This window comes from Thunnus thynnus, chromosome 20 (genome assembly GCF_963924715.1).
Source record: "Thunnus thynnus chromosome 20, fThuThy2.1, whole genome shotgun sequence".
Lineage (NCBI taxonomy): Eukaryota > Metazoa > Chordata > Actinopteri > Scombriformes > Scombridae > Thunnus > Thunnus thynnus.
This window is the reverse complement of record NC_089536.1, coordinates 9956858-10101036: the sequence shown is the minus strand read 5'-3', so window position 1 is coordinate 10101036 and position 144179 is coordinate 9956858. Positions and strand designations below refer to the sequence as shown.

At 40.2% G+C, this 144179-nt stretch overlaps 8 protein-coding genes across 22 annotated transcripts in view; 5 read left to right on the top strand and 3 right to left on the bottom strand.

The window, feature by feature from the left end:
* nrxn1a (neurexin 1a) overlaps positions 1-54758 on the top strand; it is a 61832-nt gene extending 7074 nt beyond the window's left edge. The window contains exons 3-25 of one of the 8 annotated variants that reach the window (XM_067576006.1): positions 2050-2067; positions 2782-2811; positions 15430-15731; positions 16802-16825; positions 18727-18888; positions 20949-21020; positions 21356-21580; positions 24394-24541; positions 26300-26430; positions 27585-27837; positions 31946-32149; positions 33376-33402; positions 36396-36518; positions 36954-37335; positions 37806-37996; positions 38335-38508; positions 40321-40440; positions 41374-41555; positions 42662-42833; positions 43801-43890; positions 45019-45329; positions 52024-52102; positions 52801-54758. In XM_067576006.1, coding sequence (XP_067432107.1) covers positions 2050-2067; positions 2782-2811; positions 15430-15731; positions 16802-16825; positions 18727-18888; positions 20949-21020; positions 21356-21580; positions 24394-24541; positions 26300-26430; positions 27585-27837; positions 31946-32149; positions 33376-33402; positions 36396-36518; positions 36954-37335; positions 37806-37996; positions 38335-38508; positions 40321-40440; positions 41374-41555; positions 42662-42833; positions 43801-43890; positions 45019-45329; positions 52024-52102; positions 52801-53102 — 3722 coding nt within the window. In that variant the 3' untranslated portion in view covers positions 53103-54758. Of the gene's footprint in view, positions 1-2049; positions 2068-2781; positions 2812-15429; positions 15732-16801; positions 16826-18726; positions 18889-20948; positions 21021-21355; positions 21581-24393; positions 24542-26299; positions 26431-27584; positions 27838-28625; positions 28732-31945; positions 32150-33375; positions 33403-36395; positions 36519-36953; positions 37336-37805; positions 37997-38334; positions 38509-40320; positions 40441-41373; positions 41556-42661; positions 42834-43800; positions 43891-45018; positions 45330-52023; positions 52103-52800 lie in introns of those variants that run through there. The other 7 variants (XM_067576010.1, XM_067576007.1, XM_067576008.1 and 4 more) reach the window with 7 other exon arrangements.
* A 4279-nt stretch (positions 54759-59037) lies between these two features.
* Positions 59038-78182, top strand: fshr (follicle stimulating hormone receptor). 3 transcript variants are annotated; one of them, XM_067575957.1, is made up of 15 exons: positions 59039-59516; positions 61892-61963; positions 63040-63114; positions 63341-63415; positions 63634-63708; positions 63790-63864; positions 65025-65099; positions 65522-65602; positions 66450-66518; positions 66621-66695; positions 67317-67499; positions 71461-71681; positions 73375-73556; positions 73673-73864; positions 74784-78182. In XM_067575957.1, exons 1-15 carry the CDS (start codon positions 59320-59322, stop codon positions 75318-75320), a joined length of 2184 nt encoding a protein of 727 aa, XP_067432058.1. In that variant the 5' UTR covers positions 59039-59319; the 3' UTR covers positions 75321-78182. The 3 variants fall into 3 exon arrangements, with proteins under 3 accessions (XP_067432059.1, XP_067432060.1, XP_067432058.1); XM_067575958.1 differs by lacking the exon at positions 63341-63415 and having other exon boundaries at positions 59038-59516; XM_067575959.1 differs by lacking the exon at positions 65522-65602 and having other exon boundaries at positions 59038-59516.
* An 829-nt stretch (positions 78183-79011) lies between these two features.
* Positions 79012-92222, top strand: fbxo11b (F-box protein 11b). 5 transcript variants are annotated; one of them, XM_067577125.1, is made up of 22 exons: positions 79012-79356; positions 80578-80741; positions 80960-81020; positions 81286-81427; positions 81535-81664; positions 83086-83169; positions 83327-83459; positions 83592-83698; positions 84513-84624; positions 86169-86275; positions 86370-86507; positions 86622-86839; positions 86926-87106; positions 87198-87320; positions 88106-88191; positions 88389-88465; positions 88551-88694; positions 89783-89893; positions 89984-90091; positions 90180-90288; positions 90419-90517; positions 90688-92222. In XM_067577125.1, the coding sequence occupies exons 1-22, from the start codon at positions 79269-79271 to the stop codon at positions 90815-90817; spliced, it is 2652 nt and encodes an 883-aa protein (XP_067433226.1). In that variant the 5' UTR covers positions 79012-79268; the 3' UTR covers positions 90818-92222. The 5 variants fall into 5 exon arrangements, with proteins under 5 accessions (XP_067433226.1, XP_067433225.1, XP_067433224.1 ...); XM_067577124.1 differs by having other exon boundaries at positions 81283-81427; XM_067577123.1 differs by having other exon boundaries at positions 80960-81041.
* Positions 92223-93761: 1539 nt separating this feature from the next.
* On the bottom strand, positions 93762-105405 carry msh2 (mutS homolog 2 (E. coli)). The gene is made up of 16 exons (XM_067577121.1): positions 105158-105405; positions 104765-104913; positions 101817-102101; positions 101134-101280; positions 100678-100827; positions 100412-100545; positions 99783-99982; positions 99031-99140; positions 98775-98898; positions 97115-97265; positions 96912-97009; positions 96336-96581; positions 95178-95382; positions 94848-95095; positions 94483-94658; positions 93762-94050 (listed from the first exon to the last, which is right to left on the bottom strand). Exons 1-16 carry the CDS (start codon positions 105363-105365, stop codon positions 93874-93876), a joined length of 2808 nt encoding a protein of 935 aa, XP_067433222.1. The 5' UTR covers positions 105366-105405; the 3' UTR covers positions 93762-93873.
* Positions 105406-107434: 2029 nt separating this feature from the next.
* gch2 (GTP cyclohydrolase 2) lies at positions 107435-115878 on the top strand. The gene is made up of 6 exons (XM_067576717.1): positions 107435-111148; positions 112426-112535; positions 113324-113379; positions 113925-113956; positions 114086-114170; positions 114860-115878. Exons 1-6 carry the CDS (start codon positions 110857-110859, stop codon positions 114987-114989), a joined length of 705 nt encoding a protein of 234 aa, XP_067432818.1. The 5' UTR covers positions 107435-110856; the 3' UTR covers positions 114990-115878.
* Positions 115879-116986: 1108 nt separating this feature from the next.
* On the bottom strand, positions 116987-122659 carry cript (cysteine-rich PDZ-binding protein). The gene is made up of 5 exons (XM_067576130.1): positions 122515-122659; positions 122064-122129; positions 119886-119940; positions 119520-119623; positions 116987-117472 (listed from the first exon to the last, which is right to left on the bottom strand). Exons 1-5 carry the CDS (start codon positions 122528-122530, stop codon positions 117408-117410), a joined length of 306 nt encoding a protein of 101 aa, XP_067432231.1. The 5' UTR covers positions 122531-122659; the 3' UTR covers positions 116987-117407.
* A 1335-nt stretch (positions 122660-123994) lies between these two features.
* On the top strand, positions 123995-129666 carry pigf (phosphatidylinositol glycan anchor biosynthesis, class F). Of its 2 annotated transcripts, XM_067576129.1 has the most exons (6): positions 123995-124189; positions 124301-124546; positions 126161-126252; positions 127570-127686; positions 128395-128503; positions 129280-129666. In XM_067576129.1, exons 2-6 carry the CDS (start codon positions 124319-124321, stop codon positions 129391-129393), a joined length of 660 nt encoding a protein of 219 aa, XP_067432230.1. In that variant the 5' UTR covers positions 123995-124189; positions 124301-124318; the 3' UTR covers positions 129394-129666. The 2 variants fall into 2 exon arrangements, with proteins under 2 accessions (XP_067432230.1, XP_067432229.1); XM_067576128.1 differs by having other exon boundaries at positions 123998-124546.
* A 9219-nt stretch (positions 129667-138885) lies between these two features.
* The window catches only part of cox7a2l (cytochrome c oxidase subunit 7A2 like), a 9938-nt gene continuing 4644 nt past the window's right edge, over positions 138886-144179 (bottom strand). The window contains exons 2-3 of the mRNA XM_067576220.1: positions 140059-140193; positions 138886-139254 (exon numbers count right to left, since the gene is read on the bottom strand). Of these exons, the coding sequence (XP_067432321.1) occupies positions 139114-139254; positions 140059-140193 (276 nt within the window). The 3' untranslated portion in view covers positions 138886-139113. The remainder of the gene's footprint in view (positions 139255-140058; positions 140194-144179) is intronic.

The window sequence follows — 144179 nt, the reverse complement described above, 5'->3', positions numbered from 1 at the left end:
ACATGTTAAGAGTACTTCCGATGCTTGGTTTCTTTCAGACCTCTGTGAATCATAAAACTCGTCTGAAAATAGTTCAGAGAGATACAGAGAGGTCTGAGAGGAGAATCAAGTAGATGATGTATTCTTTTGTGGATGGTTTAAAAGTTTTTGGAGTGCTGTGTTCTGGTTGAAAATGTTTTTTTTTTTATTTTTAAACTGGCCCCATGTACTGTGGTTCATTTCGGTCTTACAAGATGCTGGTTCACTTGGATATCGCTGACCACAGGATACACAGGCTGAGCTAATATCCATGCATCAATATCACTACTAGTGAGTGACTCAAACCAACTTGGAGTATGTCAGAAATCTCTTCTCAGGTGCACTCTAGATAGGAAAATCCAAAGGCTGTATCTGAGAAAAATGAGATGGGAGGCAAAGGGAGTAGGGAAAAAAAAAAGCTCAGGTCAGAATCCCCCTTTGACTGAAGTAAAAATATTATGTTAACAGCATCTATAGTTTTGTTTAATGGTGATTGTATGTGGTGGAATTGTAGATGTCTCTTTGGAAATGGGAATCATTATTTGCGAGTATATGAGTCCAGGCTTTGTAGTTGTTTTGTAAGAGCAGAGGCAGGGTCGGGATGAAGGTATATCTCTTGTATGCTACCTTCAAATTATTATGTTATTTTGAATCCAGCAACCTCACTGAAGCTGCACAGTAAAGCTTTGAGATAAAATTATAACCCTCTGAAAATTAGAAAAAAATTCTGTTATGAATCTTTAATAAAGAATGAATATGCTCTGCTAGAGGAAAAAATGGATCCTCGGGATCGTATTTGAAGCCAGAAATAAGCAATTCGACTGTGGCAGTGCTAGTTTCCTTACACGTTTACAATTACATGATATCTTCAAGGCTCCTTAATGATCCACTTTTATTCACATTCATATTTTCACATGTTTGTGACAAGCTTAGAAACATGATATTATTATAGACTGTATGCATTTTTATTCTCCCCAGAAAGACAGTATATTATATATTTCATTCATGGGGGTTGTTCCAAAGCACTAGAATATGTCAGTTTTGGAGAAAACTCACTATTTGAGATATTGAAAATATAGCTGTAGTAAGAGTTTGTGCAGGGTTATGCATAGATGTAATTACTGTCTTTCTGCCCTCCAGTGAAGGCAGAGTGAACCTTGCTTGTTAGGCCTGGCCTGGCTTGCATTGTCCTTGAGGGCAAATCGCTGTTAGCATGCTAATGGCTCCACCTGTTTCTGCCATGCTACTAGCACAAGGGCAGAGTCAAGGAACACTCAGATGAGCAGAAAGCTCAGAAAACACACACACACACACACACTTACACAGAAACTCATATGCACACAAACACACACACTGTCCCAGTATTGAACCATGCATGCCCCTCGTCTTCCTGCACTGCTAATCCATCCCTACATGTTTCCCTGCTATTTCACGTCATTATTACTGCCATAGTCAATGTAAGTATGTGTGTGTGTGTGTGTGTGTGTGTGAACGACAGATTGAGGGAGTGATTGTGAGACTGAATGTGTGTGTGTATGTGTGTGTGTGTGCTCGTGTGTGTGTGTGTGTTGCATGCTATCTGTCGGGTGCTCAGGGGAGAGGAAGCTGCTGCAAGGTAAGTTCTGGGGTAAACGGCTCCTGAATCCAAATATACAGGTAGGAATGTATATTTTCGCCCACACCCCTCTCCACCCTATGTATCTACAAGTGTGGGTGGGTATGTGTGTGTGCGCTTATGTATGTATATTTGTACACATGTGAAGTCATAGAAAGAGACTGTGCAATATTTTTTATGCAGCTTTGTGCATATATATACTATATATATACAATAATAGACAAACCTCAGTTTTGGCTACCAGTGCAGCATGGTATCCATTGTGACGTTTGCGTGGACTTTGCATGTATGTTACCACGGTAACCCTGGACGGGTGTGCATGTACAGTAAGTAGCCATGGTAACCCAAGGGCTGAGCATGCATGTTAATGAATGTCTGTCTCTCTCTTTCCTCGCCCGGCCCCGACACCTTCCCAGAGCACAGCTACACTCCAGGTAGGTTGCACTTCTCTATCGCTATCTAACAATCAATCAATCAATCAATCAATCTATCTATCTATCTATCTATCTATCTATCTATCTATCTATCTATCTATCTATCTCTCTATTCCATCTTTGTCTGTCTATATTTGAGTTTCTCCTCCTGCTCTTCACTCAAACATTTCTTTCTTTGCTTTTTATCTGATTCCTTCTGTTCTTTTTCACTTCACATTCTCATTACAACCTCTATTGTGGAAATACAGTACAAGGTATCCAGCGTATATATATATATATATATAAATATATATATGTTGGTCTGTGTGGGTATATAGGGGTTGGTTGCTGACATCTGGTAAGTACTACATCCAGTGTGTAATCATTTGAAGTGGCTCTTGCCTCAAGGTTACATAGACATAGACACACACAAATACTGTACTTTATACAACCTAGTTCATGGCTGTGTGCAAACGTCTGTGTGCGTACCTGTTTGTGCGTAGGATCACTGCCTAGGATGAGTAAGTGACTTCAAAGCGAGTTTTTTTAGACATTTGGAATAATTTAGAGGACTCATACACACACAGAAACACACAAAGAGAACTTTAGCTTTCACCAGCATGTCATTGGCAAACTCCTGTATCACACAAAAACACATATATATACACATGCAAACATACACTTCACACCCCATGATCCTTTGCTGTGCTGACTGTGCTCTTGTCTTCCTTTAAGGTCTGGCACACCTGATGATTGGCGACCAAGGTATGGCCTCCTCTTACCTCACTTCCTGTTGTCCTCTGCTATACCATCATTCCCTACCTCCTCACCCCCACACTCACGACTCCCTGTATCCCTCCCCCCACTTCATCACCACCTGGCGCGAGAGGAAGTTGTCTCTCTAGGCACTGAAGTAAGGTCAGTTATTTTCAGTAATTGAGATTTCTTCATTCTATAAACGGTCCCATTTGGTCTCAATGAAAATTTCAGTTGTAATTTAAACTGAAATGGATGACTTGGGCATTTAAAGTGGAACAATTAAATATGAAATATGGCTTTAAAGATAATTTCTGGTTTGATTTTTGAAGAGAATGATGAGCCTGAGAGCAACTTCTGCTGGGACATATATATATATAATCATGGCTGCTGATGTGGGAGGGATTAACAGGAAGGTGTAGGTGGTTGCAGCTTGATGGCACTTCGCTGGGTTAGATTTGGCAGGGCTCCAGGTCATGGAAATGGAGCTAAGGCCCGACTGACCGACTGACTCCATGGATGGTTTGATTTGGTCCTTACTCTTCCACCTCATTTCATTTTCTTTCATCTGTATAAGAGTTTGATCGAGAGGATGGAGCATTGAGTGTGTGTGTGCACGATGTTTACATATGTGTGCACGTGTGCCTTTACATCAGGGTTTGAATCAATGACTGTGGCAGTTTTCACAGGAACTCTCATCCACATCCATCCGTGGCTTTTCATCAGCTTCCAGCATGCTTTGCTCTGCAGTTACCGGTCCGCGCATTTTTTGCTTCTGTTCCTACATTGGCGAGCGCATGTGACAGATGTTCCTGCTGTGTATGAAAGCAATTCTGTTATACTTCAACCCCCCCAAGTTGTCCAGTGTCTTTTGAACACAACCCAAAAACAAATGCCACTGGTCTTCCTTTTGAAAATTGTTCACTGATGAACAAAACTCTCTCCTCTTGCCCTCCTTCTCCTTTTTTTTCCTCCCCTTCCTTCTTTGTTTCCTGTCCTCTTTCTCACTGTTTGGGACACCACCCTCTGTGAATTTAGGAAAGCTCAGAGGTACCCCCCCCTGATTTTGTCATGTGTATGGCTAATGGGCTGTTCTGGATGGTTTTGAAGTTGAATGTATTGACAGGCTCTTGTATGTATGGTAATGCAGACCTTTAGAGCTGTATGGCTTCAATTTGCCATAAAATTGGAATGTTTCATTTATGGAAAAGGTAAGCTGTTGCATGCATGTGTGTGTGTGTGAGCGTGCTCATACTTACATGTGTGGTGTGTGCATGCGTGTGAATGAATAGGAGCTACGGCCTACAGTGCCTTTGAAAATCTGAAGGTAGGTGCTGCTCGATCAGTTGGCTCTGCATGACGCTGATGAATACACTGATTGGCCCACATGAAGACAGGCCTGACTGTGACAGGCTGAGCTGAGTCTATTGTGGTTTTTTGATTGGATGAGAGAGGACATGATGACGGCTGTCTCCCATTGTGACAGGGCCGGCGCGTATCCAGTTGAAATGTGCTATTTAATGAAATGTTCATCCAAGCTGGTGGATAGAAATATCTTGAACAGAGCGCAAATTATGTCTCTAACCATCTATCACAGTGAGACATTCTGACGTGTATATTTTTATCAGAGCATTTTTACTATGCTTTGATTGCTAAGTAAGCTCCTAGTGCAGGAGTTTCTGCCTTAAAATGTCTGCCATGAATCATCCAGGTGGCAGCGAAAATTTAATTGCTTCATCTGGCTTATGCTCAGCATTTTAAATCACCTACTTAAGGACTGACATGTATTAACATATGTTTCCAGCATTATTACACAATGTATTCGGTGTATTTGTGTATGTATAGTGGATACCCTCACTATTACGGATGTTTGGATTGTGATAGGCTGAAGGTAGAACTGTCGCTGAATTTTTTTCTCTTCTTTTTTAAAACCTTTGAAGTCTGTTTCAGAAACTCTACACATGAAAAAACTGTGTGTATGTGTGTGTGTGTGTATATGCGTGTGTGCGTGTGTTTGTGTGAGTGTGTTTTTGCTCTGCATACTGAGATGTAAAGGCTGTCAAATGGTGCAGACGAAGCCTAGCTTAGGTTAGCTCAGTGTAAAGAGGCTTTTTGAGGAGCCTGCAAAGCTGAAATGAGTTTCTTTGAGGGGGCGGATTGGGTGTGGGGAGGGGTGTCTTAGAAAGATATATAGCATGTGTGTCTGCTTGTGTGTGTGTGTGTGTGTGTGTGTATGTATGTGTGTGTGTGCTGGAGAAATTGAGAAAAAGAGACTGCGCCTGTGAGAGAAGAGCTAAAGGAATGAATGATAGAGGTAGTAGAGAGGGAAAGAGAGGAAGCGAGAGAGAGATAAAGTGAGTCGTCTTCGCTTCTGTGATGTAGAGCAACTGCCTGTATCTGCAAAGGGACAGCGGTGCTCCTGTCTGCCCTCCCAGCCCAGTCATTCTCCAAGGGACATCAGCCCTGATGGGGAGCCCCGGACCTTTCCCCTCCTCCATAAAACACAGCTATCATTCTCCCTGGAAACGATACCCACAGATCACTAATCACTTTGAGTGGGTGAAAATGCACGAATTGTAGAGGGAAGAAAGAAAAGAGGGAGCCAAATTGGATTTTCATAAGTATCGAGCAGCCAAAGGAAGAGGGGGAAAAGGATTTTTTTTTTTTTTTTTTTTGAAAAGTATTGAGCAGCAATAATCTGGATGGAAAATGTGCTTAAAGCCAAGTAGCAGATTTTGCCCTTTCTCTTCTTTCTGTCTGGCCAAGAATAGACCGTGAAGGGTTCCGGGTGAATGAGCAATTGGAGGTTCTGAATAGGATTGAGGAGTGGCTCTTGGACGTAATTGGCAGCGATACTTGTTTATGTTTATTTATTTATTTAAGCTTTGAGGTGCTTTGTCCGGTTAATAACGGTTGTTGGTCCGCATGTCCAAGTGTTCTCGATATCAATCCGACAATCTGTGCGCAGCATAGACAAGTGGTCAGCCTATCTTGAAGTGACCTTTAAACATGCACGTACGTGAACGGATGGACAAACAGACACACGCTCACACACAATAACCTTTAGAGAGTGCCTGCTGAGTAGGTGAGTGAGTGTGTGTTCAGTGTAAATATGCATGAGTAAGGCTGCCTGCACATATTCTTCACGGTCAGTGGATGAAGGCAGGAGAGGGAACGAGGTGTGTGTGTGTGTGTGTGTTTGTATGTTTGTGTGAGTCTTGTGCAAGTGCGTGTTTTAGGGGAGGTGGATTGTGAGTCATCGCTTGTGACTCATAAAGCGTCGGCAATCAAAGCGGCTCATTTTAACACATTGTCTTATGGCGAAAACACACAGATGGGCGCACACTCCATTCAGGCACAGGCTACACACACACATGTTTAGTGTCACACTCTTTGGATTCCTCTTTATATTGTCGCTTTCGTTTTTGTCTCTCCTCCTCTCTTGTTCTCTCCGGGAAAAGCACATGTGCGTGCTTTCCTCACAAACACACACACACACACACACACATACACACACACACAGCGGACCGAGCTCCGTGCTGACTCCACCATATGTGGGATTGGGAGTGGTAGCAGACGCCAAGACAAGAGGAACCAGTCAGTACCAGCAAAGTACAGCTTGTCTCCTACCTCTTACTCATCATGATCCAGTAGTCCTAATAATAAATCACACAAAGACTGATTACTTTTTAATAAAATACAGGCCCACATGAGACTAAATTAAAAAACAGATTGTCATTATTTTAATAATGCCTTTATAATTTGTCATTTATCTCAATCTTGTGTGTTTTTTTAAGGTAGTAGGCTAATGATTAGTCAATCGTCAGAAAATTAATCAGCAACCATTTCAATAATTCATAAATTATTTTTAAATACTTTTTTTTCACTTTTTATGCAGAAAATGTCAAATGTGTTCTGGTTGCAGCTTCTCAAGTGTGAGGATTTGCTGCTTTTCTCTCTTTTATATATAATAGATTCAATATCTTTGGATTTGGACTGTTGGTCCATTGTTGGGAATCTGAAGATGTAAGTTTGGCTCTGGGAACTTGATAGAGGTATTTTTCCAATATTTTACGATGTTTTAAATACAAAATTATTAATTTATTAATTTAAAAAAAATAGAACCAAATCCAACATGCCAAGAACCGGGTACTCATTAAAAAATTTGAATTTCTGTTCTGCTTATTGGTTCCTAAATGTGTTAATTCTTCATTATTGCAAACAAAGGCTACATATCTGCAAGGACCTGTCTACGTCATGCACCAACGCAACAGCATGTCAGTTTTTTTTAGATATAAGCATGCATGGCTAACATCACAACAGTAGTAAAAGATGGACCGCAGTAAATCCTCAAAAGTGTGGCTAAATTTATTAAAGAAAACGACAGGGCAAAGTGCAATGCATGTGGGAATCTAATTGGCTGAAAATCAGGTTGCAAATCAAATTTGACCAAACATTTAAGGCAGCACGGCATCAATCTGAAACAATGCTCAGTATTTGATGTCTTGCGACAAAACTGAGGAGTGTTACATACTACAGCATCCACAAGAAAATGTATGTACTGACTGTGGATCATACATTTTTATTGTATGTATTTGTGAATGTTCAGTTAAAAAGACTTTGAATTTATTTATTTTAATAAAACAATAAAAGTCAAAGTAAACGCTAAAAAGAGTAAAGACATTTTTGTTATCTACCTCTTTTTTTTGCCATATTAGAATTGAACCGATAAGAACCGATAAGCGGATCAGAATCAATAAAACTCAAACGATACTTAGCCCTAATTGTAATTACTAATTGCATAATAGTTGCAGCCCTGCTAGACTACTAGGAATAAAGGATGTTGCCTTGTGTTTTTGTCTGTAGGTGTACTGAATCAGCTGTAACTTTGGTTTTAGTAAACATAAAAGAAAAATCACATAAGTTTAATATGTTGACACTATTTTTTGTGACATTATATATATATATATATATATATATATATATATATATATATATATATATATTTAAAATCACCAAAGTGTCTAATAATTCTTTGTCAGCATTCCCCAAATTTCTGTAGCTTCTGTAAGAAAATCTGGAAAATCATCTAAGCCTTGAAGTAAATACTATAATACTACTTTAATACTGTGTATATGTCAATAGAAAAATATTTATCTAACACATACAGTATATTAGCCACTGTAGTGGTAATGCTTACACAATTTAGCAAGACGGGCAAGTGAGCAACATCCAACTCGAGGTGAGAGAGAGCCGCTTGGTGTTAAGAGGCAAGTGTCTGGTGATTGGCTGCCTGCCGGACTGACTGGCATGAATTTGGCTGCTGATGGCCGCATTTTGAGCTGTGAAAAAAAACTCTTAAAACTAAGTTGTGCCCCCTCCGGCCATCAGCGGTGATAAGCAATTGCAACCAAGTTTTTACTGAAAAATGTATCATTTTTACTTGATATACCCTCTTCACTAATGGGGCTAATTCTGCTTCCACTCTCTACTACTAACATCCATTACAGTACTGTACTACAACACTCATTAATGCTTAACACCCATGCAGCTCTTGTAATGAAAGTCCCAGCACCACATACAGAGCTCTACCCCCACATTATCAGGGAGATGCTCAGTTACCGAATTCACCATGGGAAAAGTCTAGCAATCCACATGTAAATGTACACATTTACTGCTAATTGTATGCAATTACCATCCTGTTAGCAAATGTATACATTAACATTTTTACACATTCACCGCAACGCTAATAGGGAACACACAAAGCCGCTGCACCCTGTAATCGCCTAAAAATAAAGACATCAAACGGACTCCCCATTTACGGAGGATGAAGGGGAAAGATAGAGTGGAGGCTGGCTGCGAGTATATAAGGGAGGGCGGGAGGAGGGGTGGGCGGTATAAGGTAAAAGAGTGTAGAAAAGTGATGGTGAGGAAAGATAGGAGCGTATTCAGAAAGTGGGAAAAGAAGGGTGGAAAGAGAAGGTCGGAGACGCAGAGGGAGACAGGAAGGGAGATAAGACTGCAGCGTTTCTCAGCAGGGGCGCCTGCATCTCTCCTTGGGCTCCTTGACTTGACACAGTCTCGCGTCAGCCAGGACGGTATTCATCAGTGATGCAGATACCTTATCCACGCACACATTCCCTTTAGAAAGAAAAAGAAAGAAACAGGCTAGTCTGTGCTCCTATTGTTGTTTTTTTTTTTACCTGTTCTCGCAGTTTCCATTGTGTCTGGGTGGGTGCTGAGGGTAGTGGCCCAATTGGCAATTCACTCCAGTGCCCCATCCGGCATTTGAAGTTTTCTTTGTTGTTTGCCAAAACAATAAAAAAACACATGAACACGCACACACCCACACACAAGCACTCTTTTTTTTTTTTTGTACTCGTCTGGCATAACTACAACAACTGAAATAGCCACAGCATTCATTAAAAAACCCATTACATTACCTTTATGAAAAGAGGTCTTTATGCTCTTGTTATTTGTTAACAACCTGCTGTAAGAGGGTTTCATTAGGCGTGCTGGTGTGACGGTGTGTGTGTGTGTGTGTGTGTGTGTGTATCTCTGAAATTACATGCATCCAAACCTGAGCATCATTATGTGTGTGTGTGTGTATCGGTTTATTTAACCTGGCTAGTACATGTGTTTGTGTGTTCGCCTATGCGGGTGTATGTGTGTCTAAAAGGGATGAAACTGACTCTGATCTTATCCAGCTTAAGACAAATACACTGTTCTGCCTGCAGACATTGTCATGGAAACAAGTCGGTTTCCCTGGGTACCGGAGAGAAGGCCAAATTTGAGCTACAGACAGAAAGAGAGCGAGAGAAAGATGAGCATAGATAAAAAAGAAACAAAAAGGGACACGAAATAAAAGATTTAACATAAATTCAGCAAGTGTGCTGTTCATTGTTTTTGCTTAAAATTAAATTCAAAGGAATTAACGATTTAAAATATTATGTAGTTATGTTCTAGTTGTGTATCAAGGGAAAAAAAGACTTTATCTGCTCAAAAAGCAACATGTTTTACTTACAGCTGCAACTAACAATTATTTCCATTATTGATTAATGTGTTTTTTTCCAATTAGTCGATTAGAACAGCGAAGATTAGTCAGTCAACAGAAAAATATCAATTACCTTCATAATTGATTCATCGTTTAAGTAATTCTTCAAGTAAAAATGCCAAACATTTGGAGTTTGGACTGTTAGTTGGACAAAACATGACATCACCTTCGGTTTTGAGAAATTGATGAATCCAGAAAACAACGAGTGAATGAATTATGAAAATAATCGTTAGTTACAGCCCTATAATTGATAAATCATTCACAGAGTCAAGTGTGACGTCTTATGCTTGATAAACGAGTCTTAAGTTACCAGAATGGTTGTTGATTAATTTTTATAAGTATCAACCAATTAAATCATCAAATACTCTTCTCTGGTTTCACTTTTTGTGACAGTGGAAGATTTTTGTCAGAACTGGTGTCACATTTATTTTACTGCATATCTCATTCTGGGCATGAACGCCTTCAATTTAACAACAACCACCACCACAAAGAAAAAGGAATAAGAGATCAACGTTGCGACAACCAATCTGTCACTTGTGTCCTGACAGTAATATCCTCCTCTACAGTATTGCTCCCCTGGCTGTGATGTGATAGTCCAATCGCTCTCAAAGCCAGATGCTGTATATCACTGAATAGAGATGGAGACGGCAGTCATAGCCTTTAGTGAACTTGGTAGTGTAGATTTTCACACTTTCACTTAATATAGAGACTATGCATATGTTATACATACATTTACATACATTTCCTACACTGGTCATCTATATATACTGTACGAGTGCATAGTTAATCCACCTGTCTGTTATTACGTAAGGAGGGATGCCTTCATGCAGGTTGTTTGAGTTTATGCTCTGTGTGTGTGTGTGTGTGTGTGTGTGTGTGTGTGTGTGTGTGTGTGTGTGCGTGTGTGTGTGTGTGTGTGTGGACAGTCTGAAAGGAGCTGATAGCAGAACTGCATGGTGGGCTAAAAACGAGGTGCAGGGGAATTGCAGTGTGCTATCTCCAGAATGACAGGGCTGCCATGATTGAGGCTTGCTACACTAGGATTTAGATACACCAGCATTTTTCTCTCTTTCGTTCTCTACAGCCATCCATCCATTCCTCCCTCTCTGCCACTCCCTTCCCTTGTCTCTTTCTTTTTTTTTTTTCCTCTTCCATTTTGTGTTACTCATCTCAATGAGTCTCTCCATCTCTCCCCTTTTTTTTTTTTTCCCACTTCGTCTTTCAAATTCCCCCTGTGCATCTTTTCCTCTTCTCTACCCTGCTTCATTCCACCCTGCTCCCTCTATCAGGTGCTGTATAATGTAGGCTCCCCTGATGTGCTCCCAGCCTCCATCCGCCATTTTGATTCAGTACAGCTGTCCATGATAATGTACTGTTCACTCAATCACTCTTTCTCTCTCTCACCCTCCTTCTCAATCTCTCTTCCTGTCTCTCTCTCTCTCTCTCTCTCTCTCTCCCTGAAACACACATGCACAAACACATTCATATTTGCTGCAGCCCCTGAAACACGGGGTTGCCATGGAAATGACAAATTAGTGTGTGAAACGTTGAGGAGGAGACCCATGAGAAGAGACAAAGCCATATGAGACGCGCGCACTCACACTCGCCATATGCACACAAACACACCGAGAAATCCAAGTGATGTGTGTTTGATCGTTGGAGGGGCGGTACGGTTGCAGCTGGTCCCAACAGCGGCAACCATCAGATCAGTTATTCACTCTTTCTCTCCTTTCTGCCTCCCCGTAGACTGCTTTATTCATTAGAGTAGTAATGTTTAACACCAATCACCCTCCACCTTTACATTTTTGTCTATTGCAACTCCTCCTATAGCCTGCATAGTCCTTTTTTTTTTTACTTTTTTTTTTACTAGTTGCTCGCATATTTATTTCTTACCCTGTTTCATAACTCCCTGCTTTCCATTCTTCATGCTCCCTCTTCTCCTTTCCTGTCTTTTCCTCTCTTTTTATTTTAATCAGGTAGTCTCTGTGTGATTGAAATCTCTTTTTCAAGGGAAAACCGGGGAAAAAGAAAGACATGTAAAGTGAGATGGGGTCGCAACTAACAAGTAGTTTCATTTGTCTATGAATTATTTATAACAGATGTTCACAAAATGTTAGAAAAATGTGGAAAAAAATACCCATCAGAATTTCTCAAATGCCAAACTGATGCCTTCAAATTGCTTATTTTGTCCAACCAATAGTCTAAAACCCAAAGATATTCAATTTAGTTGTCAGAGAAAGGCAGCAAATCCTCATATTTCAGACCCACAACTGTTTGGCATTATTGCTTGATAAATTATTTAAATGATCCTGAAATCCTAAAATTGTAAAATTGTATTCATCTTCTGTTGATTGACTAATCTATTATAGAAATCAACTAATTGTTTCAGCTGTAGAGTCTTACATACAACCACTAAACCTGCATACAAGACAAAGTTAACACAGATTTAACCAATAATCAAGTGACATTAAGAAATAATAGAGATGTTTACAAATATGAGTAAGAAAATCTGATTATAAAGCTTTAAAATCTCCAAAATCTTTCAGAGAATTTCTTTTCCTACAAGCTTTATTTAATCAAGTAGTCCGGATGAGATCAAGACCTAAGAACAGAGACAAACTTTTGCAGTCAAACCTTGAATATGTCAATAAACTGAGTAATCCTTTCAGCACTACAGTCTGATGCTAAACACAACACAACCAGCATACAAAAAACAAGAAAATATTGAGTCCAACAACCAAAAATTGAGCAACAACGAGAATCAATCACTAAGAATCAATTACATGAGTCATAAAAAGAATCAGAAAATAATCCTTTAAAATCTCCAAAGGAAATGGAAGCACTCAGCTCGAGAGATTTCCTTTCCCTTCCTCTATTTACAAAATTTATTTAGTCATCAAGTGTCATCAAGATCAAGGTCAAAAACATTTTACAGTCAGTTATAACACATAAACAGCTCACAAGAAACCATTACAGCAGTTAAACAAATAAAAAAAAACATAGTGCTCAACAAGAAATTGAATATTTTTCCTCTCTTTTCCTCTCCATTCCCTCCCTCTTTTTCTCCTCCTTTCACTGTATTCCTTCATTCTCCTGCTCCCGTGCTTTGATCGACAGTGCTCTCCACAGGATGAAGTGTGACATGTGGTGTGTATGTCAGTGTCTGTCTCACTGTTTACTCTGAGCTAATACTGACTCACTCCATTAATCTGAGCTACAACAGATCCACTCCAACCTGCCCACTTGAGAGTGTGTGTGCGTGTGTTTCTGTGCGCACGTTTGTGTGCTTTAGGTATGTCAGTGCTCTGAGTACATGCGTACAAGACACATGGGCATGTTCTACAATCTGTTTGTCATTTTCCTTCCTGATTTGAGTGTGTATGTGCCTGTTGTACATGTGATGTAATAGAACAAGGAGTGAGCGTTTGCGGGCCAGAGCTTCCAGATCGATGCAGTGATGCTTTATGTGCTCCTGTCTGGTCTAATGACATGTCTGTAAATTAGCACCAGAATGGTGGAGCACCACACTGAAACCTAATGGCACCTCTGTAAATTACCGCTAGAATGCTGCCGGACGGCTGCGTGTGTTCTCATTGTGAACAACTTGGCTTCCCCCCCTCGCTCTGCCACCTCATCTACATTTGTCTGCGTGTCTGCTTGTGTGTGTCAGTGCGTATATGTGATTGTGTTAGCATTTTGTGGCTGCTCTTTCTGTGTATATGTGTGTGTGTGTGTGTGTGTTTTTTTTGTGTGTCTCCCTCCTCCTCCTCGCTCTCGCTCCTCTCAGTAAAGACTAGCCCGAGGCCCTGAGTTGGTAATAGCTTTTCTGACAGCAATACACCAATATTTACAGAGACCAGCACCCACCCACACCCCCACACATTTCATGCACACATAAAAAGCATATACTTGTCCGCATGCACATACACATTCACGTGCTTGAACACAAAGTTGCACACCATTTTTATCTTTTCGAGGCATGCACACACACTCTCTTAATTAACATGCTGGGAGGGAAGGAATCACACACTAGGGGGAACTCACACACATGCTGGCAAACAACGTGTGTTGTTTCTCACTCATATTGGCATTCACACTTGAGTTTTTTTTCATGCAGCTGAAGCAAAGAAAGACAATTTGCCACAATTGCTCTTTGAATTGTGATATATTCTCACTTTTTCCTTCTCATTATTCTCTGTGTTATATTCATTCAAGTGCGGCCGATTCCATTTCAACACTCTTCTCTCTGCCTCTCACTACCTTAATAACCTATTACACTTCAGTCTATTCATTACATGGCAATCTTCGCCCCCCACCCCTCACCCTCCCCCCCCCTTCTCTCTAGCGGTTCCTTACCGAGCGTCTGTCTTGCTAAAGCCTGACCTAGTGTGTTAAATTCCCCTCTGTTCTCCTCATTATTGGGAACTACAAGATGGTGGTTATGCCAGAGGCTCCATAGAGCCGAGAAAAAGAGGCCAACGAGATGTGCGGAGAGGAGTGGTGGCGTGAAGCTAGAAGGGAGGTGTGAGAGATATAGGGATGGTGGTGAGGAGAACGCTGGAGCGGATGCGGAGGAAGGGTGACGCTTTTGGGGGGATGGGTGTGAAGGAGACAGATAATGTCGCCCCTGCTTGTGTATGCTGGCACAATAGTACGATCATTTTTTGAACACAGATGTGTGTGTAGGTGTGCATATTTGTTCCTCGGCTCACTTGCGTATATGGCTGTGCACTTGTGTGTGAGAAGGTGTGAGAGAGTAGATAAGAGAGTGTGAGTTTAAGGATGATGGATTGCAAAACCTTGGTCTAGTGTCCTTGGGGGTCACTAAGGGTGTACAAGGTAAGTTGCTATTGGCTGTCTGCCTGTTAGTCTGAATTCTAATTGGCCAATCCTGCCTGCTTTGGCTGCCATGATGCTTACAGGCTGCTGTTCTCCATCTTCATCGTCAGTTGTTGCCATCTTTCTCAAAACCTTTCTAACCTCTTGTGCTACCGCACATACATGCATAGACACACACGTTCTGGCATTTGACGAACATCACGAAATGAGCCATGTTGTCAAACAAGACCACATCACTTCAGACTGCCAGCACAGCTGTTCTCTCAAAAGAGAGGATGGCAGGTTTCATAACGAGTTTGGAATGCTACAGACTCACGACTGTCTCTCTCGCATCCACACTGTTTAATCTCCAACCCACATGAGTGATCAAAGCTTGTTTACACACCACTCCATGGTACGATTAGAGGTATGGAAGGAAGTGTTTCTTCCAAGTGCTGGCATCAGTGAGGCTTTGCTTGACAATAACAACATTTTCAGCATCTTAAACAATATGTTTTGTACTGCACATCCGAGTCAAATTTAACCAGGCCCAGCTGAGCTTTGTTTTACTCGGCTGGCTCTGATGAACACCCACCATTTTATCATCTTTGAGCATATTGTGAAGAGCAGTGTGGGAAGAAGCGACATAGCTTGGATATTGTACTAATCATTATGATAATGTACAACAAGAGTGTAATGTTTCAACACTTCTTTTTTCCTCCTCTTCCTCTTCCACCTCTCCTTATCTCTCTCAGCTCGCGAGGAGTATGTTGCCACCTTCAAGGGCTCTGAGTATTTCTGCTATGACCTGTCACCCAACCCCATCCAGTCTAGCAGCGATGAAATCACGCTCTCCTTCAAGACGCTGCAGCGCAACGGCCTGATGCTGCACACCGGCAAGTCAGCCGACTACGTCAACCTGGCACTGAAGAACGGTGCCGTGTCGCTTGTCATCAACCTCGGCTCCGGGGCCTTTGAGGCCTTGGTGGAGCCCGTCAACGGCAAGTTCAACGACAACGCCTGGCACGACGTCAAGGTCACCCGCAACCTGAGACAGGTAACCAGACAACAGGGGATGAGTGAGCAGCCGAGCAAAGAGGAGGAGAGGAGAGGAGATATAGGATTAGAGGAAAAATGGCTATAGGGAGGGAGATAAAAATAGCAAGTAGTAGATGAACGGATGGATGGGATGTATGTGATGAAATGATTAGCAATTGACGGAAAATTAATTAACAACAAGTCTGACAATTTTTATAAATTCTTCAAGTCATTTATCAAGCAAACATACCAAACATTTACTTGTTTCAGTATATTAAATGCAAATATTTGCTTCTTTTCTCTCGTTTATATCATTGTAAATTGAATATCTCTAGAAAAAACAAGCAATTTGAAGACTTGGACTGTGAGGAGTTGTGATTAAATGATTAATTGATTAATTTGAAGAATAATCAACAGATGAAAAGTAATCCTTAGTTGCAGCCCTAATTTCAATTGCCTGTTAAGTCGTTTCAGTGTGTATCTGACGTTGGTGAACCACAATGACTGCTGCAGATGTTTCAGGGGCTGTGGGCAGCAGAAAAGACTATAATCCGCAGCAAGAATCTAATCAATGTAGAAGCTACGGTCAGTGGTCTGTTGTCCAACTGCAATGATGCTGTGGTAGGAAGAAAATACCTGAGGTTTTGGTCTTAGTTTACAGTGGGTTAACCACCAGACCAGCACTGCTTTCAGCTCTAGGTGAGTGCTTTTTCAATTGTGTGTGTGTGTGTGTGTGTGTATGAATGAGTGAGTGAGTGAGTGTGTGTGTGACTGAATGAGAGGAAGAGTGAACTAGAGAACACTGAGGGTCACGAGCACTCGGGTGCTTGTAACCCACCTGTACCCTGCCTCTACCGTTTGCCTGTGTGTACTACTAACTTGACTACTAACTTTACTAACCTGCTAGTGAAACTAACCACCATCCATGGAATGATTCATTCTACTAACCTAACCTGTGCCCTTCTCCTAGCGAAACCACTCCAACCAACCTACTAACCTCACCAGAGGCCTTCTAGCTTTCCTTTTTTTGTTCCCGAAGTTGTTCTGTTCACAGTTTTTTGCTTTCCTTTCTCCCCCTCTCCTACAAAGCACTCAGGCATTGGACACGCTATGGTAAACAAACTCCATTGTTCGGTAGATATCATTCTAATTGTTTCTTAGTTTGGGTTTGCCCCGTGTCTATTTCCTTTTGAACCATAGACATCAAAACTAAACCAATAAAAGGATAAATGCGGTTGGTAATCTTTTACGCTTAAAAAAACCCGTCCCCCCCCCCCTCCTTGCCAACCACTTTTTTCTTTAAATCCTCCCTTTCTCTCCCGTTTTTTTCACCCCATCACTATGTGACTGACATGTAGGGGTGTACTGATTGGCTCATCCCTCACCTGCACGCAAGTGGCGAGCCCTCCCTACCCCCTCACCCCTTCCTGCATGGTGTGACCCAGAAACCCTTCCCCTCTCTGACTGGTCCGTAAAATGGATAGAGAGGTTCCTCCTTCCCCTCTTTTTTTTTTTTTTTCTTTTTCTTTTTTTGATTTTTCGTCCTCCACTCTGCCACTGCATGTTCTCCATGGTGCCTCTGATTCAAGTCTCATCTGTTGTTTTTTTAATCTCCTGTGTCCTCTTTGCTGGTGGCTGCATGCAGAGAGAGGAACAGGCTGCATGTTTATATATTTATGTATGTGCGTGCGTGTGCGTGTGTGTGTGTGGAATGAGCCGTAACCCATCTAACACCTGTGCGTGTGTGTACATCAATATGTGTGTGTTAGTCAGTGTGTCATCTCATTCAGACTCGCTGATCTAACAAACCCCCTTGACCACAAAGTAACACCATCATCACAACTCACCCTAACAATACACTAACATAACATCATCACAACTACTAACAGCATTGCAATCATTAACCCTAACCTCAGTAACCCAACACAGCTTGGCCTGACACATGTAACACTGCTGTGGCTGCCAGCAGTGCAATAACTAACAACTACTAACAAGTAAATAGTACTAACACCTTGTGTGTAGCACGAAGATGCCTGCAGAGACTTTACTAACACCTGCCTAGCTGGGCAAGTTTGCCTGGCAATGATAAGCATCATCAGTGAAAGGGAACAGGGTAATAACATACCACTAACTGTGACTTACATGTGAAAGGGTTGGCAGTCAGTGCAAGCTATAAGCCCTGATACAGGCTATAAGAAAAGCAACTCCAGTGTCACTTTAGGGGGATCACTGAGGAAAGTTGTTAGTAAAACAGTTAATCAAATTGCATCTTCTGCCTTAAAGGTAGAGCAGCTAAGAATCTGTGGGAGACACATAAGGAGGAAAATGTTAATGTAAAGGTTGAATTAGCTTACTTATAGCAGACGAGGCTAGCCTTTTACTGCAGTGTAACCTTGCACAAACTGGGTTGTTTCACTATGTTTTGTAAAGCCAGAACTATCCTATGCTGTGACTGAATAACGGACTGGCTTTCAAAAGGTAGCCTTGGTGTGGACACAATCCATGGTCCACCAATTGCGGTACTGAGACTTTGGATAGCAGTAAATGGTTGTTCATCCCACACAAGTTCTATTCGTTTTCTTGTACAGAAGTCTTACTATTGACAGACAGGCTGAAGCAGGCAGACCACATAGTATGATTCCAGTTAGAGTGTATAAGTGGTAGCTGTGGCTACAGAGTGTATGACTAACTGTAGGCAGAATGTTAAATCTGGAAGTTGGCATTTAGTAGTGTATAGCAACTTATTTCTAATGCCAGTAATACCAGCAAAGGCAAGAGGCAGCACTACCCATTTACACCACACAGTTAGAACTGATCCAACCACATGAATCAAAGTCCCAACAACACAACTGGCCAATTCCCAAAACCAATTAGGCCTTCTCCCCACCAGAATGCATACACATTGGTTGCCAGAATAACGGGGGCTAATTTGGCTGGTCAGCGCCTAGCTAGCGCTTAGCGCTGCCTTTGGTGTGAGTATATAGCGTGTCCTTTCCCTGTGCTTTGTTGTGTAGGTGACCATCTCTGTGGACGGCATCCTGACCACCACGGGCTACACCCAGGAGGACTATACCATGCTGGGCTCTGATGACTTCTTCTACGTGGGAGGGAGCCCCAGCACCGCTGACCTCCCCGGTTCTCCAGTCAGCAATAACTTCATGGGCTGTCTCAAAGAGGTGGGATGCAAGCATGATTCACACGTGTAAACCTGCACATAGAAAACACATTTAGAGGTCCATATTAGGGCTCGACGAAATGGTTGAAAGAAACAGCATGACATAAATAACAATATTTCTCCTATATGATATACAGTGATATACAGAATGGGTATAATCACTATAGCAAACGTGTATAAAATCACATATGAAACTGCCAAACTGCTTTACATCAGACAAAACTCTGAACAACTACTTCAATAACACATGTTGCTCAGAAACAGTAAACACCATGACCATTTCATCTCAATGTGTTTCCAATGAAAGTCAATAAATGGTAATATTCAAGTATTGCTGCACAGATTTTGACACACTCAGGTTTTAAAAAACACCAGTCTTTCTCTTTTTCACTCTTTTTTTATTTCTCCCTTACTCTTTTTTCCTTTCTGTCATGCATCACGCAAACACTTTACACACATTATTTTCTAAAACACACACACACACACACACACACACACATACACACACACACACACAGAAATGCTTCCATTTGGCAGACTCACAGAAACAGTCCCAGACACACACACCCTCCCCAGCATCAGAGAGAATCAGTGATGAGTGTCGTTGAGGGAGTAGATACAGCACTAAGCACTAACATGCTAATTAGCTACGCCACAGAGACGCTCCATCCATCCGCTGTGCTTGAAATGGGCCACAACACCGCAACAACAAAAACTCACATGACACGCTGATAAAAACACACTCATACACATGCATGTGCACATAAACACAATCCCAGCATGTACTGTATACACAGACGTGTGCATGCACATACATGAGCAGGAATGCACAAATAGACCCGCTATAACACACAGACAAAAATAGTCAAACACAAATAAACATACTGTACATATGCACAGCACACTGACACAACAGAACTCCCAAATACATCCTCACACCCATAATATACACACCCTGTCTGAGTCTCTCTTTCATTCCCACAGACTCACACAGAGGCATAAACAAATAACCAAACAAGCCGACAGATGATGTGCCAAACAGAGAGCTATCTGTATCAGTGGTGAATGCGCTCTGTGTTGCTTCATTAAGACTGATGGTGTTTAAATGAGGCTGCCTCTGTCAAAGTGAACCCTCCACTGGCACATTTACATATTTAATACGATGATATGATAATCCGTGTGAGCAAATTAAGATGTATGCAGTGAATCACGCGCATGAACGATCGCGGCTGTAACAGTTTTGTGCATTTGATGCGACGCAGGAACACTCCTCCATACACACACACACACACAAACCCACACACCAACACCATTTTGCACACTTGCAGCACTTGAATATTCAAGAATCACCCTCGTTGCCCTACACACAGAGACAAAAGCACATGATATACAAAAATTTAAAAACAGAGGTGAAAAGCCAGCGCAGAAGAGGGATTTTGTGATGTTGCCGAGTTGCTCACAGGTCACAGAAAGAGGTCTGGATTAATAAAGCAGAGCCTGTGTGTGCTCGACTCTCTCAACATCAAAATGCTCAGCACAAGCACACTCTTTACACTCGCTGCTCAGTCAGAGAGCGTACTGTGTCAGGGAAAGGAAAGAAAAAGAAAAGCGAAGAAGAGGGAGAGAGTAAAAGCGATCATGCAAGTGGCAGGGACAAATGGGAGTTATCAAGAGATGAGGCTGGAGTGCCTCGCTGGTCTTAAGGTAGTCGCTTTCATATGAAAATACGTGAACACTTGAATAAAAAAATATGTCTCCTGGGTTGGAAGATTAATGGATATCTCATCCCCTCTATATCTTTTCAACATCCTGTTTGTGATTTCTGAAAGAGTTTATCAAAGCAACTCTTTCTCTTTTTGCATTGTTTTTTGATTGTTGTAATGAGACAGTGAGTTAAATAAAGAAAAGTTGCAGTAGTCCAATTCTGTGCCACAGCATAAGTATTTGAAAGGAATCCGAGGAAAGGGCACATCCGTCAAAAGTGAAGGAAAAGCTTCTTGGTATTTAATTCAAAGGTGAATTCATGTGTCATCCTTTCCCCCTAAATCTCTTCCCCTGAAGGTGGTGTACAAGAACAATGATGTACGGTTGGAGCTGTCTAGACTGGCTAAACAGGGTGACCCAAAGATGAAGGTATGCATTTTAACAGCATGTTCAACTTGAGCCAGACAACACATTATCCTTTCATACACGCCACGCAGTCATCTTTTTGTGTCACAACCTCCCGTCAGCAGTACTGTAGGGATTTAAAGAAAGTCGCCACTCAGTAAATAGGATTATATTTTTGAAAGGTAGCCACAAGCTTTTGTCTTTTAGTGGGTTCACAGCCAGGAGGAACTGGCTGTATTTCAATCCCAGACTACAAAGAAACCATTTTGGTCTTTATATCCACTGGACATCAGACTAAGCACCAAACTTTTCAAATGCTAGAACCTCTAAACATGTCTTTTTCTTTCTACTTGTGACAGGTAAGTGGAGTGGTGTCCTTTAAGTGCGAGAGTGTAGCAACGCTGGACCCCGTGACCTTTGACACCCCAGAATCTTACGTGGCGCTGAGCAAGTGGACAGCAAAGAAGGCAGGATCCATCTCGTTCGACTTCAGGACCACAGAGCCCAACGGGTTGATGCTCTTCAGCCACGGCAAACCCAGACAGCAGCAACGCAAGGACCCTCGCACGCCTCCTACTATCAAGGTGGGAAATATACGATGTAGTTTTTTTAAAACAGGAAAACTTAAAACTAAAAGGAAGAAGACTAAGAGCCTTGAAAGCAGCTCTGTGAGGCTGTACTTAGCCATATGCTAATGTCAGCCTGCTAATATTCTCACAATGACAATGCTAACATGCTGGTGTTTAGCAGGTATGATGTTTACCCTGTTCACCATCTTAGTTTAGCTTTTAGCATGGTAAAATTTGCTCATTAGCACTAAACACAAAGTAGTGGCTGAGGTTGAATTTTGGGGCTAATGTTAAAGTAGCTCAATTTCTCTCTATAGATTTCACTTGGTGCGTTTACAATCAAAGATGGATGCCAGAAATGATGCTGTTAAAGGTGGAGTCAGCAATTCTGGAGAGAGATTGTTCAATACACTCTGTCAAATTCAGCAAATATCTCCTCACAATCCACTAGCTAGTCCGTTCTGTGTGTGCGCTGAAAAAAAATCTGGTGTTCATACACAGCACTGGCTCTGTAAATGGGAAACAAAATGGCTTAGACTGAGCCACACAACACTATTCCAGTCAATCAACAGCAGGGGGCGTTCGTGCTCATGCACAGGACAGGGGGGAGTTATCAGAGCAGCTGCCTGTGATGACATGACTGTCTCCCATCTCCAGTACCCCCACAAACTAGAGAGAGAGAGGCCATGGCCAAGTGTTTTTAGAAGCACCTTTGACGTCCGTCACTTGCGCGTTTCATGGAACAGATACGCTTTCATCTTATTAAATGTATCAATCCACACTGAATCCTAGACACACGCAAGTGAAACACATCTCACGGAGACCCCCTGCAGTTTTTTTACACTCCAAGTCTGTCGTGTTAAGTGGAGGGTAATCTGAGCAGGCAACTGTTTAACCGTTCTAATGTGTTAGAAAAGGGTTTACACCTTTTGTGTTAGCGGGTCAAATTTGACCCGTGTTTGAATTCATTAGCAAACACTGAAAAAAAAAACTAATTATCATCCAGAAACATGTTTTATATGCTAAGTGACTTGTTATTCAACCATAACCATAATATCTATATTCTTACTTTGATATTTTATGTACCTTAGACCACATTTACAATGTACAAATCGTTTTTAGTTTAAAATAGGCAAAATTTATCTATTTTATTGCTTATGATGAACAGAACAGGCAAATACATTATAAGACCGACATGATCATCTCTGGCATGGTGTGTGTGTGTGTGTGTGTGTGTGTGTGTGTGTGTGTGTGTGTGTGTGTGTGTGTGTGCGTGTGTGTGTGTGTGTGTGTGTGTGTCTGCGTGTGTGCATGTTGTGCCAGATGTGTGGTGAGATGTGAGAAATAAAGCACGAGAAAGCCCAAATCTATATACTGCCATAAAGCTGGGGTGAAGGGGAGGGGGGGTTGTGCTTGGGATCATATTTGCTGCGTGCCACTCTACAATTGAATTCAAGTCAACACGCTTCCTTGGCATGAAACATAATTTTAATATTATTACATAATATTATTATACTATTTTTTATAGGATTTTATTACAATTATTTTTGCTTTGTTGTATTTTTTGTTATTCATGATGGTTTGGCATCAGTTAATATGTATTTCTCTGCATAAACAACCCATAATTACTACCGGGTCAAATTTGACCCATAACACAACAGATGTAACTTTTTTTTTATGGGCATTTAAAAAAAAGAAAGATCAAGGCCATGTTAACGAAGCCTTGTTTTGATCAGAAAAGATTAAAAGTATGTTTCACACATCTAAACTTGAAAACGGGTCAAATTTGACCCTAACACAATAGAAGGGTTAAATAACACAAATATCCTGCCGTCTATGTGTTTTGAACTTATTAACTGTACCTACATTGATTGGTCAAGGCTTACAGTCTGTCTGTAAGCTTGTCTGTTTCACTACAGGCAGATTCCCCTCACTCGCTACAGTGGGTGGGGAAATAAAATCAATTAATCAATAAATACAAACACTGATGATTTCTTCCTGTGGAGCCGACACAAAAACTATTTTGGTTCAGTAAATTTCTGCTGTCAGTCAGCCTGGTTGACAGTTTGTCCGGCCGCTGTCCTCTCAGCTCCCCGGGAGCTGCAGCTGACAGACGGCTGCTTCTTGTGGACAGAGATGCTGAACGCAGGTCGAGTGAGAAGCTGGGAGGCCGCAGAGAGGCGGAAAGTGTGGACGGACTGTTGTGTTCACATGAGATGAAACATTTTTTCCGCTTATGATAATGTATGAGAGGACCAGAAGTGACCCTACATCTGACACATCTCTCTGGATTCTGCCATATCTCTCTTTAGGTCAGCTAGCCCAGTTGTAAGTGTTGTTGCCATGGCAATGTGCATCCATGAATTTGGGGGGCGGAGCCTCTGAAGGAGCATGAAGCGAGGGATGTATTTGTTTGGGTGTTAAGTTCAAATATCAACAATCTTTCTCAAGAATCACTACATCACTACCTTTAATCATTATTATAATCATCTGTACCTTTTCCTTTAGTAACACCAGATTTGTGATTTTCGCTGAAAATTTGGGTTTTTCCACCAGAATCATGACTCTAAGCGGTATAGAAATCCTTATTTCCCACAAATACAAATGGCCATTTTATTGACATCTGGTAAAATTCCAATTTTATACAATGTATTTTCCAAAATCTCCACTAAATCTGAACAACTTTATACAAGAAACCTGATAAAAATGGTTACACTGGAGCCTAATCACCTTTTTGTAACTTGCAGCTATAATTAGCATGTTAATTGCCAGCCATCAACTTCCCTGCTTTATACAGAATACTGATGCTGTATCTGTTTGACTTACAGGTGGATTTCTTTGCCATTGAGATGCTGGATGGGCACCTGTACTTACTGCTGGACATGGGCTCAGGGACCACCAAAACCAAGGCCATCGACAGGAAGGTCAATGACGGAGAATGGTATCACGTGGACTTCCAGAGGGACGGGCGCTCAGGTACACTCACTGCTTGCTCAACTCTTCTTTTTTGGCTTCCATCTGCCTGCTGTCTGCAATTCAAACTGTGGTTATTGAATCTGATTTTAAGTGTGTTGTATAGACCATTTTAATACAATCAAAATACAGTAGTAGCATTGTCAAATTTATTGTAATGTGTTGGTTTAATTACCATAACAATTACGACTATAATCAAAGCAGTTGGTAGCCTTTTTATGCCTCCACACCCACAACAGCCATGGCCGGAGGCATTATGCTTTCGGGTTGTCCGTCTGTCCGATTCTCGCTAACACAGTATCTCAGGAGTGCCACGAGGGAATTTCTTCAAATTTGGCACAATATCCACTTGGACTCAAGGATGAACTGATTAGAATTTGGTGGTCAAGGTCACTTTGACCTCACAAAACACGTTTTTGGCCATAACTCAGGAATTCATATGCTAATTATGATTAAGTTTCACACAAATGTCTAATAGGATAAAATGATGAAGTGATGACATTTTATATCCAAAAGGTCAAAAGTCAACTTCGCTATAACTCCATAACTCAGGAACAGAAGGGGAGATTGTGACCATATTTCACATTTTGGTCAGATATTGAATTGGTGACAATAATCTTGGGTGCCCACCTTGAAACTGTGGTGACTGTATAGATTTTCTGTGCTTCCGGGTTGAAGATGTGTGTGAAGCATTCACGTTTTAGAATTTGTAGCTTCTTTGCATTTTGGTACTTGTATAAGTCCACCCTCTTCATGACAACCAGGACAGGGGGCCTCCTGTTCCTCTGGTAGTCCACCACAACCTCATTGGTTTTGCTGATATTGAGCTTCAGGTGATTATCGTTGCACCATGTGACAAAGCTCTCTATCAGTCCTCTGTAAAAAATAGTCTCTAAGTGAAGACGGCATTTTTCTCACCGGAAATTATTCACTGGAATCATACATATCAATATAGTGATAACTTCCATTTTGCCTAAATACCTTTTAAATTCCTTCAAAGTCTTCACTACAACTATATTATATGTATATATATATATATATATATATTATATGAGTCTGGACAGACAACTGCAATTTGACTGGTTGGCAGAGGGATACAAGTGTGAGGCAGCATTTCTAGTTCTCATCTGGTAGTGCAGTAATGCTTTTCAAAATTATGACCTCATTCATCATAAACCCCATGCTTCCTGTGATAAATACTGTCTAGTATCAGGTAAATAGAGACATGTGATGTGATGGTTTTTAATCTCCCATCTCTTCCTTTTAGCACATTTACCTTAAACAGTACATTTTGTTGTCTTTTCAGCCGGGGATGTAGTCATAGTTTGCATGTTGATTACAGTCTAGAAACTTACAGTAGAGGCTGCCAGTTTTCTCAGTGAGGGTCTCGTTTGTTTACTATAAGTGTACTAATGTATAAAAATGAATGTATTAATGATTTATCGATGACAAAATGTTGGACATAGCACTTTTAAAGTAGTATGCCTGAACTGAACTAAGTGATGACTAAGGCTTGTGTAGTTTTAGATTTGCATAACTTCTGATTACAGCAGTGATGGGTGGTGGTGATGATGATGAGGAGGAGTACAAAGAGAGAGGGGGGGGAAGACGATGACAATTTCAATGATGATAAAGATGATGATGATGATGATGATGATGATGGCAGTCACAATGGTGGTGGTGATGATTGTAATGAGGATGTTCACACTGAAGGTCATAATGATTACTGATGTTGTTTTGATGTCTCGTGGTGTATTTCAGGAACCATCTCAGTGAACAGTGTGCGAACTGCGTACACGGCACCAGGAGACAGTGAGATCCTGGACCTGGATGACACGCTTTACCTGGGAGGACTACCTGAGGACCGTGCCGGACTCATCTTCCCTACAGAGGTGCGTGTTGATGTTGCACGTCTGTCCATATCTACAGTATGACATACAAAACTCAATTAGTTGATTAATCAGTTCGTCAATCTGCAACTGTTTTGATAATCAGATGATTGCTTAAGTAATTTTCCAATCAAAAATGATGAGCATTTGATGCTCCCATTGTAGAATTTACAGGTTTCCATATCTTACATGATGGTAAACTGAGTGTCTTTGGGTTTTGGCTGATTGGTCAGAGGGAAAAAATTATTTGTTACCATGAGCTCTAGAAAATTAAGATGTGCATTTTTCAGTCTTTGCTGTTTTTATACTGAAGGATTCATCGATTAAACAAGAAAATAGTCGTCAGATTATCAAATGAAAATTGTTAGTTGCAGCCTTAGTTGATATACTGTAAGTAATGAGTAACTCTAAGCCAACATATAAAAAAATCATTCTTTGAGCTATTATATCAGATCTTTTCTGATCAGACTAAATTAGGTAGTTTTTCCCACCTTGTTGTGCTCTGTTGTTATTTACATGTTGTCCAATTTGTCTTTGCTGCGTTTCTTATATTTGTTTCTTTTTCGATGGGATTTTACAAACCGATCAGTATCTGTCTCTTTTATTATTATTTGCAACAGAAGTAAAGAGAAATGTTGAAGAGCGATATGTTTTTTAACTTCTGTAATTAAAAATAGTTACACTGAAATATAAAATTGACAGGATTAGGATTATGTATATGTAAATATAAATATAAGACATAAAATATACATGTAAAACACAACATACACAACATATAGCCAAGGAGTACAGATATTTGTTATACATTTTCATTCTAGACTGCAGTCTAGACCTAAATTTGGATTGAAACAAACAAGTTTGCAGTTTTAATTTTCAAAACGCTCAGCAAATTTTTACTTAATACAATAAGTAATTGAATTGGAACACCTGACTTGTACAACTTGTGTAAGGAATAAATAAATAAAACCAACAGCAGCGTGAAATTATGACAAAATATCTTACAAGTAGCTGGCAGTTGTAGTTGTTAACTGTGCCAAACACAATTTAATTTTGAGTTTAGTGTACCATCAAGCAACTGAAAAATGTTGTCACATTCCTGTTTTAATAGTTACTGTGCATGCAGTGAAACTACTCAACACGACTGACCTTTTCCTCAGGTGTGGACAGCTCTGTTGAACTACGGTTATGTGGGCTGTGTCAGAGACTTGTTTGTGGACGGGCAGAGTAAAGACATCCGGCGGCTGGCAGAAGCCCAGAGGGCAGTAGGCGTGAAGCCCTCATGCTCCAGAGAGCCACCAAAACAGTGCCTCTCCAACCCCTGCCAGCACAACGGCAACTGCAGGGAGGGATGGAACCGCTACGTCTGCGACTGCTCCGGGACGGGTTACCTGGGACGCTCCTGTGAGAGAGGTGAGAGTAACGTAGTAGGAGGTCATAGAGAAAAGGACATGATAAATACTTAAACTGGACTAATGGCAGCTTGAATAGTAATTTGCATTTACTTAACAGCAACATTTAGTGAGAAATTCATATCATGATGCAAAACACAGTCATAATAGCAGCTTTATTATTTCCTTTCTGGCTCGAGAACATTGTGTAATGTCAAAGGGATGAGTGACAGAAAACAGATGGTATGGGGTAGAAAATCTGAAGTTTTAAAGTCAGAAATAACTCAATCAACCGCTGAAAATATATATTATGATCATCAGTTATATTAAACAATAAAATCTTTATTCATTATAACTTTAAGTTAGCCTATCCGAATACAGATTACATCACTTTGATAGCACTTACTCTGATGTGCGCTAAAAAGGTACCCTCATAAAGATTTATGGCTGATAAAAATGCAGCAAAACCATTATTCACATAAAAAGACTTGCAAATTGATTTTCGGTAGGTTTCCCCGCCACTATGTTGTGGATATGGAGAATAGGAAGGTGAGAATGAAAAGAGGATGACAGGTAGAAAGTAGGTAGGGTTAGTGGGAGATAGAAAATAAGGGCAAGCTTTCCAAGAAAAATAATAATAGAGCAGGTTTTCTATCTTTGGCTGTATCTTCTTTTTATTCAGAAACACACATTTTCTATCTGAAATTGAGAGTAAGATGGAGGCAGGGAATGGAGAGGAGCAACAGAGGTGAAAGAGAGGAGGTTGGAGGAAGCAGAGCTGCAGACAGGAGTATTGGACTGCTATAGGATGTAGAGACTGGGAATCGATGGGAGAGGAAATGTGCAGAAAGCAGGGAGCAGGAGCTGTGACAGAGGAGGGTGGAACCACCGGGCTGGAACCGCCATATGACAGCAGGTGAGAAGATGAGGAGGAATGGGAGACGGGAGTAGAAAATCTGACAGAGAGAGAGAGTTATGAGAAAAGGTATGAACTCGGACCGAGAGAGAGAAAATGGAAAGTAGGAAAGATTGGCAGAGGGACTGATACAGGCCTGTTGAAAGAAGCAAGATGGAGTCAGACAAGGAGAAGAGAAGAAATGTTATTCGTGCCACAACTGCCGACGCGTCTCAAGTGATGACTGTACTATCATCTAACAGGAGATATATACACACACACATACACACACATGCTCTGAAGGGTGTTGATATGAAAATGTTTTATTTCTGAGGACAAACATCCGCAGTGTATGTTTATCATAGCAATGCACCCCCTCTCTCTCTTTCTCTTAGTCTGTCTTCCTCTTTATATCTTTCTTCATCCCTCTCTGTGTGCATTGAGGGGTCACTAACTGGTGGTTCAGTGGATTAAAGGAAGCACAGATGGACAAGCAGATGGAGAGAGTGATTGGCCATGTTTACGCCTTCTACCTGCGGTTTCTCCCTCCCTTTTTTCTCCTCCCTCATTCTCTCACTCTCCTTTGTTCCCCCTCTCTCTCTCTCTTCCTTAATGAACAAAGATGGTTGCCACACTCTCAGCTCCGAGATGAATTTCTATTTTGTAAAAAAAGTGGTCCCAGACATATTTCTGCTGTCACAGTTGTACATCTCTTAACACGTTTCCAGTTCTTTCCTCCTGCTTGCTGCCCTGCTTTCTCTATGGAAGCCCATTCCTGCCACGAAAAGATAAAAAGAATAGATGTAATGTTATGAATTACAAAAATGTAAATGACTCTTAATTTTTCAATACTAAACAAATTCTATAGTCAACCTATTTTTATTTTTTCAAACTTCTTTAAAACACATATTGAAATATGGATAAGCCTAACGTATGTCTTAGTCAATATACGGTTGCCCTTCTTTAATCTACGTTCATATTCTTAAAAAAAATCAATTTTTTTCAGGAATCACAAAAATAAACTTACTCATGGATAGTCAAAATAAATGAAAGATTATGAGATACTAACTCAAAGTTATGAGAATGAAAGTCAAAATTAAGAGATACTTCTTACTACAGCTACTAATACAGAATTATGAGATAGTGAGTCAAAACTATAACATAATAAGTCAAAATATGAATTTGCTGAGTCAAAATTATTATTTTTTTTTAAGTCCAGCTAACACTTACAGTACAGACGGGGTATGAAACATGTCCAAACACTGACTATTGTTTTCTATGCATTGGTGAGTGTCGATGCATCAACATGCCTTGACCCTCTAGAAAAGCATTCATTCTTATCATGTTTGCTCTCAGTACTTTTAAATCACAGCTATCACACCTTGGTGATAGTCTGGTGATATTCTATAGTTTTCTTGTCAAGAAATCTTATGGAAAGACCAAAACCAACAATGAATTCATCCTATTAACAAGAATTATGTGTAGTCAAAGCCTTATGTGCTTTTTACCTTGTTGTTTCCTCTATTTTATGTCCAAAAACTATTAAAAACACATCAATTAGACACATTGCTGCACTGGGTGACATATTACTTTATTACCATAAACACGGGCAATGCCACATACTCCATCCTGCTGCCATAAACTTGGGCACCAAAACACTCCTATTTGAGTAATAGGTTTGCTAAAAACAACAATAGCCAGCTGTTTTAGGAGATTACTGAGCTCTTTTTAAAGACAAAACTATATATTTGTGACCCATTTTAAAGATTGATGTCTTCAGTAGGAACCAGCGTACTTGGGGCTGAGTGCCACGGACAGGAAATATATAATATGACCGACCTTATCCTTTATCTACTTTGTCTGTCTTTACGGTCTGCATCTGGTGTGTGCTACAGGCATCAAGTGATGCAACGGTATGCGACACAGCCAGTGTGTTTTGCACTGAAGTCCAATTTTTTTTCTTTTCCTGACAGAAATGGGCTTCCATACTTTCCTTCTCTCTAACCTTCCTTCCTCTATTTGCCTGGTAGTGAGTCAGGTGCTGTGGTGTAGAAAATTTAGTCAGCTGTCTCCCTTATCAGAAATGTGTGTGTGTGTGTGTGTGTGTACGTGTGTGTGTGTGTGCGCTTGGATGGGTGTATGTGTGGCTGTTGGTTATGTTATCTGTGATATAACAGGCCAACCACCTTCTTTTTTCCTCAAGTTAATGAGGGTTCATTTGCATTTTAGCCAAGAGCTTTTCTCCCTTTCCTCCCCTCCTTTCTCTCTGTCTTGCTCTGTCCCTATTTTCTCTCCTCTTGCGCTCACTTTACTAAACCCTCCTCTGTTCACACTTAAATTCACTCACTTATTCTGACATGCACACACACATACACACACACTATCTCTCTCTCTTTCCCTCCTTCTTAGCTCATCAGTATTCATGAGGCCTCCCTCTCTTCCTGTTCTCTTGTTTTTGCCTTGGCTCCAACAGTCTCCCACGGAAACAGGGAGAGTGAAAGGGAGAGAAAGCAAAGTAGGAATGGAATGGAGAGATACAAGAAGAAAGAAAGAAGGAAGAGAGGGAGAGATAAAGACAACGACATAGAGAGTGTGTTTAGCTGTGTATGTAATTGGCCAATAAAAAACAGGGTCCTCAGAGGTAAACAGTTTAGCGGTCGGGGACTGGCCCCAGCAGGTAGCAGGGAGAGAAGATTATGAATATGTAAATGAGTATGCAAAAGACATTAAAGCGGGATCACCTGAGCTTGTTACATTATGACTCCAGGGTCTGGGATGTCAGCAACGGTGGCTAACACACTCACCGCCATGCATTCTGATTTAACCGGATAATAGGGCCAGCCAACCAGCTGCGGCTATTTTTACATCCTCTTTTGTAAGGCGGAGGGAGTGACGATGAATTAAGGGTGGGGAGTGATGGGGTAATTTTGTAGGAACAGGTTCTGAGCTTCAACATGACGTGGCGGGGAACGAGGGAGTGTAGCCATGTTGCGACGTACTTTGTCATGTTTAAATCTGATTCACTCAACGTCAAACTGCTGTTGTCTCCTCCCACCTCGTGTATTTTCTCCTTGTCAATCATCTTTTTTATCTTTTTTTGTGTTTTTTTTTTGTGTTTCTACTCACTTCGCTCTCCTCCGCACATCCTCCCTTCCTCTCTCACTGCGTCCTTGTCTGTCTCCCTGTCTCTCTCTCTCTCTCTTTCTCTCTCTCTCTCTCTGTGCATCATGTACAGATGCGACTATCCTGTCGTACGACGGCAGTAAGTTTATGAAGGTGCAGTTGCCTGTGGCGATGCACACTGAGGCGGAGGACGTCTCGCTACGGTTTCGCTCCCAGCGGGCCTATGGCGTTCTCATGGCAACCACATCCCGTAACTCCGCAGACACCCTCCGTCTGGAGCTGGATGGGGGCCGTGTCCGACTCACTGTCAACCTAGGTACACACATGTCCACACACACATGTAGATTCTCAAACATTATTCTAATTACCTGTCAGGGGAATGCAGCTAATACTGGCCTCTTGGCATAGGAATGTCATTAAATGTTGATTAATAATATGTTATCCCAGGAAAATAAACTTCTATAGATACCGTAATGAAAACAGATAGCACTGATAATTCTACTGCGCTGTTTATATTTGATATATTCACATGGGTTTCACAGGCTTTGAAAGAAACTTTATAGCATTTGGATTCACTTTATGGTGTATATATATATAGCTTAACTTCAAAAATACACACACAAGTGAAGGTTAGTAGTACTGTTTTCGTGTTGAACAGAGGGTCAAGCCTCAAGCTGCATTCTCTGCTCACTCCCAGTGGACCTGTGCATCCCTAACACCTTAAAACAATCAACACAAAGACTCACAAATCATACACCGCACACATAACTGCAGGAAAAACACATCCCTCTATTTTTTTTTTTTTGTACATTTCTCTCCCACAGTTCAACTGCTAAACACATTTCCAGCCTCGCTCTTTTACAGTCACACATTTTCACATTGATTGAAAAAACACATTCACATGATAACACACACAGACGCACAGAGGGGTGCATGTGTTGGTCTCTGGTTGTCTGCAGCCACGTCTTTTCTGTGGTTGACGCCACATGACACACCAAGGCATCATGGGTAAAAAAAAAAAAAAAAAAAAAACAGTAATAATAATAATCATGATGGGGCTGAATCTTCCGGCCATTTGCGGAGATTTGTGCTCTGGATAGGCGACAAAAATTGTGGGATGTGTTCGATGTCATCAGACAAAGTGATACACATAACCCATCTCAGTCTCCCGGTGCTTTTGATTGGTGACTGAATCTGTCGCCCAGGCCAGAGCAGCCAATGAGCACACAGCTCATGCTGGGACACACCGCTCTCCTTAGCTGTTCCATGTAAAGATCCAATAAAAATCCAGGTTTTTCTAGAGTTTATTCTCTCCTGGCTGAAAACCAAAGTGCCACATTTTAAATTTTGTTACACACTGTTGTAAGAAAATGCACGGTCCAGCTTGAGGTCCTGTGACAAAGGAGAGTGTGTGTTTTCTCAGCAGTGTGTGTGTGTGCGTGTTTGTAAATGCGTGCAGGGTGTGTCGATGTGTGCGTCCCCAGGGCGTGGAGAGTATGTGTATGTGTGCAGCATTAACCCTCTGCTCTGCTCTCCCTCCAGACTGTATCAGGATAAACTGTACATCCAGTAAGTGATCCTCCATCTCACCTAACCCCCCCTCCCCCTTCCTCTTCCTCCTCAGTATGTTTGTGTGTGTGCGGCAGTGTGTGTGTGTGTGTGTGTGTGTTTTTGTTAATGTCTGACTACTTTTCAATCTCTCTGTCTCATCAGTCCATCTGATCTTAATCTCTGATTCAACATATCTTTGTGCCATGTGTCTGTGTGCATATATGTGTGTATGAGTGTGTGTGTCGGAGAAGGGGAGGTGCACATATGCGTGTTTGTGTCTGCATGTTCAGCTACACCACAGGAGTGGTGCGATTTTTGCTGAGGGCCAGGGTTTTCCAGGTCGGCCATTTTAGCAAAGAAGGATAGACGGAAGAGAGGACGGTGGGGGTTGGAGGAAGGGAGGGGGAAAAAAAAGAAAGAGAAGAAGAAGGACAAAATCTGAGTATGAGGTGTTCAGGTAAAATTAGGTGCGCTGAAAAGTGGGAACTAAAGAGACAGAGTGGATAAATGCAACTCAGAGCTGCAGGCTAATTACTTCTCCTTCATGCCGGAGACAAAAGACGTGTTATCACTCTGTTTCTCTCTGTCGCACCTTCATCCCAGCGTCTGTCTGGTAGCTTTCTTTGTTTGCTTGTTGTTTCTCTCTAAACAGTACATGAGGGATTTTTGGGTAGTGTTTCATTCAGTGTGTTTAGTGTGTGTTTGTGTGTATAAGAGAGTGCATTCTGTTCATTCTGTATTCTTTTCGTTGCCCATCTGTGAGTGTGTGTGTTTTTCTGGATGTGTTTTCCTGTGTGAGAATGTGTGTGTGTGTGTGTGTGTGTGTGTGTGTTTCTGTTCATGCTGCTGTGAGTGGATCTGAATCCCTGATGAAGTTTAATTCCCTCACGTGGAGTTTCTCTCTGTCACGACCACAGAGGAAGCGAGAGAGGGAGACGAATGCTCCGTGATGGCAAAGAGGTGGTGAAATGGACGACTGCAGTTGCCATAGAAACCCTACTAGCCACACAGCACTGTTGCTATCCCGCATGTCTGTCGGACAATTTTAGACCGGTTGTCTCAATGAACATTTCAGTAGGCAGCCACTTTTCTGGCACACCGTGTGCATACAATAAATTATACATCTGATATTTCGAGGGGGAAGAAAAAATTTATTTAACAGCGAGGCGCCACTGAAATAGTCCACTCAGCAGTCAAATAAAAGCTTTAGCATTGGAGAGATTTGAGGCTTATCCAGCAGCAAAGCCATTTGTTATTTAGAGCTAATGAAATATGAAATGCTTTTTATCATTTTGTTTTCATTATCCTGCTCTTATAATCTCCAGTAGCTTCAATTTGATTTGAATTGTATTTCTCTTGCAGCAAACAATCCCTCTTCTCTCTCTGTTTGAATTGTCTCGCCTATTTGTCTTTTGGTTTAACAGCACAGATTGTCGACTGTCTGCTGACCACAGTGATCGCTAGTAGCTAAAAACTCACCATGGTGTGGTGGAGTGCACTGGCCCAAAATAGGTGCACATTTGTGTGTGTGTGTGTGTGTGTGTGTGTGTGTGTTTGTGCCATTCCCGGCTCCCAGGTTGACACAGATCACTGCCTCACTCTCACATCAGTCTGCTCATTCTTTGAGTACTCAGTTACATATGCACAAACTCACACACACATGCTCACACATACATACATATATTCTCTCCTTCACTCAGTGCTAGGCAGTGATCCATGGTAACAGGATGAGATGCTCATGCCCAGAGCACAGCTGAGTCTCCTCAGGGGAACCCTGTGTCCTCTCTGAATGCACCACACACTCTTTTAGCTGTAAAAACACACACCCATGCATTTCACACTACCGTATCCATTTTGATTTACTTCTCATACATTTAATTATGTTTGCGTGTCAGCCTGCCTGTTTGCCTCTCTCTTTCTCTTTCTACCTGTGTGTGTGTGTGTGTGTGTGTGTGTGTGTGTCCCTGCCTGCGTGCCTCCATGAGTGATGTAGGCATGCTTGACATTTTCTGCAGCAGAATCCGTTCGGGTCAGTTTACTTCTCACCTCCCCCATCATTACCTCCTATAGGTCACTGTAAGCAGACTCACTCACACTCCTCAAACCAACAGGGCTTAGAGGAGGAGGAGGGAAGAGTGTTTATGTGTGTTGGGAGGTGGTGGGTGTTGTGTTCAAGGTTGGTGGGGTGCTTGTTGTGAGTAGGAGGAAGGGGACAGTGAGGTTTTTGGAACAGTCAGTCTGTCAAATGTGTGCAGTCAACTATGTGAAGATATGAGCTGGTAGATGGGCAGAGAGAGAGAGACATCACGAGAGGACAGCTCAGCTCCTCTCATTCTGCTGCACATCAGCACCTTGGAGAGCTCTCTAATGTACCACTGTGTGTCTAGTGCCACCATGAGGCTCAATGCAGTATTGCACTCTTGTGCAAAATTTAAAAAAAAAAAAAAAAAAAAAAGATCCTGCATGCAGGCGCAGAGGCTAATATATGTTATATGTGTGGGGGCGTGAGGGTTGTGGAGCGGTTTGGGAGTCAAAGGGGTGTGAATGTGCTGTCTGTGCATGTGTGAGTATTAGGTGGTCATCATGGCGGTGTGATCTGTCCACAGATGGATTGTCTCAGCGTGGGTTTGTTGTGACTCACAGTCTCCATCTTAGGCGTCCATGGCATCCATTTATGTTAATCTTTCTGTCTGTGTCACATCATCTGTCTTGCTGGCATATCTGTAAAAGAGATCTGTCTGCCTGTCTATCTGTGGAGAGAGTGTGTTGACACTGAGGTGTTTGTTTCCCCAGGATATGTATGGTCCCTCCTTGCGCAATTTCCCACACCCCATTTCCTCGCTTTTGTCCTTAAATTTGAATTCAACCTGCCTGGCTTTCTGCTTCTTCTTCTGCTCCTCCTTTTTTTTCTGTCTCTGTCTCTCTGCATCTCTGTCTCCTTTTCCTCTCTCTGTCTGTCTCTCTCTCCACCTCTATGTGCATATGTTAATGGTGCTCTGGGCTATGTGTAGGTAAAGGCCCAGAGACCATCTTTGCGGGGTCGGGCCTCAATGATAATGAGTGGCACACAGTGAGGGTAGTCCGGCGTGGCAAGAGCCTCAAACTCACCGTGGACGACATGCAGCCTGTCGAAGGTAACCACATCAGCCTAACTTAAACTTCCTCTAGCTTTTCACCACAAAATGATACTCCACACTACACCCAGGTTTTGAGACTTATGTGTAATCTGCTTGAATTCTGTGTAAAAATGTTTTATTTGGTGAATTACCTGTTGATTCTTTTTTTATTTATTTACATTAGTGGATATATTGCTGTGAGACCAACATTAAGGGTTTTAATTCTTTTTTTAGAGAACATCTGTACCTGTGTAAGTGAAAATAGTAGTTCTATATTTTATAATTATAACTATAATTATAAAATTAGTGTGTTTTTTCTGTTACTAATAGATCTGTTTATGTATTGAAATAAACATTAGTAGCAGTATTAGCATTTGTTTTAGTTTTGAACAGTTCCACTTAAAACACAACTTTCTGTAGCCCTCATCTTTGAAGTTTACCCCCCACCACCAGGTCAGATGGCGGGCGATCACACCCAGCTAGAGTTCCACAATGTGGAGACGGGTATTGTGACGGAGAAGCGCTACATTCCTGCCGTGCCCTCCAATTTCATCGGCCACCTTCAGGGCCTGACGCTGAACGGCATGCCCTACATCGACCTGTGTAAGAACGGCGACATTGACTACTGCGAGCTCAATGCTGTTATCGGCTATAAGACCATCGTGGCAGACCCCGTCACCTTCCGCTCGCGCTCCAGTTTCGTCACGCTGCCCACGCTACAGGCCTACTACTCCATGCATCTCTTCATGCAGTTCAAGACAACCTCCCCCGACGGCCTTATTCTCTACAACAGGGGAGATGGCAATGACTTCATAGTGGTAGAGCTGGTTAAAGGGTGAGCTTTACAATGCACAGTGCGTAGTATTTAGTGAATAAGTCGACGTTTTTTGAGTTAGTGCATATAATGTAAAATGCTGTGTACAAAAATGCATTGAAAACAAATAAAAGGTAAACAAATGTATAATAATAATGTAGTTGAGTATGTGTTATAATATCTGTCCTGCAGAAATATGTCCAATGTTGCCATTTTTACTACAATTAACGTTGTCCTTGATGAACAAAAAAATTTAAAGTTCTTGACTGCCGAGCTGAAATATCAAATAAGAAAAATTAACAGGTCAAGCAGCTTTTTTTCTTCAGTCTTGTAATTACGTTTTGCAAGACAGATTAAAATTTGGAAGACAGATTATAATACCCTGAAGTGTATGACCCCATGTTGCTCTTCATCACGAATATGATTCATTTGCCTTTTCACTGCTGACTTGTTTAATCCTCTCATCTCTTCTTTCCTTGTTCCCTTTCTAGCTACCTTCACTACATCTCTGACCTGGGCAATGGAGCACACCTGATCAAGGGCAACTCCAACAGTCCTCTAAATGACAACCACTGGCACAACGTGCACATTTCCCGAGACACTAACAATCTCCACACGGTCAAGATTGACACCAAGGTCACCACGCAGACCACCACGGGAGCCAAGAATCTCGACCTAAAGGGTATGCACATACATACATTTCAAGCAGTAGCTCATTTAGGGGGAAGGGATGCACATAGTTGCACATACAGTATATACACATTAAATTCTTGGGAACATATATTGATGATTATTAAAACTATTTCTTGTTTTTTGGATTGTTGGTTGAAAACAACAACCAATTTGAAGACAGGCTCTCAGAACTTGTTGGTATTTTTTTTTCCTTTTTACAAACAAAATAAAAAATAATGGATTGATCAATCAATAAAGAAAATCATTAGTTTCAGCCCTTTATTGATACAGTCTGACAGAGCATTAGTAGTTCATGAAGCTGCCATTCATTGTGTTGCTCCTCGACAGGTGATCTGTACATCGGGGGTGTTTCCAAAGAGATGTACCGGGACCTGCCTAAGCTGGTCCACTCCCGTGAGGGATTTCAGGGTTGCCTAGCAACAGTTGATCTAAATGGCCGGCTCCCTGACCTTTTGGCTGACGCCTTGGCAACCATGGGACAAGTAGAAAGAGGCTGTGAAGGTGAGGTGAAAACACATTGGCACATGTGTACCAGTCCCATGTCCCTATTGTTTTTTCTTTCAGTTTCCATTTAAGTCATGCTCTCTGTTATTAAGGATAACCCACTAACACAGCTTTTGGTCTATTAGATGTAAATTTTACTCTTTTCTTCTTCTCATCTCTTCCTCTATCTTTGTGCACACTGTGTTTTCTCTCTCTTTTCCACTCTTTCAGCAGTTCACAGGCATCTGTGTGCATTGACTAACCATCTAACTTAATTTGCTTGTTTGCTTTTTTGTTTGGCTGACAAAAGTTACATTGATGAAAGCTGACTTGCAAGGTATATCGCTTTGTGTGAGCATGTGAGACACGTGTGTGAGAGTGGGGAAAATGTGTGTGTGTGTGTGTGTGTGTGTGTGTGTGCGTGCGTGTGTGTGTGTGTGTGTGTGTGTGTGTATGTGTATGTATGCTTGTGTTGAAACTACCCAGTGGTGTCCAGTGTTGTGTGGATCCCAGTGATCCAGAGTCAAAGGTCAGAGGTGACCTATCCTCTCCTAGCCTCACCATAGTGACTTCATCACAGTAGTGACATCACCACCGCTTGACTTGAGTTGACCACAGCTCCACCACCCGAGTAGCCAAGCAGCATGCTTTCTAACCCCCCTCCTACTGACTCCCAACCTAAACTTCAATACTCCATTTGTGAATCATTTCACACCCTTTCCTCCATGCCTCGTGTTAGAAGAGGAACAAAGGAGGACTGACGGCCAAAATACACAGGGTACGGACATGGAGCGACACGTCTGTCGCAGCATGGCCTCAGCAGAGCACCATCATTATAATTAATTGAAGCTGCTACACTGACCACGCACGTGGGCGTCGCGCGACTCATCTCTATTTTTGCGTGGTTGGTCTATTTTATTCTTTTTTCTCAGTGTGTGGTTACGCAGCCCTCCAACAGGTAAGAACTACATAGAACTGTGTAAAAAATGAGTACAAACTGTGTAAATGATTAAATAAATACCTTATTGTAGCAGAGGCAACGCAACGCAACAGTCCAAAACATCGCATATTAAAATAAATCAATCAAATCGATGTGTATCCATGATCCTGTGGTTAAAACAACCTTGGTAATTAATTTAATATAGCCTACGCTTCCAAACCCTGCATAGCCAACCGCATTATCACTTAGCAAAACTCAATATGCATGCAGTGACCGAGACAGAGTCTGTGTAGCAGGTAGAAAATCCCGCTCCGCCCCGCCTACGTGACGCGTCGTGTCCGTGCCTGGTGTATTTCAGCTATAAGATTAGAGCTTTAATATTCTCCTCCTGTGTGGTTTTAGCACGAGGCAGGGAGAGAATGGTGACAGACTGCTGAAGAGAGAGTATTGAGATGAAGGCCTTTAAACATAACTCTGCCCTCTTATGTTTAACTCCTCCTCCTGTCCCTGCCCCACTCATCTAGCCTCACTACCTGCATGCTTTCCACATTTGGCTCTTTTCACATAGCAGCACAGATTCCAGTTTAGTTTCAGTTGATTATACAGAGAATCTAACATCTTCTGTAAGTTTAAAATCTAAAAAAAAATGGGAGCCTATCCACAATATCCAAGTCTCACAATGATCTTCTACTAATACTACTAATCATAATACCATTGCAGCACTACAGACTACCCACCCATTTCAAACTGCAAAATCTTTCAAGGAAATGCGGTCTAAATATAACCATACTGTACTGACATACTGGGCTCCAGACAAAATCAAGAAAGTGTGTCTGTCTATCTTCTCCTAACTTTTGCACCCTCCCACACCGCCACGTCTCTTACTGCAGGTCCCAGCACTACCTGTCAGGAAGACTCCTGCTCAAATCAGGGAGTTTGTTTGCAGCAGTGGGAGGGCTTCACCTGCGACTGCAGCATGACTTCGTATGCTGGGCCACTGTGCAATGATGGTGAGTCTGTGGGTTTCATTTTCTCTCTCCCAGACGTGGGTGGATGACAGATCATTTCAATTTTTCATGGTGTAGACTGCAGGATGGGTTGGATTTTTATTTTACTTCTTGTTTTTCAGATATGTAAACCCCCTGTAACTGTATGTATGACCTGTGAAAAATCGAAAAAACCTGTTTGGGTATCTAGATTATAAAGCATCAGATGTAAACCTGCATTTGTAGATGACACATGAACATTGTGTTTTTACTGAGGTTAAAAAAACATTTTGATGACTCTGTCAAACCTTCATCCTTACAGTTACTATCTTTGAAGTGCAGACCCACACTAAATTGAACCTTAATCTCAACTTTTAATGTGTAGAACTGTAGGTTTATAACTGGTGTACTTGGATGATTGATTTGGAGCACACACAACAAATCAAAGCATTTTGTGTGCATTTTATCAGAGCCGCCACGTGAGGGCACTGTCAACTGTTGATTCTGAAGTGGCACGAAAACATTACCTGCACAAAGTCTTGCTGGTTATTCTACTCTTGCCTCCCTCGTCTTTACATTTCCTAGCTTTAAATGCTAAATTATACTCATCTGGCCTCACAAGCAAGAGACCTGATGATTATGTAGTCATCCTACAGTGAGTCAAATAATCATTACTTGTATTGTGAGTCAGTTATTACAGTCAGCCTCCTGCAGTGAGTTTGAGAAGTAGTTTGAAAAATACTGATTTTTTTCAATCAGTTGGAGGAACAAGAAATATGTGGAGGGCCAGTCAAGGGTGACATTTTAGAGTTGTTATTATTATTTTCCAATACAGCCATCTTGTATTAAGACAACAGGCAGAGGTGCCACCTGCAGTAGGGAACCTCTGATGATAGATAGCACTGTTTATAGCGTATAGATGTGCTTGCAATTACATTTTTTATCTGTGTGGACCAGCTGGGACCACTTATATCTTTGGCCGTGATGGAGGCGCGGTGGTTTACACATGGCCCCCTAATGAACGTCCGAGCACCAGGGCAGACCGGCTTGCCCTTGGATTCAGCACCCAACAGAAACACGCCATTCTGCTCCGAGTGGACAGTGCGTCTGGCCTGGGAGACTACCTTCAGCTGCAGATAGTAAGTACACATGCTCACTTTCAAACAGGAGGCCAAGAAAATAAATGGTGATTATTTTTATACTTGTGTACCATTTAAGTTGCTTTTCCTTGAGAAATTGATTTCTGCAACGCATACACTGACAGAATATGCTTCATTTATTAATTTTATTTAACCCTTATTTAACCAGGAAGTCTTGTGAGATACATTTGGTCTGTCCCAATAGCCACACTTGTGATTTAAAGCAAGTGTATCCCACGTCTGAAAAATGCAACTGCATTGAACTGACGCTCATTTGACACCCATCCTAATTCCGCTTTGGAGCGAGCAGCATCCCACAATTCACCACGCTCCATTGGCAGCACCAATCCAGCTGTTTGCAGTAATTAAAACATGAAGAAGTTGAAGTTTATGACATGTTGAATTCAGCTGAATATTATCATTCATGTCCAAACACTACGCAGTTATCGCAGAACCTGCACAGATGGTTGTCACTCAAAAATCTTTTCTTCTGGATCAGACTGATAAGAATAATATTGCATATCTGACATGACAATACATAAATAATTGACAAATATGTTCTTCAGCTAAAGATGTTATCAGACCAAAAACATTCAAAATAATATCATATCGTCTCTTCTATGTGAAGTAAACATACGTATTTCCATTAGTCGATTTAATGGCTTCATTAACTGTATTACTCCTCTCAGCTCCCGAATGTGTGTTTGATTGTATCTGATCGTAACTGTGATGCTGAATGGTTGATTCTACTTATCCATTCATTATGTGGAAATGAAAAACAAAAACAAGAGAGCATCTGAGCTCAATGGAGGGTACTTAATCGTTGGAGGCAGTTTGTGAAATATATCACACAAGTAGGCACTTGACTACTCGCATATCACAAGTGTGGGTATTTGGACAGAACCATTAACTTCTTCACAAGAGAGACAAGGCCAAAATGTCAGTAGTAAGTAGTTGACACAAAAACACACACTGTCACAGTCACATGGGAACACACAAGCAAATAGTGCAATAAAAAAAGGACCTGAAGGGAGCGATAATCTTGGCTCTTTAAGACAATTACATTCCTCATGAAGCATTTTCATATCTCCCCTCCTCCTCTTCAGGACAAAGGCAACATTAGAGTAGTGTTTAATGTTGGCACTGATGACATCAACATCGAGGAGAGCTCCAAGTTTGTCAACGATGGGAAGTACCACATAATTCGGTTCACCCGCAGCGGAGGCAATGCTACCCTCCAACTGGACGACCTGCCGGTCATAGAGCGCTATCCCTCAGGTAGGCCCTGCCCCGCCCACATAAGCCCAACCCACCGACCCACCATGGCACTGCCTGGCAGGGGCAGAGCTGACTACACTTTAGTTCAAATCAGCCCACCTCCTGATTGATGAACCACATCAGTGTTCCTATCAATGTTTATATATTTAAACACTGAGGTTGAGAAATATAATTGCAGCTTTGTTTTATGTTATTGTGTTTGAAATGAAATATGTGTGATCTGATATGAAACATGACTTTTTAAACCATAAAATGAGATAGTTATTACAATAGCTTGTATACTAGCCAGCTATGTTATGTTAGACCTGTTAAATAGTGTTAAAGGTAATTTATGAAAATATTTAATTCAGGTGTCAGTTGTTTTTCTCATCATAAAAGAAAATAATAACAGTTGGTGCATTTTTGGACAAACAATAATTTAAAAACATGTCATATGTTGAGTTAAATGTTTAACTAGAGAGAAAAAATAAGAAAAAGAAAAAAGTGTATTTTGTTGAACATAGATTTTGTTTTTATATTTGTTGGTTTTTATATATAAAGTGGTAATCTTAGGTAGTCGTCTTTAACACAACGAGTCCAGGCTGAAGGTAGCTGATAGCTAAAATGCTAAATGCTAGTTGTTGTGAGGTGTGTGTAAGGGTTCTTCCTGTATGTAACTCTAAACTCAGTGAGTCATATAGACAGTATGTGGCAGCTGTAACATTATTTCCCTGTGCTCTTGCAGATGTTAACCCCTGAAATGTCTCTTTAAATTAAACCCAATGAACAGAGAGTAAGAGTCCGCTCACTGGAAACATAGTGAATTCAGCTTCTCTTCTCTTAGCACATTAAGCTGATCTTAACGCCGTGACATGCTAACAATGAGCAGACCATTACTTTCTTTTCATTGCTGTTCTTTTTGTATCCAGCTCCTGTACCACGTTTGGATGTGCGTAATTACTACTGTGTTTTCATCTCTAAATTAAAGGCAACATTGATAACGAGCGCCTGGCCATCGCCAGACAGCGAATCCCCTATCGGCTCGGTCGAGTAGTTGACGATTGGCTACTCGACAAAGGTAAAAACCCTGATTAAAATTCCTTAAAACTTTGAGCTTAAAAAATACAATTTGAAGACAGTTGAATATACTATATTGTGCACCATCAACTAACATCTAAAAATCTAAATCCATAACTAAGTATTTAAAAGTTGGGCAGCTGTAGTGTGTAATACTGTGTAAACTGTAGTGCCTGTGAACGTATCTTGTTAGTGTGTATCTGATAATATCAGGTTAAAGGGACGATGGAGAGATTTAAATGTGAATAAATGAGAAAATAGAAAAGAAGTACTGATAAAAGATGCTTTATTAAGACTGGTAAATAATTTTGTTTATTATCAAATTGTAAACAATAAAGCATTTACTAAAGATTATATACTCATGTTGAAAAACAATTTTGTAATCAAATTAAAGTACATGCAAAGTATTGTGACATGTAAGAATTATGTAAATTTGAAATGACTAATAGAGCAATGCTTTTTGAAAAAATGTAAAAGGTTTCCTCCTAAACTTCAGCAGAGCTCCTTAAATTAGCCTCTAGTCCCTTTAACAGTGAGCAGTGCTAGAGCTTATAACCTGTGCATGCTTCATAGGGCTGTTACAACAGTTCTCTAGATCTCTGTCTCTCTGTCTGCCTGTCTGTTGCTCCTTCAAATACAATGTCGTGCTGCACAGCCATCACCATAGCAACCATCTGTCAGGCTTGTCTTCTCAGGGCCCTCTGACTCCTCTCATCTGCTGCCTCTTCCTCGTCCTTCTGTTCTTTGCCTCTTCCATCCACCTAGACTTCTACCGTCTCTTCACGCTCTCCCCTCCTCTTCTCTGCGTCTTCTTCTTCTGTTTTCTGTTTCTCTTCTCTTCTCCGCACTTCTTATCTCTCTCTCAGTCTCAGCCCTCTCCACGGTTCTCCACAGCTTCGATTTGCTCTGCCATGCTTAATCTATCCCATCCTCTTCACCATGGCTTGGGGGTGAATTGTGTAACACTCAAACACTCTTGTGTGTGTATGTATGTACGTATGTGACCACTGGTATGTGTGTGTGTGTGACTGTATTTTGCGTGTGTCTGTCCACCTTCTTTCCTGGTGTGTCTCTGTGTGTTTGGTGTGTGTGTGTGTGTGTGCGGTTGTGTGTGCGTGCATCTGTGTAGGTCGCCAGCTGACTATCTTCAACAGCCAGACGACGGTGCGTGTAGGTGGAGGTGAGCGAAGCGCTGGCATGTTCCAGGGTCAGCTCTCCGGCCTCTATTACAATGGCCTCCGCATCCTCAACATGGCCGCCGAGGGGCACCCGCACATCAGGGTGGAGGGCAGCGTGCGACTGGTGGGCGACATGCCGTCCTCCTCCATCACCCCGCAGTCCAGTGCCGCCGCCGGTGGCAACCGCTCTGACTCCGCCCCTTCCATTAGTGACATCACAACCACCACAGCCTCCAACAGGAAACAGGGCGCCACGCAGCAGGTCAGCGCACACATTTACTGCCTTCACAATAAAATGTTCACCTTTTTTTGTTGGTTTTACGGTTGGATATGTAACACCAGCTAAACTCATGCAATGTATGGTCATTAAAAGATTTGCTGTTCAAGTGTAATTCCTCAGATATCTTGTACATGTATGTCCTATCATCCCACTGCCATCCTACTTTGGTGCGACAACGGGTAATTAAAAAGTGTTAATTTGCTTTGATAACTTCATTTTCTAACTCAGTAAGAGGATTAACACACACACACAGCAAGGACTAGAGTAAAGATGTGTCAGGAGTGGGATTGTTTTAAACTGCACTCAAGGCAAGGCGAGTTTATTAATACAGCATATTTCATACACAAAGTGTTTTACATAATTATATTAAAACTGAAAGAACTACAGTATAAATCTGAGTCTGAAATACAGAACAAATGTCAAAAGATAAAAATAAACAGAGGAGCTCAGGATCTAAGCACAAGGTGGATACTGATGAATGCTCACGATTCATTCAAAGGCAGAGAAGAACATAAAAGTTTTAAGTAAAGTATTTTTCAGGCATTTTAGCCTTTATGAGATAGTACACAGTGGAGAGCTGACAGGAGATAAGAAGATAATTGGGGATGACGTGCATCAAAAGTCCCCAGCTGGACCCGAACTGAGGACACTGCAATTACACGGTCAGTGTCCTAGACATCCATGGCCTCGAGGACGCTTCAACATCAAAGTTTTTAACTTTGATTTAAAGATTGTCAAAGACAAATCTATTAAATGTATCTGAAAATCCCACTAATGTGAGCTGTATCTCACAGTTAAAAGAGATGGAGAATTTCTTATCTGACACAACCAAAGAATTAGTGTATCATAAGAAAACGCTGCTGTAAAATAAGTTTTACCCTTAACTGATGTTGCAGTTCTTTCTTTCAGGTAGTGCGATATGTTTTCGCACTTTCTGATGACTGGTTAATTGTATTTTATCATCTATATCAAACATTCTTTAGATTCAAAACAGAGCCAAAAACGTTTCTTCAATACAAGGCTCACATACACGATTCTTCTCCTACATTCAAATGAATGGATTACAGGGCTAATTCTCGACTAAGTGGTCCCTTTCCACTGAATTACAGGAGGAGAAATGTTTGTGTTAATGGACGCTCTAATAGCTTTTCCATAATATGCGTCTAGTAAACTGATGCAAATGGGACTCTACAATAGAAACACATAAATGTTATGGAGATATTTATAGCGGATGCAACAGCAGAGTCGATGTTAATGTCAGAGGGTACATTATCAGCAGGTACACCACAGTCGTCTGCTCTATTGTTCAGATCACTACTGAGCTCTTTGTGGGCGTCTGTGTGTACTGCAGTTCTTCTTCTGTGTCCATAAAACTGTGCCTGCTTGCTTGCCGCACTGAAAGATTTTTTTTTTTTTTTTCCCAGTGATACAAGTTGCCATGGAGATAGTGAGCCCCACTACCTGCTGCTTGATCTCTCTCTCTCTCTCCCATCCAGACTCCCATAGAGAATAGCTCCTCTGTGTATGAACCGCCAGCTGTTTCAGACATAAATAATAGAACGCAGAGAGCTGTGAGCTAAGCCTCAGGCATCAATAATGGATAGGAGAGCTGGATGGATAGCACTGCAGAGTGACAGCGTTGTCACAGGGGCATGTTTTCGCACTTCTCGGTCTCTCCCTGTTCATGTGTATATGTGTGTAGTTTTAAACAAAGTATTCCTGCTCCTATGATATGCTGATGTCAGTGTTAAATCCGGGATGCAGAGTTGTGCACTGGAGTCAATATCACTGTATGAGAACTAGGTCAGACCCGCTATATGCTGAACATACTGCAGTGTGTGTGTGTGCGTTTGCTCGTCTGTGTCACTCCTGCTGGCCCCCAACTCTGTGTGTTTGTATGTGTATTTGTCTTGTTTAAGAAGAATCTACAGCTTCTCCATTGAGGCTGCCTAGTGTTGCCTGGCAACCAACCTGGCCGTAACCAGAGCACACATACAATGTAGAGACGAACACAGAATGCACGCACACACACGCACATGCAAACACACAGGTGGATTGAGAACAATAGACTTGAGTTGCAGCACATTGCATCAGAGGAGGGGCAGTGAGCGATATCTTTTACAGGGGCGACTGTTCTGAGCAATTTATCGATTTCACGCACACGCCCCAAGTTTTGGGTGTGTTGAAGTGGATCTGCTGAAGTCGTCCCCTCCCTCCTTCCCATGGGTTTACTCCTATTGTCGGTACTTTGTGCAGGGAGAATATGTTATGCGCCTCCTCCTGAAGTCCACAGTTTATTGAAATTTTTTTTTTTTCCTTGCATGTTGAAAAGTGGAGGGGATTAATAATGCATGACAGCTGAGCACCAGCGAGGAGAAGAGAGGAAGAGATTGTGCGAGCGTGTGTGTGTGTGTGTGTGTGTGCGAGTGTTTATGCTAGAGGCTGCTCTGAGTCACAGAGCTTGACTTTGGTTTTTGATGTTCGGTGTCTTGTCTGTGGATGTGAGTGTATGTGTGTACCTGTGTTTGATGGGAAGACTGATAGAAGAAACCTTAGGCCCAGAGCGGCGTCCGATTGGGTGTCGGGAATCAGCTGACCCAGACAATTCCACAAGCCTTCTGAACATCTATCTCTCATTCGCTCCCTCCCTGTCTCTTTTTTTTTTTTTTCCTTGATATCTTCTTTGCTCTCTCCACATCTCTCACATCTTTTTCTCCCTCTTGCCTTTCTTCTGCTCGCTATCCATCTTCCGGAGATACTTTCTGCCTCCTCCCTTGCTCACTTTTCTCTTTTCCTTTCCTTTCACTCTCCTTTGCTTTCTCTCTCCTTCCATATCTTTCCATATTTACCCGTCACTCCCGCCCCCCTCCTCCTCTCCTCCTCTCTCTCCCTCCCTCCCTCTCTCTCTCTCTCTCTCTCTCTCTCTGTGGTTGAGCTCTAGTGATAGGCTGTTAATGCAGGCGGTGTATGAGTCTATCTCACCATCTGCAGTAGTGGAGCTAGCTTCTCTCTTCTCTCGTCAGGATCTCTCCATCAGCCTGCCAACTTCAGCCTGATTTTGTGTACGCTTGTGTGTCTGTGTAGATGTATGTAAATAGAAATAGACCAATGGAGCACATCTGGTTATTATAGAGCTGTGTGTGTACATGTGTGTGTGATTTACAGTTGTGAAAGTAGCAGTTGAATCTTCTACAAGAGTGTGTGAGAACAGAGTGCAGATACAATGTGTGAACTAGGCAGTCAGGGAGGCATGGACGGTCGTTGGCACTGTTCGGCTGCTCAGGTAGAGATTTTGCTCTTTCAGCATGCAGAAATCCTTCTCTTCACGCTCTCTCACTTCTTTTCTCTTTCCTTCTGTCTCTTCTTTTGTTTTCTCTCCTTGTCGTTGTGCGTCTTCGTCCATCATTATGTCAGCATGCTCTGTTGGTAGTCTATGAAAAGACTTGCAAAGATGTGGACAAAGAGGGAGGGACGGAGGGGCGGAGGTTTCATGGATGTACATGTCTTTAGTAAACTTCTGAGGCTTATTGACGGGATTTAAGTTGTGCTTGGCATGTCTCTAGTTTTCCTCGTGTTCTTTGTCTCCCATGGGATCAATAGTGCAATTGACATCCTCCCGGTTGAGTGGGGTGGTCAGCTGACAGAGTGATGTCACAGATCAGAGGAGGGGCCTTGTTAAATTCACTTGTCTGCTTTTATTTTTTTAATTTTTTTTTGTTTTAGCTGAAATCAGGATTCAGAGCAGGTTTCCATGGAGGGAACATAGGTGTCTTTCAATCAATAATCAAGCATGGTGGCCCGACATTGATCAGTGACAGATGTCAGGGGTGATGTGTTTCCTACTGGCTGATTGGTTCTTGTGCTATTTGGATCCTGGCAAAGGCACAGAGGTTTATTGACTGGCTGGATTCCAGAGGCTAAGCTCACCCTAGCAGCATTTGACAGCCCAGTGGGCAGAACTGATTGGAAAGGCAGTGGAGGAAAGAGACAGAGTCAAGCATCAATAACCTAATGTATGTTTCAGGCCAAACTAAACCACAGTAGACTTGTCAGGACTAAGACCACACCATACAAGGCCCGTGCAGGCTTTTTTTCCAAATGAATAAAGTAACTGGTTGCTTCTCTAACCTTATGTAATCTATGTTCTTAACAAAGAAAAGGCAAAATAAAGAACCAAGGATAGAGATGCAGCTTAATGAATACTGACTTTAAAATACTGACGGTAGGTTTCCGCTAAGGCATCATCGACTACTAAGTGCTTTGATTTGGTTCAGATTCTGTTCCGGTCTGGTTGTAATCTGCCTCTAGAGCTCGTTCTTTTTTACAGCTCTACCGCTCTCTCCCCTCTCCTTTATTCTGAGGGTTACTAACATCTACTGCAATGCATCACAATCCAATTTTAATTTAGTGCTGGCACTGAGCACCCAGTGTGGTTAAAACACACACACACATGCACACACACCGACACACACGCATTCATATCTCATGCCGAAGCGTCAAGGCGGGTGATGTTTAACAGTAGTTCATGAATATGCAGAGCACATTAGCACGGTGTTAAGTAAAGACCGCAGCACTTTGAAGTCCTCCTCCTCCTATCCCCTCTTCCTTTCTGTCTCTCTCTCTCTCTCTCTCCCCAATCGCCTCCTCCTAAAATTCCTTTTATCCATCCATCTATCTTTCAACTCCCTCCCTCCTTACCCCCCCCCCCCCCCCCCCCCTCCTCACACTCTGGCTAGAATGGCAAATCAATGCACAGGTCCCCACTGAGGGTGCACACTCCTGTTTTTTTTTTATTCCCCATCATTTTTAACAGCCTGAACTTAGAGTTGCCATGGCAACAGGAGGAGCAGGGATGGAGAGGAAAAAGGGCGCCTTTTCCATAGAGAGGCAGTGAGGCAGGGAGAACGAGTGGTTAGTTGGTTGATGTAGGTTGGAGGCTGAATATAAGTGGGTTATTGACATGATGCTTATGGAGAGGTGTTAAATAAAGGAGATTTTAATGAACAACTGAGTGCTTGGCGAGAATATTTAATGAAATCTCTTTAGCCTCACACTGCGCATTCTCCAACGCACATGAACATTAGCCGATATCAGATGGAGAGAGCAGAACAGAGGGAGACAGGGAGGTGTGGAAGATAGAAAAGGCCAGAGGAGAAAAAAAAAAGAGGGGGAGGGTCAAGAGAATAGGAGATGATAACTGGCTGTCCCCTTGTGGTTTTAAACGGGATCCAGTGTTTCTCTCCTCCCTCCTCCTTTCTTCTTCTCTCCTCAGTACCCTAGTTTTGGCCGCCTGCCATTGCTGGGGGCTGTAACAGGCAAAGTGTTTGTGGCAAACTGGAAAATGGGTGGGCGACGGACTGGCTCTGTCTATTCACACATGTAGAAAATAAGCAAAAAAATCACAGCATCGGCCAGGTGTTGATTACTGAGCCCTGAAATGTTTTTGTCTTTCTTGGAGATTTTATGGATAAATGTGTGTCTATGTAGCAGTGGGGTCCAAAAGTCTAAGACCACTAGTCAAGATACCTCTATATCTAATTTTTTTTTTTCATTACAAATGATAAAATCAGCTTAACAATTTGAGTGACAAGTTGAATCTTTGAAAATTAATTTCAGAATTTTCAGCATTTGAGCTGGCATGGAGTCCACAAGTTTGGTCTTCAAGTAGTTCTAGCAAAGCTTTGAGGTGTGTTTGGGGTCATTATCCTGCTGTGGTATGAATCCTTCTCCACAAAGATGCAAACCAGAGGGTATAGCATGTCTCTATAGTGGTACCTCTCCTTGGTCTGGGTGTAGTCGGCTCGGTGCAGGTGTCCAACTCCAGACTTGAATATTCCCACCGACATGTTTCACTGTCAGTTTGATACACTGCGGCATCATTTCTCTCTCCTGTTTGTCTCGTTACATACACCCCTTCTGTTACTGCCATAAATCTCAAACTTGGATTCATCAGTAAATAGGACTTTTTTTCCAGTCATCCACTGTGAAATGCTGTTATTTCTTAGCCCACCTCAAGCGTTTGGCCTTGTTTCCCCTCCTGAGAAGTAGTTTAGAAACTGCTACTTGTCCTCTGAGACCACGACAAGACAGTACTTCTGCTGATTGGAGTCTTGCGTTCTTTATTTAGCAAATTCTGTGTCTGCGATGAAGTTTTCTATCTCCCAGGGAACTAAGTGTTTTAGAGTTCCTTAGAAACATTTAGTCTAGCCATGATTTGATGCTGAAAAAGCCCCTCTTTTCTTAGAATAACAATTTGACGTCAGACACTTTCACTTAGTTATGATGCCATGTTATCCACTATCACGATGCTATTTAGTAAGCAACGATCTGCTGGAAACTTGAGGCACGGCCATATTTATAACAGGTGAACACTGGCTGCAAGTTGAGTTACTTGAACGAGCCTCTGATGAGTAGAACAAATCAAAGTTTCAAATGAAGAGACACAACTGAAGTAAAATCTGACCTTTTGTACAAAGGAGTTAAGTTGGTCAATCCCACACATTTGCTTAAATTTGATTACTGACCTAGAAATAGTGCATAATCTTAAATATTTCTTCTTCATTTTACTTCATAACATCTTGTGTTTTAAATGTTTCCCAATCCTCAAATTTTCTGAGAAGAAGACTTTTGGATCCCACTATGTGTGTGTAAGTTTTTCTGTATCCTCTCTCTGTAGTCGGCAGATGACTTGCTGGTGGCGTCAGCGGAATGTCCAAGTGATGATGAAGACATTGACCCATGTGACCCCAGTTCAGGTGAGATCCCACAAAAATACACATCACACTGCCTTTTTAAGCTTTTTTTCATGTTTCCTCCACTCTCACTGTTTCTCAGGGGTTTTTTTCTACCACTTTGTACCTCGCTGCAATGAATTTTTCATTTCCACTTAGGTTCCTGCCTCCAGGCATTACCTAACACTCTCCATCCACTCCCCAATCTTCGTTTCCATCCCTTACTTTGCTCTCGCCACTCTTCACCTTCCCTTTTCCCTTGTTGTTAATCCTTTATTTTTATATCACCTGTCTCTATCCTTTTCTTTTCATCCTTTCCTACTTGCAAATCACATGCAAATTCTTCTACCTACAGTCATTTAATATGGTGGCATATATCACTACTCTGCAGCCCTCGCTCCTTTTGTATGTCATGCAGTCTCAAATGTATGTAATAAAAATTGATATAAGTGCACCTGTTCTCTGGCCCTCCTCTCAACACTGTGTAATATAATCTGTTTACACATTATGTGATAATATGGAAACAGCTTTAGCCCCAAGCTGCAGCCTTCCCTTGCCAGCATGTAGCATTATGCAAAACTCATGTCAAATAATTCATCATGAAAATGCCTTGTATCTTCTTGCTCCAGCTCTCCACCCACCATCTTGACATGTAATCCAAATTAATAATGTATGCAGTAAACTGTAATGTAACATCACGTTCTTCCCTGCTCTCTTCACAGCCCGTCCTCCCCTGCCGGAGGTGAAGGTGTTCCCAGGTCCGTCCGAGGTGGTGCGGGAGAGCAGCAGCACCACGGGCATGGTGGTGGGCATTGTGGCAGCCGCTGCCCTCTGCATCCTCATCCTCCTCTACGCCATGTACAAGTACCGCAACCGCGACGAGGGCTCCTACCACGTGGACGAGAGCCGTAACTACATCAGCAACTCGGCCACGCAGCCCAACGGCAGCGCCAAGGACAAGCCGCTGGGCATCGCCAAGATCTCCAAGAACAAGAAGAACAAAGACAAGGAGTACTACGTCTGAGGCGGAAGATGTCCGACACACAGACATATACGCATACACCTTTATATATAACGGTATATGTACATAAATAGATATATTCTCAAAAAAAAAATACACACATGCACACTGACATAGACATGCTGATGTTAATGTTTACTCTCCAATAATCACACCTGCACACATACTGGCAAGCACATACATACACACTTTCAAGCACACATACATTTAAGCACAAACATACACACACATACAGACTGGCCTGAGGGCAAGGACCCTTACTGTACAGTATTTACCAATGAGCAGAGCCTCTGAGAGAGGCTTGTTTTATGAACATATACACCATTCCAAATGATTTAGAAAGCACCAGTTCAACTCCCAGTTAAGAACCATTTCGGGGGCAGCCAGCTAAAAAGATGAATCACACCCCTGCCACAGTCGGACCTCTCCTCATGGACTCAGAGAGGTCAAGGAAGACTTTAAGTGAAGCACACGGCAGACTGAGTGTGTTGAGCGAGAGGGCAGAGCACCAAAACAAAGATGATGTAAAAGCACCAAGATAAGCACTAAGTGTCTCTTCCAAGCTTCTTGGCCTTCCTCCCTGTTAGCAGACGGGACTCAATGAAGCACTGAAGATGCTGAAAAAAAAAAAAAACAAGCACACTGACGGTCCAAGTTTAACCCCACGCAACAGGACAGGAAATCAGGGTGTAGCCATAGAGACAGTGAATTATGGTCGAATAAGCAGAGGCAGGGCTGGTGCCGTTAATATAAAGGATGGGCTGTGGTTGTTACACTGCAGAGCTGATGTTTTATGGCGCCCTGTAAATCATGACGGTGGAATCAGCTGAAAACTGAGAGATATTTCCTGGACAGGATACTTGAGACTTCAGATGCTACCTACAAAATACACCAGTCATGCATGACTGCGCTGTCACACACATATTACAGTACACATGCACACACACACACACACACACACACTGACACATGAACAAATACCAATCTACACATGCAGACATACACGTACCTGCAATGCTAAAGACCCACCATATCTTCACAACTGAAGACTATACAAGAAGACAATGGTGAAAATGACAAAGACCATTATGATAATTGTTATGGCAATGATTATGATGAATATGAAGAACATTTGGGCAGTATAGACTCTTTGGGGAAGGGAGGGAGGGGGGTCTTATTGCACGTGAATTATCTTACTCCGTGTGATTTATACCGCGTTGAAACTCCAGAGGTTACACCTTGACGCACCACCATCATAAACTTACCACCTTGGCTTGAAGTATACCTGAATACGCACTTCAAATGGTTTTTCAGTCTGTGGGATTCAACAATGATTTAATCTACGAGTCGACTCTCAGTTCAAACCCTCATTGACAAAGTGTGACCATCTCGAGTGTGCTGCATGCCTGAGTCTCTGAGCTGTGCTGTGGAGTGGTGGCGTGTGCCACTAAGTCCAGAGGTGGTAGGTTTGTTTGTGGGGGTAGGAGGAGGAGGAGGGTTGCAATGTAACTCCAGTGCAACACCCGGATGTGTGCGCCCACCACGGGCCACGCCCTGTTTTCTAGCCTGATGTCTTATAGGCCACGCCCACTAAACCTGCTCTAACCAACCACCTTCTTTTTTTTTTTTTTTTTTTTAGCAAAAACCAGCCGAGGAAAAGAATCAAAAACAGAATAAAGTAAATGTTACCATGTGTTGCTAATAGATAGAAAAGTCCAGTTCATGATGCCATTGGCTATTTGACAACTTGAGTTGCTTTGATTTCATTGGCTCTCCCTTTTCTCTCTCTCTCTTTCTCTTTGCGTCCTTTGTCTTCATGCTATTGGTTGACTGATTTATCAATCCTCATGATGTGACCAATACAGGACAGACAGATGGGTTTTCCGATGGGCTACAGTATAATTATCTGTTTATGGACTTCTGCAGTGTCTGAGCCCTCAGCGGCTCAAGAATTGTAGCCCCATGATATATCAATACGAACCGTGCCATGACGTGAACCAGCCCCTCCAGTTCTTCCAAACAATGTAACCGACCAGTCAGATGCATGCAAAACAGACGAGGGCAAGAAAGGACATGAAAAAGACATGTGTGTGAGATTTCAAAGTATAATATTGTCAAAATTAACTTAACATTTTCCCTTATTCTCTCCATCCTTAACTGGCCTTTCAGACCTCCTTTTCCTCCCTTCTCTTGTTTTCCCCTCGTTGAGTATGTTTCCCTCTCTGCCCTCCCAGTCCCCCTCCGTGTCTATCGCTTTCTTTTCCCTCTATCTCTGTTGTGTTGCCATCTGAAACAAAGGAGGTGTCTCAACCAATGGGATTCTACATCTAGGTGTTCATTAACCATGTTTATTTTCTATATGTACAATTTTTCTACAGTATTTACTTTTATTTTTATTGTTACGGTTCTTTGATGAACATAAAGTGGAAATTTATTATGAAAAATAGTTTTGAAGATTAATGAGTAAATAAAATATTACCCAAGTGAGCCTGGAGTGCATTTGTGTGTTGGCTTTTGCAAACCAGTCGCGACCAGCAGTGTGTTGACAAGCAGATCTTTATTTTTTACTTATGAACTATCTACAAAAAGTCATTCCCTCTTTTTCCTTTAACCTCTCGTTTCATCAAAGTGAGAAGCAACACTCTTCCAAGTCCCACTCCTTCTAACTGGGACAGTAGACACGCAAGTACATAAATACACCGAGCACAGCTTTGAAGTATGACTCAGTGCAGTGAACGGTATAAGTCTCTGCAGAGTTGCTGTTTGCTGGATGAAAGATCCCTGAGACTGCAGAGTTGAGTTTGTGTCCTCAGGTGAGAGGAGCTACAAGGACCTGCTATTTAAATAAACACCTCCCAAGTCTCCCTATCGTGTTCTCTCACTTTTTCTCTCCCTTTTACGTTCTCTTTGTCTTCTGCTGAACAGTCTGTGCTCAACAGAAGGCTTGTGTTAGGCTGTAACCATCTGCCACTGTGTTGTCCTTGACCACAGCCAGCTAGCACAGAGATAAAGACAGCCCTGCTATATTTATTGGGGTAAATAAGAACCCCAATGCTCACAAGTGGCCAATCAGTTACCTTTTTTTTTAACATACAACATTTAAAGACCTACACCAGCAGTCCCATGAGGTGTTTCATTACACATCAAAAAACAAAACTGTTGGATGGATGACAACTGGAGAGGGGACCACTCTATTCTTAGATCCACCACTAGTGAAGCCAAAAATGTGATGTTTGCCCTGGGGATGTTGCCAGAGGAAAGGCCATGTTGTTACCTTAATAAGAAAGGTTTATCCTTGACAGTGCCCATTTTATAGATTGTTATCCCGGACCCAGGACCAACTAAGTATCGCTGGCAATCTTCCAGAACTTGGACTGATCCATTCATAAATGCATTACAGGAAGAATGTTGAAAATAAAAAAACTCACCAGATGGTAGGCAGATCACTTTCAAAGTACATCCAATCACTGCTAACAATAAAGGTGAAAAGAACACAAATTGAGGTTGATAGGCTTGTACAATCATCAGTAAACCTTTTTAACGGCTGCCATTTTGACTTATCGGAAAACCACAGGTGGATCTAATAACATTAATGATGGCTCCACTCCACTGAAGTTTCCCACTAAGCTAGTCCAATAAATCAAAAAGCTCAATAACAGGACCCTGGAGGTGAAACATCCAAATGAAGTGCATCCATTATTATTGGTATCACCTGTTCTTTGGTCGAAATCTTCCTGTGAAAAGAGCGTATTGACTTTTTAATTTTATGCATTTATTGGTTTATTGAGCAAAGAGGGAGTCATAGCTCCTTGACATTTTCATCAACACATCCCCTGCACAGGTGCAGAATACTCAGCAACATTTTTAATCTACAAGTTCATATCATGAATCAGAGACACACTCATACACACGCACACACTCCTTTTCCTCAGGCTGTCATTTCAACTCCTTTGTGCACCTGCATCTCGCAGAGTCTGTCTATCTGCCTAACTTTCTCTCGCTCTCTCTCGTCCTGTTTCTTTCTTGCTGTGTGTGTAACTGTGGGAGAGTGAATGTGTGAGGGTGTGTTTTTGTGTGTGGTCGTGTCAGGAGCTCAAGGCTGCGTTTTTCCTCCTGCTTTGGAATAAATCACAAAGTGCTCTATTTCTCCACATGAAGTTCCCACAGTGCAAAACACACACACACACACACACAACTATGTTTCAATACAAGAGACGACAAAATGTGAGAGAAAGGAGAAACTGAGGTCGCATAAAGGAGAAAAAGTCAAAAAAAAAAGATTGTTTGTTACATAAGTGTGTGTCTGTGTGTGCGCACATGAATGCAGAGTGTCCTTGCAAGCTGGCTGAAGTGTGCTTGGCTCAGCCAGCGGAGAAGAAAGGAATATTATGTCCATCGTTATCAAGCTGTGCTCATCATTCCACACAAATATGATGAAGGAGACAAAACAGATTCACGTCTGCTCCCCATAATTATTCTTACTGCCGGTTTGTTGACGTGACTTTGAAGCTAAAGGAGACACCATCAGCCCAAAATAAAAAAACATATTTCTCTCGAAAACTGTAAATAATATAGACTAACTTGCCAATAAAACAAGCATAACAAGCAAAAAAGGATAAACTGGCATCCACTACAGTACGTTCTTTTAGAAGCTGAAACCTTTGTGATTTTAACAAAGTAAACAACTGCAGCTCCCATGAAAATTTATGGTAATGCTTTAGATTGCAGCTCGCCGCACACACAGCGTAATTGTTCCCAATTTACAGTGTAATATTTTGTACTGACGGTGTACCAGTAGAGTACGTACCGATCCAATACTTACATGCAGGTACATTAAGGGAACACGATGTGAAGTTAAGGAATAAGTGGGTAACAATCTGTGAACTGTCAAACTTCTGTATTTTTCAACCCTGACCCGATTTTGCTATCTTTTTGTGTGACTAATGGGGACAACAGTTTTTGAAATTGATTTAGTATTGAGCGAGAGCGCTTCAGCCAGCAGCCATGAAACAGGCTGCGATGTAATCCTTTGGGGCAATAGCACCTGTCAATATACACCCACTAAAAGTGCTTGTTTTTGACACTGACAGGCTCAGACCGTCATTATAAGTGTGTGACAACATTATGGAAAGGACCATACAGAGAAATAAAACGTTTTTCTTGACCTTTCACTTGATCTGGTCTGTTTGTTATTGCATCTAACCAAGTCTCACTCAAACTGAAATCTCACGAGATTGAGTTGTTTTCGAAATCAGCTAAATATTCAGCCATGACAGAGTTGGAGTGCCAGGAGGAGTTTGTTGTGTTGGAGACTTTATTGCATCCTCCATGACATTTGATTTGATTTAATGTAGTTTTTCTCATAATATCAAACTAACTAAACTAAAAACTTAGTATTATCTAAATTTGCTGGCCGAAGCACTTGTCTATATTTTGTCAGTTTTGGGGCTCAGTCATAAGTGGTCTTGTTCAGGAATAAGGTTAAGTTACTTCACTTATGTATACTATAATTACTTTTTCCTCCGTTTTTTTCTTTGTTTGCTATAATACTTTCCTGCTTTTTATAAGAATTCACTTTTTGGCGACAAATAGGAGTCTTGTGGTCAAGTAGGATTAATGAGTGTGTAATTTTCAAATCTGTTGAATAAGAAACAAATGTGTTCAAAGAAGTGTTCAAAGGCATCTTCTGCAAATTTAATTAGCATTTCATCCTGTAACACTATGTTAGTTTCTGTGATTGCTTGTTTGTGTGATTCCATCTGAAGAGGAAATTTTAGGAGTCAAAGTGTAATGACTGGAAACTGGGAAGTGTATAATTACGTCATTTGTAAAATCAGGAAATGTCCTTATCAAAACATCTGGTTAAGATCCATGCTCTGCTGTGGTGATTTTCACACACACACACACACATAGACACTACCCAGCAGAGACCTCCTACATCCTCATAAACCCATAAAACTTTTCACACACCCCCCCGGTATTCACAGCTGCTGGGCAGACAACAGCAAGCGCCTTACACTTCTTGTCTGTTCGACCTGGCAGTGAACTCTGAGTGGAGTGACGGACAAACGGACAAAAACAATCATATCAAATGTGGAGTGCAGGCTCTGGTGGAAGGCCGGCGTAGATGTAAAAAACCACGTGGGAGACAGAGAGAGAAGAGCCGAGAAAAACCCAAAGAAACCAAAAGATAACAACCTGGACTGAGAGACAGATTGCAATGATGCTGTTGATGATTCTGATAATGCTGACGATTGTGTTGATTAGGACGGCATCAGCCTCGGCGCCTGACTGCCTGAAGATGGATATCAAACCTGGAGTGGGTATCACTTTGGCCAAAGGAACCCTGCCCTGCTACCAGCTCAGACCTGGAGTTACAGAGATTCCCACCAACATCTCCACAAACACCCAGTGCCTGTGAGTACACACACACACACACAGTGGATGCACACAAATATATGCAGCAATGACGGGAGACAAATGTAAAGTTGCTTCAGTCATCGTAGAAGTTTACATCCTGCTGCTGCACAATGTCTCAGAGAAATTGTTTGAAAAGTTCTTCTGTGGTATAACAGGCAGCGATAATGCGGTTTAGCTCTGACTTCATCCCTTTTCTAGCTGGCAACTGTACAAAAACGTAAAGGATATAAGCTTTATGGAGCCTTATATAGAATCAGAATCTGAATCGTGGGCACTCTGTCAGTCATTTTGGAGGAGACAGACACAGATGCAGCAGACACAGATTTCCTCCTGTGCTCTGTCAACAAGCCTAAATCCTGTCTTCTTAGCGCTGTACTGGGAAAGAGTTAACTCTAACTCTAAATAATAATAATAATCTGTTTTTCTTTTTTAATTACATAACTAATAATGTTTTGAGAAGAAATAAGTTAACATTTTGCTATGATGGTTGTTTCTTACAGTAGTTTATTCTTGTTGTAGTTTATTATGTTAAATATGTTGGTAGGATAAGGGTTAAATACACATAGTAGTTATATACTGTAGTATTCTCAATATATAAGCAACAACATGTTTTGTCCCGTTCTTCTACTCTATTTTAAGACCATTTATCTATTCCTGTAATGTAATTTGGCGTGCTACCTGCTGTAGAAACGACTGGCTGTCTCCTGGTTTCTTTCTTTTTTCAAGCTGCTTTCTGAAAATGTGTATTTGTGGTTGTATTTTATATTTTTTTTGTAATTTTCAGAAATTCAGTAGGATGGGGGACAAATTGGAAGCAGCAGAGGCCAAGATTTTCTGTTTTCTAGTCTCTAGTTTGGGTCAAGCTCCAAAAACACTGGATCCTACATTTCCCATTATGTGACTCAATAACATCTTTTAGACCCTCCATGCCTTGTATACTCCCACATCTTTCAGACTTCACACCTCCAGTTTGTTCCAGTACTTCTTATGAAGAGTAAACTGACATCTCTACTCATCTACAGCAAGCGACATGGATCATTATTACATAGAATACATACATACAGTAGTATTTGCTATTAACCATCTTACCCCAATAGAGATTAAGAAGGTATACAAATCAAAATCCCATCTCATGACCATGCATAATCATTTAGACTTTTCTTTCTAATCCTTGGCTGAATTTTGCACCAAACTTGCCAATGCTAGTTTTATTAAATATTCATTTATTCGAGGAGGCACATCTGTTCGTCTTTAGCGATTCACAGTACAACCACAGACTTCTACTGATGGCCAGAGAATAAGTACGAGTTAAGTGTTCAGACTTAATGGTTTCAATGGTTCAATCCACCCAATCTTATAATACATCCATGGTTCAAACCCAAACTTTGAGCAGTGTTGATTGACTGTAACCTTTGCAAGCAGCGATTTCGGGGTGAATGCTAAAACTTAGTATAACAGGAGCACCAGTAGACAAAAACAATCATAAGCTAACATTAGCCACCATAAGCTAATGGTCATAACAGACCAAAAAAGGCGGTAGCAGAAAAACCCTTTAGTGTACTGAATCGAGCAAAGGTGTGTTTTATTACTTATGAGTTCATCTTTTAAGAGAAAGATTGTGTTTTCCCTGCTTTCAAAAGTTCCATGGTGTCACTTTAACCTCCAAAGGTGTTAATTGAAGGTACTGCAAGATGTTTTGACACAGTGACACAGAACTGGACGAGGCAGAAAAGGGTGATCGTCACTCAGAGTAAACACTGACCTTTTGTTTTGGCCTTTGAAACATTTAGAAGGAATCTCAAGGCCAGAAAGGGGAGGGGGGGGGGGGGGGGGGGGGGGGGGGGTCTGTGTAAAGATTAGGACTGCATGAAGCTTTTGCACAAACATACACCTACACAAGAACGGAGTGCACGTATACATAACGGTAGTCGCAAAAGCATAGAAACAAATGCAGCCGAGGTGGCAGAAGTAGCGACATTTCCCAAGAGACGTACTGTGAACTCCCAGGTGGCGATGTGTGTGTTCTCATCTGTTCTGTTCTGCTCAAAGGTCAAGGCTCAGGAACAGTGGGGATATTTACAAGTAAGCAGCAATGGATGGCCGTTTCAGATGTGATCTACAACAACCAGATGCAAAATAAGCTCGGGATCTTTTATAGATATTCTGTACGCTAAAAGAAAATCCCCAACATGAGTGTGTAACTGGTCATGGCGTCATTGACCTCCTTCATTAAACGAAGATGCAAATATGAAAATGATCCCACCAACATCCGCGACACCCACAATTCAACAGTCTGGTAATTGTTGTGATAATTATTCTTTAAGGTTTGTTCTTGTGATTACATTTCTGAGTGGCTGTTTTTGCATCAACAGGGATGTTAAGAATACGCAGATCAGTGTGATTCCCCAGCGCGCCTTCACCAGCCTGCAGCACCTCAGGATACTGTGAGTGTGTGTTCTTGTGTGTGTCTGTGTCATGTTTATTCTTTGATGTGTAACATAATGAACTGAGGAGGTCAAAACACTGGAGATATGAATCATCAAAACAAAGGAGAGAGAAAAAAAAAAAAGTACCTTTGTTGCAGCACAGTTTTATGTTTATGTTTTATTTACAGCACAAAAAGCTTCAGTATTAAAATTAGACTCAAACTACATTCAAAGTATTTCTACATGACTTTAAATTATGAAACTAATGGAGAACAAGAAAGCACAAAATACAGAATTCGAGTGGTGTTAATATTATGTGGATAACAGCAAACACACATATTTGTTTATTGAACACAGGGGAGATTTCTGTTTGCTCAGATTATTCTTTGCGTGATAATAATTCATCTGTCCTCAAAATTGAGACAAATATATGATGGCATGCAAAATTGTTTTTGCCCTTTAACAAGGCATACAGTATCATATCTCCCCTTTATTTTATTTTACGTATACGTCTATTTAATTTTGTTTATTTACATACACATTTGAATGTTTTTCTCTTTCACTGGGCTTTATCATCACCTGTACCTCTATATTTATATTTGTGTTTAATTTTATCTTTTATATTAAAGTGTTTCCATATATTGTTATCTTTAATTGTGTAAAGTTATAAAGAAATTAAACCTCTGCATAGTTGGGTCAAATACAACTATTAATACAGCCAAACTTTAGCAATCAGGAAATTAAAATCTCTAATCAGACTTAGGATATAAAAAGGACATCAACAATCAGAACTATTGAGAAAGCTTGGCAACACTATAAATATTTACGTTGGATCTAACTGTGCAGGTCCATTATTTTCTCCATATATACATTTTTAGCCTTCTTGCACCTCTTCATTTTGTTACTAGTATGGTGATCTTTTCAAAAGTGTAACAATAAGTGTAACATCCCAAATGCTTCCTGTCTTGTGTGTGACTTAAGCATTAATGAAGTAAAAAAAAAAATCATCTATACCACCAGTTGTTCACTGTATTTTTCCTCTTTTCCACTAAAACCTGCATCCTCATCCTTCTTCTTTCTCCTCACAACCTTAGTACCATTTCGGAGGACAACATCCTGAAGAATATCTCTGCTTTTGCCTTCGCTGGCCTCCCTCGGCTCATTCATATGTGAGTATGCAACTTTGTGAAAGCTTTTGCACGTGATGTGTTTTACCCAACGTGCTCCTAGTGTTTAGTCTTCGTTATGGAACAGGAAGAAAACTGATCACCCAAACAGTTGTAGGCAGGCCGGTGGATTCAAAATATGTCAAAGAATAAGTGTGATTGTAGACGTAACAGCTGGATTTTTTTAGTGCATTACATATTTTTCCATTTATATATGTGTTTCTCTTAGCGACATCTCAGGTAATGGCGCACTGGAGAGTATTGGAGCTTTTGCCTTCGCCGGCCTCCCTCAGCTGACTGAAATGTGAGTCTAACACTTTCTGAAAGGCTTTGTGCATGACGTATTTTATCCAACGTGCTTCTAGTGTTTAGTCTTCGTCATGGAACAAGAAGAGCCACAAACTCTGAGAAAACTGATCACCCAAACAGTTGTAGGCAGGGCAGTGGAGTCAAAATACGTCAAAGAGTGTGATTGAAGATGTAACAGCTGGATTTATATTTATATATCTGTGTTTCTCTTAGCCACATTTCAAAGAACGAGCCACTGGAGAGTATCGGAGCTTTTGCTTTCTCTGATCTTCCTGAACTCAGTCATATGTAAGTATAACTGGCAGAAACCCTATAATTTTGAGACCAGTGGTTTATATTAGCCACTATGTGACAATGTCTTTCTTTCAGAACCATAACACTGTCACAACACCTGAGACACATCCATCCAGATGCATTCATGAACATTGTAAAACTACAGTATCTGTGAGTACGGCAATATGTACTTATTCAATGTGTGTGGTTCAAACTAATTGTGAGTCCAAAATGGGTCATGGGTGACAGGCCTACTTCTGACGGGCCCCCACACGGCCGGAGGCATCATTTTTTAATTAGCTTGGATCCTCTGGAAGAGATATCAAGTGTCACATTTCATCCCAAGGATGAAGTGTGACAAGTTTCCCACAAAATAAGTTATCCACTATTTAACTCTATGAAACCCATTTGGTACAAACAGTAATCTTAAATTGGATTGTTTATACTTTTCCAAACAAACAGTTTATAAAGGACAGTATCCCTCATGGACATTATCATAACTATTACTGTTAAGTTTGTCCCAATTTATGAGAACTGGGACACATAAACAGAGCAGTTTATGGTGAAAATATGTAAATGATTAAACTTTTAAACTAGGGCACATTAGTGCATTTTGAATTACATCTAAAATATTTCTGATTTTATACAATGAAATGTCCACAATGTACCCAAATACCCTGTCTTGATTAAAAAATTAAATGTATTGCCTCTTAGAGGTTTAATACAAAGGATGATTATCAATAAAAACCTACAAGGAAACAATTCAAGGTTTAATAAAAAAGAAGCTAACGAAAAGCTAACATGATTATGTGTATGAGTAATGCAGAAATGCAGTTGAAAAAGGGGCAAAACATCTCTGCTGACTAAATATGTAAAAAAAAAAAAAAAAACATTCATTGGTGTCTGTCGGTGTTGAAAAACCTTTTAACTTCTAAAAAATGTTCCATAATCTTTTCAAAAAAGCAAGGTCTTTTTTTGGAGGTTTATGCTTTCAAATTGAAAACCTGTTGTGCACAAGAATGTGTGTTTTACAGACTGAAATATTTTAGAGATAATTGTCATGTATTTTTGCAAAAAGAAAGAAAAAAGACATTTTCATTTGGAACATAGCACCCCTTTAAATGGTCTGATTTATCTCTCTGCCACGTGAGCTTCTGGCTGAATTGTCTTGGATTCCCTTCACGTGTTAATTTTTTTTATCTTGGTTAATAAAATGGATGCTACATTGTCCTGATTTTTTTCGCTGTGACTGAACTGCAAACTAAGTGTCTGCTGTTTGGAGGTCAGGGTGTGAATGTAGTAACATTTGTTTGTTAATTTGCACATCACAGGACCATCTCCAACACCGGCCTGAGAATATTTCCAGATTTGACCAAGATCCGCTCTACGGCCCACCACTTTGTGTTGTAGGTTGACACGCTCTCAACACGATATATAAATGAACTAAAGACACACGTTCACACACCCACGTGCCATAATTCCCATATGCACTGAGCATATAGGCTATTTTACACATTCAGAATTAAATATGCCCGGAAGAAATCACACCGTTAGACATAAAATAGTTAAGCTGAAACCTACGCACTGAGTAGTCCATACAGAAGAGCTTATCAGGAAAGCAAACCATCTGTCCATCGTCTCAAGCCTTTAAAAAATCCATCTTTTAACTGTCTCCCATCTGACATCTACAAATCAGCGTCATAAAGGAAGTGGATTTATGCATTCCTTATATTTTGCTCACTAACTGTATATATATCTGCTGGTTTTCCTGCTGGTGAATCAGTATACGTTGTTTATCGTGTGTGTTTTTGTTGTGCGTGCTGCTTAGTGACCTGGAGGAGAACAGCCACATAGAGCGAGTCCCCGCCAATGCCTTCAGAGGCCTCTGCACTCAAACCATCAGGGAGATGTAAGAGATTCATCACTTTTTTAGGAACATACGCACCACCCTCACATAGCTGCGAGTGGGCATTAGAGGCGCAGTGATGAATGTTCCCTGAAATGCTCTCTGCCCTCTTTCCTGAGCTCTATCTTCTGCAAAACTCCTACTTTGTTGCTTCCTCTATCTATCCCCCTTTGACGCTGCAGATCAGGATCCCTGCTGAAAATCGTGTTTTGAATCAGGCAAAGAGTGACGTATTTTAATGTTGCGCTATATATTTGTCCTACATTTTGCTCATGTGAATAATTCAAATGGTGGAAAACTAATGGATACATTTGCTTAAGCTGAATTTTGAAGGAGTTCCTTGAATATTTCCATATTATTACTTTATAATTCTACTGCACTACATTCACTACTCTCTGAGAGCTGGAGTTACTATTTACTTGCTTTACAAATTAATATTATATAAATTATAGTACCAGCCTATAAACTATACATTTTTCTATATTGTGATGCATTATTATAGATTAAACTACCAAACCACATAGTTAAAATGAGCTCAAATGCATCTTAAAAAGCAGCTTAAATGGTAATACATCACTAACTATTATAATATAATGCATAAAAACACCAACAGGCAGAGTTCCTGCTGCATAAAAATTACTTACTTTACTTTCAATACATTCATAATTTTGAAGGACTTACACAATAATAATGTGTAATATTGTGTTTGACTCAAAAATCCTGCGTATCCGTACAGTTTTTATCACTGCAAACACTAAAATTAGCTTTGATAGTTCAGATAAGTTTACTGTTGGGAATGTCCCGTGTTGGAGCCACGTGACTGTAATTTGGCTTCGCTTTCTCATGACAGACGGCTCAACAGAAACGGCATCAAGGAGGTGGAAAGTGACGCCTTCGGCGGCACAAAGATGGGCAAATTGTGAGTCACAGGCAGAGACACAATTACAAACAAAATAGATAAATAAATAAAATATCAAGCTCACATGTTTAATTTCTCTCTCTCTCTCTCTCTCTCTTTCAGGTCCCTAAAAGGGAACCAACAGCTTACTCACATCAATCCCAACGCCTTTGTGGGCTCCAGTGAGTTGGTGGTACTGTAAGCATGACATCCAACAGTAACTCATGCCTACATGATTCACCCTCCTCATCATCACTTATTAAATTCAAGATGTAGGAGAAAACAAGAAACAATGCGGCATATGTGGGGAAACAAAAAAAAACCTTTTAAATATGCCAGATTTAAGGTAAAAATAGAACGAGAGCAAGTGAAGTCAATTCATTTTAACCGGAAAGAGGTTTTTTGGGGGGTTTTTTTTAACCTGTTTATTCCCCAAATAAAAAGACACCACTGAAGCAGCAATCAGAAAAAAACACTGGGTTTTTTTTGACTGTCATTGCTGTGATGTTTTTTTTTTCACTCCACATTCAGGCAATCACTTGGCAATCACATGCTGGCTCTTTCTGTGAATTTTCTCTTCAGGAAAGCTGAATTTCATTGTTTCATTCCAAGCAAACCTGGAATTTAGCTGGCACATTTCTTTTTTTTAAATCAGAGTTTCTCCAAAGAGAAATAAATAGCAGGTTTTATGAACCAATCATAGGTTGCATATTACGTATAGCATAACAGTTGTTGAAAATGTCATGTATTCTGATATGAAAATGCCAGCTTCTCATACTCCTCTGTTAAATACCCACTTGTTTGTGTTTGTGCTTGCAGGGACATCTCCCACACAGCCCTCAGCTCCCTGCCGGACTCCATCCTCGGTGGACTCGAGTGGCTGATCGCAGAGTCTGCCTTCCATCTGAAAGAGCTCCCTCCTCTGCACTTCACCAAACTCCACCTGGCCAAACTCACCTACCCGTCACACTGCTGCGCCTTCCAAAACATACGCAGGAACAGGTAGTCTGCACAAACACTGACAGTCAAAAGGTTTCTGAGCACCTTATTCACTTTCTTGCCGAGAGTGAGATGAGAAGATACTGTAGATAATGTCATACTCTCATAGCCTACCTCTAAAAATATGAAGCTATGAACAGTCTGGCTCTATTCAGAGGTTTAAAACCACCAGCACCTCTAAAACTCACTAATTATATAGTTGGTTTAATCTGTTCAAAAAGTGTACCATTCACTATTTTACAAAGGGTTATATACTGGACTATTTCTTGGCTTTGGGGACCAGTAACTTTCTGGAAAATCTGCTGGTTGCCTGGCAACGGCTTCCGGCCAAGAGGTAGTCCAATTGCCCGTTAAACCACAACTTGTCATTTTAACACTTACGTTCTTGTATGAATTAAACAAATTGTTATGTTAATTAGTGAGTTTTAGAGGTGCTGGTAGACAGATTTTGTGTGTGTGTGTGTGTGTGTGTGTGTGTGTGTGTGTGTGTGTTTGTGTGTGTGTGTTTGGAGCCAGGCTAACTGTTTCCCCCCACGTTTCCACTCTTCCTGCTAAGCTAAGCTAAGCTAACTGACTGCTGATCCAACTTCATATTTACCACAGAGACATGAGAATAGTATCAGTCTTCTTATCTAACCCTTATTCTCTGCAAAGAAAGTGAATAAGCATATTTTTCCAAAATGTTGAACAATGTCTTTAAGTCTCTGGTTATGTTATTGAGAATTTCTTGTAAATATTTACCTAGCGAGGCAGCTGGATTCCTGAGATCATGACATCAACCATCTGGCACATCAGGTTATGCAAATACCACTAAATAAGAAACTTACTGTAAATAAGGAGTGGGTATATGTAAATTGAGAAATGATGTGTAATATTTTTCCTCCTTTTTTCTAATCTTGATTACTTGATTTATTGTTAGCCACTCCACTTCTAATGAGACTCTTAATTAGCGCTTGATTGAAGGCACCTGTGCACTGGAAAGGCCAGTTTTAAGCTTGCATGTCAAAAACAGCAATAAAGTCTGTTTTAAGCACATTTATTATTACTGTAGGGCTGCAACTAATGTTTTTTTTCATTATCAATTAATCTGTTGATTATTTTCTTGATTAATTGATCAATTGTTTGGTCCCATAGACTATTAAAAAAATGGGCGTAGCCACAGTGACGTCACTCATTGGTTTGTTGACTCCTGTTTTGCTCTCTTTTAACATCCATGGTTTTGAAGCCTAGAGTTTGCATTTTCACCGTTGTCATGTTGTATTTTTGGAGCCAGAAGTGACCATATATGTAGGAGAGGGTGGAGCTGACTCTGATGCTAGGTGCTAGCCTTGTTAACACGGTGTATTTACAGTCTATGGTTAACTGTGACAATGCTAATGCTAATGCTAATTATTGCTAGTGCAAAACAGGCTTAAAACCATTAAAACAAAATGTACTTACCGGAAAACTGAACATCCGACTCCTTAGAGTCACACACTGAAATAGCGAGGGCTATGGCTATACTCTGTGAATCTAAGGATACACCATGGTTACGTTACGTAATCAACGTTGTCGCCGTGGTAACGACTTGCCTGTGACGACACCCACCTGTCACTCAAAGAGGCCATACCCTTGATTATGCATAACTTTAAGCCTTAATAAAATTAATTAATTAAGTTATATACATATTCACCTCCCATATAGTTGTCATGAACGGGGAAATTAGCTATAGAGACTAAAACCGTTTTTCGTACCAGGCTGTAAACATGTTTATTTCTGCTGTAAAGTTGGGCATTTTAACATGGGGGTGAATGGGAATTGACTCACTTTTGGAGCCAGCCTCAAGTGGCCATTAGAGGAACTGCAGTTTTTTGGCACCCCTGCATTGGCTTCATTTTTTCAGCCCCGGAAGTTGTTTGGTCCATGGATTTAGTTGATCAAATGTCAGAAAAAGGCGAAAAATGTCCATCACTGCTTCACAAAGCCCAAGTTGATGTCTTCAAATGTCTTGTTTTGTCCACAATAGTCCACAACCCAAAGACATTCAGTTTACTGTCTTATAGCAGACTAAAGAAACCAGAAAATATTTACATTTGACAAGCTGGAATCAGAGAATTTGGACATTTTTTTATTAAAAAAATACACAAAACAATTAATCGATTATCAAAATATTTGGCAATTCATTTATTAATTAGTTAGTTAATTAGTTAGTTAGTATAGCAACTAATCAATTACTCGACTAATCGTTGCAGCTCTACATTACTGTCTTTTACCATGATGGTGTCAGTACTATTTTACTGGACACTTTATCTCATGCAAGAGTGATTTTTATTCTTACAACTGACAAATTTAACTTTGGACAATCTTCTGCTATAGCTTTGTATGTCTTTCGTAGATTTTATGTCTTGGCTGCCTAAAGGCAGTTTTATATTTTCAGGTCAAGGTAGAATTTATTCTCATTCTCTCCACATACAATACTCAGTACGCAAGGGAATGAAATTGTATCCCCTCAGTGTAACGGTGTACATGAGAACAGATCCAGTGAAAATAGTAAAAAATAGACAAGTAAACAATAAAGTACTTGCTGGTCAGTACGGTTGTTGTATTGTTGTATATCACTGTACACTTTATATATGTTATTTTGTAATGATTAACCAACACCTTATGCAACTGTACTACTTTTTCCTGTTCCAACATTCACTGCTTTGACTGTACTTCTCTTGCAGCTGTGACACAGAAGCTGTGTACAAAAATCACACACTATTTGCTTCCACTGTATTTGCTTTCCAAACTCCGCTGAGTGTTTATTATGTAGGGAATAGTGAATGAGTGAACAAAGGCTTGAACAAAGACCCAGCTTTTAATTTCCCTGTGAGGGAATAATAACATCTTAGGATTGTCTGTGAGACAAAGAGACAGTATGCTGTTTGCTCCTGTTATCTAATTATAGTGATCAAGATTCAGATCATCATATTCACTCAGACATACTCAACAACCTTTTTTTTTACTGTGCCTGGAAGCTTTAAAGAAATTGGGAGACGTGCTTTTCAGCACCATCAGACTGGAATAATTTGCCTAACTCACTCCGATTGATAACTTCTTTCCAAGACATCAAGACTTCTCTACTTGATTACCATAAATCTACTTTTTCCTGTTTTTGATTGTATTTACCCTAATTTTAGTTTATAAGTGGACTCTGTACTTTGACATAATATTATTCAATCTATTCATTTATTTTATTTATCGTTCATTCTTCGTACAGATGACTTGTGTAACAGATGTAGCGTGTGGGGTTTGGCATGGTGGGAGATCCCTTATGTGTATGTCCATGTTGATTTCGCTTTGTTGATTGTTTTGTGTTGTTGTATTGTTTAATTTATTATCATTATTATGACTAATGTATTTTGTTTTGTTTAAATATTGTAACTTTTATGTTTTGTACCTTAGGACCCCCTCAAAAAAACGAGATGGTGCATCTCAAGGGGTGTATCCTCTAATTCATTTTGAAAAAAGATTGAGTAATAATTTATAATAAATTAGAATCATATCTTAATTTACATTTACCTGTTCTATATCCATATTACTAATTTTAGGATATTTATAAGTAAATGGACAAGCAAAATACATGACATTCAATCACAAATTCCTAGCAGGATAATGGGTTATTATGGCATATATGTACAATAGATGTCACATACAGCCACAGATATTACAGCAATATTTTACTATACTTTTTTATACTATACTATATATTCTGCTATATATATATATATATATATATATATATATATATATATATATATATATACATATGACTCTATGACTCCATTACTGGTCAGTTATTATTAACTGACAGTGCTGAACTTGAGGTTTTATTGTCATAATTTAGTAGAAAAATGTCTGTCAAAAACTGAATGCTTTCTTGGTGGAAAATATTAAGAATGCAAGCATTTTTTTAAACGTGTGTGTACTTCATGTGCGTCAGGTCGAGGGGGCACCCCCTGTGCTTTCACCCGGAGGCCCGTGAGCAACGTCACTTCTACAGGGACCACTGCTCCAACTCCACCTCCATCACCTGCAGCCCAACCCCAGATGACTTTAACCCCTGTGAGGACATCATGTCCCCCGTCCCACTGCGAGTCCTCATCTGGGTCATCTCTGTCCTCGCACTGATGGGGAACACAGCTGTACTCCTTGTCTTGTTAGGTACTAAACGAGAAAATCATCGCTATCCATAAAACACATATGTGGTCCTTTTGTTTTGCCTGTGTGTCTCAGATGTTGTGGTGTTGCTTTCAAAGATGGAAGTAACTAAATATATTTAGTCAAGTACTGTAAGTACAAATTAGGTGTAGCTACTATTTACAGTATTTTGTAGTTAAAGTTCCCTTCCACTCAAAAATGTGTTTTGCTTATTGTTAATTCACTTAGATGTTTCACTATGCAGAGGGATGTATGTGCAGAGTTTGACACTAGAAGGCTGTTAACACATTTATCTGCTCAAAGGGGAAAGTTTCTCTGTGCTCTCCTTAAATCTGAGTTTAAGATGTGTACATATGGTTGTTGATTTGTGACATCAAATTTGGAACATTTGGAAACGTGAAAAATGTGGCAACTAGAAGCCTCCATTAAACATATACTGAAGATAGACTTTTTAGGGTAGTTGGAGACATCTTGTGTCCAGAAGTTAAACTTTTGAAATTAACAATATTTGTTTATTCATACATTCTACATTTTTTTCAATGAGGGAAAAGGAGTAGATGTTTGTGAGGGTTTGCCGAGTAGCCAGGCACAAAAATGAGGAGTTGCATGCAGAGTTCAGCAGTCCAAGTGAATTTAATTTGACATCAGTGGAGTCCAATGCAGATACTTACAGTGGAGATAAAAAATGTCTGGCCAAAGTGAAAAAAATAAAATAACTAACTAACCAAAAATAACCCTTTTCTCAAAAATAGGGGAATACAAAAAAAAATCAACTCTAAACTACACTTTGGCTATGCCCCCCTCAGATTAGGCCCAAGGCAGGAGCTGTGGACTCTATGTATGACCAGAAACCTCCAGCCACCCCAGCCCTCTCCCTTTTATACACATGGACTCCACCTACTCAAGAGAACAACATCAATTATCTCTTACAAAACACTCACAAGGACAACAGTGTTAAATAACAATATGCTGTCAAATAGAAATTCATTTAAGTTTACTCTAAAACATGTTTTTCCTTAAAAAAAAAAAAAAGAGTACTTTAACATTCAAATCCCCAAAAAGAGGCAAAACTTCTACTTAGCTACTACATTAGCTCGAATTTGCCAGTTCCTGGTCTGACAGAGGAAGAGAGAGTGCAACAGAGAAGACAGATGAAGCACAATTTAAATTCAGTATATTTAACACAACTGCAATGTCTCTCTTTTTTTTTTTTACCACAACATTTTAAATGTGTGCGTTGTACATGTCAATGTTAGCAAACACCTACACACTAAGTAAACAAGCTGTCGGATAAAAATCTCTGACCAACAATAAGATTGAGAGGAGAGGACTGCTGATGCGGAGGTTTTTTAATTTTTTATGTAGCAAAGCCATATCAGAAACAAATTATTATTCCAAGTAGAGTATTTTTATTTGTTGTAAAACATGTTTGGAGGGTACTTTTTTAAATATTTTACAGACTCATCGTGACTCATCTCTTCCTTCCATCTTTTCCTCTTTTCTTATTGTCTGACTTCCTTTTCTGTTATGAAAACAGGAAATAAGACTGGAGATTTTCATAGGACAGAAAGATTAAGATCTAATCTTATTCATAAAGACAGATTAGTACACATTACCAAGTACATTTGACTACATATTTCTGCTGATGCTCGTTTACTTTTGAGTACTTTTTTTCTTTCTATCGTTGTGTTGCCAGGCAGCAAGTCCAAACTGACTGTTCCTCGTTTTCTCATGTGCCACTTGGCATTTGCTGACCTCTGCATGGGCATTTACCTGGTAGTCATAGCGACCGTAGACACGCTCACTCGTGGCCAGTACTACAACCACGCCATAGACTGGCAGACGGGCCTGGGCTGCAGTGCTGCAGGCTTCTTCACGGTGTGTATGCAAGGAGTTCATTGCATACGTAACATATGATAGCCCTTAAATCAATGATAATATTCATGAATGTTCATTTTTTAATAGAAATATGTGTGTTTGTGTGTCAATTGCAGGTGTTTGCCAGTGAGCTGTCAGTGTTCACATTAACAGCAATCACCCTGGAGCGCTGGCACACCATCAAACATGCACTTCGGCTGGACCGTAAACTCCGTCTGAGACACGCCTGTATCGTCATGACAGCGGGCTGGATCTTCTCCACCCTGGCCGCTTTGCTTCCCACAGTCGGGGTCAGCAGCTACAGGAAGGTGGGTGCTTCATAAAGTCTGTACAATTCTTCATTCATTTACTCTTTCCAGTTTGCTTCCCAGCAATTTAATATATGTATATTCTTTTGTAGAATTTGCTCAGGTTCATGTCATCGGGGATGCAAAATGGTGCATGAACTCATACTCTACAAAATGACTTACAATATGCTTTTAAATATACAAAAATTATGCAAAACAACAAATGTAATGTTCTGCATGTCTGAGATGACATCCAATCAGACTATAGTCATACATACAATATGTTGTCTGGAACACCTAAATATGCATTTTCAGTAACAAATCTACATATTTATATCAATATATTTAAACAATGTTATCTAGAAATGTTAATTATAAAATGCATTCTCATTCTCAGTTATTTTCGAAAATCCTCTAAGCCTATGTCCATCTTGCTGTAGTACTGTGATAGTAGCAGTAGAGTTTTTTGGCTTGGAGAAACGGGGCAACAGCGTTATAACATTTTAAGATTTTTTACTTTAAGGCATTTTTTACTTTATTTGATAGAGTGACAGTAGCCTATAGAGAGACAGTAAACATGGGGAGAGAGTGGGTCTGATGACAAAGACACAAAGAAGAAAAAGCTGGAATTGAAGGTTGTAGTTACATGTGTCTTAAACTACTCGACCACCAGGACCCCCAAAACTATTGCTGCTATGTTGGTGCAATATATTAACAATAATTCCCATATGTTTTTATTTGCTGACCTTTAGTTGGTGGCTTAGTTTCTGTGTTCATTTGAATATGAAGCTATTTACAGCTCAGTTTTTGTTGCGTAGTCCACAAACCCTCTGAGAGGATTTCAGCCCAGGCTATGTGGAAATTAAGCACATTGAAGGCACACTGTGTGATTTCTGAATACATGTTTGTTTATGTGTCTGTATTTGTTTTTGTGATGTAGGTGAGCATCTGCCTGCCCATGGATGTGGAGTCTCTGGAGTCTCAGGTCTATGTTGTGTCTCTACTCCTCCTCAACATCCTGGCCTTCTTCTGTGTGTGCGGCTGTTACCTCAGCATCTACCTGACCGTCCACAACCCTTCGTCAGTGCCGGCCCACACCGACACCCTCGTGGCCCAGCGCATGGCCATGCTCGTCTTCACCGACTTCATCTGCATGGCTCCCATCTCCTTTTTCGCCACCTCGGCCGCCCTCAAGCTCCCTCTCATCACCGTCTCAGACGCCAAACTCCTGCTGGTTCTCTTCTACCCGATCAACTCATGCTCCAACCCCTTCCTGTACGCCTTCTTCACCCGCACCTTCAGGCGGGATTTCTTTCTTCTGGCAGCTCGCTTTGGTCTGTTTAAAACTCGAGCGCAGATTTACCGAACAGAGAGTTCCTCCTGTCAGCAGCCGGCGTGGACCTCTTCGAAGAACAGCCATGTGACGCTGTATTCCTTAGCCAATATGTCAAGTCTAGATGGGAAACAAGAGTGTTGACTGTTTTTCAAAATTTCATAGATACAGACTCGGTCTATTCAAATTTTACAGGTTTTTTTTTTTAAACTAATATTTCTGTCCTCACAGAAGTCCTAAATCTTTGAGGGAAATAAAGCAAAACTGTAGATCCTACAAAGGTATTGGCAGAACTTGCATGAATACCTCTTCAGGTATGAAAAATTCATTGTTTGAGGGTGGCACTTATTTTCACCTGTGCATGTTGAGGACATGAACCATCAGACTACTAATTCTTCAAAAGGATGTCACAACTCATCATTATTATGATTTGTTTGATCTTGATTTATGTTGACAACCAGCATATCAACCACTGACTCTTCAGGCCTGTCCTCTGACCCGCAACAACACGGGACATAAAGGCTCAGTATCCTTCTGAAACCATGTGACCCACGGGTGCACTGCTACTTCTGTATGTACCGTAGCAGTCCAAGTAAAGATAGCTTCAGAACAACTACAGATACTTTGACCAAATCTAGGTCAAATTATCGTGTCCTAGATAATTATTTCTATTTGTTTTAATTTGAGTGGAGTGCCAGATGGGTGGAGTTTACTGCATCATAACAATTTAGATTACAAGTAGGAGAAAATAAGAGTAGAAGAAGAGGCAGAATAAGTGAATTTGTTTCATTTTCATTGTCTTAGACAAAAAAATGCCATCCATCTGGTGTCCCAGGACAATGAAATAAACTTTGAAACAGTTTACCAAGGCATGACATTTGGGATATCAGCATATGCACATCAAGAAATCCACATTCATTTTGAATGATATTCATTAAGAAGCACACCGCAGGGACTTCAACTGATTAATAATCTCCTCATACACTCTGTCTGCTGTAGCTCTCCATGCCTCCAAATCCTCCCTACCCTTCAGTTTCTCTATTTAAAAAGAAAGAAGGATGTGTAATTATCTTTGTAATGTAATTATGTTTATTGTTTGTAAATGAAAGTATTAGTAACCTTTTTTTATATCTGTGTGTTCTGTACAAAATAGATTTTTGGGATGTTTTTTTTTTCATATCATTTATAAAGATGTTTATTATATCCTCTGTGCTTGAGCAGATTTTGTATGGCGAATGTGAGTTCACACACACACACACACACACACACACACACACACACACACACACACACACGTTGTCCTAGGTCACTTTTGGGGACATTACATAGACTTACATTCATTTCATAGAGACTTACCCTAAACCTGACCATAACCATTACTTGCCTAAATCTAACCTTAACCTAACCCTAACCTTGACCACTGACCCAAAAAAAAAGCTTTTGTCTGAAATTTGTCCCTGAAAGTAGCCTATGACAGACCCCGCTCCCCTCCCCAACACACACACACACACACACACACACTCAATTTAGTTATCTTTATCTTGAAATGCTGTCCTTCAGAGTATCCAGTGCATTCAAGGACAAAGTGACCCTACGAACCTCTGCTCTGTGTGACAGGAAGGGTGTGTGTGTGTGTGTGTAGGAGGGGGAGACCACACAGCTGCTCATTCTGCTTATTACAGGAGGACCGATATGGCGACTAGATAAGGTTCGTGTGCACACACACATACACACACACACACACACCCTCTCAGAAGCAACCCAGGGTTTCAAGGCTGCAGCTGCAAGAAGGAATCCATCTCATTGATATGGATACACTGCCTCCTTCATGCCAACAATGAATGTGTGGGTGCTTTTATACACTTTAGCCACCAGGTGATGCTACTGATGCTGGATTTATTGTGATCTCTGCTCTGCTCTGAACACCCCTGTTAATTGCAACAAAACCTCTTCTGATGGCAGCACAAAGCACCTATATGCAGTTTTAACACAGAAATAACAATACAATATAGTATTTTCTGACATTACATGCACATTTTTCAGCATGTCTTCACAGCTGTTGGCATTCTTTCTCAATTGGTCTTCATAGCACAATCAAAGCAACATAGGTTGTATAAAACACATACAAGATTACATCTGAAAATGCTGTCTGCAGAAAGGAATGAGAGACTGGAAATGAATTTAGAATGGTACAGTCTCAGTTTTGCAGTGCAATCCTGGATGAAGATGATTTTGTTAAAATGGATAAAGAAAACTGCAAGGGTCACACACTGCAAAGTAGAGCTTCTTGCTAGACAGAAAATAGTTGAATACCAATGAATCAGCCTCCAGAAAAGGATTCTTTACACAAGCTCTATGTCAACAGCACTCTCCTGACATGTCAAACCTTTTTATTCATACCTCTACGAAATTTCAATCACAGCATTTTTGCGAGTATTAAAAAAAAGATTCAAGGGATTACATCACTCTGGCAGCCTAATGGTCCTTAAATGTTGCACTTACTAGGCCTACTAATAATTATTGATCCCTGCTTTTGTTCAGTTCAGTGTTGGGGTGAAGGGTGTAGTACAAGCTCATACATACAAATCTTCTTCCGGACAGAAAACTAAAAGGGGAAAATATAAACAATCTCCACATAGAAACCTGTAACAATCTAAAAAGACAGTTTCATTGAAAGGCTGTGTCCTCAAGTACTCTGAGATACTAACCTAATAGCAGTCAAACAATGCCCTCTGGTGTTCAGATTACGTAAAACGATACTAATTGACTAAATGTGTTTTATTAAAGTGATACTCCACCCAAAATCTATATTCTGTGACTCAAACACTCAACTCATACAGGCTTGAAAGGTGGCTGTTAATAGATAAAAGAGTGGAGGCTGTAGTCAGCTTGCATTCATGTGAATTAAAATGGACTCCAATTACACAGAGAATGAGTGTGCTACTGGAGTAGTGTATTTTGAATGTATATTAGAATCAATTAATAAAATGTTGGTTATTAAATTCACTAATGTGTCTGCCTATATTCATATTCACACATTGTTTTGTATTGTAGTTAACAATGTTGTGCTGTGACATCGTTGGATTGGTGGATGTGTGCTGCTTTTAGTCTGTGCATATTAATTATATGTAATTTTATTTAAATTTTAGGTTGCCTTTTTAACATCTGGCCAGGGGACAACAGATGAAAATGTGCTTTTTAGGCTAACTCTGGCTCATTTACACTTCTCTTTTTTCCTGTTGATTAATGAGCATTGTCAAAAAAATAAATAAAACAAAATAAAAATCTATTTCTTAGAATACTTTCATATTTTTAAGTGTCTATAAGCCATTGTTACTGCCAGAATAACCTATACCTATGTGCCATATCTTAGTGAAAATATAAACATATATTTGATAATAAGATAGGATAAGATAGCAAATATAAATGCTAGAAAATATTTACACAAATTAAAGATTGACTTGCAGCTTTTTAAAATAATACACTGACTGTTAAATATTCTGGAAACGTTAGGTTTAGCATTTAAGTCTATTCCTGGTCATTATTGTGGCACATTGTTGCACATTGCACTGACATGTATACGTAGCCTTGATGCACTTTTGTACCTCCAGTAATGTGAGCTGGACCTGCAGTGTGTACATCATTGTAGTGGCTGTAGAGTCCATTGGCGTGTCCATGAATTTATCAAATCGCCGCTTGACCGATTCCGAACCCCAACAGAAAGGTTTGTCAAGTCGTCTGATACGACGCTCCTGATTGGCCGCTGCAGCAGGAGATTATAAAACGACAAATGTGATTGGTCAAACAGACACTCTGCTCTTTTTTTCTCGCGATTGTTTCCCGTGTGGGTTAATGGCTCCTCCTGCTACAGACTGAGACGGAGCTGGCACCGAGCAGCGATACGGGGGGAGCAGTAACACCACGGAGGAGAAAAAAAAGGCGATTACACCCCAAATACCAGCGGGTTCTTGATCGCAATTGTTTAGGTGTATCTGGGAAAAGGCTGCCCGGGTGGTAGTTTGGGGTCGAGGGCTAAAATTAGGAGCGGGCGGTCGAGGATAGCAGTCTATTTTTCAACAACCAACTCCCCAGATGAACTCCGTCAGAGCCACCAACAGGAGACCCAGGCGAGTGTCGAGGCCGCGCCCGGTGCAGCCCGAACGGAACAACGGGGATAGAGGTAAAGCTAGGCCATGTTCAGCTAACGATTTAAAACAAAAGTCAGGCGATAGCAGCCTTCACGTAACGCTTCGGTTTTCCCCCACTGGCCTGTTTTTCACACATAGAGGCGGCGGGTTCAGCAGGAAAACCCGAGGCTTCTTGCTCTGTGGCTTAGGCCAGGCCGCGCTTTGTTTGGCTTGAGTGATTGGGGCTAGCTAACGCCGCTAGCTAGCTACCAGGTTAGGAGGAGGTTGGGGGTTGTCTTCGCCTAACGTAATGCGTATGTAGCTAGACGGTTACAACATTAATAGCTGATATTCGGGTAACCTCAGCTGGAGGCAAAGGGGATCGACTCCATACGCTGAAACCAGGATATTCGTGTCTGCTCGGCCGTTGCATTCCCAGCTGTCACTACCGATTCTGAGGGTGTAAATCTGCGCTGTCTTTCAGACTGCCATTTTTTTGGGGTGTAACGTTAACAAAAACATTAGCAGCGAATGGGGGCAATGCTAGCTAGCTGCCCCGGCTTCAAAAGGCCACACAGATCAGCTGTGATAGATGATACGGTGTGATTTTTTTAATTTTTTTTTTAGGTGAATTCACTGTGTCCATTTTGTGTGCTCCGAGCTGCTGTTTAAAAGCTAACGCAGCCAGCAGATTGAACCATGTCCCCTTCCTTGTTCTCGGTGCCTGCTAGCCCGAGCTCGATTTGTTTACACCGCGGATTTGCCAGCTACGCAGTTCGGTTTTTAGCCATTAGCCTCACGTCTGATCGACTTCATCTGCGGCCCTTAATTTGACAGCAGCACAAAGATGAGTCTGATCCTGCACACATATGACCCAGCGACATATACACACTGCCCGATATCAGCTGGGAATGACTAGACATGAAAGACTAGTAATGTGGTTGCAAGGGTGCATCTGCCATTATCAATCACTAACCTTTGTCTGCCATACCAACTATTGCCCTGTCTGTTAGCGCAGTGTGCATACAGCATGTGAGCTGAATGCACATCATTCTGTCAATAAGGGTAAGGAGAATAAGAGGGTCAGTGGTTTTTGTGTTTACTGTGATTACTGGAGGAAATTTAGATGTATAATTGTGCACCCAATGACATACACTGTGGGTTTTTTTTTTTCTTTTGTGGCATGTCCTCGCTCTATACTGCAGCTTTGTGCATTGAAGTGCCTCTTTAGAAAGTGGTATATGTATAGCAAATCTGTTTGCCCTTCTGTCCAGATGAGGAGGCTCCTGCAGCAGCCGCAGCAGAGATGGCTATTGAGGAGTCCGGCCCAGGAGCTCAAAACAGTCCCTACCAGCTTCGACGCAAGACCCTGCTTCCCAAGAGAACCGCCGCTGCCTCTGCCACCGCCTCTGCCTGCCCCAGCAAGGGCCCAATGGAGGTTAGACTGAAACATTTAAGTGCATTTTTTTTTTTCATGCTGCAGTGTGAGGGTCTGCAGACTTGATTGTGTATGTGGATGAGAGAGAGAGTTGCTGATTGATTGTGTCCTCCTCTGAAGGAACAATGATTTTGTGACAGAGCAGTAAATTTCCAAGTTGATTACTTAGTGCTTGAATCTTGGCATGAAGTTAATATCCTACTTGCCCTCTTTTACAGGGAGCTTCCACTTCATCAACAGAAGCCTTTGGCCATCGAGCCAAGCGGGCACGAGTGTCCGGTAAGAGCCACGACCTGCCAGGTGTGTGTTAAATCTTTGGAACTGGGGCAGAGAGAGTGTTAGCTTTTTTTTAGTTGAGTCTTTTTATTGATTTTTTTTTTTTTTTTTTTTTTTCTGTGCGTGCTGGTAAATCTTGTTTTTTTTTGTTTTGTTTTGTTTTTTTTGCAATCCATTAAATTGCACAACTCCATAGTTTAATGTGCTTGGAGTGAAGAGATTTTTCAGTGCTTACATTGTGAGTATGTGTTTGTGTGTCTTTTAGCAGCCCCAGCAGAGCAATATCTGCAACAGAAGCTTCCAGATGAGGTTGTTTTGAAGATCTTCTCCTACTTACTGGAGCAGGACCTTTGTCAGGCAGCTTGTGTTTGCAAGAGATTCAGCCAGCTAGCCAACGACCCTATCCTCTGGTCAGTGCTGCTGAAGAGATGGAAATGTCTTGGTTTCTGTTTTGAATATCAAAGTCATTAAAGTGCAGACAGCTGAAGTTTGTGGTATGCTGTTTTTCATTATCTAGGAAGCGTCTATACATGGAAGTGTTTGAGTACACGCGTCCCATGATGCACCCTGAGCCGGGCAGGTTCTACCAAGTCAGCCCAGAGGAGCATGAACACCCAAACCCCTGGAAGGAGAGCTTTCAACAGCTGGTAAGTCAGTCCTTATAGTCTCTGGGTGCGTTGTCTTTTTGTGAGGAAGAAAGTGCCTCAGTGTCTTTGTAGATCTGGTTTGGTTTATTCTCTCCTTACATTTTCTCTCTCTCTCTACATATATGTGTATATACATATTAAAAATAAACAATCTGCAGTTTGAACAAGGTGAAAGTGGCTTTGCAATAAAATCCATGCCAATCTTTTTACTGTAGGGTATCAATGTCTGACATAGGGAAAAAGAGTGCATGTAAAGATAAAACACTTTGTACACACACACACATATATAAGAAAGCAAATTAATGTGCATTTATTTTTGAAATATTGCAATATATACAGGGGCAAATGGAAGAATGGCTTTAACATGACTATGTAACACAGTCATTAACTTAGTAAAATGTGCTTTTATTAATCGGCAGTAAATGAAACACAACAACAAGGTGTAAAGTAATTGATCAAATGTGACAGATTTTGTCATATATATACATATATAATGACCTGACTCCATTAAATCCCTTTTGAAAAGTGGTTTAGAAACACTGTCAAGCCACTCATGCATCTCCTTATCATGTTTCTTCTGGGGGAAATTTTTTGTCAAACTTTAATGACCAGTAGCTGTCAAAACCACATAGACAGTATTTCTCAGAAGTTCAGTCTTGCGGTGAATGCTTTCAGTTCATCCGCACACAGATGAGTTTAATATCTGTATCACATTGTTGTTTTAAGGCAGTGGCAACAGATGTATGTATAAAATGTCTTACCGTGGAGTTAATCTCATTTTCTAATTATGTCAGTCCAGACTAAACTTGGTCTAACCTCCTCAGGCTACTGGAAAGTAAACATGTTTGCTTTTTATTGATCATAATGTAGTAGTGAAATCAAAACACTGGTCGTGTTACAAATTGCAGTTTTACTCTCTTCTTCTGTTTATACTGTAGTCGTACTCCTTGTAATTTTGATGTCTAGAAACGAAATTAACTGTGAATCACTCTATAATCATTGTGAAAGTTTGTACCTCGGCATATGTTGTGTTCTGTGGTGGTTGGTTTGCATATATTCATGTGCATCAACGTGGGGGTTGAAGGATAAATCTGAGGGTTTGCGAGATGGTTAACAGGACAGGACTTTGCGTCATCTAACCTTTTTTAAATATAAATGCAGAAAAAAAAATAATTCTGCGGTTGCTTTAAAGGGTCAGGAGCCAAAAAAATCAGGAAGGTCTGATGTACACAAACTGTCACCTTACAGCAATTTGTTGAGCAGCACATTCCCTTCTTGTCTGTGTTCTCCATTCAAAAACTTGCAGACTTTTTTTTTGCTTTACTACCTGCTGGAAAATGTTAGTTTGATACCCAGGTTGTATGATGACACTACCTAACAACAGTGTATGTATATTGACCCTGCTGTTTTCTGTGTTGCAGTACAAAGGTGCCCATGTAAAACCAGGCTTTGCCGAACATTTTTACAGTAACCCCGGCAGATACAAAGGCAGGGAGAATATGCTGGTAAGTCAAAACCTCTCTGCTCAAGAGAAATCGTTAAGGATTCATTTCTTTGGTCATAGTACTTAAGTGTATACTTTGCAAAGCCAATGTAAACATCATCTTGCTTTTCCAAACCATCCTCTTATGAATTGTATGTGTTTTTTTTGTCTTCTGGCAGTATTATGACACCATTGAAGATGCGCTGGGTGGGGTGCAAGAAGCCCACTTTGACGGTCTAATCTTTGTCCACTCTGGCATCTATACTGACGAGTGGATTTATATAGAGTCCCCCATCACCATGATTGGTGCAGGTCAGTATGATACCTTCACCGAAAAAAAGTATGCCTGTGCCATGTGTAATCAGTATCTCTCAAGATAGGGATACAGTCTCAGCAGTGTTTATATATGAGGGTGTTAATGAGGGTTCTCCGCTTTCTCCTCAGCTCCTGGTAAAGTAGCTGATAAGGTGGTGATTGAGAATACTAGAGACTCAACATTTGTCTTCATGGAGGGCTCAGAGGACGCCTACGTGGGATACATGACCATCAAGGTAAGCACAGTAACTTGAACCTGAAGAACCGGCTGTATATCAAAGGTCTCTACCTTCTAGTCCTATCACAGGGCTCCACTGTTGAGCCGTGTAGTCACAGTGGGGAAAGTCAAGGTTGGCCTCCAGTTTATCATTTATTCATAACTGAGGATAAAATTATTATTTCTCCAACAGAGACTCTTGGGTCTGAATCACAAAAGAGTAAAATAAAAACGGGTCTTGTAACAATTCTCATGAACACCTAATAACGACTGCAAATTGTTGTCTGTGCAGTTTTTCACTGTGACAAACCTATAAGAGTGATATTTTTGTTTTAATGAACTTTTAGAAGATACTAGTGTAACTGTTTTGCCATAAAGGTTTGTTCAGTTTCAGATTGTTTTGCTGATTATCTGTTAATTAACTGTTTTAAAATGCAAATTAGGGTATAATATGAATTGTCATATTAAGAACCAGTAGAAAATAAAGATTATGGTTTGTGTTTTGCTGATGTGTGAAACACCTGTCTTGGTTGTCTCGGACAATCTTTTATATAGTGTTAAAGCAATAATTTGTAAATCATAAGACAATTTTTAGAACGTTCACATTGGTAGAAAATTCATCGCAGTCGGCGTCGTACTGATAATTTTATTTGTCTTATGGTGTAGATTTCACTGTTTCCTTGTAACATTTCGTTATCAGCTACAAGTATTATTAGTGTCACTTATGCCTCCCAGTAGGAAGAGTCAGTCTGGATGTGGTGGGTGGACAGAAGCCTGATGTGTTGTCAGTAATCGCAGCCTCTGTCTGACCTCTGCTGCACTTCTCTCCTCAGTTTAATCCTGATGATAAGTCAGCACAGCACCATAACGCCCACCACTGTCTGGAGATCACAGTCAACTGCAGCCCGAACATCGACCACTGCATCATCCGCTCCACATGCACAGGTAACACACACACACACACATACAGATCATTCATTTACAGGGGGGGGTCTCAAAAATGAAAGTTGACTTTGCAACCTTGTTGATAAATGCAACTTTACCTTTGCAAAAGTAGCATTACTGCAGGGCTCTTCTATTGTTTTACATGATGTTGTGCATGTGTTAACACCCTGTATAATGATTTAGAGCCATGGTCTGCTATTTTAAAAAGCACACAGTGTCCCTAACTTAGGTATATCACTAAATGATCAGTATGTTCCCTCTGAGTGTGTGTCCCAGCATGTAACACTAAATTTGTCATTTGGGTCTTGGACTGAAAACCAAGAAACCCTGAAGCAGTATTTTTTTTGGCAACTACTTTTATTATGACAGTTTGTTCTAGTGGAAAATTTTCAGGTTGTTTCAGTGAAGTTTTGGAAAATCAATGCCAGTATTGCTCAGTATAAGACCATCTCTTGTGTATTGAGGCTTATTTTTTTTTATCAGCACAGTGTGTTATCTGTCTTGTCTGATTGAGACCATGTAGTACTAAATGTCAGATCACATTTGGCATCAATGAATTGTACACTACGGGAGTACTACTTGAAGAAAATATCAAAAGCCTCGTCGTTGTTTATCAGTGAGTATAATGTTGGACTTGTATAAGGTGGCTGCTATCTGTATCGCCACACAAGTATCACCAAATTGTAGTTTTATGGATTCCTGACAACTCTGCTTGAGGGGCTGCAACTCCAGTCCAAATTGTATCTCAAGTCATACATGTGTGGCACACATTTGACCAGTGGCCTTACATACAGGATGAACATGCTTGTATATGCGCTGCGGAAGGGTTGATTAAATTTGGCAAGACTACTGTAAACACATGACAGCATCAATGGAGTTGTGCCAAAATGATGAATTGAGTCAATAAGCAGAAAATTAATTAATCAAGTTTGATAATAACAGGACACTCCCTTAGCTCAGGGGTCAAAACTCCAAACATGAGTCACAATGCCCCCGCTTTGAATCCAGCTGAGGACCTTTGTTGCATCTCTCTCCTTTGTTTCCCGTCATGTCTCCACTACTGCTAATAAAAGCATAAAGTATTTGTTAATCGTCCAACACTGTCATTGTAAATTAAATACCTTTTGGGTTCTTTGACAGTCGCTCAAATGATAAATTAATTTAGAGCTAGAATAATTAGTCGATTGGCAGAAAATTAATCAGTAACTATTTGGATAATCGAATAATCTTTTAGTCATTTTTCAGCAAAAACGCCCAACATTTGCTGGTTGCAGCTTCTCAAATATGAGGATCTGTGTTATATGATAGTAAACTGAATATCTTTGGATTTTGGACTGTTCATCAAGACATCTGAAGACGTCACCATCGGCTCTAAGAAGTCGTAACGGGCATTTTTTCACTCTTCTGACATTTTATAGACGAATCGATTAATCGAGAAACTAATCTACAGATAATGAAAATGATCGTTAGTTGCAGCCCTAAATTAATTGATAGTGTTAAGTGATCATTATGTGTGACCCTTCTGTTTTTTTTTTTGTGTTCAGTGGGTTCAGCTGTGTGTGTGAGCGGCCAGGGAGCGTGCCCAACCATCAAACACTGCAACATCAGCGACTGTGAGAACGTAGGACTGTACATTACAGACCATGCACAGGTAAAAATAGATTTAACCGCTCATGCATACACACACATACAAATAGGTTAACTCTGTCACTGCCTCTGACTCCGAGTCTTCTTGTCTATTTCAGGGCATTTATGAAGACAATGAAATCAGCAACAACGCGCTAGCGGGAATTTGGGTGAAAAACCACGGCAACCCCATCATTAGACGTAACCACATCCACCACGGGCGAGATGTCGGAGTATTCACTTTCGATCACGGCATGGTAACTAAACATAAACTATCAAATATTTTTTACTTGAAGAAATTCTGGTTCCACTCTCTTACTACCCCCACATAATGATCCAGCTGATCGTTCTTCCTCTCTGTGTGTTTTCAGGGTTACTTTGAAAATTGTAACATCCATAGAAACCGTATAGCAGGTTTTGAGGTGAAGGCCTACGCCAACCCCACAGTGGTGCGTTGTGAGATCCACCACGGCCAGACGGGAGGCATCTACGTCCACGAGAAGGGGCGGGGGCAGTTTATAGAGAACAAAATCTATGCCAATAACTTCGCCGGCGTGTGGATCACATCCAACAGTGACCCGACGATACGGTGAGAACACACGCTTCACAAAACAAAACATTATGTTATTATGATGTGCATGTTTACTTCATGTTTGTTTTTTATTTTATATCCAGGGGAAACGCTATATTCAACGGTAACCAAGGAGGGGTGTACATATTTGGAGACGGACGGGGTTTGATAGAGAGTAACGATATCTACGGTAACGCCTTGGCGGGAATCCAGATCAGAACCAACAGCTGCCCCATTGTACGGCACAACAAGATCCACGACGGACAGCACGGGGGCATCTACGTGGTAAATAACACTCTTCGCTTCACAAGTGGATCAAAAAAAGCCACCTTCTCCAGAAAGATTGTCAGACAGCTGATTCTGTTTTGTGTTTCAGCACGAGAAAGGCCAGGGGGTGATCGAGGAGAACGAGGTTTACAGCAACACACTGGCCGGAGTCTGGGTGACCACAGGCAGCACTCCCGTCCTCCGCAAGAACCGCATTCACAGTGGCAAACAGGTAAAAAACCAACATACTTAAACGTTTGCCCCTGTGAAACTGTTACAAAACCTGGAGAACAACATCCTCAAATAGTCTGTAACTGATTATATGTCATGCTTTTTAGTTCGTTCTCTATATTTAGAGATACAAATCTTTCTTCTGGCACTGTGAAGGAATGCATGTGTCAGAACCAGGTGGAGTGAAGAGACGTTTGAGTGATGATACATTTAACTAAACATATCAAAAAGCTTTAATGCCTTGAAGTTTTACTATTTTAAGTTCTGAATTTAGTTCTTGGATTTTTGAGAAATCTGGTTTTGGTTTAACGTCATGTAGTTAAGATAACTCAGGAAAGTTTGCGGTTGAATTTTGCTAAGAGGTGAAGTGCACTGAAACAACAGAAGGGATATTTTGCCGTGTACATGTACTTTTAGTTGACTATTTTTTGTGTGTGAATATTTTGTTAATTGGATTACTCTTGGCAACAGGGAGACTAGACTGCAGGGTGTCAAAGGTTAATATAAACACCCTCAATTAGCTCGAGTATGATTAGCACCTTTATGTGAAAGTAAACATGATGTCACACATTTTTCAAATAGTGAATTTCTTACCTTAAGCACAAAATATTCCTTACAAATACCCTGCAGTCTTTATTTCAGCCTTCCCACTGTGTTACAGAACATATCCTAATTGGAGTGCTAATATTGAATCTATATATCTGCAATTAATTACTGCGCCTTTTTATCTTTGTATGGACGTTTCTTGTGTCCGTTAAATCTTATGATCATCTGCCTTTTTTTTAGGTTGGTGTATATTTCTATGACAACGGGCATGGCGTGTTGGAAGACAATGACATCTACAATCACATGTACTCTGGTGTACAAATAAGGTAACATGTTTCAGCAGTTTTTTCTCTCACAAACTTTGAATTAGTTTTATTTATCCATCGATCTGCGTCTTGTCGTTTTATCTCTTTATCTGTTCGTAACAAATAAAAAGAGCTTGCATGCTCACTTTCAGCAATAAAACTGTGGATTATGTGACTGATTATTAGAACCGGTTGTGAATAATGTTTCATCTCGACAGGACGGGGAGCAACCCAAAGATCAGGCGCAACAAGATATGGGGAGGCCAGAATGGAGGGATTCTAGTCTACAACTCAGGTCTGTATTCTACCTTTCCACTGTTAATCTGTTATATACTGTGCGGCTACTCCTATATCTAATTCTGGTGTTTTAATGTCAACAGGTCTGGGCTTCATCGAGGACAATGAGATCTTTGACAATGCCATGGCCGGTGTGTGGATCAAAACCGACAGCAACCCCACGCTGAGACGAAATAAGATTCACGACGGCAGAGACGGAGGCATCTGCATCTTCAACGGAGGCAGAGGTACTCCCAACATATTCTGTAACATCTTCCACAAAACAAAGATAATTAAGAAAATGTGTCGTAGCTTCTGAAAATGTCTTTGATTTGAACTGCCAAACAGTACAACCAACCATCAGTCGAACTTAAGTTTACTTAAATTAGCCTGAGCAAGTCTCTTTGCCCCAATCTGAGTCATGTGATCTTGAGTATCTGCCTAGATAATACAGCTGCGCCCATCCAAGTACATTAAAGTTATTAAAATCAACCCAGTGTATATGCTTGACAATTGAACAGCTCTGCAATGCATTAAGAAAAACATTGCCTGCATCCAAGCTGTTCCTTTAAGGGTTTATTTACAAAATAACTAAATAAACAGAACTCCAAATTTCTGTGGTAAAGCCAATAGCAGTCAGATCTGCTAAATGACCTCATGGGTGGTCAGGAACCTTGTTGTAAAGGTCCGGTAGTGTAGAGAGGGTAGCGTGTACCGTGGCTCGCTACCGCAGCGACGCGCCGGTCATCCAAAGCAATGAATTCAGTCACCTTCTCTGTAATCTTTTTGGCCTTGTCACAGTCTAGAGAAAATTTCTCTCTTTTATAACAGTGTCCTCCAATATTTGTTGCATGAACTCACTGTGTTTCGTTGAGTGTTAATTTTTTTTTTTAGGTGCTGTATCAAATTGGTAGTATTGAGTGCAGGTCTGTTACTGCTTCCTTGCAAAACACTTGCATTGCAGACATTACAAGTGGATGTTGGACTGCTTCTGTTTTCCAATTTAAAACATTTCCATACTACAGATATTTTAGCCGCAGGTATGCCAGAGTACGCTTCTGTGTCCTGCCACAAACTGTGCTCTCCGTTTACAACACCTGTGTGAGAGCTGAAGATTGAAAAGAAAGGATTTGGCACAAATTCTCGTTCAATATAGCCAATACCGTTCAGTTAACAAATGCCATGATCGGCGCTGATACCGATCTTTGAGATTGGCTCAGGACATCCCTATAAATTAGAGCATAGCTACATATTAACAGTCACCTTGGTGTTTGCTCCTCCTAATTTGGCACCTCTTTGTCTTATAGTTTGTATTATAAAATCTTTTTCTCTTCAGGTCTGCTGGAGGAGAACGACATCTTCAGGAACGCTCAGGCCGGCGTGCTGATCAGCACTAACAGCCATCCAATACTCCGCAAGAACCGCATTTTTGACGGCTTTGCTGCAGGTTAGCTTTGTTTACGATAAACTCCATGTGACAAACATATCAGATTGTACTTAATTTTGGCGCTGATGTTTCTTTTTTTTTCCTCTCCAGGTATTGAAATCACTAACCACGCCACAGCCACCCTGGAGGGCAACCAGATCTTCAACAATCGCTTCGGAGGGCTGTTTCTCGCCTCGGGGGTCAACGTCACCATGAAAGGTAACTTAGTGTTTTTGCGGACATTAAAGCTTAGGTCAAGCCGTGGTATCGCCTTGTTAATTTTCTGTTGTGCTCTCTCCTCTGTTAGATAATAAGATTCTGAATAACCAGGATGCCATTGAGAAGGCTGTGAGCAGAGGACAGTGTCTCTATAAGATCTCCAGCTACACCAGTTACCCCATGCACGACTTCTACAGGTAAACAAAAGGTTCAGAGTTGGAAAATATCAGAAAAGATGAAATCTCTGCTAGATTAGCGGTGGTTAAAAACACTCAAGTAAGGAACTGTCTCATGTTTAACTGTTTATCTTGTCTTTTGTCTCTGCAGGTGTCACACCTGTAATACAACAGATAGGAACGCCATCTGTGTTAACTGCATTAAAAAATGCCACCAAGGGCACGACGTAGAGTTTATACGGCACGATCGGTGAGACTCTTATTCCTCTCTGACACTGCTTCTCCAACATCAGGGATAATAATCTTGGGGGTTTTATCCTTGATTGAACTGAAAAATGTGTAAAAATCCACTTAACTAGCATTTGCACCACAAATTTAAAGGGAGTATGGCGTCTAATCCCTGATATATGTGCCTTCCAGGTTTTTCTGTGACTGCGGAGCAGGAACGTTGTCCAACCCGTGCACGCTGGCCGGAGAGCCCACACACGACACAGACACTCTGTATGACTCAGCGCCGCCCATCGAGTCCAACACGCTGCAACATAACTGAAGGCATCCAGTCGAGTTACACTCTCTCACATAAGCATACAAAACACATTACATTGCACACAGCCATACACACACACACACACAGACACGCGCGCACACAGGCACAGTGACATACACACATCCATTTGGAGCCATAAGGACCCAGAGAGACTCTGTGATTGCGGCGCTCTCAGACGGGATCGAGGTGAAAAGAGGCTGCAGAGGAAGCAGCTTCCTGCCCGCTGCAGTCAAGACACACTGCAGCGGCGGCAGACTCCACTAGAGGGAGCAGTGGAGCAAAGAGTAGACTGACAGAACGGCCACAAGAGATTCCTCACTCGAGTATTTCTTATTGCAGTCTGTAGACAAAGAAGGGAAGAGAAGGGCTCTGAAGAGAGGCTGTCAATGGCGGCAGCACGTGAAGATCCCCACCCCCCCCCCTTCCAACCCCCCCCTTCACTCGGTGTTAATTCTCAGCTCCCGGCCCACTTCGTCTTCTTCTTCTTCTTCACAAGAACTGCTGTCAAAGAGACTTCCTGCTTCCTCGCAGCTGCCATCCCCATTGGCTGCCCAGGCAGTTGTAACTAGGCAACATATGGGCGGATGTTGCTCTGTTGTGTGTGGATAAAGAGCAAGATTGTGTGTGTGATGGAGCACTTGGGCTTTTTTTTTTTTTTGTTTGTTTTTTTAAAAACTATGTTCTGATCAGTGGATTTTATTTCAATGCTTTCTCATGTAGTTTTGTATTTTCAAGCAAAAAGCTGACTGTATTTGAATGTCTTTTATTTTAATATATATTATTATAATTATTATTATTTTTCTTTGGTTTAGCGTCCCTCCTCCCACCCCCGACACCCAGGCAAACTGCAGAAACTCAAAAGGTCCCAGTGGTGAAGTTCTTTCTGTGAAAGAGAATCTCGTTTAAACACTAAAAACCCTCTCCAGTATATTAGCTTAAATGGCAGGTGGAGGGGCTCCACAGTTGTATAAAGGTGTGTATGTATGTGTGTGTGTAAATGTGTGTTGTGTACAGTGCAAGTTGTGTGAGAGTGTGTGTGTATATGTTTATAAGTTGATGCAGTCAGTGTTTTATGGAGAGGGTTTTAATAGGAGGCGTCAGAGCTCCTTTTGAACTGGAACTGAAGAGTCGGTCTGCAGTCTCCCCCCGTGTCCCCCTCCCCCTCCCCACCTCCCCCTCCCCACCCACTCCTCCCGTCCTCCCCCGTGTATCGTGGTGACTGTGGCTCCTCATGCAGCCTGAATCGTATGCATGTACCATAACATCTAGACTTAATATATTGTGAAGTATTCAATAACCATTATGTAGATGCTAGTTGGAATTCAAAAAGGGGTATACTTTCTTAGAAAGACAAAAAAAGAAAACAGGAAACTGGCCATTTCTAAGAAAATAAAACTTTATTAGATCAGAGGTGTCTTGTGTTAAATTCACTTGCTGTGAGGAAAATTCATTCTGCGAAACCACCAATAGATGCATCGTCTTGTTAAACAAATATGCTGCTAAAAGTACCCTAGGAGTTGATGTTTGGAAGTGAAAAACTGCCCTAAAAACATTGTTCACTTGACAATTTGCAGCTGATGAGTTAGAAAACCTGCTAATTAAATTGTACAGATGTGATTTAAGAGCAACTTCTTTCACAGAGAAATTGCTACTAAGAAAAAGCTGTGCAATGTTTATCTCCAACAGCGGGTGATTTTTCTTTTTTTTTTTTTTGAATTTTTGAGGTGATGTGTCTTTTACAACATCCCTATTTTATTATGTTACCTTTTGTCAAACCTGTGCAGATCTTACTAAATGGTTTTCAGTGTTCACAGGTTGTTTGGAGACATTGTTGTCACCAGATGCAGAAGAAACTTAACAGATGATCTCAACAGACCGTCAAGTGTTCAAAAGCTGCTTCAGAATTAACAGTATCAGATAACTTTTCACTTTCAGTAGCTCAAAGGCTGCAGTCCATCAGGTCTGACATATTTAACAGGCCTGAAAATATTTTTTTTTTTTTACCAATTCATTGAGTATATAAAATGTTTGTAAAATGCTCATCTGCAGTGATGTCGTCAAATGATATGCAGCTTAGACATAGAAGATGTAAGAAAAAGAGCTGATATTCATGTGTGAACACGATCAAAGCCACATCATATGCAAGTTATTTTCTACAAATATCAATAGTTATTGAAGCCTGATAAAATCATTTTAACAGCTGTGATCGCAAACCTCTAATTTGTATTTTGAGTTAAATCTAGTAGCTACAAAGTGCATCTCATAACTCTTTGAAAGTGCCACAAAATACATTGAAACCCATAAGTTCAAGTAGAAATAGTTTTGTTGGTAGATTGTTGTAGTTCTCACAGAGGTGGCACTGATTTACAGAGAATACAGCTGTCTACATTTTGTCTGTGTACTGTACACAACATTTTTAGGTACATTATTTCACAGCATTAACTGTATGTGGTGGCTGTAAAATCTACACAATATAGCAGAAATGAGCTTTTTAGGTGTTCAAATCCACAGAACATGTCAGGCTGAATTTTGGGGAAATGTGTAAAAAAAAGAAAAGATTACATCTAGAATATCTTCATTTAATGTAATAGTGCAGCTGTTTAAAAACAAACAAACGTTGAAGCTTGGATTTTAAGTTTTCATTGAAGGTATCAGTAGCAAAACAGAAATTTTGGAACAAAGATACTGAAATTATGTGACACTGTTGCAGTGTGGAAAAGATTTTTCCCTTTTTAAATGAAAGAAACATACAGGTAAAATTTAGTTAAAGTGGTAAATCTGTAAGTGGGCTGCACTATCTGCACATTCAAAGCTGTTACATGCAGCTGTGTGGTAGAAATGTATTCATCAGTGTCCAAACACATCTGATCATAAAAAAAAGCTCATGACACACCACATGTCATGTAACTACAATAACATGGTCAAAAAAAAACAAACTCACAGCACATCTAGGAATAATTCTTTATTGAAAAACTATACAATAGAAGCGCTTTAGTGTGGTTACCTACAGTATATGAGCTTTGACGGTCATGAGTACATAGATTTGAGCATAAAAAAAATTAAGCAGTTTTTACAGGAACACAGCGTGCGAGGATCTCTGAGATGAACGTGTTTTTCTTGGCCATCAGCTCCTCCTTCATCCTCTTGAGCTCGGCCTTCACCTCCTCTTCAGTCATGGTGGCAGCAGGAATTGACTTTGCCTTCTCCAGGAAGTCTTGGATCAGGTTTTCCCCGACCTGATAGAGAGAAAAAAAACATATTTCAGACAAGATTACAATTTTTACAATTTGTTCCTTATTTCCCTGCATGGGATCAGTGAAATTTATCTTATCCCATCTTTCTGCATCAATAGTGCATCTCCTCCTTATGCACATTAAAGGACAGGTTCACTATTTTCCTTTCTGACTTAAGATAACAGTCAGGTGCCCAAATGAACACAGAAACTGGTTTTGCTCGCTGTAATCATTCCTCCTATCAAAACAGCCTGATCTGCTGTAGCTCAGGTGAAAGAGCAGGTCGGCCGTTAATCACAGGGTTGGTGGTTTGATCATCAAATGTCAAAGTGACCCTGAGCACGACCAGCTGAGTCAGTCCACCTGTCAACTATGCAGACAGGATATGATGTCACGTATCTGGGCTGGGATGACAGCAGGAGAACTGAGCCCTACTTGTTTATCTGTTCGTCGTCTCTTGGCTTCGGGCTCTTCCTCCTGTTCCGACTTCTCCCCTGCAGGCTCCTGGAACTCCTCCAGCTCTTCGGCCTTCTCCTTCGCCATGGCAACCACCGATGGCGGGAAGCAAGCCAGCTCGGCGACATGGATTCCAAAACTCTGGTCACACACACCTGTACACACAGTGAGGGTTGCGTCAGTTTGGAGCCTTTTTAGGCACTTATCACTATATCTCTGCAGATATAAGAATATGAACAGGAAGTAGAAAGATGTTCCAGAGAGAAAACTTAATAAAACTAAGGAAAAAGTTCCTTTATATCAGTTTACATCCATATTAGGGATAGAAAATGCAGAAAACTGACCTGGTTTGACTCTGTACAGCATGGTGAGTGTGTTGTGGGAGGTCAGGGCCGTGACGTGCAGGTTGTGGACGGTGGGCTGCTGTGTGGCGAGCGCCGTCAGCTCGTGGAAGTGAGTGGCAAACAGGCAGAAGCTGCCGATCTTGGAGGCAATGTGTTCGCTGATGGCCCAGGCCAGACCGAAGCCGTCGTACGTGGACGTGCCTCTGCCCAGCTCGTCAATTATGATGAGCGAGTTCTCCGTGGCCGAGCTGGAGATACAACAGTGAAGTTGAGACGAGGTTTGTGTATCACTTTTTTTGTTTTTTAGTGGACTCGTGTGTGTGTTTTTACCGCAGAATGGCAGCCGTCTCCAACATCTCGGACATAAAGGTGGACACTCCTTTCACCTGGCTGTCTCCCGCTCCTACCCTGGCCAGGACGCTGTCAATCACGCTAAGCTCCGCCTTCTCACAGGGCACAAAGCAGCCGATTTGAGCCATCAGAGCGATCACGCCCACCTGACGGATGAATGTCGACTTGCCGCCCATATTTGGTCCTGCAGACAAGAAGAGAGGGTAACTAGATAGTGTATTATGTGTGATGAGGTTCAACAAAGATACAGAAAAGTTTAGAGTCAATGTTAAAAACTGGGTTTTCCCTCCAATTTAGTTGTTTAAAGATAATCCTGGTTTGTTACAACTTGTTTTGGCGTCTTCATTCTCAGATTTCAGCAATTAATTTGTAGCTCCTTGCAACTTATTAGTTCTGGAAAAAGGAACTAAACTCAGGCAAGACTAGAAACTACAAGTCCCTTTTGTGCATTCTAGTTTAGGTTTCCACCACATATCATGAACCCTGATGATTTGTCTAACTAGACTGACGACAGATTAAAACACAACAGCAGTGTTTGAAATGCATTTTCATAAACGAGGTAGCAACAACATAGAGTTGTCCTGTTGTTCTTGGTGTTAACTGCAGAGTGATGCTGATGTTTGAATAGATGTAATGAATGACTGAGAATGAGACTGGAAACTCCTGACATGATGTCCGCACCTTTTGTCCTTGTATTGATACAAGAGTTGCCCACTACTTCTTATTTTGAGAATGAAGCTGTATGCAAGCTGCCGCATGCTTGGTGTCTGTGTTTGACCAATCAGTGACGTTCAGCCCTGGGATATCCGCCCAATATGTGAACCATCTGACGGTACAGTAGCAGGGCCTTTTTTGGCATTTCTTAGACCCGTGGGAAAGTTACTGAGGAGGCAGCCTGTTGGCTGAGAGGAATTATGGCCAAAACTACAAAGATAAGACTATTCTTAAATCTTTAAAGCTGTGATAATCGTTTTTTCTTTTGCCCAATTGGGAAAAGAAGAACTCCAAGGTGTCATTAGCACTCATTTGAGATCATGTTTCTGTAATATAATCCTGGATTCACTCTCCTTTCAGCTATAAAGTGCATATTTTTTTAAACTGTGTATGTCAGGCGCAGTACAAACGCCTCTTTTTTACCTGTTATAATATAGAAGCTCTTCTCTCCCTGGACGAAGGTGATATCGTTGGGTATGAAGGCGGTGTCTGCGTCTGTCTCCATGCAGGGATGTCTGGCCTGCTGCAGCTCCATACGCCTGCAGCCATCGTCCAGCAGACGAGGCCGAACGTAGGGCACGGGAGCGGAGACGGACGCCACAGCGAAGCTCACCACAGCGTCCAGCTGGGCTATGACATCACTCAGCGTCTGGAGCGGGTCCACATAGCCTGGTGGTTCGAAGAGTTTAAAAACTTGAAATGAATTATCACAGAGATAGAAGTCTGCTGCATGTGCTGGCTCCAAAATGATCAATAAAAATGATCAAAGAATTCCATCAGACCACAATCTCAACAAACCTGTTATTCAAAAGCTCAAAGCAGTGTATAGTTTACTGACCTTTGTAGAAAATGTGAATGAAATCAATTACTAAAGGTCACTCGACAAATTCCATGTGATCATCACTTCCATGTAACTCAGACGTCGTCATTTCTTTCGTCTGTCAAAATCAATGCCATGCTGCTGAGACACAGTGAGCAGCATGTGATGAGAGTCCTCACCTGAGGAAATGTTGATGATCTCTTTGACAATGGCGTTCTGGGCCTCCTCGTACTCCTCCCTGCTCTTGGTGTAGTCCTCGTTCAAGGAGCTGAGCTTACTGTAGACACGTGAAAGTGCACATGCGTGAGCGCAGACCGTCAGCTGACAGAAGGAGCGGGGTTATCCGAGGCTGACATTAGATGTGTGACAAAGTGGGACCGACCTGTTTGTGAAGCGAACTCCGTTCTTCTGAACATCCAGCGTGGTGAACTTCTTGTTGTTCCTCAGAGTCTTCTCTTCCTTGCAGGTGACTCGCAGGTAGAAGCCCAGCATGGCGTTCGACTCCAGCTTCACTGTCTTACCAGCATCTAGACCTGAAACGCACAGTTCCTACAGTGAGCTCAAACTTAAATCCAAGTATGAAAAACAAAGATTTAGTACACATGGATATAAAACGAACTGCTTACTCTTAATCTGGAAAGAACAAGAACTTCTGGTGTAATGCTTGTGTGCATTTTTGTCTCAAATTGTTTTCATGTGTTCTGTCTTATTATCTACTTGTCAGTGATCTGTGAAGCACTTTGAATTGCACACAACATGTAGTGTTATACAAATAAAGACTGATTGATGGATTGACAACATCAAGCAAATTTCAGAAACAAACATTCAGTAAAACCATCCCCACTGCGACATTCTGCTGTGTAAATCAGTTGAGCGGACCCCGATTCATCTTTCTGGTCTCATTTAATTCTTTTCTTTGCTTGGCAGTGGGTGTGTATCGAGTCGGGGGGGTTTCCACTTGTGTATTGTTGTTTCCTACTTGTGTTTGTGTAATATAAATAAATCAATATATAAATATAAATCATCATGCTCTATCACAAAGTGAAAAGCATGTAAACACAATTACTTCAGCTTATTGATTGTAGGCAAAATGTTCCTGTTGTCACATTACAAATTAATTCAAAGAATGTAAACACGAGCACTCTGGGATATATAATCAAACCACATCAACCATGTATAATTCCACCTTAAGTTAGTCATATAAGAAGCATTTATAATGTGGTGAATACAGGACAAGACAAGCAGCAACATTATTCACTGACTTGCAGAGGAAGCATGTTGAGATATTAGGGTATTGTGTTATCCTTCTACAAAATGCTCTCCAAACAATGACCAAATGTTAGTTCTTGTACTTTTAATATGTGAAGAGTTTTTGCCATCAACACAACTGGCCAAAAAATTAAAGGACAACAATGAAAACAATTATGTCAAAGGATTAAAGCTCTAAAATCGAATCTATACTGAATTTAAATCTAAATGACAAAAAATTGTACAATACAGAAAAACACTGAGGGAGGAACAAATAGCTCAAGTTACTTTAGTCTAAAGTAAAGCCTTCTGGTTATCAGACATGATAAATTTAGATGCAGTCTGTAATGGGATTACAATAATTAACCTTCTAGTAAATAAAAAGAGACAATAATAACTCTAATGTTGTTTAATGTTTTATTTGGGATTTTAAAGTCTACGGTGACTCCACATGGAGAAGGATTCATTACAAAGCAGACATTAAGTCTGACCTTTTATGTCAGTCTTTGAGTCAGAGGGATCTGCTGAATTTCCCGCAATCAAAATATTTGGTTCTGAGCACATTATGGCTGCATGGTGTAATCGACTTGCTTTGGCTTTTGGACGCTTTTGCATTCTTGTCACACCACAGATTTAAAAACTCATCAGCAGACGCCTCCCGTGCCTCACTTCCTTAAAATACAGTTCTAAACTTCTTTTAAGACTTATCTCGGTCTCGGCATGTTGTGATATACGGTATGTAATTGTGTGTGTGTTTGTGTGTGTGTGTGTGTGTGTGTGTGTGCTTTGATCACCTAGCTCTCTCGCTGCGCTGTTCAGCACGGTCTGCATGTTCTTCTCCAGGGCGTCCATCTTTTCTCTCAGCTCACTCAACACTGGATCAAACGACGCTTTCACCAGGAACTCATGGTGGTCAATCTAATGTATGTATGTATCACACACACAATATACCCAAGAGAAGACACATGTAAACAACATGCAAAATAGATAATATGCAGACAAAATGCACAAAACAATCTTCCTACAGTGCAGAAACACAAAAGAAAAGACCTGGTTCATGTCCAGAGTCGTCTCAATCATCTCCTGATATTTAGTGAAGTCATTCTGCAGGTCTCTGAGAGGGGAGAGGAACACTGCCTCCAACAGAAACTGGTAGCTACCTGCACACACACACAAAAACAAACACACCTCAGAAATCAATGAATATACTGTATATGCATGTTGGATAGGAAGATAGAGATAGGGAGTATGCACGGAAGATGAAAGAATGCACTACTCTATACATATCCAGGCTATTAATGTGTGGCTAGTTTACTAGGTACACAAATCGTAGAAAACAAATCTTGATATATGACATGACTGCAGTGTGTGTGGTGTAAATCAGGCGGACGTGCATCTCTAGCATCATTGTTTAACTCAGCCTGGCATGATAGATGAACAATATGTGCTGATTCTTGCATCTTCTAAACAACTGTGGATCAGAAAAAGGGGTGAGAATCATGCAAACAAATTGATGTGACATAGCCAGAAAATTTTATCTGAATTCAACATTACTGTGAGAAAATGTAATCTCAGAATGGCCGCTTTAGACTAGACAAGAAAGAGCGCCATGATCCTCTCATTGTAAATCAATTTGGACGAAAGCATCATGTTTGGTATCAACAGTGTAACAAGTGTTTAGTGTGTGTCTCCTATGACACACTGAAAACCCCTGAGATCCACCAAATAATGTTTGAGGAGTGCAGAGTATCTGATCCATCTCTCCATGCCTACAGTTTGACCACACTGGCATCAAGGCGTACCTGAGTATCTCTCCAGGGCCGTGATGAGGGCAGGGATGTGGCTCACAGCCTGGTAGACGCGGTAACAGTCCTGCAGGGTCGCCGAGTGACGGTGGAACTTCTTGGCCAGACGGTGAAGATCTGGAAACCGCCGCAGCAAGTCCTCCTGACAGGTCTGTCTCAGCTCAGAGTCGCACACGAAACTCTCCACCAGGTCCAGCCTACACACACACACACACACACACACACACACACACAGTCAAGAGTATCCTCAACAAATGTCAATCTATCCAATAGTTGTTGAAGTATTTAACTGTTGATTGGTGTAAAAAAGATGAAGTACATTTAATATGAATTTGTGACACTGTAAAACAAAACTATATGACAAAAACACAAAGTTCTCCTTCAAGACACTAAAGAAATAATATATAGTATATATGGTTTGCCCAAATAGCAGACTCAAAGACAGATCCTCCACTCTGAGGTTAATGTAGAACAAACGACTCAAATCTCTAACTAACAGGACTTTAATGACCTGTATGACACATGACTCATGGGTAGACACATGATTCATAAAAAGTACACACTTTTATTTCAATTAACATTGTAGAAATATCAGATCTCACACTTTATTCCCATCCTTGTATTACCTCTCCTCTATTTTGGTTTTGTCCATAAGTGGTTGTTTGATCCACTGGTTGACGAGCCGCTGACCCTGAGGTGTACGGCACTTGTTCAACAGACCGGCCAATGAATGAGCTCCGCTGGTGTCATCGGGTGAACCCTGGAGGACACAACAACAGTGTGTTTCAATAAAATGATCAATATCCCACACGGCTTCTGTACTGCTGATCCCGGAGTATAAAATATATGTTTGATCATTATCATTGTGAGCCCCTATGAGCCTGGCACTGACCTGGAAGAGGTTAAGAGCCCTGACGGCAGCGTTGTCCAGCCTCATGTACTGACCCAGGTCCAGAGTGGTCAGACTGAAGGAGTTGAAGTTGGACTCGTCAGAGAGCAGTTCGAGGAAACGCACGACTGCAGCCAAGCATGACATAGCCACCTGTGAATGAAACCAAACACACACACGCACTTAAGCGCTTTCAACTATTACTTTTCATATAGTCAATTTGTCTCGCAATGGGTTAGCCTAACCTGACCAGGCTCACTTAAGGTGGGCTGACTTTTAAGGTGGACCAGCTATTCTCATTTTAGTGTCAATCTGAGCCGCTCCTACTGTAAACAGAGAACGGAGAAACATCTGGCTGCTGAGTCTCTCCCGAGTTTTCGCTCAGCCACCCCCTTCTTCTTATATTCTACTTCTCTTTGGAATTGTCTCATGTAAATCAGCCAACAGTGTACAGTTTACCTGTTTGTCCAGTTCAGGCAGTGTGTTGCTGGCCACAGTCTCTCCTCTTTTGGCTCTCAGCAGCCTGTTGAGATCCTGGACCATGTCCTTGCTGCTGAAGTCTGCTCTCTTCCTGTCAGAGACCAGCATGCCGCTTCGCTGGACCACCTGCACAGACACATAATCTATTCATACCATAATCACAGTGTGACGGACTATGTTTATGCTCTTATATCAGGATATCTGCGAGTTTCATCAAATTACATTAAAATGTTTAATTTAGAGACCCCCTCAAGACATGTGTTAATATTCTACTTGGAACAATAATGTGTCTGATATCATTTTTTCACAGAAAAAGTTCAATGACCTCGTTAAAATCCAGAGGTTACATGTACATACTGGGGCAGCAACTAATGATTATTTTCGTAATTGACTAATCTGACAATTATTTTGTCAATTAATCACATTTTTTATAATAAAACATCAGAAAATAGCAAAAAAAATCTACTACAGTACTACTACTATAGTGCAATTTGATGTCTTCAATTGTCTCGTTTTGTCCGAGCAAAAACGTCATTTCAAGATTTATTAAACTAAATTTGAGAAGTAATATGCTATTTAGAGCTTAAATTTACGTAAGACCTTCCCAAGAATTGCTTCAAATATATATTAAGTTGTATTGAGTATAACTGACTTTAACGTACCTCCCGTAGTTTATTCCCTTCAGGGTTAGCTTCACCCAGGGCTAAGAGACACTCTTTGGGGCTGATTTGGACAAGCAGGGACTCCAGGTTGGAGAAGATCTCGTTGTCTGGAAACTCACACACTCCCATCGTCCTCTGAGCTGCGTCCACATAGCCCACCCCGACCACACGCTGCCCGTCAGCTCCTGTAGCAAACCGCACGGCTACAACTCCGGCGCAGCCCTCCGCTCCGCTTCCACCGCCAAACAGGATCTCCTCAAACTGAGTCAAGTTTCCTGGAGAGGCCTGAGTTCAGAAGAGACGGACGAGGGGAACAACAGAAAGAGGCACAATGACGGGGAGAATCATCAGCTTTCAGAGGAAACATACTGTGATTTTCATATTATGTTATTGTTTTTAAAAAGTCAGACGTCCAAATTCATGACTTTAACTAGTTCCATTTTATGTAGCTGATGTGTCATCCTTATAGTCGACTTATAGAGTTTAGTAGCAACTGGAGAAACAGGTAAAATCTCTTTTATTGTAAAGAACACTGAATAGTCTTTTTTTTAATCAGACGGACAGAGGAGTCTTTGAGGATTCTGGAAATACATTCAAAGATGTTTAGTGTTGATAAAAGACCTACTGGGCTTTTTTAAAATCTTGCCAGGTTATCTTTCAAAAGAACTGATGCACTGTGACTCAAATGTAATAACACATGAGACGCACAAACCAGGGCTAGATTTCATTTAAAAAGCTAACAAATAACTTACTGATGTTTCTTTTTAATTTATTTTTTTTTAACATGTAGAGTTGAACCAATTACTCAAATAGTCAACTGACAAAAAAATAAATGAATCAGCAACTAATTTGATTAATAATTTCAGTAAAGTAAAATCAAACAGTTGCAGGTTCCAGCATCTCAAATGCTTTTCTTTGTCATATATGATAGTAAGCTGAATATCATCCAGCTTTGATAGCATGTGATCTCGAAACAAGAGCCTAAATTGGAAAAGAATCTTATTATGTGAAAACCAGAAGTACAGACAGGCTATTTGTAATTCCCGATGTCACTGGAAGATATAAAAGGGCTGGATAGAAACCAGACGATCTGCAACCTTTGTAATGACAACCGTCTAGGAGACGAGTATATTTCTGTTTGAATGTAAGAATGTAAGCATAATGAATTACAGGGAAAGGTGTTATTTAAACCGTCCATGTATGTTTAAATTAATTTTGTTATTACAAATCAGATAAGCCAAAAGTTATTTGTAAATTAGGTGGCTTTTTGAACAATATCCTTCCTTTGTTTAAGTAGCATATGTTATACTTTATCCATGTGTGTGCCATTGCTTTGTTATTATTATACTGTATGTTCTGTTTGTACTCCATCATGTGATTATGGTCTCGCCTCAAAATAAATAAATGAATGAATGAATTGCTGGTCTGATAAAACAAGCTATTTTAACATTTCACACTATAAAGGGCATTTTTCACTATTTTCTGGCATTTTAACAGCCAAAACAATTAATAAAGATCACGTGCAAATTAATCGATAAAGAAAATAACTATTAGTTGCCTTATTTACATGTATGAAGAGCTCTGTTAGATGTTATGTGTTCCAAAACAAACAGGTCAAAAACTGTGTGTAACATAACTTTAATTGTTTCTGAGAGATCTGCTACATATTTAGGAATAATATTGGACCAGTCACTCTCTTGTACATCTGTTGTTACTAGAATATTATGAGAGTGACAGTAAACTTAAGTTCCTGTGTTGCAGAATGGGGCATTTTGATATTCCTAATATGAAACTTCTTGTGTCATCATCGATACAATAGATTTATGATCATCCCTGTTGGTGATATCCAAAATAAATGTATGTATTTACTGAATGAGTCTCCTTGAATTGAATTGAATTTAGAAGTGCAAGATTGCTGCCTGTCCGTAGAGAACAACAGAATCTGCATCATATGTATAATATCAACGGTGGGGATGCTCCTGAATATTTGTGTTTACAGAAACACATTCAACATGGCTATAATACCAGGGCCATTGTGTGATCATGCAAATAATGTAGCCAGAGACTCTTTTTATACTGACAATGGATGTTTTGTGTCATGAAGTATGAAGTTGACAAAAACTAAGAGGGACTTTCAGTGGTCAGGTCAAAGCTAATGTATGGAATAAGGTTATTAATGAGATTTTATGTGTGCTTTTAATCTGTTTTAGTTGTATTTTGGTGGATATTTATGTTTTGGATTAGGTTGCACTCATGTAGTTTTAATAATCTAAAGTTCACTTTTACATGTTCTCACTTTAATATGTTATTTCTTGCACTGGTGTGTTTTTGTAGATCCAAAAATAAATCAAAACAAAATGTGATTTTTTTTTCTGTACACTTGCCATCAGGGCTGCAACTAACAGTTATTTTCATTATCCATTATTTTCTCAATTAATTAGTCGTTTGGTCTATGAAGTGTCAGAAAATGGTTATAAATGTTGATTACTGATTCCTTCTCTACAGGGTCCAGTGGAAATCAAACATACATATGAGAAAAAAAGAAGACACAATAAACATAAATATATAAAAAACAAATACAGAACTCTGCATCCCTGAGTAGTAAAATAAATTAAAATGTTATAGATAAAAAAAAGCCTGACGTGATGTCCTAAAATGTCTTTTTTTGTCCCAACCAAGTGTATAACCCAAAGATTATATATGACTAATCGTTGCAGCTCTATTTTCCATACGTTGATACTTCAACCATATCAGCCAGCCTTTGTTAATATTATAATATATTCAACACAGACACATAATACACAAAGCAGGACAACACAATTCACAACTGATACAGTGAAAGTGGGACATCATCATTGCAAGACAGCAGCTCATCTTTATTTAAAAGGCTAGATGAAATATAAACAAACACAAAACCACAAAGTCTGATGTCATTGTCAAAACAATACCTTGTACTCAATCTTCCAGTCGTGCTCCTTGCTGCTCTTGCTGTGGTTTCTGTACACTTCTACTCTGTACTGCCTCACCAGCAGCAAGTCTTTCACAAAGGCCTCAAAGTTGAGCTTGCTGAGGACCACACTCTCCAGCTTGCGACTCCCTGTTGACGAAACAAACTCAGATTAACTACACATGAGCCCACGATGCCTCTGCTAGCTTTCTATGCTAGCACGAGTATCCGTCTCTATGCTCGCTTAGCTTGCGGACACATTTAAATCTGAGTCAATGCATAAGACAAAAACACGCAACTAAATTAGCATGCTAAACAATAACTTGTCACTGATAAAATACATTTTGCAAGCTAGCCAGCTACGTGGTTAGCTAGACTATAGAGGCTAGGTTACCTGAGCCCAAATTTTTGATGACGCCATTCGTCTTGAAAACCTCCTTCGCCGCGAATATGGCGTCTTTCCCGTGAACAGTGTAGTAGTCGTTGCGGTCGAATATTCTGAAAGTAGAGTCCGGTTTCTCCGGCATGGAGAAAAAGAAGTTTAGGAAGCCATGCTCGGCTACACTGTCCATGGACAGGTTCTGTTTCGGTTGCACCGCCATGCTGGATGAATCTCCCGCCAGGGCTCCCTGCCAAACAGGAAGCTACGTTGCATTGTGACGTGTTGCCATGGAAACGGGGCGGAGCTAACTGTCAGTATCAAACAATAAATTTCTTCAATATCTGAATGTACGAACAAAAACATATGTAAGCTTTTCAAGATATTTATTTAACTATATTTTAATTATACCCTTTAATCAGCTGGCGTGTTTGTAGACTCAAGTTGTATAAACACAAGTGCTGTAAAGTTGTTGTATACTTGTTTCAATAAAGCTGTTTATAAAAATTAAAAAAAAAAAAAAAAAGTAAAGTTTTTATCAGCAGCTTTGTCTTTTTTGTCTTGGAAATGAAATGTATTACAAAAAATTGGAGAAAAGAATTTAAATTCATCCATTCACTTTAATCATTGTCTTTTCATTTACAATTATTGCTCTTGCTTTGAGTTTGCTAGTGCTTTCTATACTTTTGATCGTTAAAGATTCCCTCCAGAAATGTTTTAAGTTGTAGATAAAATACTCTACTTTGAATAACAATGTGTATCTAATATGGTTTTTCCACAAAAAAGTTCAATTATCTTATTGCATCTAAGCCTTCTCCCTCATTAAGTTGAAGTTTAACTGCTGGTCAGAAGATATTTCTTCTTCACTGTAAAGTTCATTCTCAGTGTTTGTGCACTGCAGGCTTCAAGTTTCCACATCACACTTGTGTAAGTTGAATATTGGACCAGGATTAGCTCCAAACTATTTGTGATGTCACAAATCATGCTTGTAGGCCTGCGCCTTAAAATTGGATTTTCAGTGAGCACAGAGAAACTTTCCACTTTCTGCAGATTAATGTGAAAACAGCCTTCTGGTGTCATGCATCATTCTGCACAGTGAAGCTCAAACATCCAGCTGTAGGAACAAGAAGAAAAACATATTGTTGAGTTTTCTTCCTTTTGTTTATTTTTTAAAGCAGCTTATTGGCAAATTTTCACCACCAACTGCCTGAATAGGTGTAAAAACCCTTTCATTCCTCTATCAGTGAATGTCCTAAACCCAGTTCATAAGGAGGGTGTGAAATGAGTGGGTACATTGCACATATTTGAATGCATAGCACACTCTCTGTGCTATGTGCTTTATGTCTGTAACTGCACTTTAATTGTATGTATTTTTTATGTGGCAGCCTTTATGTCCAAGACAAATTTCCCTAGGGACAAATAAAATAATCTTGAATCTTGCTCCATTGTCTCCAGCGTCCACTACCAAAGTGTTTGTGTGTGTAAGAGCATGTGAGAGGTTCCTTTCAGGATAACCGATACCGTGTTACATAACAAATTGGGTTATATTGTCTTTCAGTAGACATATTGGTCTTATAAAAAAAAAAAACGTTTCACCTCGACCAGTTTTTTTTTAGAAGCATTGCATGCTAGTTTCATGTAAACAGCTTTGAAACAATTTCATAGAATCATTTTTGTACTACAAATATAATAAATGATCACATCCAATAATACAAACTTGCAGAACATTAAACATTGCAGTCTATTTATATCACATACTCTAACATTATGGTTATGCTGGGGAACATTTAGGTGTGCATTGCATTATTTGTTGTGGTCATTTAATTTTCAAATGTTTGATGATTTTTAATCATTAGTTCTGAGGATTTGTTGTTGCATTGTGGCACAGGCTACAACAATAAACTTGCATGGACTGGATGGATGTAGCAAGTATTATTTTCTTATAACAGGCTACAGCAGGAAAAACATGTAATAACTCAGTAGAATAAGAAGAAGAAAAACAGTGATCTTTGAAAGCTTAAACATTTTTTTAAATTTATATTTTAGTCTTTTGTTTTTATCTTACATAATGGAAAGGAAAAGCACTAAAATGGGATGTTGAATTGTTTATTTGTGTGCATTTACACCAGTTAGTTTCAAGTATGTATTTCAGTATGTATATTGTGGTTTCACTGCTTTTGGGTATACAATTTTTGGGCATTTTGGGGTATATTTACAGTACTTTGAGTGTTTTCACTTATTCTGGCTGATTAGACAGCTACTCAGGTTGTAGGTGAGATATGCTGGACTCTATGTACCAAAAATAATCATAAAAGCGGAGTTTGTCCCACCTAGCAGGTGCAACAAAGCTAACAGCAGAGAGAGGGACATGTCAATCAAACACAGTCTGAAGACGCTCCCGAGAAGATTAAGCAAAATAAGTAAAATCATCTGTGTGCGCCTTTTTAGAGCAAAACATGAAATTGTTCAGCTGAGGGGAAAATCAAGCATAGAAACAAAGGCAAGAATTGTTGTGTTATGGTGACTGAAGGGTAAAAAGTAAAGGTAATTACATGCATTGCGTGCGAGTATATTGACAGGTCTGCTCCCTTTTTCCAGGATCTGTGAAAACACATGCAGCCATTGAGATTCCAAGAAACTGCATGACTAATGTCTTCAGCTGCGGCCCCATTACAGTCAAACATGCCCTGTTGTTCCAGAACAGGAGATCATACTTTGTTGTCACTTCATTCTCCATTACTGCTCCATTACTGCTTGTATTACCCAGGTTCATTCTTACAAATACTTGGGTGTACATATCGACTGTAATCTGTTTTGGAATGTCCATGTGAGTTCTGTATGCAAAAGGATCCAACAACGACTTCACTTTTTGCAAAGACTCAGTGTGTTTGGGGTTGGACAGGAGGTAATGATGTTATTTTATCATGCAGTGATAGAGAGTACATTACATGTGTGTAAGAGCATGTGAGAGGTTCCCCTCTTGATAACCAATACCTTGTGGGTTATATTGTCTTTCAGTAGATATATATATCCCTCTATTATTCACTCCACAGGTCTCTCTAGACAAGCTACAGTTGTCACTCGCAGCTGGCTGTTGGATACAGTGGCGACCTACACCCTCCAAAACTACAACAACTATACAACATGACCGGTTGTATCATCACCATTATCCTGTCCTGCATTGTCCTCTCTTGACCCTTTTTACAACTCCTTTTTTAATGTCCAGTTCTGTAAGCCATCTGTTTTGTGGATAAACAGAAAGCACTTTCTTGTGTGCACATGTGTTCTGATGTACATAAAGTTTAACCAACTGAAGATCCTTGAATTGAGTCGTTTCTTGTTGTTGTCTGTAACACAGGTATAAGTACACACAAGTACAGCCATCATAGAAGATACAGCTATTATATTCATGTGGTCTTATGACAAATGATCAATTACTGCACAAAATAATGAATGTTCTCTTTCAGCCGTCTCAGGTGATATTAAAGAAAGAATGAAAGAAAGTCTGTCAAAACAAATGTGTAATAGCGTAATGGTGGCGCAAGAGGAAAAGTCACCAAAGTCATTAAAGGGACCTATGTCTGGGAACTATGAATATATCAATCCATCTGTTAGATGTTGCAATTTAACCCCCTAAAAGTGTCGACTTCATGGTGCTGGATGAAAAGCCAGGGCTTTACCAAAGTTAGTTAGCGTCATCCTCTGGAAATGAGGATTGTCTGAACAAAATTTCAATGCAATTCGTTAAATATTTATGAAGATATTTCAGTCTGGACAAAAGTGGTGAATGGACTGAGAGATTGATACCAGTAGTCAAACATTATTTACAGAATTTTTTTTTTTTTTTATTGCAGGAACAAGTTGAAGTTTTAGGAAGCACCTAGGTCAATAAACACCCAAAGTCCAAACTGTCTGTTGTCAAGGAATATACAGCTGTAACCCTTAAAACTGAGTTGACTATGGAGAATTTAAGGATCAGGAGAAAGGATTTAGGATTAAACTTTCCGTTTACACCAATTAGTGAACTGTAAATTACCATAATGGTCACACATCACATTAAGGAAGAGAGAAACTCTCAGCCATAACAGGTTAAGATTAAGGAGGTTACGGTGTCATGAGCCTACCAGCATAATCGTCCTTGTTGGCTGATACTATGTACGATTGTTTTGACTGTTTGTGTTATGTACGGCTATGAAAAGTGTCATATGTGTAACTGTGTCAAGAACTGAAATGAATTTCAGTGTAAGCTGAGAATAATAAAGTGGTATCGCATCGTAAAACAGCCGAGAATCTAAAGCTCACTAATTAACACATTTTATCGTCTGTTTATTCTCAGGCATTTTACACCTTGATTCATGTTAACTGACTCTCAACAACTTGTAAATGAAGTTTAAGTGCTGGAGAAGACTCCCCGCCTATCAATTAAAACGTCTCTGACTCTACAACTTCAGTCCGGTAGATTATTCATTTTGACATGACATTATATTATAATTTTTGATGACACTGAAGCTTTATATCCTCCTCTTGCACCAAACTCTGCAATAATTTACATAAAATACAGTTTGCATGCAATTCTTTTCTTTTTATGTATGGAGAGTCTTACTTGTGACACATGGTCAATAAAATAGTTTTTGATTAGTTGAAAAAAACAACAAAAAACTGCACTCTACCGGCATCACAGAGTCATCCATGTTTCATCCATTATGATCCTGCAGTTGCTGAAATGAATTGATTATTTTACAGAAAAAATAATTGGAAACTTGATAACTGTTTCAGTCATTTTTCAAGCAAACATGCCAAAAATGGTTGCAGCCTCTCAAATGTGACAATTTTCGTCTTGTCTTCTTCTTCTTCTTGTCTTGTCTTATAACACTGTAAACTGAATATCTTTGTTTTGACGCTTGGTCAGACAAAACAAAAAATTTGAAGATGTCACCTTGGGCTGTGGGAAACTGAGATGAGCATTTTTTTTGTCTGCAGATGTGTCTTATTGAATACAGGTTTGAAATAAAGATGTCATAAAACTCTTGCATTTGTTCAAACACAGAGCCTCTGGTATATTTATGGAGATATTTATGTTATGGGAATATTCAGTTCACACCAATACAGCAGTAAATTATACCAGTAGGTCTGCTTCAATGACTTCACTTGAGTAAATGTGTGTTTTAAGACTTCTGGTGCTCTCCTCTTACCCTTCACACCTCTAGATGATCAATGATTTCTCTAGTGGATTACTGTGGACCTGCAGTGTATTTTTCAGTCATTGTTTAGGGTTTATCAGATGGATTGGATTTACATGGAAAGAAGGACAGGAGGCCGAAATGCACAACATATCCACGTGAAGTCATAAGCCGCCCGTTTGCAAGAAAGCGGTCTGTAGAGTTTCTAGTAAACTAACAATCAGAACTAATGAATGGAGACAGCTGATAGGCTATTTGCCAAGTGATGAGAGATGCAGAAAATTAGGTTGCATGCCCTGCTCGGGTTGGGAGGGGGATTGCTCTCTGATGACCCCGCTGACGAAACTAGATATTTTGACGTAGGCGGCAACTTGACGAATCGGGAACGGATGCACACGCGGCACCGGGTAACGCCTTTATAAGCGCGGTGAGCACCGGCAGCAGGAGTAGCAGACCTGCCGGTTTACACAGCCTCAGGACGTCTCTCCATCTCATCTCCCGTCTCTTCCACTGAACATCCAGACGCGCTCCGACATGAACGGCCACTGCAACGGAAAGGTCAACGACGCCGTGGAGGACTTCCAGCGCAACAACAGCTTCAGCGACCTCATCATAGACACCAAGAGGTCCGCCGTGCACCGCAAGCACGAGACGTCCCGCAAAGTGGCGGAGGACGAGTCCCGCTTGCCTACGCTGCAGGCCGCCTACACCAGCATCCTGCGGGAACTCGGGGAGGACACGGACCGGCAGGGGCTGCTGCGCACCCCGCTGCGTGCCGCCAAGGCCATGCAGTTCCTCACCAAGGGCTACCATGAGACCGTCGATGGTGAGTCAACAGGTCGATCTGGAAGATGCTCTTTGCAGTGATTAATGGGATATGATTACTCTTATTGGCTACAGTCAGTGGGTGATTGGTTCATTTTTAACGGGGGAGGGTGGCCCGGTGGGAGGGTTAGGGTAATGTAGGCTAACCCAATTCTTGATAGTATAGTTGCAATTATAATTTCAATTTAATAGAACTGCTATTAGGCTAAATTTTGTGTAGGCCTATTCTTTTACTGGATGTGGACATTAAACATCTTAATAATGCATATTTTTCAAAACAGACTAGTTTTGACTTTACCTTGAATTATGCAGACCAGCTTGACGCCCACTGCTACTACTATTATTATTAGTCATATTTCTATTATTTTTATTGTTATTATTGTTGTTGCTGTGCTTCTCTGTGTCTCTAAACCCAACCTGTCAAGGTATATGGCCGCTGACCTAGAGCCCAATTCTGCACAAACCTGAGTCAGATAAAGGATCAATGAGTCAAGCAGACTAGACTAACATATTTAACTAAACAGCCCCTCTGCCCCTGCAATCTCTCTACTACTAGGGGATGGAGAGGGGGGATGCATTTTGGTCATTTTGCTAAGTACGTGGATGGAACGCCCCCCCCCCTTAAATCGCCTACTGGCTACAGTATTAAGAAGTTGTAATTGTTGACACTGTCAGAGAGGTGTGACTCAACTTTAAGAACTGCAACAATTAGTCCATTCATCCATTAGTCATTGAAATAAAGTTCATCTGCAACTATTTTGATAATCCTTTAGTCGTTTAGGTCATTTTTTAAGCAAAAATGCCAGATTTGATAGTTCCAGGTTCTTAAATGTGACTGACTGGATTGGAGAAACAACAGATTTATTGATATTAACCATAATCAGTCAGTTGCAGCCCTAATTGAAATAAACAGTGTTTATAATGTTTGTGCTCCTCCATAAATGTGCACATCTGGTAGACAAATTATTAGAAATAAGTCAACACAAGAACAACTAAAGCAGAGCTTCCCACAAAAATGATCACTTTTAGTACACTAGTATTTATGACAGAGATGTTGAACAGACTTAACAACAGCTGTCGTAGATGAGATACTATTCAAAACTCACAGGAAACTTCTCATTAATTTCCTGCCAAAAACTTTACATTATTTTCAAATGAACCAATGTGACCTCTATTTTTCTGCATTTCCTCTCTATTTCTAATTCATGTTAAAGCCTACTGAATCAGTTAATTGGATGATATTTCTTAAAGCGTGTTTGTTTGTGCTTTTGCCCGCAGACATCCTAAATGACGCCATATTTGATGAAGACCACGAAGAGATGGTGATTGTGAAGGACATAGACATGTTTTCACTGTGTGAACATCACCTGGTGCCCTTTTTTGGGAGGGTAAGTCTGTATGTGTGTGTGTATTAACCTAATAGGAGTTTTAAAGCTCCAGTGCGGGACTTTTACATATAAATGAGCCTCCAGTTACATTCAAGCCCTTGCCAAACAAGTTAACACAATGCTAATTAAGCCAATCACCGCAATGTTAATCTCTCTGTATTTCACTTTATACAGAGTTTTAAAATCTGGTGTTTGGTGAATTTCCCATGCTGGCTAGATGAATGCATACTTGGCATGCTCCATGGGCAGAACATGCACACCAGGGACTTTTGCCAGCCGAGCCGACTGACCGGTTTGCCCTCTGCTAACGTCAATTTGGTTAAAACATATTAATCATGCGGCTCTTCTAGACTTTCCAAATGTTATCAGACCAAATGGATCAAATTCTGACAGTGAAACGAGTCATTTCACAGGGGTTGTTTGACACTTAAAACAATTTTTCTGCCATGAAAGCTGTAGCTGATGTAGCGACGAGGTAGGCTACAGCTATGACATAAGCACGCTCAACAGTGTTTTTGTAATTACTCGCACTGCCAGAGGGGAGAGACAAAAGTTCCACACTGCAGGTTTAAGACAATACATGCATAAATCAATCTTAAACACAAATAACTGATCTGAAACAATGTATTTGTCCAAGTTCGTGGATGTCACTCTCCTGTGTTTCTGCTTGTGAGCTGATGTGTGCGTTTTTTGAGCATATAATAGGGTCAGCACTGAATTGCTAATATTAACCAGCCTTTGCTCTGATTATGTGACCTCCGCTCACACTGGCTGTCATCTCTTTCCAGGTTCACATCGGGTATATTCCCAACAAAAAAGTGGTGGGACTGAGCAAGCTGGCAAGGTAACAAAACACACACTATACCCTCTTGCTGTCACTGTGGCTGTATGTTTCTGGTGTTATCTCCGGCTGGCTGCGTTCTTCTGTTATCTCAGTGCATTGACCTGGAGGCTTAGAGTCTAAGCCCACTGGCCATCATCTAGTCCCCTCATCGAGCACACTCACAGACACAAGTCTAAACTCTATCCGCTCTCGAACCATGAGAAAATCCCTTCGGACCTGTGGGAATCACCAGTTATCATCACAGCCTCTCTGTCAGCCAGTCTGTCTCCTTAACTCCCTTTCCTACAAATATCGCACCACCTCTGAATACACAAACCCAGAATAACAGCAAAGTCACTGAGGTTTTTAGACAAACTCGCTGTTGGCGAATCTTGCGTGAGATTCAGAGAATTCTGTAGGGTGAATCATTCACAGATGAAGGGTCTGTACAGTTGGATGGCCAGAGTTGAGGCTCGGGGTCAGGGGCCGATGCCAGTCTGTGTTTATCGAAAGATTAATCATTATTACGTTTGATCTTTAATCAGCTTGTGTTCTGGTTTCTGCAGGATTGTAGAGATCTTCAGTCGAAGGCTTCAAGGTACCAAAGAAATTATTCGATATTTGACTTTACATATAATCACAGCACTTTTCTTTGGTTTGACCCGAGAATTTGAATAAAATCTGGTATTATTTGTTTATGTATGTCCAATTATTTTGTTTCTTTCAGTTCAAGAGCGTCTGACCAAGCAGATTGCAATGGGAATATCAGAAGCTCTGAAGCCAAAAGGTGTAGCTGTGGTTATTGAAGCAGCGTAAGTACACACTCACACACCACCAAGATACTTCACATGAAAATGTGAAAATGTTGTGTTTCCTTAAGGGATAGGTTCACTATTTTTTTAAGTCTGTCTTAAAACAACAGTCAGGAGCCCAAAGGAACACTGAAACAGGTTTTGCTCACTGTAATCGTTCTTCCTGCTAATACTGGCCATTAAAAGATACCCTCCAAATGCACTTAGAGTGTGATTGGGGCCAAATCCACAGTCGTCGTTTTGTGCAAAAATGTATTTAAAAGTCTGAAGCTAATATGAGGCTTCAGCAGTCAGACATAGTTACAGTCTTTATAGCATAAGATTCCTTGTTTTTGTTTCCCTGTTGAGCTGCGATGGAAGGACAGTAATGAAAAGAGTGAATTTGGTACTAAGAAGACTGTAACTTTGAAAGATACCCACTTAATTTGACTAATCTTCATGGCTGAAGTTTCAGATAAACTTTTAGATTTTGTCCCTCCTCACTTACATTGTATGCACAGTAAGAACAGGAGGAATGATTACAAGAAAAACCTGTATCAATGTTCATTCGGCCATCTGAATATTGTTTAAGACGGACTTGAAAAACTGCAAAAACATATCATTTAAACACATGTTCTTTAGGTCAAATAAAGCATGTTTAGGCTGCAAATGCAGTTGAAAATCTGAGCCAAACGTTTGTGTGTTCGCAGGCACATGTGTATGGTCATGCGTGGCGTCCAGAAGATGAACAGCCGCACAGTGACGAGCACCATGCTGGGCGTTTACCTAGAAGACCCCAAAACCCGGGAGGAGTTCCTGACCCTCACAAACCACGCTTAACAGGCGTCATACACCATTCACTCCCGAGCCTCTGTATACAGTAGCACACAGAAAGCTCTAGACTAAAAGCAGATCCGCATCTGACTTTAGTTTACAAGAAAATCATCATAAGAAAGCTGATGTTTGATGCATGATCCGAGCCAACTCTGGAGCTCACCTCAACACACTGAAGCCTGAAAGATTTCAGTCCTGCTGCTGAAATCCATCATATGAAATCACTGTGAACACAACAGGAAACATAGGGTGCCTTTGATAGATATTTTACAGTCTTACATGGCAAAATTGTTGTTATTAAGTATGAAACTTGGGTGCAATGTTGTAATGTGACAATACCTTCCTTTACTTATTTTTTCTGATGGGAATATCCTTGGTGCTTGGTGCAAAGTGGTACTCTTACACCTTACCTTGCTTTTATTATTGTATTTCGTATCCACTGATTGTACGAATTTAACAAATGGTCATTTATAAATACCTTTATAAAGTCTTTGTAATATATATACATATATATATAAAATTTTTAAGATACCAATCAAATTATTATTTCTGTAGTCCAAAGAGTAGAACAGATGGATGTACTGACTAGATTTTTGGTTTTGTCAATGACCACTGTAGTATGTATTTTGAAGATTCTTTGCTTAAATAAAATGATGCAAACATTATGGAAGTTGTCCTTTGTGTAAGTCGATGAGAAGTAACAGCCCATGCAAAGTTAGTGTATTGAACAGTAACAGATAAATTGGCATTTCCATGCTACTTAAGTAAATCTGCTTGATTCTGCTGTTGATGTATACCGCAGTCCCAAAATGCATTGCAAAAAGCAAATATGGGGAGCTACTCACAGCTCCAAAAAATAGATTGTGGATGGTGATGAGACAGCTCCAAAAGAGCTGTGTGTTATCATTTCCAAGTGTCAATGGATATGTCTTTAAATGTCTTATTTTGTACAAACAACACTCCAAAACCCCAGAGATAATCAGTTTACTATCATGTATGACAAAGAAAAGCATTAAACCAGAGCTGCAACGATTAGTCAGTGTTATTAGTTGCCAACTATTAAATTACTCTCCAACTATTTTGATAATAGATTAATCGTTTTGAGTCTCTGGTTCCAGCTGAAATGTGATTATTTTCTTGTTTCTTTAGTTCTCTATGATAGTAACCTGAATCTCTTTGGGTTGTGGACTGTTGGTCAGGACAAAGCATCTTATGTGCATCTTGATATTTGGGAAACAGTGATTGACATTTTCCAACATTTTCTGACATTTCATAGACCAAGAAACTAATCGATTAACTGAGAAAATAATTGACAGATTAATGGATAATGATAAATAATTGTTAGTTGCAGCCATAAGGCATATCCTAGATACATTTTCAGTGCATTGAGAGCTCTGTGTTATAATAGGTATAAACTGGGATAATATTGTACTGATGTCCCTGAATGCACCACAACACAGAATAACTGGAGCCAAAGGGCAGTGATATAACAAGCAAACTAGAGGATTCAGAATTTCATAAACCAGTTATTTAATTTAAAGTAGACTGTTTTTGTTTTATTTTTATTTTAGATCACTTTCCTAAACAGGTCACTGTGCTAAACCGCCTTCTGACATCTGACTCATTCCCTCCATCCAAACATTCGCTGTATTATCTGTATCAGCTGGAGACTGATGTTGTTTTTGTTCTGTGGTACGACTGCATAAATCAATAATGAGACGTAAAAAAAAGAAGTGTGCGCACATGTAGCTGAAGGCCTGAGGGAGAGCAAGGCCTTTAAATATCACGGGAGGAGCCTGTCGTCAGACAGACTGTGAACTATAACCTCTAATAGCACTGGGGGTCACACCTGACAGTGCTGCATGCTGGTTCCAAATATGATTATGTCACAGTAAACCAATTATTTCAGGCATACAGAACAAATGTGGGTATGTTGTGCGTAAGAGGCTAAAATGATATCCTTTATGCCCTCAGGCAGATGCACAGAATAATTCCTCATGTCCTCATATTGAATGCTTTAATTCACTCAAAAAAAGCAACACTTGATATATTACACACAGAAAACATTTTTAAAAAAAGCAAAAAAATCCAGTCTAAGTATTGAATTTAAAATTAACACAAAACGTAGAAGCCTCAGGTTAAGAAACTGGTGATAACTGGTGGAGTATTTGGAGTTAACAGTGCTCGCCTGTGTATGGCCACTGTAATAATTGCAGTGGCATTGTATAATAGTTTATAATAAGAGGACAAAGCCATCTCCAAATCTCTTTCTTTCACTGAGGTGGGAAGAATAACAGTAAAGATTTAAAGCTGTCTATCACAGGGCATTGTGGGGAAAATGTGAAAACGATGACAAACATACACCTCAGTCCCATCCTTACATCAGTTCTTCTGTCACATAACTGTTCTCTGATCAGCAAACTGTCACACAGACGTCTGCTTGTAGTTCTTGGTGTCCAAAACTTTCTTTCCACACATTGCACAGATTCCTGGAAAGACAAAAATATATATTGTCAACATTGTCAGTAGAGAGAAAACAAAATAAATGTCAATGTAAGGAACAGATGCTGCACTTCTTGTATTATGTAGCACGTAAAAGGACTTTACTAGTGTGTTTGCAGGCTTTAGCTTCTTAACTACTAGTCCCCCTTTTGAATGCATGCAACATTATAGATTTTTATTTTTTGCTGTTCCAGGTAGGTGTTAATTATTCATGTATGCACAGCAAGAAAATCAGAAAGTTATGCAACAGTGAACAAGTCTGCACTAATTTTTGTCAATGTTAAATAATGATATACAGTAATGCAGATAGATATGAAAACTTTATGAATGTAACTTTGACAAAAATGAATGCAGACTTGATATTCACTATGATAGATTGCACTTCAAACACTTTTACACTTTGCCTGAAACTGTTCAGCTTCATATTTACTCAATAGTATAGGTTATCTATTTTATTTACTCCTGTCTGATCTTATATAAGACCATTGACTGTATATAAATATATACTGTATATATTTATATACAGTCAATGTATAAGACATTTACTGAATGTCTGTTCATCCTGGACAGAGGATGTAGTATATTGTATGGATTGTAAACTCCTCAGAGAAAAAGTTTGTGATTTTGAGCTACTGTTAATAAACTCGACTCACACATCAGCAAGTTTAACAATATGCTGATTGATTTTCATACAGTGTGGAAATTAATAGAAACCAATGGATGCCTGGAAAAACATGCGCATTTCAAAAACACATCAGCATTGTTTGCAAAATGGTCAGTTGTGGTGTATCATACATTATTTACAATAAAAACATACAAAATATATATATATATCACATGCAGTATAATACATAACAGTTCACTGTATATATATATATATATATATATATATATGTATGAACTGGAGCTGGTACTTAAACAGTGAACTGTTATGTATTATACTGCATGTGACTTCTCTGTTGTAACTCCCCTGTCATGAAGTCCACATGTGGACAGTTAAACACACAACTCTACCAGCTTTATCTGTGACACACTGAAGCTGTAAACACTGCGGTCTTCATAATCCTTAACACTGTTTTGGGTTACGATTTGTGAAATGTGCAGTTTGTTGGAGTCCACTGAAGCCATTGTCATTTTTGGTGAACCGTCCGGTAATGTGGCCCTTACATGCTGCACGTGGACCCACACTTTGGGTATCTGTACTGTTTAATGTGTGTCCACTGCAGCTTTAGCTGGCCTGATTTCTGCAGCTGAGACCAACTGACCTGTTATTTGTATTTCATCATCTACTTTAAATATTAGACGTTGGCGCAAGCAAACAAATCTATAAAGTAACTGAACCTCTTAATTCTGACGGCGTATCTTCTGTTTATTTATGTATTACTATTACTCACTGTTGTTCACTGATGTTTAGAGCTGCAGTGATTAAACGATTAGTCGATCGACAGATCATTAATCGTGAACTATTGATACTGATAATCTGTTATTTGTTTTGAGAGACAAAAATGCCACATTTCTCTGGTGCCAGCTTGTTAAATGTAAATATTTTCTGGTTTCTTTAGTCTTTATGTTAGAAAGCTCTGGACTGTTGGTTGGTACAAAACAAGACATTTTAGGTTTAATCTTGGGCTTTAGGAAATGGTAATTGACATTTTTCATTTCAAGGCATTTCATAGACCAAACAACCAATTTATTAATTGAGAAAATAATTTACAGATTAATCAATAATCATTAGTTGCAGCTCTGGATGAAAGACATTTTCAGATGGATAAATTGTGTAAAGTTATCCCTAGAGAAAGACAACAGGTTTACCACAGATAATTTCTTTCATCTGTATTTTAAAAAGATTACTTTGTTCCTTTTTTTCTTTAAATTTTAACTACATGGCACTACATGGCATGCTGCAGACAGACCAAAGGAAACTCACAAAAGAAAAAAACACACTGTGAACCGAAACCTTGTGGAACATAAGCTCATCAGGATTTCGGCTCATTATAGGATTGAGAATCTTGTCCAAGGAGACTGAGTTCATACCTTTCTTGTAGGCGCAGCCCTGGCAGTAATGTGACCCAGACTGATGCACTGAGCTCTTGCAGATCCTACAGGTTGCAAAGCCCGTCTTGCTGTAAGGGTCAAACCTGTGAGGAAGATGCATTAGAGATCCATCACTGAGGATGAACTAATATGTTTTTCAGCCTTGTTGGCAGCACAGCTCAAGGGAATAAATGAACATGCTGAATGCTAATGTGCAACCATCAGAGTGATTGGATAAAAACTACTTTTGTGTGACCTCTTGTAGAGAGAACAGAGACAAAAATGGTAATATTCCCTCACAAACAAAGTACCAAGTCACATGACATAACACTTTGATTTAGAGTCGGTCTTTGTCGAGCTACTCACCTGGCTTTCTTAGAAGTCAGCATCTTGTTTTCATTTAGCTTGCGTCCACCGCTCTCTAAGATAAAGATAAACATGATCATCTAAGTAACATTACATCACAATATGTCATAAAAAAACAAACAAAAGAAACACAGAAATTTCAAATAGTTTAAAAGATTTGTATGTATGATTTCCTCCAAAAAAAACAATATAATAAGAAAGAATGTCCAGTGTTTGTGGGTTTAGTAAATAAGGAAAATGTGAAGTGTAGATCAGAAACAAAAAAGAGGGGTCAAGCTTATTTTTGTTGTTAGTAATTGATATTTGTACTTGCAAAAAATGGGTGTTTTCTATTGAAAACAAAAGTGAAAAAACAAATGGTCTTCATCATATGAACAATATATCAGTAGATTATACAGTCTGACGATGACCGGTTGACCTATCTGTGAAATTTGACTTTGTTGAGGCCAAAGTAAAGAGTCACACATGACATTGGGACCTAAATATTTCACGATTTACAAAACAGACCAGAAAGATCAAGGACACATTTTCTAGGTCAAACTGCTGAATACTGGGAGCAACAATGCAACTTGAAACTGATGATGTTGTTTAGGAGCTCCTGACTGATTTGAAGAACTGCCTGATCAGATATGCCTGATCTTACTTAAATGTTTTTCTACAAATCAGGCAACAACAAACATACAAGTGCACACATATTAAAACAAGTGTTTTAATATGCTGTAAACTTGAATAAATATACACGATGCACAAGATAATAGGGAGACTTTCTCTTTTATAAGTACCAGTGCTGAAACAATTAGTTGATTAATAGGTTAGTCGATCAACAGAAAATTAAATGAAAGCAATTTTGATAATCAGTTAAGCATTAGGTCAATAGTTTCAAGCTTCTCAGTTGTGAGGTTTTGCTGTTTTAGTGATGGGTTAATCCATTAATTGATTAATCAATTAACAGCAAGACAAATCACCAGATTAGTGGCAGCCCTAGTACACTGGTGGTGACATGAATCCAAGTTAAAGCTGTTATTCCTTGTTGACCTCCATTAGGTAAACTACTTACGATCACAAATATATCACTAATACTTTTTACAATTTGCATACATGCCTGCAGTGTAACAAACACTTCTATAATATTCATTGTAACATTCTATAAAATGTCAGAAAATAGTGAAAATACATGTTATAATTTCACAAAATCAATGGTTACATCTTTAAATGTCTTATTTAGTCTGAACAACACTCCAAAACCTAAAGATAACATCAGTTTACTATCATGTATGACAGAAAAGCATTAAACCATCACATCTGAGAAGCTAAAACCAGCACATTTTTGGCATATTTGCTTAAAAAAATTAGTAAAACAATTCATCAAAGTAGATGCATATTAATTTTCTGTCAACGGACTTCTCGATTAATTGACTAATTGTTGCAACTCTAATGAAATAATCTCTCTTTAAACCTAAAACTGATCACATCAGAGAGTTAATTCAAAGTGGCTTTGAAAAGACTGTATTAAAATGGTGTCTTAGTACTTTGTATCCTGATCTGTATTATAAAGAGAGCTTGAAGTACCGGTATGTAGGCTTTTGGTACTGATATTACAGTTTAGTGTTGCATTGTGTTGTTTGTTGTATGTTGAAGGACAACACTGGCAATAAACTGTTTATGTCTGTGTCCACACAGTCATTTTGTACAAAAAAACATTTTAAAGTTTATCTGAAGTTTATATGAGGCTTCAGCAGTCTGATTTAGTCATATCAAGTGGATATCTGCCATATTGACAGTCTATTTAGCATCAAATTCCCTCTTTGTGTTTCCTCGGACAGTGTTTCCCTGTTGTGCTGCAGTGGAAGTATAGTCACAAAAAGAGGAACTTTGGCACTAGAAAGACAGTCATGTTGAAAGATATCTACTTAATTTGACTAATTTGGACGGCTGACGCCTCATATTAGCTTCAGATAAACTTTTAAATACATTTTTGTACAGAAGGAGGACTGCGGATTTTGGCCTCCATCACTGATATGAACAGAAGGAATGATTACAGCAAGAAAAACATGTTTCAATATTCATTTGGGATCCTGACTTTTGCTTTAAGGCAGACTTATAAATAAATAAATATGAATTCAACTACTGTTTATGCACAATTGCCAACGTTTCACTGAATCTGTGTCCTCAGTTTACCTGTTGTATTCCGTGCTCCATCCTTCCAAGTGTCAGGGGTGATGACTTTACCAAGCTTCTTCTCGCCTGAAACAATACATAACACACAAATAGTCGACCCATATTCGTTTACTAATGTTTTCTGTTGTTTATTTGCTTTATAGGACACCTGTACGTAGGAGTACAGAAACTCAACTGTTCGAGAATTGTGTGGCAGTGGCAGTTTCCCAATAAAAGGATTGAACCTGACTCTTAGACTTGAGACTTTCTCGGATCCGGCTTATAAGTTTTATTTGGAGTAGCCTCAGTCAGCCATTCTTTAATTTCAAAAGTAACGAGGACAGTCATGAAAACAGTTTTCAGCTAAGCTAGCTTTCGAAGAACCTCCAGCCTTCGCTAAAATAACAATAATAATGATAAAATGAAGGTCAGGATTTGAAGATAGAGAGCATCTGAATAGTATCGTACTTACACTTTTCACAAACCATCTTTCCTCTTGCCCGTTGTAAGCTGGGCTTTTAGACGGCAGGTCAAAATTCCAAAATGTTATGCTAAATGTTAGCTTGCTAGGTTGATATTTGTAAACTTCCGGTCGTTTCTTCCTTTTGCTCCTATTCGCAGCAGTTTGATTGGGCAAAGCCACGACACTCTCAAATTTCATTGGCTCATAGTCCTGTCCGTCAGAGAAGATCCCAGGATACGTCACCTGCCCTTCTGTGATTGGTTTACGCGATGGCTTTGGGTTTTTTTTTTTTTGTTTTGGTTTTTTTTTTACTCATGTACCTTTCTCAGGTTTGGTATTGACAGAAAAATGAATTCATATAAGCCAAACAAATGTAGACTAACTAGCAAGACACAATTTCAAGAACCAAGAGTTAATGTTACCAAGTATTATAAAAATGAAAAAAATAAATATATCAGAAATATCATGATGTTACCTTCCCTCAGTGAGGTGTTCAAGGGCATCCTTTCATGTGGAATTGAACTGGCATAAGATATAGTAAACTAGTGTAAACATTGTGTCAGTAATAAATTAAGAGAGGTTTATTTTAGGGTTTGTTTTATCCAGTAAATTGTGTTGGAGAGATAGACTGTATATTATATATAATTGTGATTTCTGTGTAACAGAAACTACTTGCCATCTGCTCTTTTATAGTACAGTGTATATACTAAATATTCTGGATGGAAGTTGAGTATTCTTTGAGGAGAAAGACTTTGTTTTGAGGGCTACAGGATACATGATATAGAAAGAATAACGGTATTTGCAAATTCAATTATGTCAGCTGTCTACAGTTAGATTTAAAGAATATAAATATTTATAATTATGATGACAATCTATACACAAACACAAAATTTCAGTTTGTGCTATGTGGGTCAGAGGTCAATATAAATCCATAGCAAGCACACATAATATCTTGAGCATAAAACTAAATCTATCTTAAGAATTAGATTCACTGTAATACCCTTACCATAAATATCAATACCAGCTGGTTCTTGGACAGCATAGATATAAAATGTATGTGTATATATATTGTGTATTTTATCAATTTAGGGACAGACATTGCAAATTAGCTTAGGCTATAAATGCTGTGGTATGTGGCATAAGTTCATGCTATATGCTTTTTTGTATTCATTTATTAATGAGTGTAGGTTTAACAGGCATCCTGTTGTGAAGAGTTGGTTCAGCATATTGCAGGAGCAATGTAATTCCAATACTCCCCCTCATTTGTTTATTCCAATTCCCCATGCTGTATACTTGTCCCTATACAAATAAATATTAAATAAATTATGATTTAAGTAAACTAGTGTTCTCTTGATCCTTTTTGTTTCAGTTCAGTGTGTCAGCTAAGCTTAAATTTACTATGTATAAACATTGGACTTTTATTGTGAAGGCCAAACGGAAGACGTGTCGCTCCATATTTACGGAAGAAAGGTCGAATCGGGATTCGCCGCGAAAGATCTCGCGAGAGTTATATTTTTAACCCAAATCATGATCTTTTCCCAACCCTAACCAACTGTTTTTTGTGCTTAAACCTAATCAGACCTTAACAACGGCATTGTCACATCATAAAACATAATTATTTTGTACTACGCGCACAACGGAGAAACAACGCATACAAATCTCGCGAGAGTTTCGCAAATCTAGGGTAACCATCAAGACACGACCGTCATTCATGGACGGCTCTACTTGGTGTATCTGGTGCTAGTTTAACATTTTAAAGCCTTTATTTGCATTTAGTAACATTCTTGTGTTTTAGATAGATACAGTAGCCATCATGTGGGACCATGAAATCAGAGCCATGGCGTCCACTCACGCCATCATCGCCGCCTCGGTGTTCATGGCCACCGTCCTACCTGCGGTGTTCGTCCCGGGCTTCTCGGTGTACGGTGCTCACCTGCTGTGGATATACTCGGTGTCCGCTGCGGTGATCGCGGTCAGTGTCGCCGTCTTCTGGCTGCTCGGCATCACACCGCCCACCAAGAAGCACACGGTGGGATACAAGGTGAACAGAGGGCTGAGGAAATGTGTCTGTTGTACTTTGAGGGATAAGTTACCTGACAACTCCCTATATACTAATAGTTGTGGTTGCTTATTAGCATTGTGTATAAACAGTGGAAAGTGGTAAGTAACTAAGTACATTTACTCAAGTACTGTACTTAAGTAGCCTACAGTTTTTGAGGTACTTATCCTTTACTTGAGTTTTCCATTTGATGCTACTTTATACTTCCACTCCACTACATTTTGGAGAGAAATATTGTACTTTCTACTCCACTACATTTATTTGACAGCTTTAGTTAGCTACTTTTCAGATGAAGATTTGACACAATAGATAATAAAACAAGCTTTTAAAATACAACACATTGTTAAAGATGAAACCAGTGGTTTCCAACCTTTTTGGCTTTTGACATCTTACAAAAAGCAGTGTGTAGTCGGGGTCACATTTCAGATGTCTATGAGTTGTTAACAGCTCCACCAAACAGTGATTTTTCCCTCTAAACTTCTCACATCGTTTCACTTCAATAACTGTTCAAATGATCCAATATTTCACCACAAATCAAAGATTAGAGAAAAAGTCTAAAAACTGAAAACAGATTTGTGTATCAGAACTCCCATTAATCATCTCACGACCCCTCAGATTTATCTGGTGACCCTTTGGAGGGGCCCGACCCATAGATTGGGAACCACTGGACTAAATTAGCTAACTGTATATAAAATAGTTGAAACTAGCACCACCTCCAGCAGCTACAACAGTAACATGCTGCTCTAACACTGATGCTTCAGTATTAATAATCTAATGATGTCATAAATAATAATATATCAGTCAGAGGGACGAAACAAGTACTTTAATACTTTAAGTACATTTTGCTGATAATACTTATGTACTTTTACTGATGTAGGATTTTTCGTGCAGGATTTTTACTTATAATGGAGTATTTTTACATTGCTGTATTTGTACTTTTACTGAAGTATTCAGGATCTGAATACTTCTGTGTATAAAGTTTTGCAAGTTTGAGTGTGAGTGCCTATGAGCTATATTTTCAATGATATTAGTTTCTTTAAAACCTGACTGAATGTGCTTCAGTTGAACTAAATGGTCAGGTTCTTTTTGTAAGCTTATGATGCTTTTGATATTAGTAGAGGCCCAATCAGTACTTGCTCGGATCATATAAACTACAATTACAGTCAAACATACATGTAGAAAGTTAGATCTCTAAACAAAAGTCAAACTTTTCTGTGTTTTTCAGTTTAAATTGTGAAGTTTGGACTTATCACCCTATTTATTGTTATCTCATTAAGTTTATACAGTTAGGTAAACCCGGAAGGACGCTCGGTTACAACACCATCACACTATTCTATGCATCTTAAAGAAAACTCAGACTCTACATGCCTCCAGACACACCTGGCAGAGATCTGCACACTTCTAGTTCTTATTTTGTTTATATGGAAATAACAGTGGATTGTAAATACTTAATGTTTTTGCTTTGAACCCGAATGAACCAGGACAATTTCTCAACAAAATGAACTTTTTCTAACTCATCTTGTCTGTGTATTAAAGGCTTCATCCATCAGTCTTTACTCATCGTTTTTAACATCATTATTCACTTTCTCTCTGCAGCTGTCTAGGTTGTTTCGTTCCTGTCTCTACTTCTTCCTTTCGTGCCTGTTCTTCCATACTGTGTTGGTTCTCTATGGAGCTCCACTGATCGAGTGAGTAGCCAGTGTTGCTTTAGTGCTGTGCTCATGTGTGTGCATTGAATGAAAGAGAAAAATGAGTGACACATCTTCAAAAAGAATCACCTGTAACATAAAATCACAAATAAACACATGGACAACAACTGCTTACAGTGAGCGAACACCAGTAATAATAGAGTGGTTATATGAATCTGCACACCCTGAAATTAGTTTTCAATTGATATTTATTTTTGTCATGATACAAATTTTCATTTTTTTCTCACATTGTCTGTATTAGGTTTTATACCATGTAACTGGTCAGTTATTATTATCATAGCCATTGCTTTTTTATAGTTCTTGCTGCATCAACAAAGATTCTGCCTGTACACAATAAAATAAGACTTTATTGATCCCCAGAGGGGGTAATTGCATGTTACAGCAGTGCAGGAAACAAGGTAACTGAACAACACAACAAAATAAAAAGCCAAGTAAATGGAATTCAATCTATATACATTATAAACATTATACATATTACAGTACTAGGCTGCATGACCTGACATGTGGATTGTAGAAATAGAAAAGTTATGCAAAATATGTGCATTAGTAATGGTTCTGGTAGATGTAGCTACATATAAATATGTATATGTTATATAGGTGAAGTATTGAATACAAAATAAATTAAATATGCAGTATTGTTACTTACATATACTGTATATATACAATACCAGTCAAAAGTCCAGACACACCCCCCCTCACTTGAAATAGAAAGTGTTGTCCTGATCAGCACCATATATACACACATACATATATACACACATGTACATAGGATGGAGGAGTGTGTGGGGTGGGGATGGTGATGTTGGGTCTCCACAGCTGTTTTATCTTGTTGTTACAGTTCTTGTTGTACAGTCTGATGGCAGTGGGCACAAATGAGCGCCTGAATGCTCTTTGATGGAATTAGTCTGTGACTGAGTTCACCATAGAGCGGGTGAGAGTGGTTGTCAAGGATGGCACTGATCTTGTCCCTCATCCTCCGCTCTGCCGCTGCTTCCAGACTGTCCAGTTCCAGCCCACAGATTTGACCTTTCTGACCAACTTATTAAGTTTTCTGGCATCAACAGCCTTGATGCCTCCTCCCCAGCATATAACTGCAAAGAATAGTGTGTTCGCTACCACAGACTGGTAAAACATCCTCAGTAGCTTGTTGCCTTGTCCTTTCTTGAAGACAGCATCTGTCTTGTCTGACCAGTCCATGTTGTATACCTGAAAGTTTGCACTGTTACACAGGGATATCGTGCTTTTTGCTATGGTGCTATTTGGTGCTTTGAGTCTTAAATTTCTGTGTTTTTTCAGATTCGCCTTAGAAACTTTCTCCCTAGCCGTACTGCTGACCTCTCTAACCACACTGAGGTGTCTCTGTGTCCTCGGCCCCAACATCCAGGCTTGGATACGAGTGTTCAGTCGCCACGGGTAAGCCTGAAATCTGCTTCTCTTTCTGTTCCGTGTGTTTATCTCTGTAAGTTTTGGAACTCATATTCCTAGCTTATATAATGTTTTACTTCTTAATGATGACTCATTAATTAATGTTGCCAAATCTCAGAGAAGACTTCTACTTTTAGGTCTGACAGCTGCTAAAAAGTTGTTAATATTACCCCATGAACTCCAGGATTCCCAGTGGATTCTCTAATTACTAGATATCATCTCTCTGGAACTCTTTACAGCTCGAACCAGTGGTGCAAAGGGAAATACAGCTGACACCTTGTCCAAGGCACTGGAGAAAGTTAAATGAATCTATATAACCCAAATTGGGAAATAATATCAGTGATTATATGCAAATATTCATACCATCATCAAGGTTGTATTCTATGGGGCTTATTACGGATGTCTCCTCTTTCTGTCTTTGGTCTTTTTGGCACCCATGTGCCCTCCGGGGGTGGGGGAAAGGGAGGTGGGGAAACTTTAAAGACTTGGAGGAGCAAAGAGGAACCCTTCTAGGGCAGTTGTTGAATTTCATAATGTACATGGATGAGCAAGAATATGATGTTTGTATGCTTATGTCAGAATAATCTGTGTTCAGTATTGCAGATGTAAGCGGGGGCAGTATTGAAAAAAAAATCTCTTTAAATGTCTTTTAAATTGAATATAACTGTCCTTGTTTTGCTTTATCTCTGGTTCCAGAGCCATGTCTGTGTGGGACACCTGTCTACAGATTACAGTGGCCTGCACATTGGTAGGAGCCTGGGTGGGAGCCTTCCCTATACCTCTGGACTGGGACAGGCCTTGGCAGGTCAGTGCACACTGGGAATTCCCTACCGAGGGATCTTTATCCTCATAATGTGACAGCAGTACAAGCACAGATGTTTCTAAAAGTACAGGCAGCTCTATTTTGTGGTCATTTATGACACTCGATTCCAAACCTGGGGGGTCGGGACACCACGGAGGCACAAGATAAATGTGAGGGGTTGTGAGATGATGAAGAGGAAAGTAGAAAAACATGTGTCTGTCATACAAAATTCTTGGTTAGACTATTTTTTTCTTGTGAATTATTTGAAATTTTGACCTCTTAGGGTTTTAATAAATAATAAAAAAAACATGTGCAAGTAAACAGAACTTTGTTTTAAGGCTAAAATTTTTAAAAGTGTGTCCCCAATAGCAGGAGTAATTGTAAGTTTTTACTTACTCCACAGTTTCCTGTAACAGTATTAAACCTCCATAGAGAGTGAACTCACCCAGGCTTTCCGCTCCAACATAATAACTATTAAATCCATTATTTATGACAAAAAAAGAAAAGATTAAAATTATAATTGCAAAGGGAGCACTCAATAAAATGACTGGAGAAAATGCAAATTAGAAGTAGACTGTGGTAATTGGGGCATAACTCTAGATGACACTGTATTTTTCCTTTTAGAAGTTCCTCTTTAAATTAACTGAACATTAGAAGTGGAGACATACTTGTGGGTAAAAAAGATGTCTGATAGTTTAGCTCCTCTTCATCTATCAGAGCAACGGTGAAGCGTTTAATCACACTTCAATCACCAGACTCACTTGTCGTGCTTTTTCTAGGTTTGGCCTGTTTCCTGCAGCCTGGGCGCCATGATCGGCTTCCTGACGGGGCTTGTTGCTGCTCCTGCGTGGATCCACTATCATCGCAAACAGCTTACCTACAAGTGCAAGTGATGGACAGATATATAAATGTGTGTTTGAATGTGACCAAGAGGGTTTTTCTTGTACTCCTTTGACTTTTTTTTGAATTATTTATTAGGAACATTCACTCTGTTTTCTGCCAGTAGGAATGATGATTTTGTAATAACGCATCATTATTTTTTATGCATGAAAGCTGAAAATTGTTCCTGAAGATTTTTGACATGAATAAAAACATTACTTCTGTAACAATGTGCACTTTTTTTTTAAAAATAAAGGGTTAGGAGTTTATAGATGAGATTTCCTCAATATAAAGTGACTTGTTTTTGAAGGATTTAATCTACAAATGCTCAAACCTGTAGGTGGAGCTGTTGGATCACCGCGTGTGTGTGTGTGTGTGTGTGTGCGCGGGTGTGTGTGTACATGCAGACGAGAGAGTTTAAATGAAGAGAAGAAATTGAGCCTCACACTCAATTGCAAAGTAATACAATGCAATCAGTATTATGGTTGGGTGGTCATTTATTGAACTACTCTGGGGGGAAAGTTAGAAAGTTAAAGACAAAGTGTAATCGTACTGCAAAGTGTACTTTTCTTCTGGCACACACACACACACACACACACACACACTGACCCTGCTGTTCTGCACCTGAAGCCGACTACTGATGAATGCTGTTCCTTTTTAAACAATCGTTAATCTTGCTCCAACTCTATTTCAAAGCCCTCCTCTTTCTCCTTCTCTTGCTCTCATTCTCATTCCACCTTTTCATGTCCTCAGGCAACCATGCTGATTTACTTTCATTTTGGGGACATTAATTTTCCTCTTTTCATGCCGCCCACATCTCTTGTTCTCCCTCGCAGCCATTAACTACAATGAAACTTGCATTTTCTGTGTGAGTGTCAAATTGCAAGTAAATGAGGGATGCAGTTTACAGACCGTATAGAGACTTGTAGTACAGTACAATGTAAGTAATTATATTCAAGAAAAAAAGCAAAATATGGGAGAAAAAATGGAAAAATCAGTCATCTTAGCAGTGTGAAATTTGTTGTCTTGTATTATTGGCGTTATTGGACAGTTTGAGTGTAGAGCCAAGGGCAGAGCTGCACATTGATCCTGTGTTTGAACTCTTAAAATCATAAGGTTATTGCCAGGGAAAGGCTGAGAAAATCAACCTGGAGGGAAAAACACATTTTCAGGAACAATACAGTGAGAATTTCAAAGCCTTTTAAGTGGCATACATACACTTACAACACCCATCAGCACACGTTTTCCATGCTTCAATCTCTCCATCGCTCTGATGAAATTCAATTTGACCTCATGCTGTTACCTCCATTATCCTTCTTCTATTTTCCATTACGGCTCTGATACATCATTACCTGTGGAGAGAGCGGAGGAAGTGGCAAGTTGGGCCCTTAAAGAGCAAAAGGTGCAATCAAACTGATTTTGCCCTAAGTGGAGCTAAATCTCAGCCTGATTTCACCTCCGTGGCCTTCTTGTAGTGTGAATGTATTTTTTTTTCAGGAGCGCTAAGATGATTCATCCATGTCACTGCAGAGGGGCATGTCACATCTGGTGGTTTTCTTATAGGTGTAATCAATGTACATCCAGAAATCTGGATGGAGTTGCTTTGTTCATGTCCTCATTTCCACTTGTAGTTGTTTCACCTGCGAGACGAGCACAAGGCCATTTGTTCTCTTGCAGCACGTACACACACAAAAGCTGCTGCCTCACAAATTGCTCCCCTCATTCAATCTCAGAGAACTTTATTTATTCATTATTTGTTCTCAGGCTGTGCTATTGAGGCAGAGCATTGTGAGGAGAAGTAATTTGTCACTCCCCACACCTCCTCCCTCTCCAGTCTTTTCCGCAAGGCAGTTGTAGCCAGAGCTGTTGTGTTTCTGCATTGTTCCTCTGAGAAGGGAGAAACAGACATAGTACTATACTCTGAGTTAATGTCCATTCTCTGCTCTCTGTGTTGGATAGTTTCACCCAAAATTAAACCTGCATTTTTAAAGAACAGCAATGACTCAAAGGGTATACTCTGAGTGCTGAAAACGCTGATGATTAACATCCAACTTTGCAGCTCTATACAGCTTTTTTAGCCACTTTTGACTCATTTTGGTTTTACAGCTTGCAAATTTTTAATAAGGTTCAGTCTCAAAGCTCTTATTAACTCTGTTTCCAGCTACAGCAAGCAACCATTAGTCTAATGGTTCTCAAAGTGGGACCCCCAGGGTCCTTGAGGGGGTCCCTAGCAAAAGGGGAATCATTTATTTTCACTATAATTCCATCCATAAGTAACACAATGACAGAATATATGACTATTCATATACTTTCTGTAATAAAACATCTAGATGCAAAAATCTTAACAGATGGGGGTCCAAGGTCTAATTTGTGTCAGTTTAGGGGTTGATGTGAAAAAGTTTGAGAACCACTGCTTTAGCCCACTCAACACTACCCGGCACCAAACTTCAGACTCGCAAATTTAGCATCTAGCTGCTGAGGAAATTCAAGAAAAACATCTAACGAGCTAAAGAGACAGATATCTTTCTCAGGAGTTGGTGTAAAAACACCCCAGTGAAAATCAGTGTGGATATTGGATTTAGCTTCGTCTGGTGAAACATAACACCAAATTAATGTTATTGTTGCTCTGCATCAGTTCGATGTGAAAATAGTTTGCTGACAGTCAGCTAGAACAGTTTTATAAGCCAGGATATTGTGTTAACTGTGTGTCTGTCAGTTTGTTTTGATGTTTCTCTGTCCCACAATGATTTACCATTTCCATTTTTTTGTGATTTGCAACAGCATAGCAATGGTCAGCCATGGAAATCAGCCTAACTCCAAACACACATCGTCCTTAATTTCTCATTCAGAACACACAGAAACAAGAGGATGAACCAAAACACAGTAGAGACAAAGAAGAAAAACAAACAATACTGAGAGACAGAACAAAAGGGCAGCTGCCAGATAGAAACCAGCCAGCTTCTACATCATCCTTTTGCTTTTGCATTTATCAAAGAACTATATTCCTCACTTACTGCTGTCATAATTAAATATCCTTTATTACATTCTTTTATATGCAGGAACTTTTCCCAACACTGTCACCTAATCTTGATGAGGAAGACCTCCAGGTGTCTTCCAGTTCCATATTGCTGTCTGGGTCCAGTCCTTCAATCATTGATGAAAAACAGATAGTAGCTCACAAAATATATCAATAAAATATAAAGTTATGGACAGAATCAGCAGGCCTGCGGCATTCACAATATAACTCTTATATCTAAGAGTTGAAGACTGTTGAAGACTCTAAAAAGTCTTCATCCACGTGTCCACAGTGTATAGTGCACCCTCATCTCTCCATGCACACAATTTCATATTTTCTCTTTTAAATGTATAGTTTGGATCAAACAATCCCGCGCATCGTGTAGAATTTGAGATGTTCTGACTTTGAATTTTGATTTAAATTTCACTTTTTTCTTCTGGTGACTCACACTCTCAATGTAACAGTCTTCCTCTCACACACTCATCTGCCCCCTAGTGGCCAAAAATCAATGAGTGCAGCTTTAAAGTCTTGAATAAAAACCTGGGATTACGCTGATTCTGATACAAGATTTGAGAAATAGCGTGTTCCTGCATGTTTCACCATTATGTTGTAATGAAGTAGAAACTCCTTTATAGCCACATATTGGACCAGAGGACTGGTTTTGTTCCACCTCCACTCACCCTTCGCTTTAACTCTGTTTTTGAGGGAGCTACTCTAAAGATGGACAGCATAAATAATTAAAGGGGTCAACTAGGTCATTGGGCCGGGGGAAGTTTTCAAAATTTCAGTTGCGTAATGGCTAAAAAGTGCATAAAACTTAGGGGCACTTTGTTCATCAAGGCCACGTATGCACACAGTGTGTGTGTGGGGGGGGGCATATGTAGCAGACTGCGATTCACAGGTAAAAATGATGTGTTTGTGGTCAGACTCTTCGAGATTGACACTTCACGCCCAGGGTAAAAACTAAATCAAAGGTCTAATCACGGTTATGTTTTGGGCCATAAACATGTTGTACAAGGTTGAAGGCAAGAGCATTGGATGGTTCATCAATGCGAATGTTAAAATCACCACAGAGAACAACCTTGTCATAATGTACCACAAGTGCTCTCATAAAAATTCACCATTTGATTTTGGGGACATTAAATTGAAACCACAAGGACAGGTTGAGAAACCTTGAGTTAAAACATTAGCACTTCAAAGGAGGAAAACTCAGACACAGCTGAATGAGCTGACTGCTGTCATTAGGATATAACAAAGACTTGGTTAAAAACATGAAATCCAGGTTTGCCGACAGTATTAAGTCATTTAAAATAAAGTTTTACAGGAGAGAGACCTTACATTAAAAGGCATCTTTCTAAATAGGTTGACTTTGTGTTCGGTCTGAGCTGGTGAATCTTAACCACATTGTTCATGTTTCTGTCTACATGCGTGTTTCGTCCTGACATCAAACAGATCTATGAGCAATAATGACAGTAATGTTAATGATACTAGGAACAGTGCAAGAGAGACAGACTCACCCAACATCAGTCACTTTCAGTAGTTAAAGGGCAACGTTATCATTCATTTGGAGTTGTGTTTCTGTCTCCCTGGTGAATGTAAGTCCAATAGTCACTCTCTTTCAGCTCTGTTTTTATTCTCTACCATCTCCTGAGGGAAATATCTGGCTCTTTAGCTGCTAAATGCTAACCCTAACCCAAAAGACGACAGAAGTAGTCTAATCAGAACACCTAATGATAAATAATGGCAGGCCGGCAGTCACTGAACTCCAACAACTCCAGAGTGTATTTTCAGAGTATTGGGCCTTTGGACCAATGAGACTTTGTTTTCGTAGATAACGGGCTGTTGGACTAATGGGCTCCTGCTCCAATAGGACATTTTTTAAACTATTGGGGTTTAGTAATGAATAATAGGTCTTTGGACCAATGGGCAGTTCCCCCACTATGTTCACCAATGTTCCACTGATCATGTCTGTTTCCTGTTTGGTGCTGGGCACGTAGTTTACAGTGGATTTTGAGAGCTTTTTCTCTGAAAACATCTGCCTGCTGCAGCCAAAAACGAAGCTATGAGAGCAGTAACGTTGCAACCAGACAGCTAAACAATGAGCTGAAACTGCATGTGAGTTGTGTGATAATTCTCTGTAGTTTCATCACTATGAGCGACACCTCTGACAGTACACATTGTCATTTGATACATTAATAATAATCAATTCTAACCACTTTAAAGCCACTATGGCTAAAACTTCAAATTTTCTGATTTAGGCACCCCCAAACGTTTTATCAAAAAGACTCTCAGCTCAGATACAACCTGAGGCAATGAATAAACAGGCTGAGGCTGCATCAATTATCAACAGGACTGTTTCATTTTTCGACAAACAATATGCCTTCGCAGTAAGTTGAAGGATGTTATAATCACATAAATATACACTACGCTACCTACTCGATATGATCCCATAATCAACAAAGGATTAGTGTGGAAAAGTAGTACGAGAGGATAGAAGTGCCTCCTGCCGCAAGAAATAAATAGCTTCCTTGTGTACTCATCTGGTACTGCTGGGGAGAAAGCGAATAGCTGTAAAGAGGGATTACATTTTCAATTTTCTTCTGATAAGTCACACCCATCCTCCACACAACAGCCTCCTTCTGACACTCTCGTCCTCCCCCTCCTCACACCCCACTTGCTTCCTGTGTTTTGTCTCTCCTTTTGCCCCAGTTTCCTGTGTTCACGCTCCCCCTGGTGTGTGCTTCATTAACATTTGGAGTGCTCTGTTATTGAGTGGTAAACATGTTATTGCAGAGCTCTCATGTCTCTCCTGTCGGGTCTTAGAGTGACAACAAAGGGACCCATTGTTACTGAGGGACGCTCAAGTGGGCTGGCATGACGGAAAAGGGATGGGGGGGAGACGGAGGGGTGGAATTAAGAGGATGCTGAAGGTTTCCTTGGTGAAAAGCAGGTACAAGATTCATTATCAAAACAAGACATTAGGTGCATCTCTTGACAATTTAATGTGTACATATCATGATTATCTTTTTCTAAGAAAAGCCTCAGTGGGAGGACAGTGACTCAACAACTGAGAAATGTGGTTGAAAAGAGAAACTGGGGTCTGAGGGGGGGATTTCCTCCCTGAGACACTAACAGGCTTTTTACTTCCATTTTGCACCTGAAATTCAAAAAAGTCAAGTCTGTACAGCAATAAAACATCCCCTGTCCTTAGACTCTTGATTGGAATAAGGAAAAACTCCCTAAAAAATCCCTTAAACAGGAAAAAAAATGGAAGAAACCTCAGGAAGAGCAACAGAGGAGGGATCCCTTCCCCATGACGACAGACGTGCAACAGATGTTGTGTGTACACAATAGAACACAAATTACCGAATACAGCATCGAACAGGGTGACAAATTATAATGGGTTTATAATATATGTGAAGAATGTGATGAAGAGGAAGCCAAGCAGCTTCAGGTGTCACTAGAACAGAATAAGACCTGAGCCACGCGACCTCTGTCACCATGGAGACCAGGGAGGAAGACAGACTACACATGGACACAAGGGAGACCCACATCACGCCATTCACATACACGGGAGAAGAGACAAGAAAAGACATTATTCACAGAGGAGAGAGAGAAGGATAAAGACACCATTCAGAGAGAGAGAGAGAGAGACATGAGGTGAGGCTGAACTCCTGCTGGACAGGGGACCAGATCCAAAATCCTCAGGAAATGGCAACGACAGCCGTGACAGCAGAGTGGTTTCAGGATGGGTGCTGGTCCAGCAAGAGATGCCTGAGAGACAAGAGAGGACAGGAGGAGGAAAAAGGGAGACAGCGGGGAGAGGAGCACACAGCTCAGACACTGATGTGTAAAATACCTTTTTCCAACCAATTAAACTTTATTTTTATAGCACCTTTCATACAGGTTATTGCAATTCAAATTGCTTTACAGGTGACTGACAAATTAATAAAAAGACAATACATATTGTTTTGGAAAATACGAGATACCTTCACCTCTTCGAGTCTCTAAAAACTATTCAAATGAAACAATCTTAGAAAGGAACAACACTCTCATCAGGGGTCGGGAACCACTTTTGACTGGTCTATGTAATAGTGTGGTGCCGGCTAAACAGTTGCATAAAAATACAGACTGGGTCATCAAGTCTTAAAGTTAGCCACCCTGGTCCCTGAGCTATGTCTCCATGGTAACAATCAAGGACATCCGCTCATAACGGATTAAAGAGGAAACCGTGGCTTAATTTGTGGTTTGCTGTTTAACTCATCATTACCCAAGTGTTTCCTCCAGATGCAAAGCACATATTTGAAGTCCCCCTCCACTCAACATGGTCTTTTTTCTTCTTGTTACTTCTTAGTTGGATGTTTGAGCTTCACTGTGCAGGATGACGTATATGTGCAGAGTTTGACACTGAAAGGCTGTTTTCACGTTTATCTGCTGAAGGGGGAAACTTTCTCTGTGGTCAACTTAAATGTGAGTTTAAGGAGTGGGCCTACGAGCATGATTCGTGACCTCATAACTAAAGCTTTACAGGTTATAAGAAGTTATAGCTTGATAGAGCATGTTTTATTGAGTTTAAAGAGTCCTTATTTATTCCTTATGATTACATGACAAATTAGTCCTATTTAAGATAGCCAGGACCAGGAACCAGACATTTTTTTTGTTGCACCTAATAAACTAGACATCTACTGTATCTACTAAAATCAAATATTGTATTTTGCAAAACCAACCCCAGTCTGTTTTTTTTGCAAAAGTCAGAGCACAGAATGCATCACCTCTGGAGCAGTTTTCAGCAGAAATGGTTATAGATGCAACACCAGCCGCCCTCCAGTCGTTGTATTGTATATCAAGGTTTCTGGGCCGTCCTGCCCCCCTTTTTAACAGGAGGGGATTCACTGTTCAAATTATGCATTGTGTCATTTTTTTTTTTTTTTTTCTTCAAACGGTATTAATTATTTTTCCCAGAAGGTCATTTTATTCATTTTTAAACCAGTGCCATCATCAATTATCCATCATAAGGTTTCTTCAGAGTGTGAGGTGTTGATGCCATGACAAAGGGTTAAATCATATTGACTAATGAAGGTGCCATATTTCAATAAATAAAACTCTTTCATGGCCACACATTCATTTGAAAGATGATCACTGCCTTATTTTTTAAAATGCGTAAACTTTTAAGGTTTTCTGGAGTCCTTGAAAGCTTTTTAGAAAGAAAGACATTGATGTCAGAGGCCTAACTAAGACCTTACTACACTCTTTTAGCTGTGTTGGCTGTTTTTCAGCACATTGGATTTGAAAACGAATTTCTGTTTTTGTGCAAAAAACGTGGACAATAAAGTTGTTTTAATTGATTTGATTGAAAGGAAACAGAGGTTAAGTTCTGACTCTCATCTTTAACCTGAGGGTGTTAAGCCACATCAGATGAATAGTGTGGAAACTGACTGTTGTCCTTTATGAACAGTCCCCTAATTTGAGGGGACAGAAAGCTGAAGCTCTGCCAGACCTTGCTCTGCAGCCGCCTTCACTTCTGTCTTATTTCGGGGGGCTTTTTGCCTCCAGTCTGGTCTTCAACAGTGAAACATATTATCTGATGGACTGAGGTCAGATGTCTGACCTAGACAGTCAAGAACACTCTGCTATCTTGCCATTAAAAAATACTCACTGATTACCTTGTCTTGAGTTTAGGATCAATCGTCTTGCTGCGCTGGCCTCGTTTTAGGACACAATGTACAAAAAGTCAAACAGCTTTAACTTGAAGGCGTCTATATCCGAGTTGGGAGGAGTACAGAGCTGTACTGTACATATACGATGTACTATTTGATGATTACAAGTGGGCGAGCACTCCATGAGCACTGTACCAATCAATTAAATCAACAAAGACCACCTCTTGTGAGTGTTCAGCTGCCATGCATCACATGACCCTGCCCAATCAATACACACACACACTCACACAGAGAAAATCAACACATACACATTTAAAACATACCATCAAGACAAGAGAGAAAAGGCAGAGACTAATTATCAGTATTTCAGCAGCATGATGACGGACTGCCAACATGTCTGTCTGAAGCGCCCTCCCCACCACCCTCTTTCAGAACTCGGCTTGGAGCATCTGACATCACAGCAGGGCCCACACATATAAATACTGTATGAGACGGTACTTAGGCCAAGTGAGCAGCAGCTATGTTCCAGACGGGGTGTCTCCATCATGCTTGCTCTCGGTCTCTCTTGCACACACACACACACGATTATTTCTGCGCTGCCACAAGCCTGTTGAAAGCTGTGCGCATGAATCTTTACGTGTCTGTTTCTATTTTGGCATGTTTAAGAGCTGAGAGATGATGCAGCTTCCTACCTTATAGACGGCTTCATATATGATGTCTACACATCTTAATGACACCTCAGATATAGTCAGTGCTAATTGGTGGGATATAAAAGCAGGGCATAAAGTTGTAATCTTGACAAACGAGGATGAAAAAGACTTGAACTCAGAATATTTTAACTTTTTTCCACTTAAAATTTATTAATATACACTGTTTTTTTAACAAAGAAGACATTATTGTTGTTATCATTTGTGTGACATTTTGTTCAGCTGGCGATAAATTCTCAAGAGTCCCAAGAGGTGGCATGGCGAGGGCAGACGGAAAATGTGAATGTTTGGTGATAAAGCCGTGACATGGCAGAGGTGTTATGAAAGGATCTGTTGTTCCCAGGTTTGTGTTGGTCACTTATTTCTGGGTTGAGCTGCGATGTAAAGAGCCACCAGACAGTATAGAGCGCCTCCTACTGTGAGAGCCATGGTGGTGCGGTACAGTAGCTTGTCGGGAACGCCGCGCTTCAGATGGATGGGGACACCGTCTGATGTCTGAGAGAAGAGGAAACAGGAGGTGGAGGGTTAGAGCAAGAAAAGAAGAGGAAAATAAGAAATATTAAATAATGAACTTGTGGCAGAGAGCACAGAACAGATAGTAAAGAGTATCTGCTGTGTAAGATAGGCCTCGACATTTTGAGGTATTTGGGTCAGAACACCATTTTCCTTGAACTCTTTACCTACTTTTTTCTCCCTTGTAACACAACAAAAACACAAAGTTTCTAACCAAGTCAGCACATTTTTTTAAAGTAAAAATTTCGCAACGTTTACTGCAAAATGTAATAAACATTTTCAGATTGAAAAATTGTCACTAAAAAATGTGTTTGGAAAAACTAAAATGACTAATGATTGATTATAATGAAAGGTAATGTGTAATTTGCCTCGGAGGGCTGGAGTTTCTATACATATTTGTACACTGGAACACATTCGCTTTCATAATAAATGTTCTTGCAATTAGAAAAGTGCAGCAGTCAATATGGTAATTTGGATTTGTTTGAGTGATTGCTCTGCCCAACCTCACAGTCTCTTATTATTTCCCACAGTGCCTCTCTGGTGATTAATTCTGAAGGGGGAAGCAGAGGGCCATTAACATCAGAGAGTCAAATAAATACCTGTCATCTCCTAATGCTGAAAAAAAATCTTCATATTTTTGACTGAAAGTTGACTTGTCCGACCCAGAAGGCAGCCAATTTAGCAGATCACTCTGAGGACTTCTTTGAATTAGCAAAAGCAGACTCAATGTGAAAACTTTATAAGTGTCGTGATTAAGGCTCCGCTTATTGCAGTCTGTGTTTTTACCTGGAATAGCTTCTGGAACTCGGGCACCTTGTTTGCTCCCATGTACTCCACGGTGGCCCCGGCCTCTGAGACCACCTTGGTGGGTGTGGCGAAGACCATAGCTGGGGTCTCCACTGGCACGCTTGGCCTCAGCCCCTGTACACAAACAACCGGTTGGTCACAAATGCACAACTCCACTGTATGTAAGTAATCAAAACCAAAACAATAACCCGTTTCACATTACACGCAGTCTTTTGATCCATTGTTATTATAAAAATATTGATTTTAGCTGCTTTAAGTGCAATAAAATCCAAGATGGTGTGCTCAACGCTGCTGTGTATATGCAAGTGAGGGAAAAAAAAGAGGACTCTTGCAAGGACATTGATGTAATCCGTTTTTTTGTTACCTTTTTGTGAGAATATGATTATTTCTACTAAAAAGTTTAAGGTTAAATCCAATAACAAACCTTGGACATCATGTCTAAGGCACTTAAGTCTAGTCTACAGAAGAAGCAGCTTTCCTTCAGTCAAGGAGGGGCTGCTGAAGTAGATGCAGCCAAAAGGGAAGTGAAAGTCGAAATCCTAAGGGCTAAACAAAAGTATAAAACTGAAGTAGAGAGCAAACTTAAATAAACTTAAAAAAAACTTAAACTTAAATACAAGTGGCTCTTTGTCCTGGTGCAGAGAGAAGTTGAAAAGTCTTTCCTTTCTCTAAAGATAAACAAGAGCCCTGGTCCTGACAATATCAGTGGCAAATTACTGAAGTCTTGTGCAGGGTAATGAAGTTCTATCTTTTATGATATTTTCAACATGTCTCTGAATCTACGTGTACCTAACCTGTGGAAGCAGGCTCTAATCACCCTGAAGGCAGCGAGCCCCAAAGCTTTTAATGACTTCAGGCCAGTCGCCCTCACTCCTCTTGTAATGAAAACCCTGAGAGTTTGAAAGGGAAACCATGCACCCTATGAAATTTGCCTATATGGCACACAGTGGAGCTGAGGATGCTACAATCACCCTACTTAACATTTTGTTTAAACACCTAGAGGGGGATAAAAACCATGCTAGATTGCTATTTATTGATTTTTCTTCAGCCTTTAATACTTTGCATTCTAGCCATAAGGCTGACAGAGCATTTTGAGTTGAGTCACAATCTGGTGGGTTGGATAATGGATTTTTTTTGACAACAGAACACAAAAGGGTGAGAGTGAATTTCATCAGATTCATTATGTTCTTCTACTAGCTCACCCCTGGGCTGTGTTCTCTTACATTTAATTTATATTCTATACATAAAAATGAGCCAAAATGAGAATGAGAACAGGACCATACTGAAATTTGCAGATGAGTCAGTCTGCTAATGAGTTCAGCCATGGCCCAGGTATTGATGAGTTTGTCACCTGGTGTGACGAATCTTTCCTTAAGCTAAACATATCCAAGACAAAGGATATGATTGTAGATTTCAGAACTTATGCTTCAATCTATGAGACTAAGATCATTAAAAGATCCGCAGATCCAGTCTGTGGATTGCGTAGAAAGCTACAAATATCTTTGGACAGTCATAGACTCTAAATTGATCTTTGAGAAGGAGACAGCTCCGGTTTGTGGCGATCAAAACGATACAGAAATGCTTTTGTACCAACAGCCATTGCACTACTAAACAAAGCTAGCACGAGATGATGCACTTCATCCATGCCTGGCACTTTAAGCGTTTGAGTGAGTGGGTGAGTGTGTGTGTGTGGAGAAGCACTTTGTCATGACCTTCTTGGGAGTAGTTATACTCTGATACTATTTTTTGATGTTGTGATGATACTTGTTTTAGTCTATTTGTTTTAATGTCTTTTGAATCTGTATTGCTGTGATGTCTTCTTTTTTAACTCTGGAATACTGAATCTCCTTTTTGCACAACAAATTTAGCCGTGGGTACTAATAAAGAAACCTTGAACCTTGATTAATCTCATCTTTTGAGTTGTTCCCCCACTTGTGAGACTGTTCAAGTACTTGTTACGATTATTAAAGAGCACCCCAATTAGCAGTTCAACACTACAAACTACAGTATTTTAACATCTAGGCTTATTTTTGTCTAAAGCTCTTCAATGTTATATCTGTAAGCAATATCACAATATTTTATTGGGCTTCTAGTCTACTACAGTCATATATATATATATATATATATATATTTTTTTTTTTTTTACACAGTTTCGACCTGTAGACACCTGCTTTGCTGTATTCTTTTGGTCTGTGATCATTTCACACCCAGAAATCTTCAATCAGTGTGATTTGGACCAGTAACTTTGCTATTAATCTACACAAGTTTGGAGAAATCATTAAATTTCATAATGTTGTTCTATTTTTCAGACAGTAAACACTGTAAGTAAGTAAAGAGCAGACGTGCACTGTGTATTTAATGAAGTACAAATGTGCCTCCTTAATATCTTGTCACTTGGAGGAAGCTTCTCACCCACCTTGGTTTGAAAAATAATTGGGAGACCAATTACCTTGTTAGAGTATGTGGAGGCAGATAGAGTGGGAGCAGGGAAATGAAATCTGACATGAAAACGCAGAGGCACTGAAAGCAGATTATTTTTACTTGCTATTTAAAGGGAACGTATGCTTTTTTGCTGGTTTTCCGTTATCTATATACGGTTATGATGTCGGACATCTATGCTAAATATGGTCAAAGTTCTGAAATTTGAGGTTAACATATGTGGAAATGTTGCCTGCAAGCCAAAAACCAGGGCTCTGAACACTTCGTTTTAGTGACGTTTTTTTCTATCTTGCCAACGAGTTGATGTCAGATTGTCGCACATGCACATATACAGCCGTCTGTACCGTAGCCTTGGTTGCTAAGGTTTTTCCATGTGTTGTTTGCGTCGTCTACTCTCATATTTCAGATTGGATTGTGGCTCAAATATGTACAGATGCACTTGAGAAGATGACATTTTGAGTGAAGAACGCGAAAAAGTAGCGAAATCCTTCTACTATGCTGATGTAATCCTGTAGCCTGCGGATGTCTACTGAGGGGGAGCTTCCAAAAGCTGGCCAATCAGAACAGAGTGGGCTCCCCTGGAGGCGGGCTTAAAGAGACAGGAGCTAAAACGGCTTGTTTCAGACAGAGGCTGAACTGAGGGATTTCGTAAAGGGTCAGTGTAAGATAAATAAGGAGTTTTTAACCTGTGAATCATGCAAAGATATTCCAGTAAAGCCCCAGACTAAAAATATAGACCTTTAAATGTGTATAATATGTCCCCTTTAAGAACAGACTTTACTAATAGTGTTTGCAGCAGGAACTCATATTTGTGCATTGTACCACAAATACAGAGAAGATTCTTAGCATGTATTTTTGTAGCTTCTCTTGTGTAACTTGTTATTACAGGAGAACATAGAGTGCTTTGTGCAGTCGGCTGGGGAATAATGAGCTTTTCTGTGTCTGGTTAGAGTTTCCTAGTCCCTACACATGCAGGTCGGGTGACATTAAGTGTGAACGTTGTCGTCTGTTTTAATGAATCTTTTGACAGAAGCAAAAGATCAAGGTTGACAAAGAGAGTACCAAAACCAAAAGAAAGAGTAACAACCAATGTACAGTGAAGCGAAAGAACATTTTAACAACCTGTGTCAACCTGTGAATAGACAGCATAACCTAAGATTTCCTCAGAAAGTGAAACATTTCAAGGGAAAAGCACTAGCAAGTCACAATCAACAACAATAAAAGACAAACGAGGAAAAAAACCCAAGTGCTTAAAAGATGGGCTCAGTATATCAAGAAAATATATGTGGATCGAAGGACAGAAACACAGACGAATCGAGAAACAGGTTATATAACTGGCAAAGAAATGAATGAAATCACAGAGGAAGAAATTCAGGAAGTGATAAGAAGCTATCCAAAAGAAAAGTATGTGGAGCAGATGGTATCCAAGCAAAACTAATTCAAAGTCGAGGACTAGAGGGAATAAGAAATGTCAAAATGTCACAAACAAGATCTACAAATCAGGAAAGCTACCAGAAGAATTTCTGAAGAGCAATTTCATTCCTCTACAGAGAGTGAAAAATACTCAAGCGAAGAGCACAGGCTGGTAAAGTATTAGGCTATAAGTTATGGGTCAAAGATAGTGTTGCATATAATCAAACGAGATGGCGTCTCCACACTAA

Coding starts and splice junctions, on each gene's coding strand:
- fshr (XM_067575957.1), top strand. CDS start 59,320: ATGATGCTGTTGATGATTCTGATAATGCTGACGATTGTGTTGATTAGG. Junction 67,500..71,460: donor CAAAACATACGCAGGAACAG/GTAGTCTGCACA, acceptor CATGTGCGTCAG/GTCGAGGGGGCACCCCCTGT. Junction 71,682..73,374: donor TGTACTCCTTGTCTTGTTAG/GTACTAAACGAG, acceptor TTGTGTTGCCAG/GCAGCAAGTCCAAACTGACT.
- fbxo11b (XM_067577122.1), top strand. CDS start 79,269: ATGAACTCCGTCAGAGCCACCAACAGGAGACCCAGGCGAGTGTCGAGG. Junction 81,428..81,534: donor GCCAACGACCCTATCCTCTG/GTCAGTGCTGCT, acceptor TTCATTATCTAG/GAAGCGTCTATACATGGAAG. Junction 83,699..84,512: donor TGGGATACATGACCATCAAG/GTAAGCACAGTA, acceptor TTCTCTCCTCAG/TTTAATCCTGATGATAAGTC.
- msh2 (XM_067577121.1), bottom strand. CDS start 105,365: ATGGCGGTGCAACCGAAACAGAACCTGTCCATGGACAGTGTAGCCGAG. Junction 102,102..104,764: donor ACTGGAAGATTGAGTACAAG/GTATTGTTTTGA, acceptor TTCTGAACTCAG/GCCTCTCCAGGAAACTTGAC. Junction 99,141..99,782: donor GGCCCTGGAGAGATACTCAG/GTACGCCTTGAT, acceptor GTGTGTGTGCAG/GTAGCTACCAGTTTCTGTTG.
- gch2 (XM_067576717.1), top strand. CDS start 110,857: ATGAACGGCCACTGCAACGGAAAGGTCAACGACGCCGTGGAGGACTTC. Junction 113,957..114,085: donor CTTCAGTCGAAGGCTTCAAG/GTACCAAAGAAA, acceptor TGTTTCTTTCAG/TTCAAGAGCGTCTGACCAAG. Junction 114,171..114,859: donor GCTGTGGTTATTGAAGCAGC/GTAAGTACACAC, acceptor GTGTGTTCGCAG/GCACATGTGTATGGTCATGC.
- cript (XM_067576130.1), bottom strand. Junction 119,941..122,063: donor TGGAGCACGGAATACAACAG/GTAAACTGAGGA, acceptor TCTTTATCTTAG/AGAGCGGTGGACGCAAGCTA. Junction 117,473..119,519: donor GGGCTGCGCCTACAAGAAAG/GTATGAACTCAG, acceptor TTGTCTTTCCAG/GAATCTGTGCAATGTGTGGA.
- pigf (XM_067576129.1), top strand. CDS start 124,319: ATGTGGGACCATGAAATCAGAGCCATGGCGTCCACTCACGCCATCATC. Junction 124,547..126,160: donor AGCACACGGTGGGATACAAG/GTGAACAGAGGG, acceptor TTCTCTCTGCAG/CTGTCTAGGTTGTTTCGTTC. Junction 127,687..128,394: donor CGAGTGTTCAGTCGCCACGG/GTAAGCCTGAAA, acceptor CTCTGGTTCCAG/AGCCATGTCTGTGTGGGACA.